Source organism: Spea bombifrons, chromosome 7, assembly GCF_027358695.1.
Source record: "Spea bombifrons isolate aSpeBom1 chromosome 7, aSpeBom1.2.pri, whole genome shotgun sequence".
Classification (NCBI taxonomy): domain Eukaryota; kingdom Metazoa; phylum Chordata; class Amphibia; order Anura; family Pelobatidae; genus Spea; species Spea bombifrons.
The window spans coordinates 24,489,990-24,634,168 of NC_071093.1; the positions used below are offsets into that span (position 1 = coordinate 24,489,990).

The 144,179-nt window shown below is 41.9% G+C and overlaps 1 protein-coding gene across 1 annotated transcript; it reads right to left on the reverse strand.

Annotated features, from left to right (window-relative positions):
• Nucleotides 1-23,699: 23,699 nt before the first annotated feature.
• On the reverse strand, nt 23,700-114,201 carry LOC128502339 (ectonucleotide pyrophosphatase/phosphodiesterase family member 7-like). Its single transcript, XM_053472113.1, has 6 exons — nt 113,843-114,201; nt 89,678-89,823; nt 57,242-57,868; nt 54,542-54,809; nt 52,819-52,924; nt 23,700-24,039 (listed from the first exon to the last, which is right to left on the reverse strand). The coding sequence occupies exons 1-6, from the start codon at nt 114,159-114,161 to the stop codon at nt 23,961-23,963; spliced, it is 1,545 nt and encodes a 514-aa protein (XP_053328088.1). The 5' UTR covers nt 114,162-114,201; the 3' UTR covers nt 23,700-23,960.
• Nucleotides 114,202-144,179: the final 29,978 nt, after the last annotated feature.

Sequence of the window (144,179 nt, forward strand, 5' to 3'; positions counted from 1 at the left end):
GAGTGACAGTTCCATTGTCAGTAAAAGAGATATTAGCTTGGATTTTGCTGAGAAAATCCGCTCCTAGAAGATTGAAAGGGCAAGTGGCACTGACCACAAATTGAGCTAGAGTAGATGAAGGCAGATGTATTGAAGAGCTTGTGACGGGTAAGGGGCGTGTGAGTGGGTTGTGTTGAACCACGCCTAACCCACTACAGGGGAGTTGTATATCAGATAACCAGGATGGGTGTGCATCCGTCTCAGAAAGCACGCTACGAGCAGCGCCAGTGTCAACAAGAAATGAGCAAGGTTTTCCGGCTACATCAAGAGTGATCTTAGGGGAAGGGCCGGAAGGAGGGGCGGAGACGGCCATGCAAATAGAGTCCCCCTCCTTCATTTGCTCGCCTATTTCCTATGGCTGAGGAGGAGGAGGTGGAGGAGGAGTGTTCTGGTTCTGGTTTTGGTTCTGGGCTTGATAAGCGGCCCACAGATGGCGACTACGGCATACTCTTTTAAGATGACCGACTTTTCCGCATCCATAGCATTTACGAGGTTGTCGCTGTCCGTCCGTGGCTTCATTTGTGGCGTCGGCTCCGGTCATTACCGCCATGATGGCGGACTTTTTCTTGCTGTTTCCTGCCTCCAATCCTTTAGCAACCTGTATAAGAACTTCGAGATCCATTGACCTCCATTCCGGGCGGCAGGTAGTGAGTACTTTGTTGAGATCAGAACGGAGGCCGTCTACAAAGGCACGACCCAACATACGAATATGTGCCATTTCTTGGAGTGAGAATCCTAGATCACGAAAATGTCGTTTGATTCTGTAGGCATATTTCTCCACTGACTCTCCTTTTTCTTGAGTTATATCCTGTAGACAAAAATAGAATAAAGTGTTGCGCCTAAAATTGTAAAAAATGGTGATTTGTTAATTCAATACAAGTGCAATATAATAAAGAAAAAAATAATAAACAAATACTTATATTGGTTTCCAGTTTTCGTTCGTTGTGTCAATATCGCATGTCAATATATAAAAGAAGAAAAAAACAAACAAAAAATCATAGTGCTTTCTGCAAAATATGTGAAAATCAAATATATCTTGGTATGGTGTTCCACTCACATGAGAATGAGCAATAAGTTTGCTCTAACTTGTTGGGATATGTAGCGAAAAAATGCCGGCTTCGTTCCCGCCCAACAAATTGCTTTGGAGATGCCCTCCTCGAAAGTTTGCGTCGTCCACAACGCAGCAATCCGGATTTAGCCGATATAAGAACAGAGAGGCAGGGAGGTGAAATATAAATATGTAATTTAATGTTTAAAAAATATAACGTGCTTTTAAAAAAGCAGTCTATAGCACGTCTAAGTCTCAGCGTTCCTTTTCAGGGTAAACGATTTGCAGATTTAGCGCGATGACGATAATCCAACACGCAAACGCGTTTCACCCAATAGGGCTTCTTCAGTGACGTGTTGGTTGGTTCTCTCCTCCCTCCTTAAATACTTGATCTCATGTGTGGCATGTTGATTGTCTCCTGTTACTTTGTATCCAGTTTCAATTAGTTCTCTATGACGTGTTAATTGGCTCTTGTTACATTGTATCAGATGTCAATTGACTCTCTATAGTATATTTTTTAACCCTTGTTATATTACAACCAATAGCAATGGTACATAATGAATTCATATGCCCTAATATATATTTGAACAATTAATTACAAATACATCCATGCATTAGCACAAAAAAAATATATAAAAATATATAAAATATATAATATACAAAATTAATTTTAATCTGTCAATATAATAAATATTCGAAAGATTATCAGAATGTATAAATATTTATCAATTATAAAATACATCTTTGATTAAGAATCTCTCCATTTCATAATTTATAATATATACCCCTAAAAATAAATATAAAATCAAATAGAGATAAAATTAAATACTATATATTTTAGTGCAAATGCATAGATAAAATTTATATAAATTCATGCTCAATATCCATACAGAATATAAAATTACATATAAACAAATAAATAAAATAAATATAAAACATACATTTATATAATACATAAAAAAATCACTTCCTTTCCATAATATGTATCCATAAGATTTAAATATACTATGTAAATACACTTATAAATATGAAACCTATAAAAAAAGGGGAAAATAAATGTACATATTAAATAGAACATATTAAATGTCAACAGATATTCTAATCCAGAAAATTAAACAAATCAAAATCTTGGTTTAGACCTTTAGGTTTTAAAGTTTTGAGGTCAAAAACCCATTTCATCTCTGTCTGGCCTATTTTTTTCACATAATCACCCCCTCTCCAGTCTTTTTGAACGATTTCAATTCCTATATATGTCAGGCATTTCGGATCACTATTGTGGTATTTAGAAAAATGTATTGGCACAGGATGATTAGTTTTATTTGTTTTTATTCCTCCAACATGTTCGTCTATTATTTTATGTAACGGGCGAATAGTTCTGCCTATGTATTGCAGGCCACATGGGCATTGTAATAAGTATATGACTCCCTTGGTGTGACATGTTATTAAGTGTCTTATTTTATATTGTTTGTTTGTAACACTGGATGTAAAATTTGTTATTGTGTCACTACTCTTAGACTTAGTATCTCGACATGTAGTGCAATAACCACATTTAAAAAAACCCTTATGTCTGTTTAAAAAGTGTTCATTTTGATTGTTCTTTAATGGTCTAGTAAAACTAGAAGTTAAATCACGGCTTAAATTAGGCGCCCCTCTGAATATAATTCTAGGGTTGATTGGAAGTATTTTTTGTAGATCATCATCTTTTAGTAAAAGGGGCCAATGTCGTTTAATTATTTTTTTCATCTCATAGTGACATTTGTCAAAATTTAAGACTAAAGGTATATCTTCTTGATTATTAATTGTTCTTTTTATTGTTCTAGATTGTAATAAATCTTTCTGTTCGATTTTAGAGACTTCCATCAGAGTCTTGTTCAATAGTTCTTGTGGGTACCCTTTTTGCAAAAGATCATTTTTAATTTTATTAGCCTGTTGTTATGTTTCTCATATGTACCTTTATATCTATTACTATTATTGTCTTTAGTCTCATTATTATAATTTCTTTTATTCCTAGTTACTGGAATGAACTTAAAAATATGAAACATAGAAAATATATGAGAGATAAAAATGATTATGCGAATGATAAAGTAAGAACATATATGAGGAGAGAGACCCCTAAATCACATTATGAAGATAAAAAAACAACCAGTAATAGATATGTAGGTAGGATAAATAGTCACGATAAATTCATTCCAGTAACTAGGAATAAAAGAAATTATAATAATGAGACTAAAGACAATATTAGTAATAGATATAAAGGTACATATGAGAAACATAATTATGACAACAGAACGTCGAGTCATTATAGAAATCCACAGAGGAATGCTCCCTTTAAACAAAATACTCCCTATAAACAAAGTAACCCCAATATAATTCCCTTAAAAAATCGATATGAAAGGTTAACTAGTTATAGAGAAGAGAAAGATAATTTCTCTCAAGACCCTTCTTTTTTAGGGGATGGAATAGCAAAGACACAATGGAGAAATATAACGCCAACACCCCTCTCAAAGAGAGGGAGATCATTAGAAAAAGAGGGTGCCGTGGGGGGGCGAAAATTATGGAGGAGAAAAGAGAGGACGCCTGTGGAACCAATAGGTATTTTTAATCTATCCTCACACATTCTATCACAGGATGAAATTAAACTTTTAAATAGGGGTCTGACATTTGCACCCAATAGGAACTTTAATTCTTTTCTTGCATTTATAGATATACAAAAGTTTTCGAGATGTTTAACCCTAAAAAATTTTTTTTTAAATAACCCTATAGAACATACTGACACACCTTTTTGTACAGAATATAAACACACAATGTTGTCTAAGAAATCTCATTTTTATCCAGCCTATTATTAGTCACCAGCTATAGATATTTTTGAAAAATCGATTATTGAGGAGATAGATAAATTATCAAAAAGGAAAATACACTATTCTTCCAATAATTTAACTCCTAATGAGACTCTTGCTTTGAAAAGTCTTAGAACTAACAAAACTATAGTAATAAAACCAGCCGATAAGGGAGGAGGCCTGGTTTTGATGGATAGATATCAATACATTAACGAATGTCATAGACAACTTGTCTATAAAAAACTTAAAAGTAATCCTATCAATGAAATGAAAAAGAGCTATACCCATTTATTGGATTTAGGAAGGCAACAGGGCATTTTGAATAAAAAGGAATATCAATTTTTAAGTACATTATATCCACGTACACCAACTTTTTATATATTGCCAAAAATTCACAAAAATCTGACCAACCCCCCTGGTCGACCAATAGTTTCAGGCATAGGATCTCTTTCTGCTAATCTATCCCAATATGTCGATATGTTTACAACCAATGGTACTCAAAACAAAATCATATTTAAAAGACTCTACGAGTCTTATACATTTGCTGAAGGATATTGAGTGGACAGAAAAATATGTATTGGTAACATGTGATGTTTCCTCTCTTTATACCAATATCAATCATGATAGAGGCTGTAAAGCAGTGGAATTCTTTTTGAATCAAGATATTTCCATCCCTAAAATACAAATCAACTTCATTATTTCAGCAATCAAGTGGATATTACAAAATAACTATTTTGTCTTTGAGGATATTTTTTTTCTACAACAACAAGGTACAGCGATGGGCACTCGCTTCGCTCCCAGCTATGCGAATTTATTCATGGCGCATTGGGAAGAATCTTTTGTTTTTTCGCCACATAGCTGGGAGACGAAGCTGATTGCCTATCGCCGTTATATAGACGATATGTTTTTCATTTGGTCTGGTACTACAGAAGAACTTAATTTGTTCTTCTCTTACCTTAATAACAATGATTGGGGTATCAAATTAACTATGGAACAAAGTGTTCAAGAAATTGCTTTTTTAGATCTTTTAATTTATGTAGATAACTTACAACTTTATACCAAAACATATTTTAAGCAAGTAGACGTTAATAGTTACGTTTTATTTAGCAGTGGACACTATAGTCCCTGGCTAAAAGGAGTCCCGAAGGGGGAACTAATAAGAGTAAAACGAAATTGTACGAAGGAGGAAGTATTTTTGTATCAACACCGTTTATTGACAAAGCAGATGATAAAATGACAGTGGACATATCAAGTATATCAGTACAAAGTAGGTCAAAAGCAACATGAGTACAAAGTTTCAAAGGAGCATACAAATGCGGGTCACATAGCGCCAGAAAATACATCAAAAACTGCGATAGGCAGAGATACAATGACCGAGCCGTCGTTATCTGTAATCGCAGAACGACCCAGCAGCAATGCAGCGAGCAGTAAAGTATCAAAATAAACATTATAGCAATACACATGTTACAATGTCGTTATTCCAAGATAAACAGTGAGTGGAAAAGAACAAACAAAAAAGAAAAAACATAACCATGCTCCAGGGAAATAACACATCTGAAAACAAAATGTATATTAGCGCAGACCCAAGGGCCCAAAGGCGGAAGACTAGGAGAGTCCCGAAAGTAATATCGACCCACCAGCCACACCGTGAGGCGGCCATAATTAGTGCGAAAGATAAAGGTCCACTACGCGAGGAGAGGAGACGAAAGTCGACCATGGGAGCCATTTGAGACCATTGGCATATTCACGGCCCTGAGCAGAGGCCACCAAGTCCTCCATGTGAGACAGAAAGTTAACCCTCGCTACCCAAGCAGATAGTGGGGGGGGGGCGCGGGTTTTCCAGAACCGGGGGATAATGGCCTTCGCCGCTTGAATCAGGTGTATGGTCAATGATTTTTTATAAGAGGTGAAGGAGGAGTGTGTGTGGTGTAAGAGGAGACCCTGGGGAGAGGCCACATAGTCGGGATCTATAACATCCTGAATGACCTTCACAACAGCCTGCCAAAAAGGACGGATATCAGCGCAGTCCCACCATATGTGCCTATAGGTGCCGTCCTCGACCCCGCACCTCCAACAAAGGGGGGAAATTTGGGGGAGAAAACGATGCAATTCAGCCGGAACTTTGTACCAGTGGGACAGGAGCTTGTAGTTACACTCCTGTACCAGACTGGCAATGGCACCTTTGTGAGTGAGCTGTAATACCTTGTCCCAATCAGCATCAGACAAGGAGATTTGTAAGTCCCGTTCCCACAGACTGAAGTAAAAGGGCTTAGAGTGCCCATAGGCCTCCTGCAGCAGAGAGTATAGCCGAGATAGCAAATGAGCGGGTTCAGAACCCAACAGACAAAGTTGCTCAAAGCCCGTTAAGGGCCTAGTGAGCCGGGTATCAGGCAATAAAGAAGAAATATAGTGCTTGAGCCCATGGTATGCTAAGGACAACTGGAAGGACGGAGCGCGAGGGTGTAAGAGGTCAGCAAGGGAACGGAACGCGCCCGACTGCAAGACGTGGCAAAGCCGCAAGGTCCCTGTCCGCGTGGAAGTGATTAACCGAAGCACGTCCTGAGGGACATGAATAGGCAAATCAGGATTGTGTGTCAGTGGGAGAAGCGGGCTCGGGACAGAGGTGAGGGCAGTTCCCCTCACTACTCTACGAAAGGCCTTCAAGGTGGCCGAAATAGTGGGGTGATGAGGGAGCGTGCAACCCCCAGAGCCATGTAACAACCAAGGGGCTGCAGAGATATCAGCACCAAAAAAAGAGTCCTCCAGTCGGGTCCAGAGCTTGGGGACCGCTATCGACCACTCCACCACTCTACGTAAATGGGACGCCAACCAGTACCACTCCAGATTCGGTAGAGCCATGCCACCGTGCATTTTGGACCGAGAAAGGTGACTAAAGGACAAACGAGGAGTGCTCTCCCCCCAAACAAAGCACGTAAAAACCCTATGGCAGGCACGAAAAAAGCTCCTGGGCAGAAATACTGGCAAACATTGAAAGAGATACAGAAATCTTGGGAGGATGTTCATTTTAATTACCGCTATACGGCCAAACCAGGAAATATGGGGTACAGACCACCTGCGTAAGTCCTGGGTCACGGTAGTCAATAATGTAGAAAAATTTAGTGGAATAACCTGGGAAAGATCGGACGGGATCCATAAACCCAAGTATTTAAAGGCCACGTCCTTCCACTTAAAAGGAAAAGAACGGGACAGGTACAAACGCAATTCGTCAGGAATGTTTACGCCAAGAATTTCTGATTTCTGTAAATTGATTTGGTAATTAGAAAGAGTATTAAAATGTTTTAATTCCGAAATGATGTGGGGCAAAGAAACAGAGGGATTGGTGATCATACACAGCATGTCATCAGCATAAATGGCAATTTTGTGGGTGGTGGAAGCAACAGTTAACCCAGTGATCAAATCGTTATCCCGTAGCGCCTGAGCCAGGGGCTCCATCGCCAAGATAAACAATAATGGGGAGAGAGGACACCCCTGTCGCGTGCCATTCCGCAGGGTAAAGTGCTCCGAAAGGATGCCATTAATTTTTATGTGAGCCGAGGGGTTAGCATACAAGGCGGTGAGTAGGTTAAAGAAAGGGCCCCGGATGCCCAACTTCTGTAAAACCCGAAACAGAAACACCCAGGAAACCCTATCAAACGCCTTTTCGGCGTCCATAGAGACCAAGGCGCAAGGGACGTTGTGGGCGCGTGCATACGCGATGAGATTAAGTGTGCGGATCGAGTTGTCTCTGGCCTCCCTCCCCGGCACAAAACCGACCTGATCCCTATGAATAAGGGAGGGGATGTAGCGTTGCAAACGAAGAGCCATCACCTTAGCTAAAAGTTTTATGTCCGTATTAATCAAGGATATGGGGCGGTAATTGGCACACAATTCCGGATCCTTGTCCGGTTTGAGGATGACCGAAATGTGGGCAACATTGGACTGGGGATCAAGCTGCGCTCCAGCGGCCAAAGTATTGAAGAGAGTGACTAAATGCGGGCCCAGAACGGGAAAAAACTTTCGGTAGTACCCAGTGGTGAAGCCATCCGGGCCAGGGCATTTGCCACGAGGGGTGGATTTTAACGCTGTCTGAATCTCATCCCCGGTAACAGGGGCATTTAAAAAAGCTAACGCGTCCCCGTCCAAGCGCTGGGGTAAAAATTTCCCTAAATAATCCTCAATGCGACGTAAGTGGTCAGGGGAACCAGCAGCCGGGGGAGTCAAATCATAAAGGGCCTTGTAATAGGAGTGAAAACATTTGGCAATGTCATGAGATTCATAGTGAAGAGATCCGTCTGGGGATCTAATTTTGGGAATATAAGAGGAGGCTCTTTGGACACGCAAAGCTCTGGCCAGTAATTTACCTGATTTGTTCCCCCATTCATAGAACAATTTCCTAGTCAAAAGAAAATGTCGTTTTGTAGTGCTATCGAGAAGGGAGGCCAGCTAATCCCGCAGGGTATGCAATTGGGCCAGAATCTCAGGGGCCAATGTGAGTTTGTGTGAGTGAGGAGGAAGTATTTAAACAACAGGCTAATAAAATTAAAAATGATCTTTTGCAAAAAGGGTACCCACAAGAACTATTGAACAAGACTCTGATGGAAGTCTCTAAAATCGAACAGAAAGATTTATTACAATCTAGAACAACAAAAAGAACAATTAATAATCAAGAAGATATACCTTTAGTCTTAAATTTTGACAAATGTCACTATGAGATGAAAAAAGTAATTAAACGACATTGGCCCCTTTTACTAAAAGATGATGATCTACAAAAAATACTTCCAATCAACCCTAGAATTATATTCAGAGGGGCGCCTAATTTAAGCCGTGACTTAACTTCTAGTTTTACTAGACCATTAAAGAACAATCAAAATGAACACTTTTTAAACAGACATAAGGGTTTTTTTAAATGTGGTTATTGCACTACATGTCGAGATACTAAGTCTAAGAGTAGTGACACAATAACAAATTTTACATCCAGTGTTACAAACAAACAATATAAAATAAGACACTTAATAACATGTCACACCAAGGGAGTCATATACTTATTACAATGCCCATGTGGCCTGCAATACATAGGCAGAACTATTCGCCCGTTACATAAAATAATAGACGAACATGTTGGAGGAATAAAAACAAATAAAACTAATCATCCTGTGCCAATACATTTTTCTAAATACCACAATAGTGATCCGAAATGCCTGACATATATAGGAATTGAAATCGTTCAAAAAGACTGGAGAGGGGGTGATTATGTGAAAAAAATAGGCCAGACAGAGATGAAATGGGTTTTTGACCTCAAAACTTTAAAACCTAAAGGTCTAAACCAAGATTTTGATTTGTTTAATTTTCTGGATTAGAATATCTGTTGACATTTAATATGTTCTATTTAATATGTACATTTATTTTCCCCTTTTTTTATAGGTTTCATATATATAAGTGTATTTACATAGTATATTTAAATCTTATGGATACATATTATGGAAAGGAAGTGATTTTTTTATGTATTATATAAATGTATGTTTTATATTTATTTTATTTATTTGTTTATTTGTAATTTTATATTCTGTATGGATATTGATCATGAATTTATATAAATTTTATCTATGCATTTGCACTAAAATATATAGTATTTAATTTTATCTCTATTTGATTTTATATTTATTTTTAGAGGTATATATTATAAATTATGAAATGGAGAGATTCTTAATCAAAGATGTATTTTATAATTGATAAATATTTATACATTCTGATAATCTTTCGAATATTTATTATATTGACAGATTAAAATTAATTTTGTATATTATATATTTTATATATTTTTATATATTTTTTTGTGCTAATGCATGGATGTATTTGTAATTAATTGTTCAAATATATATCAGGGCATATGAATTCATTATGTACCACTGCTATTGGTTGTAATATAACAAGGGTTAAAAAATATACTATAGAGAGTCAATTGACATCTGATACAATGTAACAAGAGCCAATTAACACGTCATAGAGAACTAATTGAAACTGGATACAAAGTAACAGGAGACAATCAACATGCCACACATGAGATCAAGTATTTAAGGAGGGAGGAGAGAACCAACCAACACGTCACTGAAGAAGCCCTATTGGGTGAAACGCGTTTGCGTGTTGGATTATCGTCATCGCGCTAAATCTGCAAATCGTTTACCCTGAAAAGGAACGCTGAGACTTAGACGCGCTATAGACTGCTTTTTTAAAAGCACGTTATATTTTTTAAACATTAAATTACATATTTATATTTCACCTCCCTGCCTCTCTGTTCTTATATCGGCTAAATCCGGATTGCTGCGTTGTGGACGACGCAAACTTTCGAGGAGGGCATCTCCAAAGCAATTTGTTCGGCGGGAACGAAGCCGGCATTTTTTCGCTACATATCCCAACAAGTCAGAGCAAACTTATTGCTCATTCTCATGTGAGTGGAACACCATACCAAGATATATTTGATTTTCACATATTTTGTGGAAAGCACTATGATTTTTTGTTTGTTTTTTTCTTCTTTTATATATTGACACGCGATATTGACACAACGAACGAAAACTGGAAACCAATATAAGTATTTGTTTATTATTTTTTTCTTTATTATATTGCACTTGTATTGAATTAACAAATCACCTTTTTTTACAATTTTAGGGGCAACACTTTATTCTATTTTTGTTTATTTTGATAGGTATTTTTGGGATTATCCTAATAGTGTTTGCTGCATTTTCATATATTCACCTGTATTGATCTATATATATATATATACATATACAATTGTTTAATTATCCAACTATATTTAAGCGCCTGATCACTATTATTATTTCGAATATCCTGTAGAGATACTGTTTGTTTGGACAATCTGTCCTTCGCCCAGATTTCCAGTTGCTTGATAAACTGTTGACCTGATTCAGTGGATCTGGGATCGCAAGGTAGATAAAATGGGTCTCGTATAATTTGGTTGAGAATAAGATCTGCGTAATCTCCTGCTTTGGCTTGGACAATACTAACAAGGTCAGACCAGGTACATCCATAGGTAGTCCAGGCCTGTGAAACTTTTCGATAAAATGGCATTGGATGAGTATCAGGTTCAGGGAGATCTTTGACGATCGTATATAGTTGTTGCGGATTGAATGCTACATACTTGGAATGCGGCTCCGTGGAAGCGAGACCATCTCGTGGAGTAGCATTTTCTGTGGCGAGTCGGGTGGCTTGTACTATAGCTGCAGACATAATTTCAGCAAATTGAGAAGAAAACGGATTATTGGGATTTGTATTCCCAATGGATGGTGGCTGAGGGGCTGACGTACTTGAGGGCTGTTCGGTATCAGATTGTCGAGTATGTCTTATACTCTTGGCGATGGCTTATAGGGGAACGTACAAAAGGTAAGCCATGGTAAATGCTTCGGGATTCCTCCTCCTCTGAGCCCTCTTCTTCTGATAGACTGTTATGAGTACCTATTTCTTCATCAGTGAAAATAGGTTGGTGCTTATGCCTAGCTCCCATCTCCTCAGCAAGGAGAACAGGTGGGTCAAAACCCACCAAAGGGGACTGTGTGTGTTTGGGCTTAGTTCTTCTTTGGGGTTTAGTTATTGGTTTCGGTCTAGGTTACTTTTTTCCCTTTTTAAGTACCATACCGCTGTTGGCATCGGATTGGGTCGGGGCAGCTGTTGCGCCCTCGGTCGTATCTATTTCCTCCCCTTTTGCACTGTCGTCCGGGCCCATCATCATTAACGGGACAGTAGTGCTGGGTGTAGGTACCGGGGGTGTAACTACAGGAAGAGTGGGTGGAAATAGTACTGCTTGAGGTTTTTCTAGTGTTTTGCCTTCCTGGAGCAGTAGGCCTTCCTCAGCCTGGTGTTGGGCCGGAAGCATAACAGCACTAGTAGATATATTTTCCTTCTTTGTTTCCTCACCGCTTGCCATTATCATGATTGGGACCATATGTCTGGGTGTTGTAATCTGGGTAGGTAATACAAATGTGCCATCCGGATTAACTACTAGGTACAATGACACTGTGGGAATAGACATAGAAGATAACGGAGCTGGAGGTAGGCCAGAATTTTGGGCGTTGTCAGTTAACAAAGATGGCGCCGATGCCTGTACCGGATATAACATAGAAGGCGGGGCAGGCAATCGGTGGGGATTTTCCACTGAAGACAGTTGGTGAAGTGCGTCACAAGATGGCGCTGGTGTCTGTGTCAGACACGACACAGTAGCCGGAGTAGACAGGGGGCAGGGGGCCTCACAGTACAGACAAGAGCGACGGCTTCCTGACGTCATTGCATTACAGGCTGGGCAGCTCCACCCCTTGTCCGACGACTCGGCGCCATTATAGAGCGGTGGCGTATGAGACATTGGAATTTTACACAGATATCTTGAGTGCTTTTCATCATACATTTCTTCGCCATCTAACGATTTAAATTCTTTGCTACAATCTAGCCAGATTTTAACAGTATCTTTCAATCCGTCGTCGTCTAATTTTCCTGCTTTTTCATTTAGGAGGTTTTGCCAGGTGCAAGTTGATAAGGTTCCTCCTCTGGGTACTTTATATTGTTTTTCCAACTTAGATAATTGCTTAATGTATCTTTTACCTCGTCTGTCAGCAACTAATTGGGAGGGTGTACAGAACCCACTTGGAACGTTGTTATCGTTCCCCATTCCGCAACGGTATCGTAACCTTGTCCGCAACCGTCCGAAACCTTCTAATACGAGCGAGGCACACACACACTGTAGTAATATATGCACTGGGGACAGGCGACTGGGCTGTCCAAAATAGTGTTAGTCTTACGGCACCGTCTGGGATCAGAGCAACTGGGTTGATCAGGTGTAGACTTGTAACACTTTACCGATTCCTTCCCACTACAATGTGTTTGCCAGAAAAGGGAGGCACCACAGTTCAACAAGTGACTACGACAGTATATTTACATGGGGTTCTTTTATTGCCTCTCGAGGGTGCGTCAACCACCTGAGTTCCCTCCTCCGAATACACACGTGAGTAACGAGTGACACACAAGGTAGATCTTACCTTGTAACTGGGCTGCAGTCCCACTCTCCCCGGGAGGGACCTCCGATAGGTACGACTTCCTCGAGCCCCACGTTGGGCGCCAACTGTTTTGGATGCTTTCCAATAAAGCCTTTCTTCAATTGTTGAACTGCTCCAAATTATGTGAATATAAATGTACGTACACGGAGAGAGAAATAAGACACACGACACACTCTGGGTCAGGTCCAAAATCACTCTGCTTTATTTTGTTTATATTATAGATTATATAGTGTCCAGAAAGAGGGACGTCAGGTTACGTAAAGCTTATTAATTGGTTAATCCTGAAACTATGCGGAAATAGGCAGAAAGGCAGAAAACAGTTAGAAGCAAATATTAGATACTTTCCTGCAACTAGATATAGCCAGGATGGCGCTTGCGGTTAGTAAAATATAGATAACTGAATACACTGCTACTTGCGTCTCTCACGTATCTGCGTGAGGTGTAACCCTTTATTGGTCGAGGCCAGCTTATATTCATTAAAGCAATAAGCGTTTCTTGCTGATATATTCTAGTTCCATAACACTTCTTTGCGGCAGCTGCGGCTGCCGGACCGAAGCGGGGGGTCTCCCCCTACCTCGCGGCGGTTGCCGTTGCCGGCCGGGGGACCCGGAGGATCTCTCTGCCGGTAGCGTGACATTATGTAAGGCATTCGACTTTGTAAATCCATATTCTCTTCCTTCTTTGTTTTCTCTCTATTTTTTTTTTAACTGTTGTATTTAATGGATAGGATTCTTCTTTCTTTTAATAATCGATTAGTTGGCCGATTATTTTTTTGAATAATCGGATAAAAAATGCAATTTTTTTAAAATTTAAAATAATGTAATAAAAAACGTACAATTTACACTTTCATCTCTTTATCACAATGGCCTCTCTCTATTCACCTTCTTATTTTACTGACATAATAATAAAAGCTACAAGAACCCAAACACAGTGTTTCTCAAACTAGGTTTTAATACAAAGTTATTAATTCGTATGTTAACTAGTTTTCATATTTAATAAAAACTATGAGAAAAAAGCCTTGTTTATATTTTCTTTTATTTACCAAACTGCCCCCAGTTTTGCACATCTGACCCCCAGCTTGCCGCTCTGCCCCCAGATATGCCTTATACCTCCTATATGCCAGAGATTCCACTGTGCCCCCTGATATGCCACTGTGCCCCCGATATGCCTTATACTCCTTATATGCCAGTGATATGCAACTGAGCCCCCTGATATACCTTTTACCCCCAGATATGTCGTATGCCCCCCTGATATGCCTAATATCGATATGCCTTATACCCCTATATGCCACTGTGCCCCCTGATATGCCTTATAACTTCCAAAATGCCACTCGCCCCCATTTATGCCTTATACCTCCCTATATGCCACTGTGTACCCTGATATGCCACTCCACACCACCTCCATAAATGCCCTGCACCACCCTGAAATTCATTATACTCCCTGATTCATCACTCTGCCTCCCCCAGATATGGCACTCTGAAATTCATTATACCCCCTATACACCACTCTAACTCTCCCAGATATTCCACTCTGCCTCCCTGAAATTCATTATACCCCCATACACCACTATGCTACCCTGAAATTCATTATACCCCCATACACCACTCTACCTCCCCTATACACCACTCTAACTCCCCCAGATATGCCATTCTGCCTCCCTGAAATTCAATACACCCCATACACCACTCTGCTACCCTGACATTCATTATACCCCCATACACCACTATAACTCACCCATACACCACTCTGCCTCCTCCCCCCTCCCATACACCACTCTGCCTCATCCCCCTCCCATACACCACTCTACCTCCTCCCCCTCCCATACTCAACTCTGCCTCCTCCCCCTCCCATCCACCACTTTGCCTCCTCCCCCCTTCCATACACCACTCTGCCTCTCTCTCCCCCTCCCATACACCACTCTGCCTCTCTCTCTCCCCCCTCCCATACACCACTCTCTCTCCCCTCCCATACACCACTCTGCCTCCTCCCCCTCCCATACACCACTCTGCCTCCTGTCAGCAATGGAGGTTCATAGAAGCCTCAGCGTAAGTGAAGTGAAGGGCAGTAACGGAGGCTGTCTGTGCGCATCGTGCAGACCCCCACCAGCTGACAGAGAGGATGATCCTCTGCAGGCGACCTCGATTCTCTGTCAGCCGGTGGGGGTCTGCACGATGTGCACAGACAGTCTCCGTTACTCACCAACGTTGTCAACGATTTTCATTATCAATTATTATCGATTTTATCGATTAGTTGTTTCAGCCCTACTTCTTTCTGTCTATTACCTCTGAAGTAGCCTTCAGGTCATCAACAGGTCACAAGTAGTCACGGACCGGGTGATCAGGTCTGATAGGAGCCCAGGTGCATGGGGTACGAGGGGGTCTGTCTGTACCCCACGATGCATGATGGCTTGGGGTTGTTACAGACAGGTGCAGGAAATAAATCAGACAGAAGATGCTGATAATAGTTGTATTGCAGATGATGGTACAACATATAAACAAGGAAAGTCTCTTGGCCGGAAGCCCTCTGGATGGGGCACACACGGCAGGAAGCCCTCTGGATGGGGCACACACGGCAGGAAGCCCACTTGCAGGGCACACGGCAGGAAGCCCACTTGTGGGTCGCTGGCCGTAACCAAACAGGAGCAGATCAAAAACGTCAATGTGAAGGCCCAAACTGAAGGGCTGGGCAGGTTTATATAGGTTGTGATAACCAGGAAACAAGGTGCACCTGGACATGGCAATCAGGTCTAAGTGCAGCTGGACATGATAATGAGTGGTTCAGAGTGGCAAGGGTGGCCACTAGTGGTTGGAAACGAAAATGAGCAGCACAGGGTTCAAACAATTCCAGACCGCGAAGGGTGAAATGTTACACAAGACATATAGATAAGTTAAAGAAATTCTGTATTGAAAATGAATATTATAACATCTAGACTACATTCACTGTATAATGTGCACATTTTAAATAAATTGTTGCTTTTCTTTAAACACTACAACGCCCTATCCATCTCTTTTCTTTTTTATTTTCTCTCCCTTCTCCCCATCTCTCCCTGTTTTCTCTTAACATGCTTTCAAAGGTAATCATTTAAGTATGGAGTTTTCAGCTTAGAGAATTGGATGGCTCACTGTTGAGACTACTCGTATATTGTGTGCTTAGGGCATGGTAATGGTGTAGGGGAGTTAAGGAGGGAGTGAACAAGTAATAAGAGATTGAAAGAGTGAGATGGTTAGAGAGGGAATGTGTAAGTATGTATGTGTGTGTATATATGTTAGAGTAAGTGTGTGTTTGCATGAATGTGTACATGTAAGTCCAAGAGGGAAAGCTGAGTTAGCATGAGTGTGTGTGTGTGTTAGAAAGGATGTGTATCTGTAAGGGTGTATGTGTTAGCATGAGTGTGTATGTGTGTTAGGATGAATCTTATAATAATAATTTTCAAGACACATTGGACAACCATATAATGGTTTTAGTTTGATAAAATGTAAGTGTAATATGTACACTGTCCCTGCTATGGTTCCCTTCTCCATAATATATCTGCAGTCAGGATAGATTAACACTGTTTTACTAAAAGAATTGTTTTATAAATAATGTTATCATTACCGCATGAATGGAATTTAATTTTTCTACTTACAACAATGTTGTAAAGTGAAGTGGGATATTGTTTCACTAAGCAAATAGATCCCTGAAGGGATCTCTCATTACTGCCCTCTACTGCAATCCAGAATGTAGGGCTACAGAACACTGTTTCCTGATCACTATGCGATCACATGCAGTAGCGATCAGAGGATGTACTGATACCAGCTTCAATGTGCACCGCAACTGCATGGTTCTTGCTACTGGGGAGGGCCTTACAACCAAGTCGTGATCTAGTAATAGCCAACCCCAGAGATCACATTGCTATTGATCTTTGTGACAATGTCACTCTTTGTTATCATTGTGATCTAGAGGAGAAATACAGCGTTTAACTTTTATTGTACACTTCACATTGTTAAGCATTAACCTGAAACTGGCCTATTAATGATGGCTGGTTCTGGACATAAGCCTAATCGAAATAACAAACTAGAGACAGAATGTTTCGAGCAGCCTGAAAGTTACAAATTAACTCCGGAAATTAAGAGCTCACACAAAATACTAGAATCTATTTAAATAAAATGTCTAGAAAAACTGGCATCACATGTAATGAATACTAAACATAACAAAAAGTTCACTTTAATCATGGGCGTAGGAACCCCTAAAAATCTGGGGGGGGCAGCATTTTCCCCCCATCAGATCCCCACTTTCTCCCCCTTCTCACACTATCTACCCCCTCCCTATCCTCCCTTCTCACACTATCTACCCCCTCCCTACCCTCCCTTCTCACACTAGCTACCCTCTCCCTATCGCCCCCTTCTCACTAGCTACCCTCTCCCTACTGCCCCCTTCTCACTAGCTTCCCTCTCTCTACCCCCCTTCTCACCAGCTACCCTCTCCCTACCCCCTTCTCACTAGCTACCCTCTCCCTACCCCCCTTCTCACTAGCTACCCTCTCCCTACCCCCCTTCTCACTAGCTACCCTCTCCCTACCCCCTTCTCACTGTCTACCCCAGGGGTGTCCAAGTTTTTTCTGCAGTGGGCCACTTCATCAGAATTGTATACGTGTGCGGGCCGCACTCATTTTTCACTGTGAGAAAATATGGCCTTTAATAAAATATGCCGATTAAAATAAAGTAAATGACACAAAACCTTTACTTTTCCTCTCACTGATTTCTGGGCCTAGAAAGTTTTGTGACTACAAATTAAAAATGAAATTGTTCTATTGAAAATTCTGGACCAAAACATTCACGGTTCACTTAGCCAAAACCGAAAATGACCCACCACCTTTAAAAATAATAATAAAAACTCACGTTTTTAATAAAAGTAGGTAACACACCACAATTGGACAAAAAAAAATAGTAATATGACTTGGCATGATAGGAGTGAGATTGCTAACAGCAATCACACTCCTATCATACCCAGGCAGCCAGTACATGCTGGTACAGGGTGGGTGTAAGTGATGTGCAGACCCCATATTGCTGGCAGCATCAATACACAAGGGAGCCAGCTAGCTAGGTTTCAGCATGTACTGGCTGACTTGGCATGATAGGAGTGTGATTGCTAACAGCAATCACAGTCCCATCATGCCTAGGTTCCAGCACTTACACATCCATGCTATCACACACACACACACTCATTCATATACTCATTCATTCATTCACAGATTCATTCCCTCAATCACGCATACTGACTCAAACACCCTCCCCATCCCCTTACCTGCACTGCAGCTCCTTGATGCCGCTCACAGACTTCAGCAGGGGGCGCGGCCTCCCTCTACGTTCTCTGGTACTGCACAGAGGAAGCAGGATGTGATGTCACGTGAACTCTGCTGGGTTCCGCTTCCTCTGTGCAGTACAGAAGACCCTCCCACAGGTAAGTAGCAGGGCTCTTGTTGTAGCACGGCTCGAGGTGCGGACCGCGTAAGATCGGTTGCCCTGGCTGCCGATCTTACATGGGCCGCATCTCGAGGTCTCGCAGGCCACATTTGCAGCGTTTCTATTGGGGGGGTCCTACGGCCCTGGGGGGGATTTCTTCATTATTGGTCCCCCCCCATGAGTTACTGAGGGAGATCCGTCCCTCCCGGTTCCTACGCCCATGACTTTAATATATATGCCGTTTACACACTTGTGCATGTGGATATGTTTAAATTTTAATTTCAGCAAAATTTGCCAGTTTCCTCAGTTTGTAAAATTTCTGAAAACTAATGTTGGGGTAAATACAAAGTATGTATATCTGTAATTAATAAGTGCTTGATTAAGTTTATGTGTGTGTATATGTATGTATGATAGCTGCAAGCCACTTAGGGGGGAAGTAACAGGAAAGACAGCTGTAAGAAGATATCACACCTACATACTATGTAGAGAAGGAAGGAAATGCATCACCTGGAGATAGGCATGGGAAACATAGCAAGTCAATAACATCACACGGTGGGGTCTTGGGAACACAGGACAGGGACCTCATTTACACATCAATAGAGAAATCCCTTAAAAAGACATTGTAGAAACACACAAAGGAGACTGGATTGGAGAGTCTCACCCTTGGCACATCACCCACACAGCATACACACTTAGCAGCAGATATTAGATAGATGGGATGTTTGTGATCGGTATGAATGATTGACATCTGTATATCACTGTAACTCTGGTTTTGTCTTTGCTGTAATTAATCTGGGCAGATTCTAATTAAAGCTCTCTCTCTGGTAAGAACCTTGGGTTGGCTGTTTTATTGTAATATCGGGTAGAAAACCTTAGTAGAACTAGACATATATATTATCTGGAAAAGGGGATACGGTTATATGTTAGTTCTTGGAGGAGGTAACAAGGGGTATTACATTTATCATTAATACACAACGCAGAGCGGATTATTCTCCACGCATATCAATTGGTGGTATTGGTTTGAGAGAGGAGAAGTATATACAACATATTGGTGCCGTGACCCTTGGCCAGAAGAACTTTACAGAGTCTGCCTGGAGTGTGGTGAGTATAATTGTTATTATATTCTATTGCTGTGATTTGTTCGTTTGATATGACATGCAACATGGAGGGTGCAAAAGTTACTTATTCTGAAAATGTTAAGAAATGGCTTCTGAATTATATTAAGAGACATGGTGGTCCTTATGAAATCCCACAGGACTGTAAACAGTCATGGGATATGTTGCAGAAGTTTTTGGGAGAGACATTATTTGAAAAAAAGGTGTCAGAGAGTAAAAGAAAAGGTTGCATTGTGCAAGGACTACTCTCTTGTTGTTTAAGATTAGAAGAAATTGTGAAAGCAAAGGAAGATAAGTTGGCAGAGCTGAATGCTTCAATTAAAGTAAAATCTGAGAAGCATGATGAGATGTATAATGCGTTAAATAATAAGATTGTTGATCTTAGAGTGAAAACTGCTTTGGATTTTGCTGCCCGTTGGATAGCGGAGCAGTACAAATCAATGAAAGAGCAAAAAGAACTTTTGGAAGCAAAAGTTCTAGGTTTAAACATTGAACTTGAAAAGTGTAAGATTTTTGCACAGAATGCTGCAGCTTTATATGTAAGCAGCCAGCAGACTTTGCAGGAAAATGAGGAATTGCGTAGTGCAAATGAGCGGCTAACACAGAGGCTGAGGGATGCAGAGGGGGAGATCAGGACCCTGGCAGCCTGCAGTAAGAGGGAGGCTGATGGTGTGCATTGCACAGCTAATGGTAACAAGGTAAATGTACAGCTGTATAAAAGAAATGATGTTGTGGCTGCAGTCAAAGTGTTAAAAAATGATGATGTGAATGAAATAGATGGGCAAGGTTTAGATGAGAAGCACAATAATGGTAATCATAAACTGATCCGAAATCATAGCAAAATCATTGCAAAGCCTGTGTCTGTATTAAGCCCCTCGCTTCAGAGACAGTTGTATCAGAGCAGGCTACAACATAAATTTCAAGGACCCATAGGTAAAAGGGAAGCCTTTAAATGTTTTGCTTGTGGTAAAGTAGGACATTTTGCCAGAAATTGCCAATCTCACTCTGCTAAAGAACACCATGTTCAGGAAAGACCCATGGTTGATAGTTGGAGGCAGGGAGATAAGAGTTGTTTTAATTACACTAGGTGGGGATCTCAGGGAAGAGGTAATGATGTTAGGAAAGATTATATCAAGCCTTGGATTCCCTACCATGTTATTAAGGCACAGAAAGAAAGAGTTGAAAAACAGAATAAAACTAGCGTGGTCTTCTAGATTTGTTTTCATTTGTTGTTGTAACATATGATGCTAATCTATTTGTTTTAAAGTATTTGTTTTTCAGAAAAAGAAGAGATGATACTAAATGAAAAAAAAAAAAAAAAGAGGAAGAAAGAAAGGAAACAAACCTGTGGATCTGGACATTAACATGTGTGATTTCTTTCAGGAAATTTATATAAGAGGGAGGAAAGACGTCCAGAAGAAAAAGGAGAAATCAGAGTAACTTTAAGAGTAAAGGGGCAATCGCCAGAAGTTACATTTAAGGATAAGCATACCGTGGTTGGGGCTATAGGGGGATGGATAGTGGTACAGTGTAATATTTCAATGCCTAAGTCTAACCTTCCCTCTGAATTTGCAGTTTGGAGCTATCCAGGAGGGAGTGATATGCATAAGAGTACCAGTACATTTTGGGCCAATACCACAAAGGAAGTGAGAATAAAGATGCTGCTGGAAAGAAATTTTACATTAACCCAGGATGGTTCTGTGACATGCAACCCAAATCACAGTGGACTGCATACTATAGTAGACTCAGCAATTAAAGTACAACTTACTAACTCACAGGACTGCCCAACAACCACCCCCTGGCCAGAGCATGGATTATTCATACAACCAACACAAACGGTCGCTTATACAGATGTGTCTTATGTAACATTACCTTTATTGTTAAATTTTTCTTCATTTAATATACCAGAGAGCTGCCCAGAAATGTTGAAAGAATGGTTTAAAAAGGTGTTTCAAGCACATATTAATCTATTCTGGGATGCTACACAAGGGCTTCGTTTTAGAGAGAGAGAAAAAAGGGATCTGGGTACTGATATAATATCAGGATTCAGTTTGGGGACCTCAATTTGGAATAGAGGAGACATAGAGGATCTAAACTTAAAGAGGGACGTTTGGAATTTAACACTCTAGCCGAAACTGATCTATCAATACAGAACATTCACACAGTTGCTGCAGATTTGCAATGGATTAATATATCTGTAAATGCTCTGAGAGAATCAGTTGAGAATAATGATGTGTCCAAGGCTATGGTATGTGGTATAGTCGGAAATCTACTAGTTGAACACCTAAATTTAGGCCTCCAAGAAATAAAACAAGGGGAATGGCCCAGAATTGTGAATTCTACCCTAGTTTTTGATCTGGTTAGGGAATTTGGCATAGATTGCCAGAATGTAGTCCTTTCCAAAATTCAATAAGTGTAAAGTAGGGAAAAAGGTAATTCCATTACTAATTGACATTCCAGTTTGGACAGAACAGCCTGTACCTGTTTATAAGATGACTATGCTGGGTGAGTTAGACGTGGCTAATGGCACTAATGTTTTAAAACAACTCCTGCCACAAACCCGCTTGGTGGTAAAAGAAAACCAGTTATGGAAGATTATTAACCCCAGTTGCTGTGACAGACGTAAAAATGCTTGGCTTTGTTCCTGTGTACTAGAACCCCTAGTCCGGTCAGATGGATGCATAATGGAGAGCTCAGGGAGCTGCCCAGTTCACCTCCACAGAACTGTAAATGGATGGAAAGGGTGGCACATGGGCAGGGCCCTACGATCTGTGCACTGGGTGTATCTAAAATTCTCTGGCAACAAACTGTACCTTGTAATGTACCTGCTACAGGATGGTGTGTTAATCTCACCTATGGCTCCATGAAAGTGGGTAAGGAGGTCATAAGAGCTAACGTTCAACTCACACAGGTATCTGTGAACATGGTACAGGAGGAGCTGGGAAATTGGAATAAGATGATTCCCTCACTATTTAAAACAATCCCGCCACTTAACATAGATTTGGATACATTATTTAAAAGAAATAATAGAAGGGTTGTGCAATTACAGGATCTGGTGAAAGAAAATTTAGCCAGCACTAAAGAAATTACACACAGCTTTCAAGAGCCCTGGTGGAGCATCCCCTACAATGTATACACACACCCAGGATTAAGAACTGCTTCTGTAATATTTGTATTCCTGCAATTTGTATTAATTTGCTCCTTATTCATCCTATATTGCTTCTGGAGGAAAGAACTGAAAAAAACACACACCAAGCAGGAACGATTAGAGCTAGCATCAATTGTAGGGATATAAAATACCAGTATATTGGTTCTTGTAATACTGTTTGGGTTTGAGTTGGTATATGTCTTTATGAATAAGTTCCTATATGGATCTTATTCAAGTGGGGGAGTGTTGGGGTAAATACAAAGTATGTATATCTGTAATTAATAAGTGCTTGATTAAGTTTATGTGTGTGTATATGTATGTATGATAGCTGCAAGCCACTTAGGGGGGAAGTAACAGGAAAGACAGCTGTAAGAAGATATCACACCTACATACTATGTAGAGAAGGAAGGAAATGCATCACCTGGAGATAGGCATGGGAAACATAGCAAGTCAATAACATCACACGGTGGGGTCTTGGGAACACAGGACAGGGACCTCATTTACACATCAATAGAGAAATCCCTTAAAAAGACATTGTAGAAACACACAAAGGAGACTGGATTGGAGAGTCTCACCCTTGGCACATCACCCACACAGCATACACACTTAGCAGCAGATATTAGATAGATGGGATGTTTGTGATCGGTATGAATGATTGACATCTGTATATCACTGTAACTCTGGTTTTGTCTTTGCTGTAATTAATCTGGGCAGATTCTAATTAAAGCTCTCTCTCTGGTAAGAACCTTGGGTTGGCTGTTTTATTGTAATATCGGGTAGAAAACCTTAGTAGAACTAGACATATATATTATCTGGAAAAGGGGATACGGTTATATGTTAGTTCTTGGAGGAGGTAACAAGGGGTATTACATTTATCATTAATACACAACGCAGAGCGGATTATTCTCCACGCATATCAATTGGTGGTATTGGTTTGAGAGAGGAGAAGTATATACAACAACTAAGAGGGAGAAAATATATGAAAACTGAGCAGAAAGCTCTTAATTTGTATTTGCATTTTGTCCCCCCCCCCACACAATCTCATTCATAGGAATACATAGGAGTAACAATAGCCCTGAAATTCAACAATGGATACATGACAGTTTATGCTGATTTTATTTAAATGTCTTATAAATGTATTTTAAAATATTTCAACAACTATAGATTAGATTTAAAAAATTAAAATAAGATTAAATACGAATACATGAGCAATATTCATAGAAGGTTTTTTTTTCTTGTACAATCTGTACAAAAGTAACAAATCAATAATTCATTTTTAAAACCATGTCATTGGTAGTGTGCCATCATTTTCGTTTCCGTTTGTTTGCTTGTCACCTTTTTCTGTTTTGTTCCAACTGGAAATTAAAACAAAAACAGATTTATTACATACTGAACAGTTTTACATTTTAAATTAATTAACAATATTAATGAGAATATACTATATACTTAAAGGTTAATGTTTTCATTCATTTTATAATGAATTTAGAAAATTAGAATATAAATGGTAAAATCTGCTGGTGGTTTTAGTGGACATATGTGTAACGGGCACGGACTGGTCAGGATCGAAAGCTGAGGATCCACAGTGCAGAACCTAGGCAAAAAAAGAAGCCGAGGTCAGGGATTGGGGAAGTCTAGATAACCGAGAGACGAAGCCGAAGTCAGAACCGGAGCAAGCAGGACAACCGTCAAGGGAACCCAGGATCAAGGATTGGAGAGGACAGGATAATATAATAATCGCTGAACCGACATAGCGCAAAAATGGCAAAATTGCTCCGGGCTTTGAGGTACCAAAAACCCCTGAGATTGAAGGGGTAAATTGATGTCACTGGGCAAACCAGATCACATACTTCCACCGGGACTCAGCCCGTGGGGAGGCCTTGCACACAAGCCACCATAGCTTGTGCCCAGAGTTCGCCTTAACACAGAAGGCATTTTTTTTTTGCTGTTAACTCAGCTTGAAATAGCTACTGGCGGATCTTCCATGTGCAGTAGCGGCATGACGCGTATTCCCAGGCACCCAGCCAACAGGGAATCCTGCAGGTAGCCACCACTGCTACTGCTATTCGGGTTGGACCTCTCTCAGACAGACAACATTTGATATTATGAGCTTTGAAAACCAAATAAATGGGGCCATCTGCTTAAATATAAATAATTTCATAAAGGAGTGCCAAGTTGTAACTCAATACTCCTGAAACCAGGTCAGCACTAGCCACATGGCTAGTTAAAAAGAGGGGGGGGCATAACCAGCAGCTGACCTTAAATAGTGACAAATGAAAAAAAAATAGAATACCACAATCTGCAAATTAAACCAACCGGGCAGTTATGTTTTACTGTGCAAAATTAGTCAGGAGCTTCATGTGGAAAACATGATAAAATGTTTTAATAGAAAAGCACAATCATCCTTAGGAAAGCCAAGACTAAAGCGGTGCCATGTACTCACTACTGCTTTTGGCACAGCACTGCAATTTTAACATGCAGTGAACGGATTATAGAATGGAGGCAGAGGCACAATGTAAAGGTAATGCTAGAAGGTGAATTAAAGGCTAATAACTTATCCCACCAGTATAGAACTTAATGCATGTGCTAAATAAAAGGGAATTAACAGTGCAGTGACAATGGTCAGACCTTAGAAGAATTATTACATAAAGGGCAAGGAAACTAATCTTCCCACCAGAACTTAAGACGTGAAAACATGACAAACTAATCACTGCACTGCAGAGTGGGATTTAGTGTAACCAGAATAGGTAGCTCAACAATATAGAGGGTAGGACCAAATGAGAACTGGTATTGAGATAAGGTTGTGTACCCTTTACAACCTAAAGCAAATGAGTATAAAAACTATTACTGTTCTCTAATAAGGTCCCTGAATGGTAAGTTAGAATACAGCTGGTGTTGTGTGTGTGATGATATAGAATGTTTAAAAGTATCCAATCAGTAAAACTGTGTGTAGTGGTTTAGAAACATAGATACATTCATTAAAACAAATACAAAAAATAGGGTCAGCTGCAGGGCCCTTGCAGCTAGACTCTAAAATAAATTGCATAAAATAACTTTCCTATAAGGGTATCTCGTTATGATAAAATGGGGAGGGGAAAAAAAAACTGGTTATTAAAATAACACAATATGCTCAAGGCAGTAGATTATAACATCAAGAGATAATGTCTCTCGTGTGAAATATGTACAGATGTTGGTTTCTATAAATATATGAAAGACCGAGTGGATAACACAATAATATTGCTGTTTGTTATGTAAAGTACTTCAAATATAGTCCTCTGTGGAAAAAGAGTATTTCATATTATTCACAGTTTGTAGGTGATAACACTTATCAGTGTTCGGTGTGTCTTCTGTGACTTCCTTAGCGATCCTTTCTTTAAAACTGTTTTTAGATACCGTGCGTCTTTATTATGATTTTTCGGGAGAATTAAATATGGTGCTGTGCACCTCTCACCGATCTTCTTATGCTGTGTCCCGCAGAGCTCTCACACTTACCCTGTAGGCTTCATCAACCGTGCCTAGCCGCTGCCGAGTTAACGGATTGCTGGCAGTTGTGGACGCAGTGGGATTTACACTTAAAGTCTCAGTTCATATTCTTAAAGGTCTTTTGACCAATACAAAATCCACCATTTTCACATCACTTGCTAATTTAATGGAGGACTGTTAAGTATCAGCCATTACAATCTTGCTTTTTAAGAACACATTAACCCATTCCCAGCCATTCACATAACATTAAATTGGTTTATCCCTAGACTTAAAATAAAACCTTGCAATCCCACATGGCTGTCATTATACAGGATTATTTCATCCATGCTGCAAGGGGACAAATAAAAAAAATGAAATTGATTAATCCCCCCTCAGAAACATACCCGGCCATTATGTGCTGCCTTTAAACAGTTAGGAACTTGACAAAGTGCTGTATGGTTGATACAACCTGCTCTGTTAAGGACTCAGTAATTCCTTGTGGCAGATAACTGAGCTAATGCACGCCTGCTTTAGAGTTAAGCTGTAACCAAGCCATTGATTTCAAAGTGGCTGAGGGAAGCAGGTAAGTCTGTTGGCCGTCTCTGGAAAAGTGACAGTGACCGGGGTCACCCAGAGGCCACCCTTTCTCCCCTAGGGACTCCCGCCCCTACATTTACATACCCCAATAAAAAACACACATGCCCCAAGCATGCGCGCACACACACACACACACACACACACACACACACACATCATTTAGCTACGCTGATTCCCAGGGGCCTAGACAAGCCGCAGTCAAAACTGGAGACACATCGTCATATACAGAGCCCAGAGAAACAGGAAAAGAATCTCTTTGAAAGGCAATGAGTAGTCAGCTAAAGGGTCCTTAAATAACCCCAGACAGAAAACCCCGCCTCCTACTAATTGCAGGTAAAAGTAGAAAATGGGATAATGTCTCTTTAATTTGCAGGCCTCGCAGGTCGTAGTGGTCGGCCATCTTTGGTGTGGCACGCGCATGTGCGGTTGGCCGTGGATTACTCTCTCTGCCATCTTTGGTGTGGCACGCACACGCGCACTGCAGGGTACGGGACGCCGGTCGCCATCTTTGTTGGCTCGGAAGCATGCGGATTCTCTCCAGTGGCGGGGAGTATGGGAAGCTGTAGCAGCCACAGGTAAGTCCGTTACAATATGTAATTGAACAAATCCAAGTGTGTGTGTTTCTGTTTTTTCATGACCTTATAGATTTTCTTTAGAATTTAAGTACAATTTCATGTACTCAAAGAAATCTGTTAACTTTTACTGTATATGCAACACAGTTAAAGCCAGCTAAGGTTAAGATGGACCATTGAGTCTGTTTCGGTTTCAATATATACACTTTTAATATATATCGTTGTGAAAATAAGCTCTGACAGCTTTTTGAAACCTTGGCTTGTGGTACTGTAAAAACTGAAAGGGTTTACCCAAACAGCTACTCTAGCCCAGAAAGAAAAATCTTGGCAAAAATGCTTGTTGTAACGAGGAATTCTTGGATTTTTGTTATCAAAAAGGATGCACATACGTGACCCCGTGGTGAAATAGAGGCTGCTTGCTCTCCTTGTAAAAAAAAAAGCATCAGCACGCAGCGGCCGTGTGCGATGGCCGCCTAGTGATGAGAACAGCGTGAGGGGTGAGAGCTCCGCCCCTTCACACTCAGACTGCTGGAGTACCGGATGCTGTGTCACTGACATCCTGCTTACATAGAAAACGGCAGTCTGCAGCTACCAGAGTACGGAGGTCAAGATGAAAAAGCCTTAAAGTGGAAAAAGTAGAAGGTCAGTAAACAAATTTATTTTTTGTAAAAGCTGTATAATATTTTTTTGTATGTATGTAAGTGTGTCTGTTGGGGGACAAACAACATAATTAGGGCTGCAACTGACGATTATTTTAATAATCGATTAGTTGGCCGATTATTTTTTCGATTAATCGATTAAAAAAATGCAATTTTTTTTAACTTAAAATAATGTAATAAAAAAACGTACAATTTACACTTTCATCTCTTTATTGTAATGGCCTCTCTCTATTCACCTTCTTATTTTACTGACATAATAATAAAAGCTACAAGAACCCAAACACAGTGTTTCTCAAACTAGGTTTTAATACAAATTTTCATATTTAATAAAAACTATGAGAAAAAAGCCTTGTTTTTTTTCTTTTATTTACCATACTGCCCCCAGTTATGCACATCTGACCCCCAGCTTCCCATTCTGCCCCCATATATGCCTTCCAATATGCCACTCGCCCCCATTTATGCCTTATACCTCCCTATATGCCACTGTGCACCCTGATGGATTCACCATCTTTCCTTCCCTGCGGGGTCTTCGGTTAATGATGGCATCGATAAAGAGGAGAGTAGGGTTCGGTATGCATCATTTGATGGGGCATTGGAGCTGGTTCGGGCTGCGGGGCAATCTTGTTTGCTGGCTAAATCCGACATTGAGTCTGCATTCCGTTTGCTGCCCATCCACCCGGACTGCTTCCACTTGTTAGGCATGTATTTCCGTGGAGATTATTACTATGACATGTGTTTGCCCATGGGCTGCTCCATCTCCTGTTTTTATTTCGAAGTTTTTTCCTCATTTCTTGAATGGGTCATGTCTCGCAGGTGCGGCCTGAGTGGTGCTTTGCACTATTTAGACGATTTTCTGTTTGTGGGTCCCGCTGCTACTGATGTCTGCAGCCGTCTTCTTGGCACGTTTATGGAGGTTACTCAGGAGTTTGGTGTGCCTGTGGCCAGTGATAAGACCGAAGGCCCTTGCACTGGTCTGTCTTTTTTAGGCGTAGAGATAGATACCGATTCTATGGTCTTTCGTTTGCCACAAGCTAAACTACACACTCTTTCCCGTTTGTTAGACCGTTTTTTGGGGGCTGTCAAGATGAAGCTTAAACAGGTCCAGTCGTTGTTGGGTCACCTGGTGTTTGCTTGTAGAGTGATGCCCATGGGTCGAGCCTTTTGTAGGCGATTGTCGCTGGCTACTATTGGTATTAAGCATTCCTCTCATTTCATCAGAATCACTCATCAGATTAAGGAGGACTTGCAAGTGTGGTCGACCTTTTTAGCCCAATACAATGGCCAGACGTGTTGGCAACAGCCTGAGTGTTCCAACTCGGATTTGGAGCTGTCCGCTTCCGGGATACAGTTGCCCTTCTTCAGGATTCTCTGTCGGTTCAGTCTCGTCGGGCTTACGGTCGGGTGTGGAAAAGGTGGCTTCGCCTGGCCCAGTCAGAGCGTGGCTTTCTGGATGATGACGGTAGGAGGTGGGCAGTCCTGGTATATCTGTCCGAGCTCAGATCGGCTGGGGTCTCCGGGTCCACGGTTGAGCGTGATCTGTCCGCTCTATCCTTTTTGTTTCGGCTCATGGGCTGGCGTGATGTTGACAGCGAGTTCTTTATACGGAAGGTGGCTAAGGGCTGGAGGAGGGGTAAGCTCCCTGATACTCGTCGTCCTGTATCTTTTGCATTGCTTAAGGCTCTCCTTGGGCACACTCCGTCTCTGTGCAGTTCTCCCTATGAGTCCCTTCTATTTCAGGTGGCCTTTTCCCTTGCCTTTTTTGGTGCCTTCAGAGTGGGTGAGCTTGTGTCGTTCAGTAAGTATCGTCCTGGTGGCTTGTCTGTTGAGGATGTGTCTTTGGCCCCTACCTCGGTGTCTGTTTTGGTTAGAAGATCTAAGACGGATCAGCGGGGCCTTGGTGTTCCTAATGGCTTGTCAGTGTCCCCTGTCCTTATTGGCTGTACCTTGCAACTTTGTTGCAGGACCTAGGCGTTATAGGAAGGTGAAGGGGGATCATCTCCCTCTTTGCCTTCCTGGAGCTGCCACAGCACCTGTGATTGTCCCGCCCTCCCACCCATTGGTTCATCTCTCAGGTCAGGTTGTTTTTTTCTTGTTTTCTGTCTCTCTGTTTTTATTGTCACAGCGGCGGTGTTGTTCCCCCCCTGGCCAGCGCTTATGAGTTCGTTATCTGGAATTTGCCCTACGGGCTTGGGGAGACGTGTCCTGAAGACGGCTGATGGCATCGGATGGACTAGGACTCTTGGTGCACGTGGTACAATAACCGCCTATCGGGCCCAAAAGGTTCGGTAGCTGGCGGGTCGTTTAAGTATATAATTATGTAATTTATTGGTTTATGTTCTGCTGGTCAATAAAGGGGGGGAATGTAATAAAGCTGTGGCCTATGCCCTACCCACTACAATTGTGTCTTGTTTCTTATTTCGGGTATTGGGTGGGTATTTGCTTTGGGCTATAGGCCTAAGCAGTCATGGAATTCAAAGAAGTGACTAAAATTCTCAGGGACCGCAATATTAGTTTTAACTGGGTTTCCCAGTAAAATTGGTTGTAAGAGTGGGAAAGAGTGCGGAAGAAGTTAAGCAACAGTTAAATGATAATCCTATGAAAGATAGGACAGCACTTCACTAAGAGGAGGTTTGAAGGATTGTTTGTGTTTTTTTTTTCCTTCCTCTCCTCATATGACATAATTTTGAATAATGTTCATAATAAGGAATTATGTTGATTCCAATTATAATGTAAATTTGATGATAGATGTCATTTAATCAAAAAATTTATTGAGCTATATATCTAGAGGAGTGGAAGGATATAGGTCTATATTAATTATAAGATAATCACACAGAAATGGATATGCTAGTTATTTGGATATTTGACACAAGGGTATAATAATGGAATATGTTTATAATTAATTATAATAGACATTTTTGGAAGCAGTTCATTCAAATGGAATGGGTGGAGACACATATCACGAGTACCGTATATTCCGGCGTATAAGACGACTGGGCGTATAAGACGACCCCCAACTTTTACAGTTCAAATATAGAGTTTGGACTATACTTGCCGTATAAGACTACCCCTCTACCCAGCGTACAACAACCAGCCAATCACGGCAAGCGATGTACCTTACCGGTGATTTGCTGGTTGATTTGCTGACATATACATACATGCACTGCCCTTACACACACACACACATATATATAATATATATATCTATATATATATCTACACATATGCCTGTCCATACATACACATTTATACACTGCCCTCACCACACACCCCTGCCATTACACACACATGTATATGTATATATATATATATATATATATATTATATATATATACACACACACACACACGTATGTATATATATATATATATATATATATATATATATATATATATACACACACCAGTATATATATATATATATATATATATGTATATATATATATATATATACACACCAGTGTGTGTGTGTGTGTGTGTGTGTGTGTGTGTATATATATATATATATATATATATATATATATATATATTTCTCCCCCCTTTCTCCCTTTCTCCCCATCTCTTACCTTATCTCCTGTCTTCTTTCTTCCATCCAGTTGTGGGAGCCCGAGGTCTGGCACTTCAGACCTCGGCTTTCCTGCTCTCTAATCACTACGCGCCGGCTATTGATGCCGAGCGCCGGGACATGACGTCATCCCTGCGCTCGGCATCAATAGCCGGCGCCTAGTGATTAGAGAGCAGGGAAGCCGAGGTCTCAAGTGCCAGACCTGGGGCTTCCCTGCTCCCTCATCACTACGCACCGGCAATTGATGCCGGGCGCCGGGACATGACGGCATCCCTGCGCTCGGCATCAATTGCCGGCGCGTAGTGATTAGAGAGATTGGTGGCTTCGTGGGAACCTCCGGCTTGGTAAGTACCCGGCGTATAAGACGACCCCCCACTTTTAAGAAGATTTTTTGGGGTTAAAAAGTCGTCTTATACGCCAGAATATACGGTATGATAGTATTTTTTTTTTCTCTCCTCTCCTCATATGATATAATATCTGGAATAATTATAATAATGAATTATACTGATGATATCAATTATAATGGAAATCTGATGACAGATGTTATTTAATCAAAACTGATTGAGCCATATATCAGGAGGAGTGGAAAGATCTAGGTTCACATTAATTGTAAGATAACCACACAGTAATGAATAGGCTAATTAATTGGATATTTGACACAAGGGTATAATGATGGAATATATTGATGATTAATTATAATAGAAGCTTTCTGGAAGCTGATTATTCAAATGAAATGGGTTGAAACACTTGAGGAGTATAGATAGGATATGTTTTTTTTCCCTTCTCTCTCCTCTCTAAGATTTATAGTATATGTATCCTGTATCGCGTTCCGGAGTATTGAGCACAGAGGTCTCTACATTAATATGTAATTGTAAGGGTTGTATGAGTGTGTTCTGTAAGGTTTTTATGAATGAATGGTATATGAATGAGAGTGAATCTGCGTTTTCAATATGGGTAACCATACAAAGTATTAACGATAAATATGACAGGAAAAAGGACAGACCTGATTAAAATTACTGCACTGAATGTACAAGGTCTTAATCTCCCACACAAAAGATATTCCTTATATGATTATATAATTAAAGAACATATAGACGTGTGCTGCATCCAGGAAACACATTTGATAAGTAGGGATATATATAGATTAAACAACAAGAAATACTGTGATAGAATATTCATCTCTAATTCAGAAAAAAAAAAAGAGTTGCTATTCTGATATCTAATAATATTAAAATGGAGGTCATATATAAACAAAAGGACTTATCCGCTAGATATGCGTTTGTAGTGTGTTAATTAGATGATAGAATATTTTCCATATTAAACATCTACGTGCCAAATAACAAACCGATACATTTTTTTAACGCTACACTACAAAAAATTCAGAAATATATCCAAGGAACATTCATTTGTCTGGGAGACTTTAACCGCGTTATAGATAATGAATGGGATAGCACAAGTACTCGAAAATCAAATAGACATAATTAGATTAGAAAATCTAAAGCTTTCCAAGACACGCTAGGAAAAAATGAATTACATGATATATGGAGAACAATGAGACCACTAGACAAAGTCTTTTCGCAAAGACATGAAGTATTTACACGGATAGACTTAATATTAACTAATGCTAAGTGGCTGAAAGAATGTAATAAAAAAACGATAGGGAGTGTAGCATGGTCTGATCATGACCCTGTCTGCCTTGAAATTAATAAAAAGTACAAACGGAGTCTGTATCCTTGGAGGCTTAAGGATGCTTCCCTAGTAAGTAAAGATGGTTTAGAATTATCTGACTTAAATATCTCTTTGAATAATTTAAAAAGAAAAAGTGGAGAAAATCTTAATAATCAAAATATTTTAAATATGATGAAAATAAAAAAAAGAGATTGATGATCGTCTTATAAGGATAGCAAATTACAACTTAATTAAAATGAAACAAAAATACTATTACACAGGAAATAGAGCAGAGAAACTCCTCACTAATCAATTAAAAAAAGAACATTAAAAGCAAAAATATATAAAATTAAAAAGGGGAATGATTATGTATTTAGCCCTGAAGATATAGGGTGAGTCTTTGGTGAATTCTACTCTAATCTATATAATATACCAGATCAAAATCAAGATATGGAGCAAATTAGACAATATTTATCAGACTCCAAGTTGCCAAAAAATCCCAGAGAATTTAGCAGAGCATCTGGACACTCCTTTTTCAGAGACTGAAGTACATAGGGCGATAAATGCATTAAAAACACACAAAGCTCCAGGTCCGGATGGTTATACAGTACTGTTTTACAAAAAATGTATAAATCAATTGTTATCTTATTTGACCAACATATTTAATGATATTCGTACAACCAAGACATTCCCTAATGGAATGTTGGAAGCAACCATCCTTCCTATCCTTAAAACAGGGCAAGATGAGACGAACATATCAAATTATAGACCAATTTCTCTGATTAATATAGATACAAATATTAATTATGGGAAACTCCATGATCAATTAATATGTCAAACAGCAGAGTGGAAGGGGTTATTTATTTCCTGGAAGGGAAGGATGAACGTGATAAGAGCATACAAAATTCCCAAATGGTTTTATTTATTACGAATGATACCTATTAAACTTCCCTCCTTGTGGATCCAAATGTTCCAAAAAAACATTATAAAATTTATATGGGCAGACAAAAAGCCAAGAATATCCAAAAAAAAGTCCTTTATGCTAGTAAAAATAAGGGAGGATTGAACGTACCATGCTTAGAAAGATATGCCCAGGCTAGCATATTAACTCACATACTGAAGTTAAAATATAAAAACAGCTTTAAAGAACTGACAGGAATGGCGAATTTAGAATGCCTATTATGGAGGGGCGTGGTCTGGATGGCGATCTGAGCGGACGATAGGTGAAGGAGCTCCGCACTAACCCAGACAACTTGCATTCTATCTGCATTCATCCGTGGCTGTTTTTGCCCTGAAAACTCACCCGGGCTGCTCCACGCACATCGGGACACCGCTCGACAAAATCAGCGAAAATGCCAAACTTTTTCAAGCCAAAACTTCGAAAGAAGCACTCATCCCGTCTGTCGGGCGTACCTCGTGATCCTTAAGGAGGACTCTGATGCTTCCACGGGCCCTGCCTTATCCTCCCGCTCCAGGCCTCCGACGCCATCAGACACCCAACACGATGAACTGGCTCAAGACACACACGCACTCACCTCTCACACCATGAAATCGCTCTTACGAGAAATGCGGGAACAACTTCGCCAAGACTTTCAGGACATTGCAAACGCCATCCGCCGTGATCTTGATGGCTTGGGAGACCGCACGGACCACCTGGAGAGGCGCATGGAAGAATTCGCCGACGCTCACAACACCCTTGTGGAGGATCACACCACACTCAAGACAGAGCTGGCTAACCTCCAGACGAAAGTGATGGATCTGGAGGACCGCTCCATACGCCTGCGGGGCATCCCAGAGGACATAGGCCAGGAGGCCTTACATGATTTTGTCACAGACCTCTTCAAGCACCTCCTGGGCGAAGGTAATAATGCCGACATACGCCTTGACCGTTTGCACCGCGCCTCTAGGCCCAAGACACTCTCACAGAAATCTCCACGGGATGTTCTAACCAGGGTGCATTTTTATGACACCAAGGACAAGATAATACAAGCAGCCAGACGCAAACCAGACTTACCTTCCCGCTTTCAGAATATCATGCTGCTCACTGATCTCTCGCAGCTTACCCTCCAGCGACGCCGTTCCTCTGCCCAGGTGACGAGCCTCTTGCGATCAAGGCAGATCTCCTACAGATGGGGTCACCCCATCCACCTCATCATCGTCAAAGATGGCATCACGACGACTCTACACACCCCAGAGGACGGCATGACTCTCCTGCGCAAATGGGGGATTGACCCGGACACAGACCCCTCTCAACAACCTCCAACCATGCCGCCGGAGAAGATCTCCGCACAGAAAAAACTGAAGCGGGACTGGTCCACGAAAGCCTGAAGCAACGCTCTCTTGGACGGTAACCTGTGACACTTTACACACATGATGGGCCTTCTGTCGCACCCATGGTCTGGAGCCATTGCGCTCATAGTTATGTTTCATTTTTTTGTTTGGACTTTTACACGTTTATTTTATTCGCACTGCACACATAATGTCAACCTATTCGGTCGCTCCTAGTTCTGGGCTCCCCTCTTTTACGCGCCAGGTGCCCTCATGCTCAGGGTTTGGCTCACACAAGTTCATGACTATCCTTACTCAACCACTAGGGTACTTACTACGGGGCATTTATCATTTGCACCTCACACATCAACCTACATTTTTCCTTTTAGATGCCAGCTTCATACGCACTCTCATATCTCATACTCCACACACAGCCACTCACATTTCTGGCTGAGCGGACTCCTCTTTTTCGTATCTCCACCACACACATCCTCCCACCCCCGGTGCTATCTACAGCTTTAGCACACTCTCCCTTTACTATGTTTGGACATCTCGTCCTGGTTTTGCATTTTTATTGTTTTGTACACCTTTTCTTTATGTTTTTAAACTGCGATGTATATGACTTGCTCTGTTTCATATTGTGCCACCGCGTCTTGACTGGTCGGGTGTGGTCGGCTGGGCGGTTTCCCTCCACCGTCCATGTTTTAGGGCTCAGTGCCCCTGCGGGTCCTTTCTACCTTATTGCCCTTTTCACCACTGACCTATGGCTGACTTAAATATACTTTCTATCAACGCTAAAGGTCTTAATTCACCCCAAAAGAGATACTCACTATGGGCAGAGGCCAAGGCCCACAAGGCCAATATCATCTGTGTTCAAGAAATGCATTTCAAAAAGTCAAGCCAGATTTCTTTGTATTCTAAACACTTCACGTGGCAATATCACCCTACAATCAGCCAGAATGTGCTCCATAGGTTCAATATCCTGGTCCGATCACTCCCCGCTCCTACTATCCCTCAAACTTTCCCATCCCATCTCTGGAAAAGGTGACTGGCGCCTTAATGGCAGCCTGTTGCTTAATCAAGCACATAAAGAACAAATACAGACGCACCTCACACACACTACTTCCAGGACAACCTCGCCCCTGATTCCCCTGCGGACATATTATGGAACGCTCATAAGGCGGTCATACGCGGAAGATTCATCAGTCTAGCTTCACATCTCAAAAAACAATCAGGCATTACTAAAACCTCCCTACTTCTTCAACTTTATGACTGTGAATCCCTCCACAAAAGCCACCCGACTGACTCTCTCCTACATAAAATTAAGCAGATCAAATTTCAACTATCGGAAATTAATGCCCGCTCCACGGTTTATATGCTGCCGAAGCTCAAACAAAAATTCTATGCAAAAGGCAACAAAGCCGATTCCCTCCTGGCTAGGAAACTAAGACACACTCTCTCACTGTCCTGCCCCCTCTCACATCATTGACCACAATGGCCAGGCTATTCGTAACCCTTCCCAAATGGTGGAGACCCTCGCTGCCTACTACTCAAAATTGTATTATCTTAAACATGATGCCTCTCTCTCCCAGCCATCGCATGGGGAAATCCGCACTTATCTCGACTCCACGCCTTTGCCCTCTCTTACACCTGATCTCTCCGAATCCCTTGCCTTACCCATAGAACTACGCGAGATTGAGAGAGATGTTTGCCAACTCAAGAGAGGCTCGGCCCCGGGTCCAGATGGATTCACTGCTGTGTACTACCGTGCCTTCTTGCCTACTTTAGGTCCCCATCTTTTATCGCTCTTCCGCTCCTTCATGTCATCGGGCATCATTCACCCCGAAAACTTAAGGGCTCATGCCTTGCCTAAACCGGGTAAGCCGGCCACGATGTGCCCTAATTTTCGACTCATTTCCCTCCTCAACACAGTATGTATGCAAAGATTTTGGCCAACAGGTTAGCCCCTCTGCTCCCTTCCCTTCTCCATCCAGACCAGGTGGGTTTTGTTATGGGCCGCCAACCCTCTGACAACACCCGCAAATTTATAAACTCCCCTTGGGACCCAGCTAAACACAAACGCCCCAGCCTATTCATTTCCATGGCATTTTTTGACACGCACTCTTCATAAATTCGGCTTTCCCCCATTACTCATACAGACAATCATGGCACTTTATACTTCTCCCACGGCCTGCATATCGATGATGGGCTTCTTATCCTCACCGTTCCCCATCACCAACGGTACACGTCAGGGCTGCCCCTTATCCCCTCTGTTGTACACGCTCGCGCTGGAACCGCTCGCGGCCAGTATCCGTTCCGACCCCCTGATAACGGGTTTCCCTTTACCCAATGGCAACACTAGCAAATTGGGATTATTTGCAGATGACATTTTGGCCTCTGTCACCTCCCCGGAGCACTCCCTCCCCGCTCTTTTCTCTCAACTGTCCCTATATTCCAAGGTCTCCTATCACACTATTAATATCTCCAAAACTCAGGCAATGTGTCTCCATCTGGACCCCGGTCGCAAAGCTCACCTCTCTTCCAGGTATAAATTCGAATGGAGATCATCTCACCTCTCCTACCTAGGTATTAAATTGCCCAAATCTTTGCACAACCTCAACATTGTGAAAATTTGGGAATCTGTAAAACGCGACATCAGGTGGCGGGGCTTTGAACTGTCCTGGCTGGGTAGGGTAAGTGCCCTGAAAATGACAGCCCTCCCCAAAATACTATATGTGTTGCGGACAATCCCAGTCAAACCCCCCCAAGGTCTCTTGCACTCTATCCAAAAATTCTTTGTCGCTTTCACTTGTGTAAAAAGCAGATCCAGAATTGAATCTGGGTGTCCCTCATATAGAATCCTACCACGAAGCTTGCATACTATCACAGACATTCCCATTCCTTTCAAACATCCGCCCACCTACCTGGACTACCCAGGAAAATAACATTATTTCCCCATTCACGGTAGACCAACTCTTGTGGCTACATCGCAACAAGCGCCCGCGGCTCCCTTCTTTGCCCCCAACAACTAGACATACCCTTGACACATGGGACAGGGCAGCCAAGCGTTTTCCCTCCTTACATCAACTCACCCGCATCACCCCCCTGCGAACTCTGGAATTAATTCCAAATCTACAGCTCTCCCATTGGGTTCGCCCTGGTTTTTGCACATTGGGTGACCTTTATGTGAACGGTGTGCTGGCCCCCTTCTCGTATTTTACTTCCACGCACAACATTCCACGTCATTTTTACATACAATAGTCCCGGTAGAAGCCACCACACATCTGGTGGCAGAGCATCTGTAGTGCTGGCCCGGGGTTTATCAAAACTGGATATTGGATAAACAGATAAGGACGCAGAAGAACAAGTGTTTTCTTTCTTTACTGAACCTTTACATCTACTTCGAAGATGCCAAGGATACAGGGTTTAACAGAGGATTGAGTGGTGTTTTGGGAACTGGAATGAGTGGAGACTGGAGTGGAATAGGGAAGAACAGACCTGGGGCCCCTAGAGGGTATTTTGCAGTTTGGGGGTCTACTGTTTTTACTCCCTTGCGAGTTTTTGCTTCCTTGGAGTGATGGGAGCGGTAGTCCGAACCTCACAAACGACCTTGGAGTTATCAATCACAGGTGTGTCTGTTATATCTGCATCAGAAGCATCTGAAGTAACACTGTCCATATCATACCGTTCATTTGCTTCAGACATGGTCTGGTGATCATCCGCTAGGCTTCAGACGGTGCTGAATTTCAAGGTATAGCCAGGATCGCTAGGTTGAGGCAGGGTTTGCTCCCGTTTTGAGATGTTGCTGTTGTCACATGCAGGATCCTGGGCCGGGGGTTTGTCAGTGTGGGTTACAGAGGATTTAGCTGGTTTGAATGGGCAAGAGATATCCTATGGCCAGTCTCTCCACAATAAAAACAGAAGTTATCAAGTCTTTCTGTTTTTCTTCTTTGGTGAGTGGCTCTCACTTGATACTCTTCCTAGATACTTTCTTGCTTTTGGTCTCAGTCTTAGCCTTTTTGTCATCAATGTTGGACTCTAGCACAGCCCTTACAGACTTTTATATCTGGACAACACATTCAGCCAGCAATTCCAACTCTGTTGTAATCCTCGTGGACACACGGCTGGAAAGCCCTTAGACGGGGCACACGGCTGGAAAGCCCTCAGACGGGGCACACGGCTGGAAAGCCCTCAGACGGGGCACAAGGCTGGAAAGCCCTCAGGAAGGGCAGAAGTAGTTAGGCAAGCCAGGTTAGAACCATAAAGATGATATCAATACTGAATCAGAATCCAGGGAACAAATTCAAAAGCAAGCAGGGTCACAACGAGTTAATCAGAAACACAATGCTGTTTAGCAGGAGAACTAGGCCAGGCAGTAGGCAGATAAGCTGTATTGCAAAGGCCCAGAATGGAGGAATCAGCAGGTATTTAAGGGTAAGGGCTGCCCCTAGGTAAGCAGATGCAGCTGGTCAGGACATTAGCATATAGGTTAATGATGACTGTTCTGACAGGTGACCTCTAGAGGCTGCAACAGGCATTACAGTGAACAAATACAGAGTCCGTACTGAGAGGCTAGAATCCTGATGGTGTGTGATGGCCTTCTTATGGTGGTAGACAGTAACTCCCATCACTGATGGGATTTATTGTGTACCGACATCAGTGCCTGGTTCAGCATAAAGGGATGGGAGTTATGGTGCCCATCACTATATACTGAGCCAGATACCGATACTGTGGTACTGGGAATGCGCGGTCACGTGACATTGTGTCTACTCACGTACAGGAGTGACACGTATTTGTGACCTCGGGTGACCCTGTCTGACCTCCTGTGCCTCGTTCTCGGTACCTACAGCCTATCTTAACGTGGTACTTTCATTATTTCTTTACCCTTGGTTAGTTTGAGTCATGCTTTGTGTTGCTGCTCTTTTGAACACGTAAAATCATTGTGACCTAGATTGTTTGACCTGCTGTTAGTCTTCTGATTTGGCTTTATACTGTGATCTCCTGTTACCGACCCGGCTTGTTTGACCTGCTCTTAATCTCCTGATTTGGCTGTTATCTGTGCTCTCCTATTATCAGTGGCGACTCTAGAAACAATATATAGGGGGGGCACACAAGATACCACAGTCAAACTGGGGGGGCATTAGTAATTTCCACCATTAAATCATACCACTGAAAAAACACACACACACACACATACAAACCCTGTATTTGCAGGTATACATAAATAATGTATGGAAACATAGCATAGCAGATATGGATCTACAGAAGAACACACAAAAACCCAGCTTTGCAGGAATAGATCAATTGGAATTCACATAAAAACACGGCATTAAAGGTATATTTAAAACCCGCTAAATTACAGGGATAGATGACAGGTTGCACACCCAGATAACACATACGATTTGCCATCTTTGTCCCATATACACCCTGCCTGTGCCATCTTGGTCCCCAAGGCTCAAACATCCTGCTAGTGCCATCTTTGCCCTTCCACAATTATACATCTATGATACGCACAATCACAGTAACTCATGCTCTCCCTCATTCAGACAGTTCATCCACATATTAACGCATGCTCTCCCTCATTCAGACAATTCATCCACATATTAACGCATGCTCTCCCTCATTCAGACAAGTCATCCATTTTAAGAAACTACACCCCTTGGAGCTTCAAATGAGGGGTTACATGTATTTCTAGGACAAAAGTTGAGTGCACAAATAATGATGGAATATGTCGCTTTGGCTAGAAAATATGTTTTTTCTAACCATAACGACATGTTCATTTGTGTCTTGCGCACTCCAGGTTTGTACTAGAAACACATACAGCCCCTCATTAGATGCGCCAAGGCGTGTAGTTCTTGCAAATGTGTACTTTTTGTGCCATAATTTAACTTCCTACGTGAGCAGTAATGCCACGTCAAGGCTTCAACCCTAATTACTGATCATTCACACGCCTTTCATATCTCCATTCACTCACAGAAGCACACACCATACTTTCCATACATTCACTCACAGAAGCACACACCATTCTTTCCCCTTACAATCCCAAAGAAATGATGGTAAAGGGAGAAAAAAAAATCACTTTTACAGCAAAAATAAGTCTTGCAGTAAAAATGCAAGGCGCTGCAGGGATGAGATGGTTACTCACGTACCGCACAGGCTAAATGGCTGATTTTAATAATATTTGCAGTTCATCAGGATTTCAAAAATTTGCTTCCCTCAACCGTTGGCTAAATTTAACCCCATGATCAAAGGGATCGTGGGATTAAAAATTAGTATCGGCCATTTTTAAAAAGGGAATGTGACTTTTCATAGCTATATGATCGCTGTGGTAACATTGGCTACCACAGTGATCATTTAGCTAGAATACTTAAACTTTTTTTTTTTTTAAGTTAAACTACTTTATGTTTAAATAATTTAATTTGGGGGTCTCTAGGCAATTTTGATCTTTTTTTATCTGCCTGTAGAGACCCCCAAATCATTTTTTTTACATTTTTATTTTTTAACTTAGTATTTTTTATTCTTATTTATTATTCTACATATTTTGTGTAATTACCTTTCCAACTGTATATGTTGGGGGTCTGTAGCTGCTTAGATGCCTGAGATACAGGCATCTAAGCAGCATGCCCCCATACCTCTTTAACTGACAACTGTCAGTTGTTAATAAAGTTGCGCGGTGACGTCTTAGCGTCATTACGCGAGACATCACCGGCCGGATCGGGTGGCCCCGGTGATGCCCTTCAGTTTGAGGGGCAGATCGCCGGGGTAGGGGGTGATGGAGGTCCACAGACCTCCATCAAGGTAGGGTAGTGCCCCCCCTTGCCCCCCTGTAGCGACGCCACTGCCTATTATTGACCCTGCCTCTTTCCAGTCCTTCCCAGCTTGGTCTCCTGTGACCCACCTACTCTGCTCTACGGGATCCAGCATATTAAATGCATTCAGTGGCATCGCTACAGCGGGCAAGGTTATTCCTTGAGTTAATATGTGGATGAATTGTCTGAATGAGGGAGAGCATGAGTTAATATGTGGATGAATTGTCTGAATGAGGGAGAGCATGAGTTAATATGTGGATGAGTTGTCTGAGGGAGAGCATGCGTTCATGTCTGGATGAATTGTCTGAATGAGGGAGAGCATGAGTTAATATGTGGATGAATTGTCTGAATGAGGGAGAGCATGAGTTAATATGTGGATGAATTGTCTGAATGAGGGAGAGCATGAGTTAATATGTGGCTGAGTTGTCTGAGGGAGAGCATGCGTTAATGTGTGGATGAACTGTCTGAATGAGGGAGAGCATGAGTTAATATGTGGATGAGTTGTCTGAGGGAGAGCATGCGTTAATGTGTGGATGAATTGTCTGAATGAGGGAGAGCATGAGTTAATATGTGGATGAATTGTCTGAATGAGGGAGAGCATGAGTTAACGTGTGGATGAATTGTCTGAATGAAAGTGTGAATTAGTGAGTGACTGTAAAAGTGTTTGTGTGTACCATAGATGTATAATTGTGGAAGGGCAAAGATGGCACTAGCGAGATGTTTGAGCCTTGGGGGCCACAGGCAGGGTGTATATGGGACAAAGATGGCACAGGCCAGGCTGTTAGGGGACAAAGTTGACTTGTGCTGGGCTATTTGGGGACAAAGATGGCAAATCTTATGTGTGTTATCTGGGTGCTGGTCAGGTTCTGTGTGGGCAGTGTGGATGCCAGGGCTGGCTTTGGGGTGTGCAACCTGTGAGCTATGCCTGCAACTAGGGGGGGTTTAAATATACCTTTAATGCTGTGTTTTTATGTGAATTCCAATTGATCTGTACCTGCACACCTGGGTTTGTGTGTTATTCTGTAGATCCATATATATGCTATGTTTCCATACATTATTTATGTATACCTGCAAATACAGGGTTTGTATGTCTTGTTCAGTTGATTAATACCGGCAATGCTGTTTCCATGTATTTATTTGATCTATACCTGCAATGCTATGTTTCATATATTATTATTGTATACCTGCATATACAGGATTTGTATGTCTGATTCTGTTTATTTGATATATACCTTCAGGGCGAAGATCACATGTGAATTTCTATTGATCTATAGATGAAAAGCTGGGTTTGTGTGTTAATGTGTTGATCTATACCTGCTATCAGCAGCGTCTAATTCTATCTATCTATCTATCTATCTATCTATCTATCTATCAGCAGCATTTAATATATATATATCGGCAGCAGGGTCTAATATTAGGCCCTGAAATCATTTAGTGAAAAAGTTAAGGTATTAGTCATACTAAATTGTGGCTTGTTGAATGATCAAGTATTGTATTGTCCAATAACAAAGTATCATTCCATAGCACATTACTTTTGGCAAAAAAATTAAAATATTATATACCGTATTGGCTCGAATATTGGCCGCACTTTTTCCCCCCACTTTAAGTCTTTAAAGTGGGGGTGCGGCCTACGCCCGGGACATACAGTCCCGGGCGCCGGGCAGGCAGCGGGGTTAGGATACAGATCCCCCGCAGCGGTGCAGGGGACCTGCATCCTACTCTCTGATACGCTCAGACAGCCTCCCCTGCCAGCACTTTCCACGGGGGGGGTGTCGGCACGGGAGGTTGTCTAAGCGCATCGTGCGGACGGTCACCGGCTGCGGCGATGCAGGTAAACATGCCGGCACGTCTGCACGATGTGCTTTAACAATCTCCCTTGCAGGGAATTCCCACGGGGGGAGTCCCAGCAAGGGAGATTGTTAAAGCACATCGTGCAGATGTCCCGGCAATGGAGGTTGTTTACCCGCATCGCCGCAGCCGGTGACCGCCCACACGATGCATTTTACCTCTGCCCCCAAGACTTACCAGAGCAGACTCCCGGGTGTCTTGCGGGGCTGAGTGCCGGCACCGGAAGTTGTTTACGCGTATTTCATAGATGTCCCCCGCCGGCCCCGCAAGACACCCGGGAGTCTGCTCTGGTAAGTCGGGGGGGGCAGAGTGGCAGCATATCTCGGGGGGGGGGGCAGTGGCAGCATATCTCGGGGGGGGACAGTGGCAGCATATCTCGGGGGGGGGAGTAGCAGCATATCTCGGGGGGACAGAGTGGCAGCATGTTTTTTTGGTGGTTTTTTAAAGAAAAAAATGTTAGGGTGCGACCTATATACAGGGGCGGCCAATACGGTATATATATGTATATATATATATATATAAATATATATATATATATAAAGTTTTTTCAGTGGTATGATTTTGCAATTATGCTGTATCACGGTCAATGTCTGGCACAGTATATTGAGATGGCAGTAATGATGTAAGAAGACATTCAGATAGCATGCAAGAGAGTAATTAAAATGAGTGTGGGAGAGTGAGAGTCAGAGAGAGTGTGTGTTAGGACCCAGCTAGTGGTACAACGCAGAAAGTATGAAATAGAAAAATTACAACTCACCAAGATGTTAGCAGAGGGGGACAACAAGCAGTAAGCTGAGAGAGTCCAAAAGCAGTCCGGGTCAATAAATCAGGCAGCAAGGGAATTCCAGATAAAGTCAGAGGGCTGGCACCTGGCAAAGCTCAAAGGGGCAGTCCAGAGGTCGGTAGGTAGGCAGCAGACAAAAATAGCAATCAAGAGGTCAAATCCAAAGAAGCAAGGCAAATACAGGTACAGGTACTGGTACTGGTACTAGTAAATCAGAAAGGGTCAGGAACACAGATAAAGGGACACATTGGAAGGTACTGAGTGTCTCTCTGAGCGCAATTTGTAGGGAGTCTGGAGGTCAGGCCCGGACTGGCCATCGGGCACACCGGGCTTTTGCCCGGTGGGCCGGGCCGCAGCAGGGCCGGATTGACTTAGGGGCTGATGGAGCTGCAGCTCCAGGCCCCTACCTTAAAAATAGGCCCAGTCAGGACCGGACTGACTGGGCCTATGCACCTGCCCCTTAAGCCCGCCGCAACTGCGACCGGGTCCGCCACTCTAAGGGTCCGGGAAGCCCCCACCAGGGCCGGCCTTACGGGTGTGTGGCCGCACAAGGTTTAAATTAAGACATCGGGGGGGATGTTAAATAAAGTTAACCCCCCCCCGATGTTTTAATTTAAGCCCTGTGCGGCCGCAGACCCCTAAGGCCGGCCCTGGTGGGGGCTTCCCGGCCCCTTAGAGTGGCGGACCCGGTCGCAGTTGCGGCGGGCTTAAGGGGCCCTGCGTTAATGCGGCCGCAGAGGCCGCATAGGCCCAGTCAGTCTGGTCCTGATTGGGCCTATTTTAAGGTGGGGGCCTGAAGCTGCAGCTCCATCAGCCCCTAAGTCAATCCGGCCCTGCCGCAGGCCCGGTCGCAGTTGCTGCTTGCTCCGGCAACAAGGTAAGTAGGGTGAGGAAGGGGGTGCAGTGAGAAGGGGCAGAGGGGGGTTAGATAGTGAGAAATGGGGAGAGGGGATAGATAGTGAAATGGAGGAACATAGTGAGAAGGGGCAGATAAGATGGGGAGAGGGGGTAGTGTGAATGTGTATGAGAATGAATGAATAAATGTGTGGATGAATTTTGTGAATGCGTATGACAATTAATGAATTCATGTGTGGATGAATTGCTTGAATGATTTGTGAGACTGCATTAATGAATGTGTTAATGGTTTGGGTGAATGACTGAGTAAATGCAAAGATGGTACATAAAGGGTGGGCTTTAACAATAAATAAATAAAAATGGGCTGCTCAGGCTTAAATGCCCGGGCCTATTTTTTGTCCCAGTCCGGGCCTGCTGGAGGTTATATAGGGCTGTTGGGTCTGACATCATGCATTAGGTCACAAGCCCCACCCCTCTGAACACCCCATCTTTGTCAGAGGGAGGCGTGGTACATGGCCACAAGCTCTGCCCCCTTGGCTGACACCACAGCCTTGTCTTCACCCTGATCCCCCCCCCCTGCGGGGATGCAGGGAACAGGGCATTAGGCATCTGAGGTGGTGATGGAAGCCAGACAGAAGAGGAGAGGCACGCTTCCCAATGCTCCCACGCTCCCCATGCCGGCGTGACATACTGGGACCGGGTTGTGAGCGCGAGGTATGACTAACAATGTGAGAAAGAGAGAGAGAGTGAGTGAATGTGGGCATCAAACAATTAAGTTTGCTCCTGAATTTAAAATGCCCCCCCGATTTTCATCTGAAACGATTGCCAAAAAGAAACTGAAAAATGAGTCTGAAATGTTTTTGGCCCATTTGTACATTTCTATTAGTTGTGTTCGGTTTGCCCTGCCTCTTTGGTAATGCTATATTATTTGATACTGATACATGTATAACAAATGATTGTTTTGTAATGACAGCACGTTGTGAAAATTGCTAGTTGAGTGTTTGCTGATAATTCATAGTAAATATATATATTTAAATAACCCTACAAAGTTTGTCATCTGTTACTGGTTCTAATTTAATTTACACCGTACAGGTATCAAAATGAATATTGTACTTTAATGTTATTGATGGTTTTATAATCAAATGCTCTCAACATGCGACTGTGATCGTTCATGATGAGCAAAATGGTTTCATAGTTACATAGTTACATAGTTATATAGGCTGAAAAAAGACATGCGTCCATCAAGTTCAGCCTTTCCTATATCTGTTAATTTGTTGCTGTTGATCCAAAAGAAGGCAAAAAAACCCCGGTTTCGCTCTTTCCAATTTTGCACTAACCAGGGAGAAAATTCCTTCTTGACCCCAAAATGGCTGTCAGATTTCTCCTTGGATCAATAAGCTGTTTCCCCATAATTACAGATTATATCCCTGAATATTATGTTTTTCCAGGGATTCATCCAGTTGCAGATTAAACGTCTGTACAGACTCCGATAAAACTACATCTGCAGGCAGAGAATTCCACATCCTTATTGTCCTTACTGTAAAAGACCCTTTCCTCTGCTTTAGTCTAAATCTCCTTTCTTCCAGTCTGAACGCATGACCACGTGTCCTATGCATAGTCCTGTTTATGAACAGATTTCCACACAATGGTTTGTATTGGCCCCGAATATATTTATATAATGTTATCATATCCCCTCTGAGGCGACGTTTTTCTAAACTAAACAGATTTAAATTAGTTAACCTTTCTTCATAACTATAGTGCTCCATTCCTTTTATTCATTTTGTAGCCCACCTCTGCACCCTTTGTAGTGCTATGATATCCTTCTTTAGAATAGGTGTCCAAAATTGCACAGCATATTCAAGGTGCGGCCTTACCATTGATTTATACAGAGGCAACATTATATCTTTATCCCGCGACTTGATGCCCCTTTTTATACATGACAATACCTTACTGGCCTTAGCAACCGCAGACTGACATTGCACATTGTTGCCTAGTTTGTTGTCTATAACAATTCCCAAATCCTTCTCATTTGTCATTACCCCTAATTCACTACCGTTTAGGGTGTAGGTTGCTTGTGCATTCGCTACCCCGAAGTGCATAACTTTACATTTATCTACATTGAATTTCATCTGCCATTTGTGTACCCAGTCCCCCAGTCTATCTAGATCCCTCTGCAGCACTGTAATATCCTGCTCGCCCTGTATAACTTTACCTAGTTTAGTGTCATCTGCAAACACAGAAACATGACTTTAAACGCCTACTGCCAGGTCATTTATAAATATGTTGAATAAAATTGGTCCCAGAACAGAACCCTGAGGGACACCACTTACTACTTTTGACCAGCTTGAAAATTTACCATTTATTACAACTCTCTGTTCTCTATCTCTAAGCCAATGTTCTACCCAAGAACAAGAATTTGCATCTAGACCAATTTCCTTCAGTTTGAATACTAACCTATTGTGTGGAACCATGTCAAACACCTTGGCAGAATCCAAGTAGATGACATCCACTGCAACACCCTGATCTATACTTCTACTTACTTCTTCATAGAATGCAATTAGTTTGACAGGACCTATGTTTCATATAACCATGCTGATTTTTGCTAATAATACTGTTCTTCCCAAGGAATTCTTGAATATTATCCCTAAACAGCCCTTCAAATGCTTTCCCAGCCACGGAAGTTAAGCTCACAGGTCTATAATTTCCGGGCACAGAGTTTGAACCCTTTTTGAAAATAGGAACCACATCTGCCTTCCTCCAATCCTCTGGTACAATTCCTGAAAGAAAAGAATCCCGAAAGATTAGAAACAGAGGTTCACTTATTTCCTGGCTCAGCTCCTTAAGTACTCGTGGGTGAATACCGTCAGGCCCCGGAGCTTTGTTAACATTAATTTTCTTTAGTTGCTGCAGCACCTTGTCCTGAGCCATCCACTCACAGTTTGACTGAAAATTTTTCTCAGTGGTCCTATGTATATCCATTGTCATAGGTTCCTCCTTAATATATACTGAGGAAAAATAGTCCTTTAAAGTTTCTGCTTTTTCCTGGTCCTCCTTAACCAACACTCCCCTCTCTGTTTTTAATGAACCTACGTTTTCATTTTTTGTTTTTTTTTAGAATTTATGTACTTAAAGAATTTTTGGGGGTTAGTTTTGCTCTCTTTGGCAATCACCCTCTCATTTTCTAGTTTAGCCCATTTAATCACCTTTTTGCATGCTTTATTGGCTTCCTTATATCTTATGGTTTTTCATAGATAGGGTTCTGTTTACATTTACCACTACTATTCCTATTACCAACCATTTTTTATTCAATATGATAATATTAAAACCACCAATGTAAAGTTATTAGAATACATTTTTTATTTTTGGTTTCTTGGCTGCTTGAAACAATGTTTGTTTTTTTTCCCCCCTCATCTCTCCCTTTCCCCATCTCCCCTCCCTTTCCAGCATTAGCTCCCTACCCCTTTATTTACCCAAAACATTAGCTTTATGCACCTTGAGTACTCATGAACAGTGGCGACTCTAGAAACAGTATATAGGGGGGGCACACAAGATAACACAGTCAAACTGGGGGGGCATTAATAATTTCCACCATTAAATCATACCACTGAAAAACACATACACATACACACACACATATATATATATATATATATATATATATATATATATATATATATATATATTGCCAAAAGTAATGTGCTATGGAATGATACTTTTGTTATTGGACAATACAATACTTGATCATTCAACATGGGAAGCCTGAAGCCACAATTTAGTACGACTAATCCTTGAAATTCTTTAAACAACACAATACCTACACTTTTGCACTAAATGATTTCAGGGCCTAATATTAGATCCTGCTGCTGATATATATATATATATTAGCCCCTGCTGCCCATATATATTAATATTAGCCCCAGTTGCCGATATATATTAATATTAGTCCCTGCTGCCGATATATATATATATAAATATATATATATATAAATATTAGACCCTGCTGCCGATAGCAGGTATAGATCAACACATTAACACACAAACCCAGCTTTGCATGTATAGATCAATTGCAATTCACTTGTGATCTCAGCACTGAAGGTATATATCAAATAAACAGAATCAGACATTCAAATCCTGTATTTGCAGGTATACAATAATAATATATGAAACGTAGCATTGCAGGTATAGATCAAATAAATACATGGAAACAGCATTGCAGGTATTAATCAACTGAACAAGACATACAAACCCTGTATTTGCAGGTACACATAAATAATGTATGGAAACATAGCATAGCAGATATGGATCTATAGAATAATACAGAAACCCAGCTTTGCAGGTAAAGATCAATTGGAATTCACATAAAAACACAGCATTAAAGGTATATTTAAAACCCCCTAAATTACAGACATAGATCACAGGTTGCACACCCCAAAGCAAGCCCTGTCGTCCACACTGCCCACATAGAACCTGGCCAGCGCCCAGATTACACACATAAGATTTGCCATCTTTGTCCCATATACACCCTGCCTGTGCCATCTCGGTCCCCAAGGCTCAAACATCCTGCTAGTGCCATCTTTGCCCTTCCACAATTATACATCTATGATACACACAATCACATTAACTCATGCTCTCCCCCATTCAGACAATTCATCCACACATTAACTCATGCTCTCCCTCATTCAGACAATTCATCCGTTTTAAGAAACTACGCCCCTTGGAGCTTCAAATGAGGGGTTACATGTATTTCTTGGACAAAAGTTGAGTGCACAAATAATGATGGAATATGTCGCTTTGACTAGAAAATATGTTTTTGCTATCCATAGCGACATGTTCATTTGTGTCTAGCGCACTCCAGGTTTGTACTAGAAACACATACAGCCCCTCATTAGATGCGCCAAGGGGTGTAGTTCTTGCAAATGTGTACTTTTTGTGCCATAATTTAACTTCCTACATGAGCAGTAATGCTATGTCAAGGCTTCAACCCTAATTACTGATCATTCACACGCCTTTCATATCTCCATTCACTCGCAGAAGCACACACCATACTTTCCATACATTCACTCACAGAAGCACACACCATTCTTTCCCCCTTACAATCCCAAAGAAATGATGGTAAAGGGAGAAAAAAAAATCACTTTTACAGGAAAAAAAAGGTTTGCAGTAAAAATGGAAGGCGCTGCAGGGATGAGATGGTTACTCACGTACCACACAGGCTAAATGGCTGATTTTAATAATATTTGCAGTTCATCAGGATTTCAAAAATTGCCTCCCTCTACCGTTGGCTAAATTTAACCCCATGATCAAAGGGATCATGGGATTAAAAATTAGTATCGGCCATTTTTAAAAAGGGAATGTGACTTTTTATAGCTATATGATCACTGTGGTAACATTGGCTACCACAGTGATCATTTAGCTAGAATACTTAAACTTTTTATTTTTTTTTAAAGTTTAACTACTTTATGTTTAAATCATTTTTTTTACTTTTTTTTTGTAACATAATTTTTTTAAATTCTTTTTTTACAAGCTATATACCGTTGGAAAGTTGAGATAATTAGCTTTCCAACTGTATATGTTGGGGGTCTGTAGCTGCTTAGATGCCTGAGATACAGGCATCTAAGCAGCATGCCCCCATACCGCTTTAACTGACAATTGTCAGTTATTAATAAAGTTGCGCGGTGACGTCATCGCGTTATTACGCGCGACGTCACCGGCCGGATCGGGTGGCCCCGGTGATGCCCTTCAGTGTGAGGGGCAGATCGCCGGGGTAGGTGGTGATGGGGGTCCACAGACCTCCATCAAGGTAAGATAGTGCTAGCGACGGCATAGTGCCGTCGTTAGCACCTGACTGGGACTGCTAGCGACGGCACCATGCCGTCGTTAGCAGTCAAGGGGACTGTCCTGGGTGGCGGGGGGGCAACAGGGGGGGGCAAGGAATATCCTAGGGGGGGCAATTGCCCCCCCTTGCCCCCCTGTAGCGACGCCACTGCTCATGAACAAAACACTCTTGGTTGGCATTCCATGCCACATGCCTATCAATGTTGTTCACTAGGTTATTGTTACTATTTGACAGCTGCTTTATACATATTAATGTTACACCCTGGATTATTGATACTACTTGGCAGCAGTATTATGCCTATCAGTGTTGTACACTGGATTATTGTTATTATCTGACAGCTGCATTATGCTTATCAATGTTCTACACCTGATTATTGTTACTTTCTGACAGCTGTATCATGCTTGGTTTGTAAACCCAATGCTGTTCTTGACTCCTATAAAAACAAAGAACCTGATTTATGTTATATTTGATTATATCCTCACTGAAATTACTGTAATATTTGGTTGTTCTAATTATCACATATAATTTAATTAGATTACTTAATATAGTGGATATATAAAGATGAGGAAAAAGGAAATGCAAACTCAATATATTCCCATATCCATGACATCATGTTCAGCAAGTAGACATATATTTTTCTCATTGGCCTAATAAATAATTTGTATTTCTATATCACCATAACTTCAATAATTAGCATTTTGGGTTTACGATGAACTGTTTTCATGTCTCTGGATTTAGGTTAATCTCCTGTTAGCTGCTTTTGGATATTACTTTTCTATTGATTATTTTTCATAGATTGTCACATCAGAAAAGTCACCTTTTCAGACTGCTCAGTTGATATTCTATTTTAATAATGTTTAGAAAAAAACCTTTAGTGAATCACTGATGTCCTTCATTGGCTTAAAAACAATCGGTGTTACTTAGAAACACCACTTGTTCACTTTTCCGCTTCCTGACAGGTATCTCTTCTTGTTATGGTGCGTTATTTTTTGTGACACTGTGCACTTATTCCCAGGCTTTAAAGTGCACATTTAATCTGAGAGGAGCAGTATTTAGATTTTCTTCAGATTGTTTCAAATAGAAATGTGATGATGATGCGAAGGATGATGCATGAAGATGTCTAAGATCTACTTTGAATAATCAATTTACAATATGTACAAGTATTTCCATAATTTCATTTTATATAATGTGAATATTGAAAAATAATTAAATGCTTACCCCTTCTTTCTTTTTATAATGGTATACGGCACATAGGAAATAAAAATCAGCAAAATAATTCCAAAAACTGTGCACATCACCAAGACAGCAACATAGACAGCTTCATCTAATGAGTGACAAAAAAAATATGTTTCATATGAATTATTTAACTAGCACATCTAAAATGTTAGGTATACATTCACACGCTTTCTTAAAAAAAATCACCAGAATCACTTTTTTCTTCATGTAGCTTTTTAAATAATAAAAAGCTTGAGGGGAGGATTCTGTTTGCTTGTGTTTTGTTTATATGATGTAAATTAACTAATTAACAATTAACAATGGTAGTTAATGCCTCAGCAATGAACTGTACAAATATAGATTTTACCAGTGAAACTCTGCACATAGAAACAAAGAATTTGATGGCAGAGGGGAACCATTCAGCTCAGTTGTCTACTTAATCAGTCCTTGCTCTTGTCTTAGATTAAGGATAGTTTTGTGCCTAGCATCACAATCATGCTAGGAGGCTGTTCCATTTTTCTAATACTCTTAGTAAAGTAAGACTTCTTTACATTACATCTGAACCTTTGGTTTTAAACTATGACCTTGTTCTCCAATTTCTCCTCCTTTGAAATAAACTTCCCATTTGCACATTGTTCAAACCCTTTAAGTACTTAAAGAAGGGGTGTAACTAGAAACCTCAGGGCCCCGGTGCGAGAATCTGTTAAGGGCCCCCCCACCCCCAACTCATCTATCCCTTTCTCACGATCTACCCACTCCCTCCCTACCCCCCCTTCTCACGATCTACCCACTCCCTCCCTACCCTCCTTCTCACGATCTACCCGCTCCCTCCCTACCCCCCCTTCTCACGATCTACCCACTCCCTCCCTACCCCCTTCTCACGATCTACCCACTCCCTCCCTACCCCCCCTTTGTAGGTCACTTACCGTCAACTCCTGTGTTGGGAGCGTGAGGCGTTTGTCTCGGGTGCCGGCGCTTCACTGCTGAGCGGCGGCATATGACGTCATATGCCGGCGTGAAGCGCCAGCACCCGAGACAAACGCCTCACGCTCCCAACACTGCACTCTGGGCAGCGCTGAGGCGGGCGGCGGCGGCAGCGGTGGCGGCTGCGGCGGCAGCAACGGCGGGGAGCGGAGACATCCTGGATTTCTGTCAGTCAGGGGGGCCCAAGAGTTGCCGAGCGGTCATTTTCAGCAACTGCTCGGCACCCCTTGGGCCCCCCTGACTGGCAGAACTCCAGGGCCCAGTCGCGACCCCTGCGACCCCGGTAGTTCCGCCACTGACTTAAAGCTATCACATCTTCTTTCTCTTCTTTCCTCCAAGCTATACATATCGAGATCCCTTAGTATCGATTGATACTTTACTGTAAACCATTTATCATTTTACTAGCCATCTGAATTATCTCCAATATCCTTCTGGAGATGAAGTCTTCCAAACTGTACACAATACTTTATGTGAGGTCTGAATAGAGATCTATGGCATAACCATGTACCTCTTCCTACTACTAATGCCTCTAGCTATACATCCCAGCACCATGCTTGCTTTTTTTGGAACTTTATTGCATTGCATGCTTACCTTTGAATTCTTATTTTGGCAGTGCGAGGTATGTAGTTTTAATAATATTAATAAAATGTGTATTTAAATAGTTATTTTGTTCTTGCCCATTTTTTCAAACTAATTGGATTAAGCATACTTTTATTACTTTCCAACTATTCGTGATACTTACTTTTCTGGTTATTGAACTGGTCTTGTTCAGATTCAACATTATCTTCAGGATGTATAAGCATATCCTGTGTAAATTTAAGAGACCCATTGTGGGGTTCAGGAATAACCCCAAGAAGTCTGCACATCAAAGGATATATGTGAATGCTGTCGAAAGGTTCAGTGACATAATTATTTTTAAAATCTGGCCCAAATGCACGAAATATCATCTTCATATCCATTTCATTGTTATCAAATCCATGATCTCCCTTATTTACATATAAGATCACTCTCTGTAATGGAGTAAAAAAAAACGTTTGCTGTGGAAACAGTTATGCAAAAAATAACATTTTGCAAATACTCTGGTTCAAATGTACAAGAGATTACATATAAAAAAGACTCTATGGCAAAGTTTAAAAAATGTTTTGTTTACCATAATAAAAAATGTAATGTTCCTGCTGATTAAGCTATTCCATTTGATACTATGAGGATAGGACCACTTGTAAGCATTGCACCAGAATCCTGTTTTTAAGCATAACCCATATGGTATGTAGCTAGTAGAAATCCATTCCTTCAAGGCAAATAGAGAGAGATTTTTTTACACAAGTTCAATACAATTTTGAACAGCTGAAGGGAGAGTAAGTTGGGCATCTGTGCGCTTATCACATAGGAAAAGGATCTGGCATGAGAAACAGTTACAGGGCCATATTTTTTTTTCTTGAAACCAGGATACATCAAAGCAGTGCTTCTAGGGAGACAATATGCTGCTGTTAAACCCTTAAGTGCCAATAACATGGTTAGCAGAAAGACAGCTGAGATCCCCCTCGAATCGAAGGCTCATGTATTTAATTGTCTTTTGTTAAAAAGGAAAGCAATGAACATTTACAGTTCAATGTGATTGCTTCCGCTAAAGATAAGAGAGTACTGCTGAATGGTCACAGACCGTGAACTTTCCAAGATATTTAAAAAAACAAAAAGATTACAATTTGCTGGCTTTAGGCAGTGATTGTTCTAAACACCAGGGGTGAGTGTAGTGTGCCTAGGGCACACTAAACTCCCAATCCTCAAAAAAAATGTAAATAATGGAATGGAACAACTAATCAAAAAATAGACAAGATGAACTTTTGTAAAGTAAGAATGATGAGGGTGATTTAATGCTTTCAAAGTAGACATGTTAATAGTTTATTTGTGTCATTTAACAAAATGTAAAACAAGTGAACAGAAGAAAAATCTAAACTAACGCAATACTTGGTGTGACTCCCCTTTGCTTTGAATGAAAGAGTGAGTGAATTAATGTATAAGTGTTTTGGGGTAGAAATGGGGCAGGCTGTTAAGGGGGCATATGTGCACAGGCAGGCTGTTTTATGGGCCGAGGTGGCAGAGGCAGACTGTTTAAGTGACAGAAGTGGTACAGGCAGGCTGTTTAGGGGTAGAGGTGGCACAGGCTGGCTGTTTGTGGGACAGAGATGGAACCGACAGGCTGTTTTGTGGCACAGACAAGCTGTTTGGGGACAAAGATGGCACTGACAAGCTGCTTGGGGCAAAGATGGCACGTACATGTTTGGGGGACAGATGGCGCAAACAAGCTGTTTGGGTGCTAATGTGGCACAGACAAGCTGTTTGGGGGCAATGGTGGCATTGTTGGGCATGTTGCTTGTGAAGTTGGGGTGCCCCAGGGCAATTTTCCCACCAGGGCCCTGTGGTTTCTAGTAACAGTGGTATGTGGGCACATGAGCTCGACCATGCAATCAAATATATAGGGCTGATGTCCAAATTTTTCCAGGGCTACTTTTCCAATATTTAAAAAGTTGACTCATCAGTCTAGAGCACCTGCTACAATTTTTCTGCACTCCAGGTCCTGTGTTTTCCTGAATAGTTGTGCTGCATGGCCTTGTTTCCACATCAAGGTTATGGCTTTTTCGCTCCAAGTCTTCCATGATGAGCACTTCTAACCAGACTTCTCCAGACAATAGATGGGTATACCAGGGTTCCACAGTTTTTTTGCCAGTGCACAGATGATGGTATTGCTAGACATCTCCTGATTGCAAAGTGAAGTAAGTATGGTGTATCTTTCATCTGCTGCGATGTGACCACAGGGTCTTTGGTCCTCAACATTGCCCGTTTATTTGTGCATCTTCAAAAAAAAAAAAAGCTTTGACAGAACATCTGGAAACCCCTCTCTGTCTTAATTTCTGCCTGGGAGAGGCCTTACTGGTGCTGTGCTCGGTCTTGCCATGGTGTATGACTTTTGACATTAAACTGTGTTCGACAACCTCCCCTTGTGAGTTTGGTTGTTCCTTATGCAGTTTTATACATCCTACACAGCTGTTACTGTTTCAGTTAACAATTGTGTTTCTATATATTAAAATCTACATATTAAATTTATGATAATTAGCGCCTGTTTTGTATTATTGTTTAATCATACACTTGACTATATGCCTACAAAATCCCTGAGTTTGTGAAAGTGTATCTAGAAGAATTGATGCTGTTTTAAAGACAAAGTATGGTCACACCAAATATTGATTTTATTTATGGCCCCTTTGCACGTCTATTTAGAAACTACTTTAACATGCATTCTTTATTTCAAAAACTGACAGACACACAAGACTCTCCCTTTAAGTGCACTGTTAATTAATACTGTGTGTCAACTCAAGCCGTCTATATTTGAGTTGAAAACCCATGGAAATCAATGCCATGTCTTAGAGAACATATGTTTTATACTTACCCCATTTACGCTATAGCCAAGATCACCATAAACCAAAATAGGTAATATTCGATTATGTTTAGAATAATGGAAATCTTCAGGAAATTCATTTTTTCTGTATACATTCAAATGAGGATGTACATTCTTAAGTTTATGATATACCTCTTGTTCCATGCCTTCCTTTGGCAAAATCATGCCAAAACCACCATAGTCCAGTATATCAAATTTCACCAAGTCTTTAAAATTTATGTATTTAGACAACATAATTTCTTCTACATCAGGGTCTTTTTTCACAGTGGTCATTCCATGATCTGATGTAATTATTACATTTAATTTTTTCTTTAGGTTGTTAGATTCAATTGAGTCTAGTAGGTATCCTATAGTTCTATCAATTTGTTTAATAATAATTCTTCTCTGTTCAGTTTCTGGTCCTACTAAATGCCCTACTTTGTCTGGTTCCCCATAGTAGAGGGTTACGAAATCTAAATGTTCTTCAGTAAGCCATTTCATTACTATGTCTATGTTCTCCCTCCATTCATTCTCATCGCTATCAGGATGATTAGGGGCTTCCACTAAGAATTTATGCACTGATTTTCCACTGTAATTTGCACCTCCGCCTGGATAATGAAAGGAACCGGCCTTCAAACCCTAAAAAGAAAGAAATAAATTGTTAGTTCCCTTAATTTGAATTTAATTTTGTTTAAAGGTGCTGTTTATTGTAAATATTGTAAAGTTATAAAAACATTATTTACCAGGTAAATGTTGCTTCATGTAAAGAGGAAGGGAAAACATATATGCTTTGCTTACTTTTCTCATTAATGCTCCTCGTCATCTAAACATCACTTTAAGCTTTAGTAAAAAGAAAACTCTCTTAAGCACATTCTTATTATTCAGTCCTGTCCCTTCCCTCTTTGTTGCCCAACTTCACTATAGGGTCGCTTCCTTTCACTGAGCCACTTCCTGGACAATGTTTGATAGCTTACTTTCAGGGCATGAACGTAAGAAAAAAATGCTTACTAGTTTTGCTAATTAGATAGACAAAAAGAAAAAATGAAAGACAATTGATACCAGGGAAGAACACAAGCAATCATGCTGTTTAGTTGCTCCACTCCAGGAATCCATACATCATTAAAAACACAGGCAATTATTGCTACGGTTGACTTTGGCAGTTATTGAAGGCTGTATGAGAATTGTCTTTATTCTCCTGATGGACTCCGGTGACTGCTTTCCAAAAATATATACTTTTATGGGAACATGTTCTCCTGGGAACTGCTAAGTTGCTTCATAGATAGCATAGGCCTAGCAATACAATATGATCCAATCTACGGACATATTCCAACTTGTGACCTGTAATGTACAGACAGCCAAAAAACATATGCATGTGGGGGTATTTATGTAATCCAGGAATGGTTACAAAGTCGGTACTGGGAAGCTGTTTGGGGACTAAGACAACACTGGTAAGCTATTTGGGGACACAAATGACACTGTTTAGCTACTTTGGGACAAAAATGCCAGAGAGTGCACAAAGATGGCAGATACAATCTGGGCACAAAGATAGCACTGGAAAGCCGTTTGGGCACCAATATTGCACTAAGAAGCTGTTTGGGCACAAATATGTCACTGCTTAACTGTTTGGGGGCAAAAAAATAGTATGGTTGGGCAATTTTGTTGACAAATCTGACATGGGTTGCGCAGCAGCTACTATCATGTCCGCCAACCACTGTTCAAAGTGAGCGCATGTTTTCTATGACTGGAGTCCACAGCGCTCACGCATGGCACCTCATCTGATGGAGCAGATTGCCTTTCTTAAATTCAATCTTCCCAGGATGGGTTACCCAGCTCTTAGCTTGGAAAGTTAATTTTCTTTCTCTAATGTTTAAGGTAGTTTCTCCCCCTGGTTGCTCGTGTTTGCAGTGTGGCAACATCTGCTACCTCCGCCGGTGTAGCCAATTTACGCTAGGACCTAGTGTCTGAGCTCTGGAAGTCGTTCCCAAACGTCTAGGACTGACAGTCTTTGGATGCTTTGCCCTGGGGTGAAACATGTGAGCGGGTCGCCAATTGCCCACTCATTCGCCTTTCCCAATCCTGCTCCTGGTGGTGGTGCCAGAATCTTTTGCCAGTTCGCTTCCTGGCTGAAATCATGCCTCAAATGTTCGTAATGTTCAAGGTAGTTTCTCCCCCTGGTTGCACTTGTTTGCGGTCTGGCAACGCCTGCTACCTCCGCCGGTGTAGCTAATTTACGCTAGGGCCTAGTGTCTGAGCTCTGGAAATCCGTTCCCAAACGTCAAGGACTGACAGTTGTTTGGATGCTTTGCCCTGGGGTGAAACAGGTGAGCGGGTCGCCAATTGCCCACTCATTTGCCTTTCCCAATGCTGCTGCTGCTGGTGGTGGTGCCAGCGTCTCTTCTCTGCCAGTTCGCTTCCTGGCTAGTGTCATGCCTCAAATGTCTCTAATGGTAAGGGTATTTTCTCCCCCTGGCTGCCTCTGTTTGCGGTGTGGCAATGCCTGCTACCTCCGCCAGTGTAGCCAATTTACGCTAGGGCCTAGTGTCTGAGCTTTGGAAGTCCGCTGCCAAACGTCTAGGACTGACAGGTGAGTGGGTCGCCAATTGCCCACTCATTCGCCTTTTCCTTTTCCATTTCCATTTCATTTTTTTCCGTCTGATACACAACCTACCAAACATAACACATAACACATATAACACAGTGACATAACACATAACATACACACGTACAATTCACAAATCACAAGGACCTTTCCTCCTGTTATTTGCCCTGGCCTTCACTTCTACACTCACTAGCATTAACGCTATAACTCACACTTCACCCTATAACATTTTTCCATGCACATATCTGCCAAGAGACCCAACTTTTTCAGGGACAGTCCTGCTTTTTACCAGTCCTGTCCAGTAAAAGTTGGTTTGTTACAAAGTATGCCATTGTAAATAGGTAGCAAATGTGAGGCATGTATTTAAAAGTGGTCTAAAATCGATTTAAAAATGTAAAATAATCCCTATTTTTTTTATCAAACATCTATGGATGTATGACTGAGTATGATAAATAAAGAAGGCCAAGTTTCGGGCAATGTGTATTGTGTACACCTCGGATAGCACCATGAAGGTACGTGTGTGCAACTTTATTGGTCGTTTCGGCAGGGGGCTGGCCTGCCATCAACGAATGAAGTGCATTCTGCAGTTCTGCAATTCATTTGTTGATGCCAGAGCAGCCCCCTTCCGGCGACCAATAGAGTTGCACACACGTACCTTCACGCGCAAACGCATCTGCTGCTCCGATGTGTTCTTAACCCCATATTAACCCCTGCTAGGCAACCGGAAGAAAACGAAGATAAAACGAGCACAAAGAATGTCCATGAATATTCGCCCGAAAAGAAGACAGGAACGGGTGAATATTCGCGGAATACGCAGATTTTTTTTGCCCCCGAAGACGAGCATGAAGACGAACACGAAGAGCCTCCTGGTGCCCAGGTCTAGTTTATACCAAGGAAGAACCAATGACGGAGCCCCTGCTGGCTAATTTTAAGGAACCGTTGCAGCAAACATGGGATTGGCTGACACTAGAAAAGTGCTCAAGCAATTAAATACTGTTAAGGTAGACAAGGCCCCTGGACCGGATGGTATACACCCAAGGGTACTGAAGGAGCTAAGCCTAATTCTGGCCCAACCATTACTGCTAATCTTTAGGGATTCTTTGAGCTGGGGCATAGTTCCATTAGATTGGCGCAAGGCAGATGTTGTGCCCATATTTAAAAAGGGATCAAAATCTCAACCGGGCAATTACAGGGCAGTAAGCTTAACATTGGTAGTGGGGAAATTATTTGAAGGGTTGCTAAAGGTATACATTCAAGATCATATCTTGATCCATAATCCAGTAGAAATCAACATGGATTTGTGAAAGACCGGTCTTGTCAAACCAACCTATTAGTATCCTATGAAGAAGTTAGTAAAAATATAGACCCGGGGTTGGCTGTAGATGTGATTTATCTGGACTTTGCTAAGGCATTTGATAGGGTTCCGCATAAAAGGCTACTCTATAAATTAACAGAATTAGGCTTGGGGTAAATGTCTGTATGTGGATCACAAGTTGGCTGAAAGATAGAGTGCAGAATGTTGTGAATGGATGTTTCTCAGCCTGTACGCAGGTATTAAGTGGAGTGCCTCAGGGATCTGTCCTCGGTCCTCTTCTTTTTAATTTATTTATAAATGATCTCCCAAGCTGCATTGAGAGCCATGTCACAGTTTTTGCTGATGACATAAAATTAGGCCGGGTAATTCAGACTAATCTTGATGTTTCTTCTTTGCAGGAAGATTTAGACAGAGTTGGGGACTGGGCGTGCAAGTGGCAGATGAGGTTCAATATAGAGAAATGCAAAGTTATGCATTATGGTAAAAACAATAAAAATGCAACCTATTCTTTAAATGGAATATCCTTGGGGGAAACATTATGGAATTAAAAAAAGTGCAAAGGAGGGTTACGAAATTAATAAGGGGATTGGGAGATACTAGTTATGAAGAGAGACTAAAAAAGTTAAAATTATATACGCTAGAAAAACAGCGTCTCAGAGGGGATATGATAACATTATATAAATATATGCAGGGCCAATATAAAGGGCTCTTCAGTGACCTGTTCATTAACAGAAATATACAAAGAACAAGAGGTCACCCTCTGAGACTGGAAGAGTGCAGGTTTCATAGACGACAAAGGGAGAGATTCTTTACAGTGAGGACAATAAAGGTATGGAATTCACTTCCAAGAGAGGTGGTGTTATCCAATACGTTAGATATCTTCAAAAGGGGCCTCAATATTTTCTTAGAAACGTATGACATACAGGGATATAAATAGAATAACATTAATATTTTAGAGCTTCTTGATCCAAGGAGAAATCTGATTGCCTCTTGGAGTCAAGAAGGATTTTATTTCCCCTGATGGCAGAATTCGAAGTAGCTTAATTAGGGTTTTTTGCCTTCTTTTGGATCAAGAATAGGAAGGTTAGGTAGAAGGGTTGAACTTGATGGACTTAGGTCTTTTTTCAACCTTATGAACTATGAAACTATGTAACTATGTAAAATGGGGAATAGTGAAATAGGAGAAAGAAGAAACAGAAAGAAAGTTCTCTTAGACGTGTTATTGGAATGAGCACTTACAATAACTGATGACATGCCAGGTATATCACCAAAAAATGGTCCTATAGAACCTGTGAGATACCTGTTACATCATGGGTTAAAATCACTCCCATTGATTGTGGGGTACAGCTATTGCTGTAACACCGGAGTGATCAGTCTTCAGCTGACCTGCACATTAGCATGCGTGTGATCACTTCCACAGTAAATACACGGGTAACGTCAGATGACAAAGTTTCCACCCTTCCTCTACTCCATTCCTTGCTTGTTGGTTTTGTTCTGTTAACAGGTAACATCCTTACCTGATTAGTTGCTAATTAGCCACCCCCTTTAGCGACAAAGGTTCAGTACCTCTCTGCCCTTGCGTGGTTTCTGACCTATTGTATCCTGAATTCTCGTGTATGACCCTGGCTTGGCTGACTTCCCTCTCCGTTTCCTGATCCTGATTTTGTTCCTGACTATTCTGGCTTCCCTACCTCGGCACGTCTGACTAGGAGCTTTGGCATCTGACTCTTGGCTTGCTCTGTGACTACGCTCCTGAGATATTATTTGTATTATTTTTTGCTATTTGTAAATAAAGATGTGGTTAAACTGCACTTCTCATACCCTTCTGGTTTATGGTAATCGTGGTTTCACTGTAATCGTGAGCTATATTGAGGTACAGAACATTAAGAAAACAATGTTTTCCTGTTCATTTTTTTTTTTTAATACTTTTTTTATATTTGATTAATGTGACCCTTTTTTGTTAGGTGGTTAGTTAATGTATTATTTATTAGGTTTTTTGTAAAAAAAAAAAAAAAAAAAAAAAAACTTCACACAAGCATGTAGGTAAAATATATAAATATACTTTTGGTATTTTTCCCCATTAACCCTAGCTAGGAATAATTTTTATACCTGTAAATTGTGATTTAGGCTGTACCCAGGTGTACCCAGTCAGGCCTCTTATAGATGACTGGTGGAAATTTGCCTGGTTGTACCTTTACATTCACCTCATTTTCATGCTCCATGTGTGAACCATGTCAGCAAAAAAGGAAGAACTGATGGAGCCAATTATGGTTGATTTGTTTCAGGTTTTCAGATTGTAACATAGTTACATAGTTACATAGGCTGAAAAAAGACATGCGTCCATCAAGTTCAGCCTTTCCTATATCTGTTGTTGTTGTTTGATCCAAAAGAAGGCAAAAAACCCCGGCTTCGCTCTTTCCAATTTTGCACTAACCAGGGAAAAAAATTCCTTCTTGACCCCAAAATCGCAGTCAGATTTCTCCTTGGATCAATAAGCTGTTTCCCCATAATTAAAGATTATATCCCCGAATATTATGTTTTTCCAGGTATCCATCCAGTTGCAGTTTAAACGTCTGTACAGACTCTGATAAAACTACCTCTGCAGGCAGAGAATTCCACATCCTTATTGTCCTTACTGTAAAAAACCCTTTCCTCTGCTTTAGTCTAAATCTCCTTTCTTCCAGTCTAAATGCATGACCACGTGTCCTATGCATAGTCCTGTTTATGAACAGATTTCCACACAATGGTTTGTATTGGCCCCGAATATATTTATATAACGTTATCATATCCCCTCTGAGGCGACGTTTTTCTAAACTAAACAGATTTAAATTAGTTAACCTTTCTTCATAACTATAGTGCTCCATTCCTTTTATTAATTTTGTAGCCCGCCTCTGCACCCTTTCTAGTGCTATGATATCCTTCTTTAGAAAAGGTGCCCAAAATTGCACAGCATACTCAAGGTGCGGCCTTACCATTGATTTATACAGAGGCAAAATTATATATTTATTCCGCGACTTGATGCCCCTTTTTATACACGACAATACCTTACTGGCCTTAGCAACCGCAGACTGACACTGCACATTGTTGCCAAATTTGTTGTCTATAACAATTCCCAAATCCTTCTCATTTGTCATTACCCCTAATTCACTACCGTTTAGGGTGTAGGTTGCTTGTGCATTCGCTACCCCGAAGTGCATAACTTTACATTTACCTACATTGAATTTCATCTGCCATTTGAGTGCCCAGTCCCCCAGTCTATCTAGATCCCTCTGCACAGGGCCGGACTGGGACTGAAAAGCAGCCCTGGAAAAATTTGGAGACCAGCCCCATATAGTTTATCTCACGGTGAAGCTCTTATACCCACACGCACCCCTTATACACACCCGAGTCACACTATGTGGCATTCTTTTTATCTCATTATTTGTATTAAAATGCCAGAAAGCAAAAGTGTTAAAAGGCCCTAATAAATGAAATACATTACACAGAATGGGATCAAAACATTTACTACCGCGAACATTTTTAGATGAAAGAGTTCCATTTTATTCAGTGGAACAAAACACTGATCACACTATTCTTCACGATATTCTGGTAAGAAACTTTTATTTCTTTATTAATTCATGTAGACTATTTTTTTTTTCCATATTTAATAAAAGCTATGATTGAGACATGTTTGGTTTTTATTTCCTTTCATTTGACAACCTACCCCCGAGTTATGCACCTCTGTCCCCAGGCTTGCCACTCTGCCCCTGATATGCCTTCTAACCCCCTATATGCCACTCTGCCTCCAGAAATGCCTTATACCCCCTATATGCCACTCTGTCCCATGATATGCCTTCTAACCCCCTATATGCCACTCTGCCTCCAGAAATGCCTTATACCCCCTATATGCCACTCTGTCCCATGATTGCCTATCTCTCTCAAAGTTGCAATTTGCTTCTCCAGATCTCTAATATGAGATTCCAGAGAAGCCACTTGCTCACACCTGCCACAGAGGTATGGACCCTGGACAGTGGCGTCGCTACAGGGGGGCAAGGGGGGGCAATTGCCCCCCCTAGGATATTCCTTGCCCCCCCGCCACCCAGGACAGTCCCCTTGACTGCTAACGACGGCATGGTGCCGTCGCTAGCAGTCCCAGTCAGGTGCTAACAACGGCACTATGCCGTCGCTAGCACTATCTTACCTTGATGGAGGTCTGTGGACCCCCATCACCACCTACCCCGGCGATCTGCCCCTCACACTGAAGGGCATCACCGGGGCCACCCGATCCGGCCGGTGACGTCGCGCGTAATAACGCGATGACGTCACCGCGCAACTTTATTAATAACTGACAATTGTCAGTTAAAGCGGTATGGGGGCATGCTGCTTAGATGCCTGTATCTCAGGCATCTAAGCAGCTACAGACCCCCAACATATACCGTTGGAAAGCTAATTATCTCAACTTTCCAACGGTATATAGCTTGTAAAAAAAGAATTTAAAAAAATTATGTTACAAAAAAAAAGTAAAAAAAATGATTTAAACATAAAGTAGTTAAACTTTAAAAAAAAATAAAAAGTTTAAGTATTCTAGCTAAATGATCACTGTGGTAGCCAATGTTACCACAGTGATCATATAGCTATAAAAAGTCACATTCCCTTTTTAAAAATGGCTGATACTAATTTTTAATCCCATGATCCCTTTGATCATGGGGTTAAATTTAGCCAACGGTAGAGGGAGGCAATTTTTGAAATCCTGATGAACTGCAAATATTATTAAAATCAGCCATTTAGCCTGTGTGGTACGTGAGTAACCATCTCATCCCTGCAGCGCCTTCCATTTTTACTGCAAACCTTTTTTTTCCTGTAAAAGTGATTTTTTTTTTCTCCCTTTACCATCATTTCTTTGGGATTGTAAGGGGAAAGAATGGTGTGTGCTTCTGTGAGTGAATGTATGGAAAGTATGGTGTGTGCTTCTGCGAGTGAATGGAGATATGAAAGGCGTGTGAATGATCAGTAATTAGGGTTGAAGCCTTGACATAGCATTACTGCTCATGTAGGAAGTTAAATTATGGCACAAAAAGTACACATTTGCAAGAACTACACCCCTTGGCGCATCTAATGAGGGGCTGTATGTGTTTCTAGTACAAACCTGGAGTGCGCTAGACACAAATGAACATGTCGCTATGGATAGCAAAAACATATTTTCTAGTCAAAGCGACATATTCCATCATTATTTGTGCACTCAACTTTTGTCCTAGAAATACATGTAACCCCTCATTTGAAGCTCCAAGGGGCGTAGTTTCTTAAAACGGATGAATTGTCTGAATGAGGGAGAGCATGAGTTAATGTGTGGATGAATTGTCTGAATGGGGGAGAGCATGAGTTAATGTGATTGTGTGTATCATAGATGTATAATTGTGGAAGGGCAAAGATGGCACTAGCAGGATGTTTGAGCCTTGGGGACCGAGATGGCACAGGCAGGGTGTATATGGGACAAAGATGGCAAATCTTATGTGTGTAATCTGGGCGCTGGCCAGGTTCTATGTGGGCAGTGTGGACGCCAGGGCTTGCTTTGGGGTGTGCAACCTGTGATCTATGTCTGTAATTTAGGGGGTTTTAAATATACCTTTAATGCTGTGTTTTTATGTGAATTCCAATTGATCTTTACCTGCAAAGCTGGGTTTCTGTATTATTCTATAGATCCATATCTGCTATGCTATGTTTCCATACATTATTTATGTGTACCTGCAAATACAGGGTTTGTATGTCTTGTTCAGTTGATTAATACCTGCAATGCTGTTTCCATGTATTTATTTGATCTATACCTGCAATGCTACGTTTCATATATTATTATTGTATACCTGCAAATACAGGATTTGAATGTCTGATTCTGTTTATTTGATATATACCTTCAGTGCTGAGATCACAAGTGAATTGCAATTGATCTATACATGCAAAGCTGGGTTTGTGTGTTAATGTGTTGATCTATACCTGCTATCGGCAGCAGGGTCTAATATTTATATATATATATTTATATATATAGATATATATATATATATATATATATATCGGCAGCAGGGACTAATATTAATATATATCGGCAACTGGGGCTAATATTAATATATATGGGCAGCAGGGGCTAATATATATATATCAGCAGCAGGATCTAATATTAGGCCCTGAAATCATTTAGTGCAAAAGTGTAGGTATTGTGTTGTTTAAAGAATTTCAAGGATTAGTCGTACTAAATTGTGGCTTCAGGCTTCCCATGTTGAATGATCAAGTATTGTATTGTCCAATAACAAAAGTATCATTCCATAGCACATTACTTTTGGCAATATATATATATATATATATATATATATATATGTGTGTGTGTGTGTGTATGTGTTTTTCAGTGGTATGATTTAATGGTGGAAATTATTAATGCCCCCCCAGTTTGACTGTGTTATCTTGTGTGCCCCCCCTATATACTGTTTCTAGAGTCGCCACTGACCCTGGACGGATTCATCCAGGAATGCATACATGAAACAAGATGTGCATTGAGTCAGATCATCAATCTTGCTAACTCCCATAACCATACTCATAATCAAGTATAAGAAAAAAAAATAAAATAAATGAGAACCTACAAAATAACAGTTAAACAAGAACACCCGTCAAAATAAACAGTTAAAAGTAAAAATATAAAGCAGTATTAATACAGTACCTTGTGGAACCCCTGTTTCTCTTTCCAACTCCTGTTTCTTTTTAACTCCTACTTAAAATAGCCTACTTGAAAAAGAGACTATCTCAATGCAGAAGCAACTCAAGTGAGCAAGCTCTGTGAGTTACTTGGGGCTTTATATAGATAACTCCACACAGGTGAAGCTAGGTAACCACTCCCCTCAATTAACTGAGAAAGAAACACCAAAAATAAAGCACCCAAAACCTATCTTTACATCTTAGCCTATGCTGCTCATCTTAGCAGTGAACTCACCTTGGGTACCTTTGGTAAAATATCAAGCTAATTATATTCATATGAATGAATGAGTGAGTAACCGAGTAAATTAATGTATAATTGTTTTGGAGCATAAATGGCACAGGCAGAAAAAAACACCAAAAATAAAGCACCCAAAACCTATCTTTACATCTTAGCCTATGCTGCTCATCTTAGCAGTGAACTCACCTTGGGTACCTTTGGTAAAATATCAAGCTAATTATATTCATATGAATGAATGAGTGAGTAACCGAGTAAATTAATGTATAATTGTTTTGGAGCATAAATGGCACAGGCAGGCTGTTTGGGGGCATAGATAGCACAAACATGTTTGTGGGGACATATGTCACAGACAAGCTGGGGGTAAAGGTGGCCCTGTGGAGCATGTTACTTATGAATTTGGGGTGCCGTTGGGCAATTTTTGCACCAGGGCACTGTGGTTTCTAGTTACATCCCTGGTGTGGGCGCATGAGCTTACATCTATCAGACTACTGTATGTTTTCCAATCTTTGAATAATCTTTCTCACTATAGACTGGTAGACTTTAAATTGTTTGTATGTAGCCTTGCAATTTTTCACAGATTGATGAGCAGCAACAATTACTTTTCTAAGATCATTGCTGATATCTTTCCTACTTGGCATTTTGTTAACACACACATGAATGCTCCAGACTAGCCCCAGAATGATCCAAACTGCTAAAATTTCAGTTATAGAGGTGGTCACATTTGCTGATGATCAGTTAATCATCCTAATTCATATGGAAGAAGTAAGGGGAGTTTTTTCTCACATGGCTTCACCATGGCTTTATTTGTGTTGAATTTGTGTGATAGCACAGGCAGAAACTCTATTGTATAAACTAATCCCATTAACAGGATTGCTGCCAGGGGGTAATTCAATAGCTAATGGGGATGAAAGGTTTGGTTGTATATGTGCATCTGTTTATCTATGTTAACCCCTTAAGGACCAGGCTGTGTTTTACCTTTTGTACCATTGGGACCGAGGCTGTTTTAACACTTTTGCGGTGTTCGTGTTTAGATGTAATTTTCTCTTCACTCATTTAGTGAACCCACACAAATTATATGTTGTTTTTTTCAGCACAAGAAGGGCTTTCTTCAGATACCATTGTTTTAATCATATTATCTAATTTCCCATAAAAAAATAATAAAATATGATGAAAAATGTAAAAAAAAACACATTTTCTGACTTTTACCCCAAAAATCTTTTACTCATCCAAAAAAGCTAATGAAAAAACCTACTAAATATATTCTACTATTTGTCCTGAGTTTAGAAATACCCGATGTTTTTATGTTTTTTTGCTTTTTTCTGCACGTTATGGAGCATTAAGTACAAGTAGCGTTTTGCTATTTCAAAACCATTTTTTCCAAATCTGGTAATTCTTCCCCCCATGTGCCATTTCGGGTATCTTTGAAGCCGGCCAATGCAATTTACCCCATCAAATCATATATTTTTGAAAACTAGACACCCCAAGGTATTTCAAATGCTACAATTTTAACTCTTTCCATGCACTAATTCTACCATCAGCCTTTGTCAAACTTTGTGGTAGTAATTTATTTTGTGTTTTTTTATCGCTAAAATTGCTCTTCAGGTATGGATTTACAGCTCCTGGTATACATCACTTTCAAACAACACCCCAATATGTGTTCAGCAACATCTCCCGAGTACAGTGATACCCCTCATGCATGGGTTTGTTGGGTTGTTTGGGAGGTAAAACACCACATTTAGGAAGTGCACATTTTTTAACTTGGAACTTTTACATCTGGTCATTCTGCCCCCATGTCCTAATAGGGCCATCTTTGAAGCCGGCTAATTCAATTTACCCCATCAAACCATATATTTTTGAAAACAAGACACCCCAAGGTATTTCAAATGCTAGTATTTTAACCCTTTCCATGCATGAGATTCTACCACTAGCCTTTGCCACACTTTGTGTTAGTATTTTTTTGGTATTTTTTTTTACACAAATTGTACTTTGGGTATAAATTTATAGCTCCAGGTATACGTCACTATCAAACAACACCCTAATATGTGTTCAACAACATCTCTCGAGTACAGTGATACCACCCATGCATGGGTTTGACTGCTGTTTGGGGTTAAAAGGCCACATTTGGGAAGTGCGCTTTTTTTCCCCTATTTTGGTCAGTCTGTGTCTATGCCCTATCTTTGAGCCTGGCCACTACAATTTACCTCATAAAACCATATATTTTTGAAAACTAGACACCCCAAGGTACTTAAAATGGTAGTATTTAACCCTTTCCATGCATCAGATTCTACCACCAGCCTTTGCCACACTTTGTGGTAGTATTTTTTTTTGTATTTTTTTCACACAAATTGTACTTTGGGTATAAATTTATAGCTCTAGGTATACGTCACTATCAAACAACACCCTAATATGTGTTCAGGAACATCTCCCGAGTTCAGTCATACCCCACATGTATGGGTTTGTCTGGTGTTTGGGGTTAAAATGCCACATTTTGGAAGTGCGCTTTTTTCCCCCCCATTTCGCTCAGTCTGTGCCTATGCCCTATCTTTGAGCCCGGCCACTCCAATTTACCCCATCAAACCATTCATTTTTTTAAATTAGACACCCCTTGGGTATTTGAAATGCTTTTATTTAAAATTTTCCATGTCAGGATTTTTGGGAAGATACAGCGCTAATTTTAGCACTTGCTCATAATAATAAACTTTATTTTTTTATTTTATTTTTTTTACTCTTTTTGGACTTTTTTTTTTATATTTTGCTGGAACTGGATAGTTCCTCTAAAGCATAATAATTTTTAAATGTTACCATGTTTTTTTAAGCTTTTTCTTTTTTTCCTTTTTTTTTTTAATATATATTTTTTTTTTTTAATATTTTACTAATCACATAGTGATTAGAAAGCTGGGCTCCATTGACTTGTATGGTTGAATGCAGTACCTGTATTCAACCTGCAAGTGGAGCCAGAGTTCACTAGAGGGTCTGGAGACCGTCTAGCCAACTTTTAAAACTTTATTATTCTTTTTCCCGGGCCGCCGCCATCTTGCGGATGGCGAAGACAACGTGCAGCTGCGGCTGTGACCGCTCTCCGGAGCGGTCACAGCCCACCCGGAGGTAAGTGTTTGGTGTCGCTGCATGCCTCCTGATCGAGGCATTCCAGCGACACCATTGACGTTTAGGAGGTGATCGTTGATCGCCTCCTAAACGCTTTTAAAACGGGCGTCCGCCGCCATACAATGTATGGCGGCTGTTGACGCCCCGGGGAGGGGCCAGACATGGCCCATCATGCCGATCTAGGTGTTGCTGAATGCCTCGACATCGAGGCATTACAGCAACACCGTTTAAGCTTAGAAAGTGATCGTTGATCACTTTCTAAGCTTGTTTAAGTCTCATGACGTGTCAGACACGTCATAGGTCGTTAAGTGACCGTTTTGCATGACGTGCCTGACCCGGCAATGGACGTTAAGGGGTTAATGCAATTCTGTGGATATATATAAGGGGCAGGCTGGGCAGGGGGGCATTGGCCATGTTTTCCAGGACACACATAGCTTGTACATTCTGCTGACCAGCCCAGATAAAATGCTGCCCTTCAGTATGGGGGACTTATAGACTCAGGAACAAACTAGTCAGATATACATCCCCCATACTGCAGGGCAGCATTTTATCTATGCTGGCAGCATCATTACAAAAGGGTAGCAACTGGGGCTATTACACAAAAGGGGGCAAAAACACTAAAAGGGGGGTCAATGGCAAAGCAGTCTGGAAAAAACTTTTTTTTTTTTAGATTGTTGTAGCTTAGCCCTTCTGGTGGGTGTCAGAGCCTGTCCTGGTGTGTGTGTCTGGGTGTTGGTGTGGCAGAGCCTGCCCTGGTGTGTGTGTGTGTGTTTGGGTGTCGGTGTGGCAGAGCCTGTCCTGGTGTGTGTGTTTGGGTGTCGGTGTGGCAGAGCCTGTCCTGGTGTGTGTTTGGGTGTCGGTGTGGCAGAGCCTGTCCTGGTGTGTGTGTGTGTGTGTGTGGCAGAGCCTGTCCTGGTGTGTGTGTGTGGCAGAGCCTGTCGTGGTGTGTGTGTTTGGGTGTCGGTGTGGCAGAGCCTGTCCTGGTGTGTGTGTTTGGTGGGTCGGTGTGGCAGAGCCTGTCCTGGTGTGTGTGTTTGGTGTGTCAGTGTGGCAGAGCCTGTACTGGTGTGTGTGTTTTGGTGTCGGTGTGACAGAGCCTGTCCTGGTGTGTATTTGATCATCTTTTTCCTGGCACTTTACTTTCTGTAGGAATACATTGAACTATAGTCACTTTAAAGGACAACATTTTTTAGGCCCAGAAATCAGTGAGCGGAAAAGTGAAGGTTTTGTGTTATTTAATCTATTTCAATCTGCATATTTTATTAGAAAGGATTAGTTGTATTAAATTGTGGCTTCAGGTGTCCCGTGTATGATCACATTAAATCAACATGTGTTAGAAAATCAGGAAAAGATGGTCATGGATGGTGGGCTGATTTGGTGGCGCAATGGGCCACTTGACTAGACTTGCCCACAATCATGGTGGTTGTGACTACTTTTGTGATCTAAGACAAAGATCCATCTATTAGCCTCCTGAGGCTAGAGGCTATCCTGAGGGGCAGGAGAAGGGTTAATAGGGTATCCATAGTCCTAACTAAGCATCCCATTACAAAGGGGTTAATTTCTTATTATATTATTAAATTGTTTATTTATTCTACCTACCTACATTTGCATACCTACTTTACCTGAATTTGACAGGACAGAATTGAAAAAGGGACTGTCCCAGAAATTTTGGGACAGTTGACAGGTATGTAGATGGAAGAAAGTGGGTTAAAAACTTAGACTTAAAGGGTTAAGTGTAGACTAGTGAGTGAAGAAGTAAAGGGCAAATAACAGGATTGATCCTTGTGAATTGTTTGGTTGTGTGTATTTTGGTTGTTTGGTTGTGAATCAGAAGGGAAAAAAAGGAATTGAAGGAAAAAGCATAATTTGCAAAAAAAGATGATTGAAAAATGGTAAAGGTGAATGAGTGGATAATTGGCGACCCACTCACCTGTTTCGCCCCCAGGGCAAATCATCCAAACGCTGTGTGTCCAAGAGGTTTGTCAGCGGACTTCCAGAGCTTAAACACCAGGCCCTATCGTATGCTGGCTACTGCGGCGGGGGTAGCAGCTGTGTCCACACCACAAACAGATGCTGCCAGGGGTGAGAAACTACTTTTACCATTTGGGACAATTTGGGCATCACATTTTAGCCATGAAGAAAACTGGCAGGTAAAAGGCACTGGCACCACCACCAGCAGTAGCAACATTGAAAAATGAAAAGGTGAATGAGTGGGCTAGCCTGTTTCACCCCCTGGGCAAAGCATCCAAACACTGTCAGTCCTTCCAGAGCTGAAACACTTGGCCCTAGTGTACGGAGGTGGCAGGCATTGCCACACCACAAACAGATGCAGCCAGGGGGGAGAAACTACCTTTACTTTTGGAAAAATTAGCTTTCCATGCTAAGAGTAGGGTACCATAACTTGGGCAGATTGAATTTAAAAAAGGCAATCTGCTCCATCAGATGAAGTGCCATGCTTCTTGCATCATAGAAAACACGCGCTCGCTTTGAACAGCTGCTGTGCAACCCATGATAGTGCAGGCCACACACTCTTCTTTTTATCCCAGTAGCTAAGAGGGTCAACATTAGGCGTAGACAGAACTTCACAGAGGTAAAGTTTGACCATTTCAGCAGCACTACTCTCCTTTCTGCTGCTAGCTCTGTCAGTGGGTCCGACTATACTCCCAAGTGCCTCTTCCCAATATGCAGCTCCTCCACTCAGCTGTGTTTTGCTGCTTGTGGCACTGCTGCTAATGCTGCTACTTCGAGTAGCAGACATCACCTCTTCCTCCTCCTGCACCTCTTCCTCTTCAGACAGCATTACCCCTTTTCGGTCATCATGCACCCTTTGGATCAATTGCTCCTGGTAGCTGCTAAGAACATTCAATTTGAGTGCTCGCTTTCCCTTAATCCTTGGCTCACAAAGGCATACTAGCATCATTTCAGGACTTTCTTCCATTTGTTTGCAAAGGAGAACTTTAATGCTTCAGCTTCCTGACTATGGCTGCTACATCAGGATGTAAAGTGCCACCTTAAACAGCCTCATAGTTTTCAAGGAACACATCCATCTTGATGTCTAGATCAGATAACACTGGGATTACCTGGCCCAGACTTGCAGTGCTCAAGCTTTAACTGTCAGTGACATCCCTGAATGGTTTAAGGACTGCCGCTAGCTCAGCGATCACTGTCCAGTCTACCCCTAGGCAAGGACAGAAGCTCTCAAGCCCACTAAGCTAAAGTGGTTATCTGTATATCATATTTTTTAATAAATATTAATTTATGTAATATTAATAGATTATAAATAAGTACATTGTAATTACACTATGAGCTTTAATAACTTTAAAGCAGATACAGAAAATGTAGCTAAATTATTTTCTTTCTTTCTAGTATTCTAGTAGTACTACAGCTACCCTGAAGCTTTGCTTAGCACAGTTGTTGTCTGATGGACTGAGGTGAGCAAAACAAATGAAAAATATAATTAAAATTGACTTTGTCTCGACTCTCTTGCTTTTGCTAACACAAAGCACAAACTAAAGCACTGCGGCACCAGTACTAGTAAGATTAGCTTAACTTTAAAATAAAAATTAAATAAATTATTAAATATTAGGTATTTCTTATATTAATATAATAAATAATTAATTATAAACTTATAACTTAACCTTAAGTGTAGTAGTGGACTGGTTAATCTTTTGTGGGATAAATTAACTCTACCTGACAGAATGCCTCAAGCACACTAAGCACAATATGTACATCTGTGAGTAAAGAACCTCAGCCTTCTCATTGTGGCTAAAGGCGACATAGTAGAACACTTCACTGCATCATTGAAAGCCTTGAGATGATAAAGCTGCATGCAGAAGACAGCGAGCAAGAGATGCCACATGTTTGCTAAAGGAAGTACAACATTGGGAATTATCACATTTAAATGACTGAAGTAGCCAGTGAGCAAGTAAAGGCTAAAGCAATACACAGCAGGCTGATACAGACGAGCTGGTTATTACCTGCCTCAAGTGAGCGCAGGTAATAGCCAGCACCCAGACATTAGAAGAAGCCAATGTACACGCTCACTGAAAGAGGTAAAGCTCTACAAGACGTCAAACTAAAATTATCTTAAAACAGATTTTGAACAGAAATATAGAAGATGGAAATATCACACCAATGGGTTAAGAATAGAGAGACTGCAGAATTGATTATTGACGTTATGAGCATCATTAATGGCACTCAGTCTGAGTTAGATCATATTTATGGTGATATAAGAAGTATCACAAGCCCTGAACTTGAAAGAAAAGTGTACAAAAATGTAATCACTGGCACTCCAAATGAAAGGGCTCAACGCTTTCTCAATGAAGATCCGGAAGATATACCATGGCCTGACTCAGAGTCAGTGTTTGAAACCACTGTGTCCAGCATCATCTCATTGAAGGAACTAAAAAGGCACAATGCAGCACAAGCAAGGCTGCAAGTGTACGCTGAAAGTATCAAACGTGAAGATGAAGAACAGCTTTCTGCTTCTGTTCCTCAACACACAAAGGAAGGTGTGCTCCAATTTCTCTTCCCCCACCATTCCTGCTCACTTAAGTCAACCCCTTTATCCCCCTCAAAGGTTCAATTCGCCTAAGATCCTGTCTCTTAATCAGCTATATTTACTACCTCCCATGAAGCTTCTAATGGCCTTGTGAAAGCACTCGCTGAAGCAATTACAGCCAATAGGATTCCAATCCCAGAACCTGCTGTTTTCTTTGGAGACCCTCTGAAGTATAATGACTGGAAGTTGTCTTTCTAGACATTAATTGACCGCAATAACTTGCCAACCCAAGAAAAGCTTTTCTTTGTATGCAAGTATGTAAGTGGCCCAGCAAAGAGAGCTATTGAAGGCTACTTCTTAGTTGGAACACAAACCACTTATCATGCCGCCTGGGACATTCTTGATGACAGGTTTGGACAGGTGTTAAAACTAGGAAAGTCATTTTGTGACAAAATACAAGCATGGCATAAAATTGCCACCAAAGACAGCAAAGATCTCTGTGAATTTGTAGATTTCCTGAGCAGTGTTGTATCAGTCATGCCTTATGTTCATGTTTTACAAGCTCTAAATGACTGCGTTGAAAATAAAAGGATAGCAGCCAAGCTAAAAGAGTGGTTGCGTTCACATTGGGACAGAGCTGTCACAAAGTTCCTAGATAAATACAAAGTATTCTCGATTTCAAATTCTATGCAGCCCCATCACCTCACTGCAAGCAATAAATCCAACAGATCAAGAGAGATCTAAGCAAACCATCACAACTCAAGCGCCAAAACATTCATTACTAGTTCTAGGAAGAAGACTAGCACCCTGTGTGCCTTTTGTAAGAAACATGGCCAAACTCTTCATAAGTGCTGTATGATTATGGAAAGACCAGTTAAAGAAAGAGTGAAGTTTTATTTAAAATAATGTAATGAACAAACTGGGTGTTCAAAAAAAAAAAAAAAAAAAAAAAAACCCAGCAGAAAAAAATTTACACTTTCATCTCTTTATCACAATGGCATTTCTCTATTCACCTTCTTATTTTACTGACATAATAATAAAAGCTACAAGAACCCGGAGATGCGTGATGACGTAGCACGCGAACGTATCACGTGAGACGCCGGCGGCTGGTGCCGAACATGAACAGACCGAGGGTTTGATACTTACCCCTTAGCGTGCTGTATCCCTTATTTCGGTCGAGGAGCGGACGGAAGGACGGAGGACTGGTGGAGGAGAAAGATATTTACCCGGAGAGATTACTGCAGATTTTTTGATTTTTACGGGAATCGTTCCGTTTGTGGAATTGTGCTGCTCTACGCCTTCAGTTCGCGGTCTTTTTGGAGCACGGAGCGTGGTCCTTGGAACCTGGAGCTGACACGTGGAGTGGCTGTGACGACGCAGAATATTCTCCGGTGGAGCGCCGCTGGAGTGTCGTTTGTCCTGACTGTGCCGGAGTCTCTCTGGAGGATTGTCTTTACTAGGGGTCGTGTTTCCTTCTCTCTCAACTTTTGGAAGAGTTCCTCAAAGCTAAGTGACCCCCGCAATATATTCATATACATTGTTCTATTGCTTTGGATGGTTTAAATGGACAAATCTTATTTTTAGTTATTACCCTTATGAATACTTCATATGACTGAACATCTAATTGATGCATATTTGATTGCTGAATACGCTGAAAAGAAATATTTATATAACATTATTCATAAACCAGCTATATCTTTTAAGTTTTAAATATAAAAGAGAGAAAGCGGTGTGGAGAGAGGAAGCTTTATAGGCATTAAGACACAACAGCAACTTTAAGACTACACGATGCCACCTAAGAAAGAGAGGGAGAGGGAGAGAGAAAAAGAGAAAGAAAAGGACAAAAGACTAGGTGTTGAGAACTTATTACTCTCCCAAACCAGACTCTAATACATCTAAACCTCTCCACATATCTTCCTCAATTCTAAATGACTCCTCTCCTGAGGTTCAAATGGAGGCCTCACAGATGGAATCAATTCTTCCGCCCAAAATCACAAATATAAACGATCTATATTCAAAGTTAAGTGCAGAAATGAAATTTAATACTGACTCTTTGAAACAAGAAATGGCTCGTATCTCAGACAAATTGTCATCTCAATCAAATATTATACAGACCCTTCAACTTGAAATAGACTCCCTCAAAAAAGAAAATAAGGATCTTAGACTGAATATGCAAACAACTTGAAGATAGATCCAGAAGTAATAATGTAAGAATAAGGGGAATCCCCGAAGAAATTTCTAACGCACATTTAGAATCTTATCTAAATGATTTATTAGCAACTTATCTTCAAAAAGACCGTACAGGGACTACACCGTTTGAAAGTTTACATAGACTGACTAAACCAAAGAATTTAATAAATCCAGATGTACCAAGAGACGTGATGGTTCGCTTCCACAATTTTTATGTTAAAAATCAATTTATATCTGAATTTCGTAAAAAACATACTCAAGATCCTACTTATGAAGATTTAAAACTTCTCCCAGACCTTTCGTTCGCATCAAGGATTTTTAGAAGAAAATTTTGAGATTGAATTCAGAAGCTCAGGGAAGCAAATATTAAATATAAATGGGGTTCTCCCTCTAAGATTATATTATTTCATCAATCAAGGACTTTACCTTTGACTGACCCTACACAAGTGGAAGAATTTCTATCTTCACTATCTCAACCTACAATTGTAGGAATTAAGTAGGAAGAACATGCCAAACTATGTTTACTATATTGGGATTGTAATATTAATTGTAGTATCAATTGTTATTTATATAACTAATTTTTTTTTTTTTTTTTTTACAATTTTATTTTTTTTTTCTCTTATCTATATACACATAAGTGATCACCTTAGGGACTCTCTATACATTATAAGCGATCACATTAGTGATTTATTCGCTTCACTTACACATAATTCACCAACGATTATAGATTTACACCCTCTTTTGCTGTTATTAATATTTAATTTCACGAGGACCTTTTCTTACACATCTTCATACACATTAAATATGATCATTTTGGTGAGCTATTTGTTTCACTTACATACAATTTACCAACGACCACAGAATTACACCCTCTTTTGCTTTTATTAATTATTTTTTTTTTTTTTCTCTCCTCATTTATACACACATTATAAGTGATCACCTTAGGGATTTTTTCTATTTCCATACACATTATAAGCGATCACATCATTGATTTATTCGCTTCACCTACATACAATTTATCAACGATTATAGGCTTACACCTTCTTTTGTTGTTATTAATATTTAATCTCACGAGGACCTCTCCTTGCACATCTTCATACACATTAAATGATCACCTTAGTGAGTTATTTGTTTCACTTATATACAATCAATTACTTTGTAAAATTTTTTTTTTTTTTTTAGACTAAATACTTTTCTCTCGAGGTTCTAATTCGGCACCTACGCTTGTTTTGGCCCTATATGGATTCAGGGCAAATGTTGCATGATATATTTTCATGTACAAATTGTATGAATGGTTGTGTGTATGTTGGTATAAGTTTAGACGGAAATTTAGTTTTTAGAGGTGGAAAGGATTGGATTGCAATTCAATTAGATGACACTTAGACTGATGTCTATTAATTGCCAAGGCCTGAACTCCCCACATAAAAGGGCGTTTTTATACGACACTTTGAAGCGAGAACATATTGATATATGCTTCTCACAGGAAACTCATTGGAAAAAGGGATCTCTGACTTGTTGGTTTTATAAAAGATATCCATTTGTCTTCGATTCAAGTTTATATTACAAGAAAAAAAGAGGAATAGCAATTTTTATAAGTGATAAAATTAAGTTTGAAAAATTGCATTATGAGAGTGACCATGAAGGTCGTTATGGGATATTAATTTGTAAGGTGAACGAGTCAATTTTTACTTTAGTTAACATATATGCTCCCAATACATCTACTGTTAAAGGTCTTTGATCGGGTTCATGAAATATCCAAAGGTTTTCCCGTAATCGGAGGTGATATGAACTGTATTCAGGATGTTAAACTAGATAAAGGTTTAAGATTTGGTTTATACCCCGACAAAAAATTGAAATTGTTAAGTAAATCTTTTTCAATATGTCTTGCCCGTAATAATTTATACGACATCTGGAGAGTAAAAAATCCTTCTGTGAAAGATTTTACTTTTTACTCATCGGTTCATCAATCCTATTCCAGAATTGATTCATTCTTTACAGATAGTAAATCAATAGAATATTGTAACTCTGCATCTATTGGCAATCAAACTTGGTCGGATCATGCTCCAGTTATTATAGAAATTAAAAATAAACATGAATTTAGAATAAGATCCAACTGGAGACTTAATGAATCACTATTATTGTCTCCAACATTTAAAGAAAATGTTTTTGATTTAGCTAAAGAGTTTATAGAAATGAATGACAACGGTGAAGTTTCTGATACAACTTTATGGTGCACATTTAAATGTGCTATGCGAGGACTCCTTATAAAACATGGAGCGGAGGTGAAGAAATTAAAGGGTTTAACCTAGGGCTGCAACTAACGATTATTTTAATAATCGATTAGTTGGCCGATTATTTTTTCGATTAATCGATTAATCGGATAAAAAAATTATATTTAATAATTTAATGAAATGCCCTGCACCCACCCACACTCTGCCCCATCAGTTTCCCACCCGGCAATCAATCAATCTCTCTCTCTCTCTCTCTCTCTCTCTCTCTCTCTCTCTCTCTCTCTCTCTCTCTCTCTCTCTCTCTCCGTGCCTCCGCTACCGAATCGTTCCACTTACAACGTTCAACCGCAAAACTTTATTCAAATCTTCATCGTTCACGCGCGTCACATCCGTCATTACGTAACTTCAAGCAGACGGACACTACAGAGCTCTGCCGCAGAAACGGGGGAACGCTGGCGGAGGTAAGTGAAAGGAGCCGAGCGCTCCAACGACGAATCCATCACTCGATTAATCGATAACGGAAATCGTCGACAACGATTCCCGTTATCGATTTTATCGATTCGTTGTTTCAGGTCTAGTTTAACCCTATCAGATCTTAATATTAAATTAGCGGAACTGGAAGCCAGTAATAAACAAAATCCGTCGGTTCTTATTTCTGGATAGATTAGATCCATTCAATCTAAGATTAAAGAAAATCTAATTGAGAAGACAAATAGATGTTTATTAAGACTCAAACAAAACTGGTATTACAGTAGTAATAGAACAAGCAAAAATTTGACAAACAAAATTAAAAATCGAACGGAAAGAAACAGAATAAATAAAATTATTTTAAACAAGAAAATTTATTCAACTCCAAAACAAATCGGAGAAGCTTTTAGGTCATATTATGCTTCACTATATAATTTACCAGATATAACTAAAAATAATTCACAGATAAATTCCTTTTTGGATGGGTTGAACCTTCCTAAGCTTTCTGTAATGAAATTGACAAAACTAAATTCTCCCATTCAACTTTCAGAAATAAAGAATACGATACGTAATCTACCTAAATCTAAAGCTCCAGGACCAGACGGTTTCTCCGCCCCTTTTTTTCAACTTTTGGAAAAAATTATTTCTCCACTTTTGTTAAGAATATTTACTGTAATACCAACTAAGAAAAAATTTCCAAGTGAAATGCTTCAGGCTATGATAACCCCAATCCCCAAATTAGGCAAGGATCTAACTAAAGTTACGAATTATCATCCTATCGCACTAATAAATTTAGATATTAAAATTTTTTCCAAAATACTAGCAGAGAGATTAAAAGAGGTAATATCTGACTTAATACACCCGGATCAAACAGGTTTCCTTAAGGGGAGAAACGGGGTAGATAATACGCGTAGAATATTAAACCTTAGGTTATTAAACCTGAATTACAAAATACTAAACTACCCGCTACGCTAATAGCCTTAGATGCTGAAAAGGCCTTCAATAGAGTCAGCTGGTCCTTTTTAGAAGGCACTCTAAAAGCATTTGGCTTGTCTGGAGACTTCCTTTATAATACACTAGCTCTTTATAAAAATCCACAACTTTAATATCAATAATGGTGATGTCCATTAGCTCCCTTGCTTTATATTCTCTCAATTGAACCTTTGGCAGTAATAATTCGCCATTCCACAAAAATACACGGATTAATAACAGGTCCATTGGAACATAACATTGCATTATATGCTGATGACATTCTTCTCATACTTACTTCTCCCGAATCTTCAATTCCAGAAGTGATAGAGCGTATAAACGAATATAGTCTTTATTCTAATTATAAATTAAATATAGACAAGACACAAATTATTAACTTCAACATGGAATTATCTCAAATACAAAATCTAAAAACTAAGATACCATTTTCTGGAACACAGACATATATCAATTATTTAGGAATAAAAATTTATAACAATCTTTATTTATTAAAACAATAATTATCTCAGCCTCCTTGATGATTTGAAAACTCATCTATTGATTTGGCAAAGATTAGAAATTTCATGGCTCGGCAGGTTAAACATATTAAAATCGTACGTTACACCTAGACTAATTTACCTGTTTAGAACAATTCCACTTTCAGTTCCCGTGAAAATTTTAAACCAATTTGAAAAATTGTTTTCTTCATTTGTTTGGTTAAATCAAAAGCCAAGAATATCTCGCTTCATATTAAAAAAAAATCTTTCACAGACCGGACTTAAATTCCCTAACATACGAAATTTGCATGAAATTTGTATGTTCAGTCATTTTTTAGCTTGGGATTTTAAAAGGAAGTTTGATCTCCCGTGGCATAAATATGAATTATGGAAATGTCGTAATTTTGACCAATTTCACTTTTATTGGCTTAACTATAGCAGTATAAAAGATTTAGATACGTCTAATCCAATAATATTAAATATTTTGAAGAATATGTTCACCTTTAAAGAAAATTTTGCTCCTAAAGATTCATGGTCATCTTATACACCTGTAGGTATGCTGCAATTTATCATTAAAGATATTGATCTTAAAATGTGGTACTTACACGGTATTCATAAAATTGAAGACATTTGGTCTCCCTCTAGATTAAATTCCTTTGAAGAATTGCAAACTAAATTTTTACTCCCAAATAATGAATTTTTTTCATATTTAAGAATTGTAAGTTTTATCAAATCTAAGACTTGGCATTTGCCAACTACTCTAGATAGATTTATAGGAAAATACTCTAATAATAACCTAATCTCAAAATTGGGAACTATTTTAGAACAGACATACATTATTGAAAAACCTATTACTATACAGAAATGGGAAACAGATTTTGATATCTCTTATTCGGTAGAAGTTTGGAATTCTGCATGGAATATTTTAAGGAAGACAATCCATTGTATTAATCTACACGAACAATTTTATAAATTATTGCATAGGTGGTACTATGTTCCTACAACTTTACACAAAATGGTCAGCTTAAACTCCAACAAATGCTGGAGATGTAAATCAGAACTCGGTACCGCAGCCCATATCTGGTGGTATTGCGATAGTTTAACTACAATAAAATTTGAAATTACAAACTTATTTAATAAGATGTTTGGACAACAATGGTCTTTAACTCCCCAATCTTTCCTTTTCCATATAGATATTCCAGTTAAAAATAAATTCAATCTAGAACTAGCAATCAATATCTTTGCAGCAGCTAAAATCTGTTTGGCATGGAACTGGAAGTCTGATGCAGTCCCGGCTCAGTCGAATATTTGTGACTAAATAGAGTACCAACATAAAATGGAGAAAAATTTTTTCTATCTACACAATAATATAAAAAAATACGATAAAATTTGGTTACTTTGGCAGGAATTTCTTTCTTCTTCCACAAAATAATTTTTCATCCTTGGCAATTAAGTTATAACCTTAGTTCATCCAATTTTCCTTTCCTTTCTACCCTCTACACTATTTAGCCTGCTCAATCAGGCTATAGACCCATTTGCCGTTCTATGTATGAATGTTAAATTCGATTTGTTATTATGATTTTATAATTATAATCTGGTTATGGAACAATGTATCGGATTTTGGTTGTTTGTTGGAATGTTATATTTGTTGTGATATTACTGTTATAATAATAAAAAATATATAAAAAAAATAAAAAATAAAAAAAAAAGCTACAAGAACCCAAACACAGTGTTTCTCAAACTAGTTTTTAATACTTAAAGTTATAAGTAAATATGAATTCATATGTTAACTATTTTTTCATATTTGATAAAAAACTATGAGAAAAAAGCCTTGTTTATATTTTCTTTTATTTGCCAAACTGCCCCCAGTTATGCACATCTGACCCCCAGCTTGCCACTCTGCCCCTGATATGCCTTATACCTCCTATATGCCAAAGATTCCACTGTGCCCCGATATGCCTTATACTCTTTATATGCCAGTGATATGCAACTGAGCCCCCTGATATACCTTATACCCCCAGATATGTCTTATGCCCCCCTGATATGCCAAATATTGATATGCCTTATACCTCCTATATGCCACTGTGCCCCCTGATATGCCTTATAACTTCCAATATGCCACTCTGCCCCTCAGATATGCCTTATACCTTCCAATATGTCACTCAACCCCCATTTATGCCTTATACCTCCCTACATGCCACTGTGCGCCCTGATATGCCACTGCGCCCCCCATAAATGCCCTACACCACCCTAAAATTCATTATACTCCCTGAATCACCACTTTGCCTCCCCCAGATATGCCATTCTGAAATTCATTGTACCCTCCCATACACCACTCTACCTCCCCCTATACATCACTCTAACTTCCCCAGATATGCCACTCTGCCTCCCTGAAAATCATTATGCCCCCCATACACCACTATAACTCACCCATAAACCACACTCCCTCACCCCCTCCCATACATCACTCTGCCTCCTCTGCCTCCTCCCCCCTCCCATACACCACTCTGCCTCCTCCCCCTTCCCATACACCACTCTGCCTCCCCCCCCATACACCACTCTGCCTCTCTCCCCGACTCCTTGGTGTCTTGTGAACCTCCGTTGCTGACATAGAAGCCCCAGCGGAAGTGAAGGGGAGTAACGGAGGCTGTCTGTGCGCATCGCGTAGACCCCCACCAGCTGACAAAGAGGATGATCCTCTGCAGGAGACCTGGATTCTCCTTTCTGTCAGCCGGTGGGGGTCTGCACGATGCGTACAGCCTCCGTTACTCCCCTTCACTTCCCTCCCCGCGGAAGTGGAGGGGAGAGGCGGAAGTTGTCTGTGGGCATCGCACGGACACTCACTGGCTGACAGTGAGGGGAATCCAGGTCCCCTGCAGCGCTGCATGGGATCTGGATTCTAGTGTTATAATCCGATCTCTGAGGTCGGATTATAGAAGGAGAGGAGTTTTTCAGAGCATTTGCTCTGAAAAAAACCTCTTTTTATAATCAATAAAAATCAATTCGACTAATAGATAATGAAAATTGTTGACAACGATTTTCATTATCGATTATTACCGATTTTATCGATTAGTTGTTGCAGCCCTACACTCATACCTCATCAAAACCAAATAAAGAGATCCTAGTGTATGCCTTACTTGACACTCAGTCAAGTCTGAAATAAGAATCAAACTATCAACAACCTATACCAGGGACTACATACCTGCCAACAGATCATATATACCCACACGGCATGGAATTGGCCACATCTAGAACATCTTGCTGAAGAAATGTGTCCTGAACTTGATTGTGAAGTAGGGTTGTTAATAGGCTATAACTGTCCTCTAGCTTTAATGCTCATGGAGTTCTCAGCGGTAACTAAGACTAGCCATTTGTTTAGAGATCTGTGTTGGGTTGGAGCATTATTGGATATATAGTAGCTCGGACAGTGGCTGTGAGTCATAGGATTATTCATTAGGTGCTTAGTTATTGAGTTGACTAGCTGGTTTTGTTCTGGTTTTGTTCTGCTCAGTCCCAATTCCTCTTGCAATCTACCTACTCTGCTCAAAGTACTTCTTGGCATCTGACATTGGCTTGTTTACTAGACTTAGTCTATCTCTCCTATCTTGACCTAACTTGTTCCCTGTTTTGCACCTCTGCCACCTGTCCTGATCCTGGCTCCTTTACCTGACTTTCGCTTTTGCCTTTGGCCCTTACTTTTCGGACTCCCACAAATACCTGTTGGCCTCCTAGCTCTCCACCCTGTTCTATGCTCCCAGCATGTCCCGACAATGGCTCTTGCTTAGTAAACGCAAAACAAATTGCAGAGTTGAACTGGTTCGCTGGACAAAGTTTCCTAGATCTAAAGAAGACATTAAGGTGGGAAAGAGTGATCGGAGACCTGAGATAAAAATGACACAGGTACATAGGACCAAGACAAAGGAAGAGAGGTCTCTATTTAATCGCCTACAAGGGTTTTCGGATTGGAAGAGGGTAGTGAAAGCCATAGCAAGACTCAAACGTTGTGCAAAGTGTGTAGAAGGTCTGAATGAAAGATCCAGTGAATCAACAATGCTTGAAGAAAGAAAGGATGCTGAACAATTCATAATTCATATATAAGAAGATGTGTTCAGTGATGAAATCAAGTCTCTAAAACAAGGAAAATAAGTTAATTCAAAGCAGTTGAACAAGTTGTACAAACTAAGTCCATTTGTTTATGATCATGATATTCTAAGGGTGGGAGGAATATTGACACAGACAACTCTCCATCCCCACATCAAACACCCAGCCATCCCTCCAAAGTGGCATCACGTATCTTGTGTACTCATAAAGCACTTCCACGAAAGGGTGCATCATCAAAGTCATGGAATGACCATCAAGGAAATCCATTCCAACGCATTTAAATCCTAGGATATAGTAGTGACGTATCATCTCTTATAACAAATAAATAATAATGGTGAGAGCGCTAAGGAGGTTTGGAATTCCTCTTGGAGCTGGTAGTATATTACGATATATGTATAAAAATGGCAGGAATTGAAGCTGTCCTTCATAAGGAGAGCAAGGTCAAATATCTTTTTAATCGCTCGTCCCCATTTATTGCAACACTAGATAGCACTACCAGATTGTCACTGTTTCAAACGTTCAATACCACGGAGGGGTATTGTCTTCAGGTCCTAAAAGGTATTCGCCCCATACCGGGGTTCTGATCTCGTTGCGGGACAGGACGTGTCTGTGTTGTGGCCCGATGTTCTGTGATTGAGGAAGTGATATTACCTACACTGTATGTGTTATTGGAATTGTGCATTACTTGTCCATGTACACATCTAGTCTGTCACCATGTCTATATGTAACTTTGTTCTTATGCTGTATGCTTTGTCTTCGCTGTGTAATAAGGAAGTTTAAAAAAAAAATGTCAGGAATTATATTAAAAATACAATTAAAGTAAAATAAACATAAAAATATATGTGGAAATAAATACAATTGGTTATACATATAAATATCAGATAAAATAACAATAAAACACATGTATGAATTGTTTCCTCTTTTGTTGAAACATAATTTGGTAAATGAACCTGATGCGTTTCGCTGTCTAAATACGGCTTCCTCGGAGGAAATGTAGCTTTGCTTGGAAATGTAGCTGCTGTGGCCTTCTCATAAGTGGATAGTTAAGAGTTACACTGGACTATCCAGACATCCAAGCTTCATGCTTGCATCCAACTACTCCTCTGGCAATCACTAACGTCTGCTATATCTTCTTCACTTACAGGTATGACAATTCCATATTTCATCTGAACCCCTCATCTCCTGCTGTAACCCCTGTTTCCACTTGGTATGACAATCCCATATTTCATCTGAACCCCTCATCTTCTGCTGTAACCCCTGTTTCCACTTGGTATGACAATCCCATATTTCATCTGAGCCCCTCATCTCCTGCTGTAACCCCTGTTTCCACTTTGTATGTCTTTATCTTGTCTGTCTCCATACCCTGCTACTCTCAAAGGGTTAAATTTGGTGTCCTCTAGTCTAGCCTAATTGCAGTTGCAAGCCAAGGTGTAAAACATCTCCCTCCTGTATGCAATCACCTTATCTGACCACTTATGAGGCAACCCTATAAATTCCTAGGCCTCACTTGGAAACAAGCTTGATTGGAAATGTAGCTGCTGTGGCCTCTTCATAAGTGGATAGTTAAGAGTTACACTGGAGTTAAACGGGAGGGAACTACAAACGACACACCGAGTACCATTGCAGAAAGCAGGTAAACCAAATAAGCACTTGCTTGCCTCACCTCCATCCCTACTATGAACCCGTACATGTTACTATGTCCTTTTCCCACAAATCCCATTTGTTATCTGTCTGTATCCGACTCCTTATGTGCTCAGGTGACATTGAATGTAACCCTGGCCCTACTATCCCCACCTGCATCCGTCCCCGCACCTTCTGAACTAACACAAATTACCGCAATCTTAAATCAGTCCAGTGTAACCCAAGCACCCCTTTCTCCTGTGCTCTCTGGAGTGCACGCTCTGTGTGCAACAAACTAACTGCTGTCCATGACCTTTTCATCTCTAACCACCTTAGTCCTCAGACACTACCTCTCCTGCTGCTCTCTCTTATGGTGGCCTTCACTCCCAGACCTGGAGACAAACAGGGAGGTGGTGTTGGTATTCTCCTCTCTCCTCGCTGCACCTTTCAATGTCTACAACCTATTCCCTCTCTCTCTCTTTCTCGTTTTTCGAAGTACACTCTGTCTGCCTTTTCTCCCCGATTGCTCTTCACATTGCAGTGATCTACCGGCCTCCTGGCCCCACCTCACACTTCTTTGATCACTTTGCTGCTTGGCTTTCCCACTTTCTTTCCTCCACCATCCCTACGCTAATCCTAGGGGACTTCAATATACCTACTGATGACCCATCCTCACCTGCTGCTTGCAAACTACTTTCACTCTCCTCCTCCCTCGGACTCTCACAATGGACTAACTCCCTGACGCACTGTGGCGGTCATCAAATCGATCTAGTGTTCTCCCACCTTTGTTCCACATCTCATTTCTCCAACTCTGATCACAGCCTGCTTATATTTCATTTCAACATACCACACACACCCTCGCTACCCAAGAAACCACCCCAAACCTACCGTAACATCCGCAACATCAACACTCCACAGCTTACACTACAGCCACTCCTCTCATGTATATCCTCCTCCTTCTGTCCTGCTACAGCTCAGTATAACCATACACAAGCCTCAGCCCTAGATATGATTGCCCCTGTAATTCACCACTTTTAACACCCTTCTCAGGGCCACAGCACCACCCTTGCCCTCCAACTTCTCTGCCCAAGACCTTACCACCTACTTCAAAAACAAAATTGACACCGTCAGGGATAACATCCTCCCCCGATGACCTTCCGGGTGACGTCAGCAGTGACGGGACATGGAAGGGAATGCACGATCGGGCGATTGGGCATTTAAGAATGTAACAGTTTTCCGGCGTTAGCACGGGAAGCTGTTACATGAGATCGGGCAGCAGAAAGCCAGCGATGCTGGCTTCTGCTGACAGGGTGGAGTCCAGGCTGTTTGACAGCCTGATCTCCCGTGTAGCAGCAGGGATGTGTCCCTGCCACTTCAAGAAAGGCAGGACGTACCTGTGCGTCCATATGTGTTTCTTTAGATGTGGTTTATGGATGTACCGGTACGTCTATAGGGGAAATTCTGGACTGCTGGAAGGTATGCGGATGGAAGAAAGTGGGCCAAAAACTCAAAATAAGCATAGACTAAGAGTTATTGGGTAAATGTTATATGGTTATACAAAATGCAACACTCAGCATGATGTCACAAGAGTGAGCTGACTGGACCAACAAAGATCAGCTCACTCATCAATGTCCCTCCTCCTGTTTCAAGAAATGGCAGACATGATGCGTAAATGAAGACGAAGGCGATGAAACAAAGATTCTTCGTGTTGTGCGTCTTCGTGTACCTTCGTTATCTGCCGCCATATTAGTTTATTCTGTATTTGGTTTGAATAACGAAAACACAACATTCATGTTCGTTTTCATGTTCTCCTGAATACAAATGCACAAATCTCTATTATAAAATTTTGCACTTGTATGACAATACAACTTTAAACAGCTACATAACTGTATATAACCTGGTTTTGTGCAGTGATCCACAGAGGTAATACTCCGTTATCCCACCATTCAGACACGTTTTGTGTTTTCTTATATGTCAGCTTTTGAAGAGTGTCAGGGTTAAACATCAGATTGTGTATTACACCATGATCTTCTATCCAGCGTCCTGTAATATTTAGAAAAATAAATCACTATAAATTATAGAATTTATGACAATGCCATTATAAACAAATTGGCTATTTGGAATGCAAACTAAAGTTATAGAATTTTCAGGATTGATCTACAATTAAGACATTATTTTTTCATAAATATATATTTATTCCCTGTCAAATATTGTATTGATATAGTTTCATCATCAGTTTTATATCATTGTATTACCTTAGAAACCTTATTTGACTGAATGACACATTCAAAGGTATGTTTTTTAAAAATTTAGTCTGGCTGATCTGACATGTATACCTTTAAACAGGCTTTTCATATATTTGCTGACAATGTGTATTGTTTGTATGTATTTATTAGACATATGCAAATGGGCAAAAAAATATTCGGAGACCTTTTTTGGTTAGTTTTTGGCCCATTCATTTTTGGACAGCAAATTCCGTTTCCTGCCCATTAGTTTCGGATGAAAATCGGGGGGCATTTTAGATGCTCACATTTTCTCTCACTCATTCTCTCATACTCTCATTTGCACAAGGTTATCTTAGGGCAAAGTGGCAGAATTTCTGGTGGCTTCCTCTCCCGCAATCATTTAGTCGGGGTTGAGGAGGTCACCGGAAGCTCCTCCATTTTGCTCAAAGTTCACAAGGGTTATCTTAGGACAAAACGATGGAGCTTCCAGTGACATCCTCTACTTTGACCCTTAAAGTTTGCCGGGAGGTCATGTCCGCAGAGATGCAGAAGAAGAAAAGGGAAGAATGAAGAGAGAAATGGGAAAAAGAACAAGAAGACGGAGAACAAAAAGATGTGAAACATGAAAGTGGAGCTGCGAGACACAGAAGCAGTCGGTAAAGAAGGTAGGGAGCCAACAGTGAGAGTGTGGGAATGTGTCACGAACCGGGGAAGCAGGTCTGATAGGAGCCCAGGTGCAGGGGATACGAGGGGCTCTGTCTGTACCCCACGATGCATAATGGCTTGGGGTTGGTACAGACAGGCGCAGGAAATAACTCAAAGACAGAGGATGCGGATTAAGAGTTGTTTTGCATATGATGGTACAATATATATACAAAGAAAGTCTCTTGGCAGGAAGCCCTCTGGTTGGGGCACACACGGCAGGAAGCCCTCTCGTTGGGGCACACACGGCAGGAAGCCCTCTAGCTGGGGCACACACGGCAGGAAGCCCTCTAGCTGGGGCACACACGGCAGGAAGCCCACTTGCAGGGTACTCGACTTGGGAGTTCAGAAAGTGGGGCGCTGGCCGCAACTAAGGAACAAAGCAGGAACAAAGCAGGAACAAAGCAGGAACAAAGCAGGAACAAAGCAGGAACAAAGCAGGAACAAAGCAGGAACCAAACAGGCAGTCCTCTAACTTCAATGTCAAGGCCCAGACTGCAGGGCTGGGCAGGTTTATAAAGGCTGACTTGATCAGGTAAGCAACTGCAGCTGGACCTGATAATTAGTTTGAGTGGTTCTGAATGGCAAGGGCGGCCACTAGTGGCTGAAAACGTAAAATGAGCAATACAAAGTTTAACCAAGTCCATTCAGCGAAGGGTGAACGTTACATACCCCCACCGCAAGGAGCAACCTCCGGATGCTCACAGACCTGTGGTCTCATCATCTTTCTTTGTGTCTGGGTCTTGGTCTCTGTGTCCACCACCAATTCCAGTACTGCAGGTATCCCCGCGGACTCCTTGTATTGGCCTTGACATTCTGTCATGAACCGAGGACACAGGTTGATAAGGAGCCCAGGTGCAGGGGATACGAGGGGCTCTGTCTGTACCCCACGATGCATGATGGCTTGGGGTCGGTACAGACAGGCGTCGGAAATAAACCACAGACAGAAGATCAGGTTCCAGAGTTGTATTGTATATGGTGGTACAACAATATTTACAGAGAAAGTCACTCGACAGGAAGCCCACTTGCGGGGCACACGGCAGGAAGCCCACTTGCGGGGCACACGGCAGGAAGCCCACTTGCGGGGCACACGGCAGGAAGCCCACTTGCGGGGCACACGGCAGGAAGCCCACTTGCGGGGCACACGGCAGGAAGCCCACTTGCGGGGCACACGGCTGGAAGCCCACTTGCGGGGCACACGGCTGGAAGCCCACTTGCGGGGCACACGGCTGGAAGCCCACTTGCGGGGCACACGGCTGGAAGCCCACTTGCGGGGCACACGGCTGGAAGCCCACTTGCGGGGCACACGGCACGACTAGAAGCCCTCTTGCGGGGCACACGACTAGAAGCCCTCTTCCGGGGCACACGGCACGGCTAGAAGCCCTCTTCCAGGGCACACGGCAGGTTGCCCACTTGCACTGCACACGGCAGGTTGCCCACTTGCAGGGCACTCAACCAGGGTAGTCCGCTAGTGGGCAGTCATCCTGGGAGTCGCGATGCAGGGCACTCCTCTTGGGAGTCCACTAGTGGGGCGCTGGCCGCAACTCAGGAACACGGCAGGTTGCCCACTTGCAGGGCACACGGCAGGTTGCCCACTTGCAGGGTACTCTACTTGGGAGTCCACTTAGTGGGGCGCAGGCCGCAACTCAGGAACACGGCAGGTTTCTGGAACACGGCAGGTTTCTGGAACACGGCAGGTTTCTGGAACACGGCAGGTTTCTGGAACACGGCAGGTTTCTGGAACAAGGCAGGTTTCTGGAACAAGGCAGGTTTCTGGAACAAGGCAGGTTTCTGGAACAAGGCAGGTTTCTGGAACAAGGCAGGTTTCTGGAACAAGGCAGGTTTCTGGAACAAGGCAGGAACCAAACAGGTAGTCCTCTGACTTCAATGTCAAGGCCCAGACTGCAGGGCTGGGCAGGTTTATAAAAGCTGACTTGATCAGGTAAGCAACTGCAGCTGGACCTGATAATTAGTTTGAGTGGTTCTGAATGGCAAGGGCGGCCACTAGTGGCTGAAAACGTAAAATGAGCAATACAAAGTTTAACCAAGTCCATTCAGCGAAGGGTGAACGTTACAGAATGAAAGATTTCAAGTGCAATTTCAGAGCTTTTTGCTTTGTTTTCATCTGTTGTATAAGGGGTTTGGCCTCATTTTCGGTGATTTGTACAAATTGACAAAATTCACAAGTCTAGTATTTATTAAGGATCACTATTCTAGACCTGGTCAAGGTAAGCTCCGCAGCTACACTCTAAAGCTGTATGTTCTATATTATGTGTGGCATGCCCCACTTGAGGATGTGCAACATGCTGGGGCGGGCCATTGCCCCTTGCACAGGCTCACTCACAGGGGTAAAGTTCAGTGGAGGTCACATAATACAGCATTATGTAACCCAACAGTAGGAGTGCAGTATCATTGTGTTAGTCTTTCCTGGTTATTTTTTATCTTTGAAACCATTAACCATCTTGGTAGCTCTCTTCTGGACTGTCTCCATAATATCAATATCATTCAGAAAATGAGATCTCCAGCACTGTACACAATACTCTAGGTGAGATCTGACCAGAAATCTGTAAAGTGGCATAACCACCTCCTTCTTCCTACCATTAATAGCTCTTTGTGACACTATATTGCATTGGCTTATTAAGTCCTCAGAAGTACCGTATTTGCTCGATTATAAGACGACCCTGATTATAAGACGACCCCCCAAAATCTAAATATTAATTTAGGAAAAAAACAAAAAGCCTGAATATAAGACTACCCTATAGGAAAAAAAGTTTTACTAGTAAATATTAATTCATGTAAACAATTTTTTCATATTTAATAAAATCTAGGGTTGAGAAAAATATATATTTTTGTATTTCCTTTTATTTGCCAACCTGCCTTCAGTGGCATATAGGGGGTTAAAAGGCATTTCTGGAGGTATATATATATATATATATATATATATATATATATAAAACTACTAACAGCAATCAAACTCCTATCAAGCCAAGGCAGCCAGTACATGCTGGAACCTGGGGATGATAGGAGTTTGAGTACAGCCTCCCTATGCCATGCTACCACCCCCCCTTACACATCCATGCACACACTCATTCACAAACATTTAAATACTCATTCATTCCATTAATCACACATACACACACGCTCAAACCCCCCACCCCCTTACCTGAACTGCAGATCTCCCACTCGCAGACTTCTGCAGGGGCCCGGCTGTGCGAGCAACTTCCCTGGCCCCGCCCCCAGAGGAAGGAGGGGGAGGCAGAATTATGTGACACTCTGCTAGCTTCCTGCTGCTAATAGAAGAGACGCTGCTCGGGACCAAAGCACCGGTAAGCAGCCTGGCCCCAGCAGACATTTTTTTGAGGTCTAATTAGAAGACGACCTCAATTATAAGACGAGGGGTATTTTTCAGAGCATTTGCTCTGAAAAAAACCTTGTCTTATAATCGAGCAAATACGGTAATTACTCCCAACTCGTCTCTTCTGTTGTTGCTGACAGAACAGTGGCCAAATGCTATAATTTAATTTTTGATCTTTACATCCTGTTTTACATTTATAAACATTAAACTGCAGCTGCCACATTTCTGACCATTCTTGTAATTTCTAATTTCCATATGGCTTGTTCTACTTGATTGATCTAATTGATCTAATTTCCTTATTGATCTAATTTCATTAAACATATTACTTAGTTGTGGTGAGAGTTGTTTAATCAGTTTTTTTTTTAAATATTGCTGCATACTGTTTAACTTGACTCTCAGATTTTTCATAATCTACATTCTAATACATATTTTCTAGTTTGTTCTCGATCTTGACCTCGGACAAGTTTGAATAAAATTCACCGAATGCCCTCCTTATCTCTTCTGGACTATATAAATGATCATTCCCATCTATAATTTTATATATTCTAGCTTTTACATTTTGTTTTTTTAATTGATTAGTAAGCATTTTATCTGCTCTATTTCCGACATAATAACATTTCTGTTTCATCTTAATTAAGTTATTATTAGCTTTACTAATGAGGTGTTATTATTACATTACATTACATTACATTTATTTATAAAGCACCGGCAGATTCCGCAGCGCTGTTAGTCAGTAGAACAATTTCACATACAAAAACACATACAACAAACTGGTGCAAAGTAGAGGAGGGCCCTGCTCTTGCGAGCTTACAATCTAGTTGCAGGTTGAGGGGGAAGTGAGACAATAGGAGAGGACTGCTTGGATGGGGATGAGTTGATCTGGTTCCAATGATGTGTTGAAGCTGTTGATTGTTCAGATGGCTTGATTATGATGGTTGGGAGTACTGGGAAGGTATGTTGTACGCTTCCCTGAACAGGTGGGTTTTCAGAGAGCTTTTGAAATTTGCGTATGAGGCAGAAAGTCTGAACGGAACGGGGAAGGAAATTCCACAGGAGAGGTGTGGGTGAAATCCTGCTTTCTGCAGTGGTACTTGGTATGTCGTTTCACTCCAGTTTAACTCCAGTGGAACTCTTAACTGCCCGCTTATGAAGAGTCCACGTGGGGTAAACTACGTTTCCAATCAAGCTTGTTTCCAAGTGAGGCCTAGGAATTTATAGGGCTGCCTCACAAGTGGTCAGATAAGGATTGCATACAGGAGGCATATGTTTCACACCTTGGCTAACAAATGCAATGGAGCTACACTAGAGGGCACCAAATTTAACCCTTTAAGAGCAGCAGGGAATGGAGACATGCAGGATAAAGACATCCCGGGTGGAAAACAGGGGTAACAGCAGGAAATGAGGGGTTCAGGTAAAAAGTGTGATAGTCATACCAGGTGGAAAAAAGGGGTAACAGCAGGAAATAGGGGGTTCAGGTGAAAGGTGTGATAGTCATACCTGTAAGAGAAGGAGATATGGCAGACATTAGTAATTGCCAGAGGAGTACTTGGATGAAAGCATGAAGACCAGGGATGGATGTCTGGATAGTCCAGTGTAACTCTTAACTGCCCACTTATGAAGAGTCCACTTGGGGTAAGGCCACAACAGCTACTTTTCCAAGCAATTCTTCAATTTCTTTTTTAATTTGGATCATTCTAGAGATAAAAATATCGTCCGGGAACTCACTACATTTTCTTTTTAGGTTGCTCAATGAAATATATGTCAGATAGCTATTTCCTTCCTTTTATTCTGTTTGGGCCTCTTTCTTAATTAGCATCACGCATTCATATGCTCCCCTACAATTCCCAAAGTAGTGTCTTCAGTCAGATTTTCTTGGAAAAATTGTTCAGTCATCTGAGACAGAGCTTCAATAATATCTTAGTATCCCTAAACTTTAGTTAAGATTAAATCTATCCTAGAAAATTATTTATGTCAACATGAGAAAAACGTCTCATCTTTATCTAACGGTCTTATGGTTCTCCATATGTCGTATAACTCATATTTTCCCAATGTTTCTCGAAATGCTCTTGAGAGGGCATTCTGACCACAGCTGCTAGATAGTTCCCTACTAGTTCTGTCCCCTTCATGATCAATAACGCAATTAAAATCTCCCAGGCATAGGAAAGTTCCCTGAATATATTTCTGAATCTTTTGTAATGTACCATTTAAAAATGTATTTGGAGCACATATGTTTAATATTGAAAATAATTAAACCAGTGTTCCCTCTAAACTGTGCATTTGTGCGCGCGCATATAGCTTTCAGAGGGAGCGCACACAAACCAAAATTGTGCGCACAACCAGTAGCATACCGAAGGGGGGGATGGTCCGCTACTGGTTGTGCGCACGGCACCCCTCCAGAGACGGACAGTAATGTCCGCCGGTAGAGGAGCAAGCTCGGTTGGGGAGATCAAGGATCTCCCTCTAACCGTCTAAAAAAAAATCATCTGTTAATGCAGACCTCCGATCCTGCTCCCTTGCGATGCGCGCGGCAACTGATGCTGTGCATCGGGATTTGATGTAATATCCAGGCGCACAGCACTGAAGCCACGCCCGCCGCCTCCACTGCACTGGAAGGAGAAGACACAGAAGAGGAAGAACGAAGAGGAGCAAAAGTGACAGTGACAGAGAAAAGGTAGGAAAACATTATGTGAGAGTGAATTAGTAAGTGTGTGAGAGTGATGGGTGTTATGCTGTAGTTTAAACCAAATGTTTGTGAATGAGTGTGTGTGTGTGGGGGGGATAGCATGGATGTGTAAGCGTGTGTGGGGGGATAGCATGGCATAGGGAGGCTGTAATCATATTCCTATCATGCTCAGGTTCCAACATGTACTGGCTGCTGAGCATGATAGGAGTGGGATTGCTGTTAGCAATTATATATATTTTTTGTTCAATTTTATTTATTAAAAGTAAGTAACACACCAAAATTGGACCAAAAAATTCGATAACAATATTAATATATATATATATGATTGCTAACAGCAATCCCACTCCTATCATGCCCAAGCAACCAGGTACATGCTAGAGCCTGGGCATGATAGGAGTGTGATTGCTGTTAATCATATATATGATTATATATATATATATATATCTATATATATATATATATATAGACAAAAAAATCAATAACAATATGTATATATATATATATATATATTGTTATTGATTTTTTTGTGTAATTTTGGTGTGTTACTTTTAATAGAAAAAAAAATTGTTTTTGTTTTTAAAGGTGTGTGGGGGGGTCATTTTCGGTTTCAGTCAAGTGAATGCAAAATTTTCAGGTCCAGAATTTTCATTTCGGTGCATATATATATATATATATATATATATATATATATATATATATATAGTATATATGTATGTAGTGATAGGTGTTATGCTGTACCACCGTCATTGCGTGCCTCAGTATATAGTGATAGATGTTCTGCTGTACCACTGTCAGTGTTTGCCTCAGTATATAATGATAGTAGTTATGCTGTACCACGGTCAATGTTTGCCTCAGTATAAAGTGATAGCAGTTATGCTGTACCACTGTCAATGTTTGCCTTACTATATAATGTTAGCAGTTATGCTGTACCACCGTCAATGTTTGCCTCAGTATATAATGCAGCAGTTATGCTGTAACACCGTCAATGTCTGCCTCAGTATATAGTGATAGGTGTTATGTTGTACCACCATCAATGTCTGCCTTAGTAAATAATGATAACAGGTATGCTGTACCCCTGTCAATGTTTGCCTAACGATAGAAGCTATGCAGTTTTAAAGTGTGTGTGTCCCACGTACAGGATCCGCCCCAGGTGCCAAATACTCTAGGTACGCCCCTGCGGACAACAGTTTTTCCCATTTTTTTTTTATCCTTTATGCGGCCTGGAGCCTAATTTACTTGTGCAGTGAGAATTGCACCTTTAAAATAACATTACAGTAAGTAATACTGTTGTGTAACTAATACTACATTATCACACTATAATGTAGTGTTATTAACCATGAGCGAGCTGTACCAAAAATATAGAATAACAATTTAAATGTAACATTTGGCTCTGGGAAAATTTTTGCACAAGAGAAATTTTCTGCGCACACCACCTAAGAAAAATTAGAGGGAACATTGACTTTGACCCATATTATTAGAGGTTTTATTAGTCTGGGCAGCATGTAGAGGTCTACGCGATTTGCGGAGACAACTTCCGCTGCAGCGGAAGTTGTCTACGCGAATCGCATAGAGCTCTACACGCTGCCTGGACTAAGCACCGGGGACACAGATGCAGGGGGCCTGGATCCTTCCCCTCAACTTACCGGTGCTTCTGAGTCCCCGGTGCTTAGTCCGGGCAGCGTGTAGAGCTCTACGCGATTCGCGTAGACAACTTCCGCTGCAGCGGAACTTGTCTACATGAATCGCGTAGAGCTCTACATGCTGCCCGGACTAAGCACCGGGGACTCAGATGACCTGGGGACCTGGATCCTCCTGTGTTATGCCTCCCCCCAATTTACCGGTGCTTCTGAGTCCCCGGTGCATAGTCCGGGCAGCATGTAGGCAATTCTGAATGCAGAGTGGCAAGCCTGGGGGCAGATGTGCATAACTGGGGGGGCAGGTTGTATATAAATATATGGCATATAGAGGGTTTAAAGGCGTATCATGGGGCACAGTGGCATTTAGGGTGTATAAGGCATTTCTGGGGCAGAGTGACAAGCCTGGGGGCCAGATGTGCATAACTGGGGAGGCAGGTTGTAAAAAAAGGAAATAAAAACAAAATATTTTTCTCAATCATAGATTTTATTAACAAACAATTGTTCACATAGTTTACATGAATTAACATTTACTGGTAAAACTTTTTTCCTATAGGGTCGTCTTATATTCAGGCTTTTCCTTTTTTTCCTAAATTAATATTCAGATTTTGGGGGGTCGTCTTATAATTAAATAATCATACAAAGAATAGCGCTTCTGGGGGAAATTAAGACCCTGTACATTCAACATAATGAACTTAATCAACTCCTTCATTTTCCATAAAAATATTACTACTTGTGATAGTCGAGCTCCTCTGAATTTGAAACACCCTGACACACCCACTCATACAAAACTTATACAGTAGATTTTATGGAATCCTTTATGTCACGTTCTGCCCAGGCTACGGAGCTGCATATCTGTCTTGTTTCAGTTTCCCTGTTTTGCTTTGATCCATTCCTGGATTTCCTTTTGCTTTGTTCTGATCTTCCATTCCTTGCTTCTGCTTCAGCTCTTTGCTTCAGCTCTGTTTCCTTTATAAGGTGTGCCCCACCTATGTGTTCTGTTTGTCTCAGTCTTCAGTCTAAAGGTATGTCTCAGTGCTATGTGTTTGGTTTACATGTTTGGTTTGTTTCGTACCACTGTCAGCAGGGATTAGCGTTAGGACCCACCGTCAATGGAGTACTTTGGCGTAGTGGTGGGCTAAGCATACTGTGGCCATATCATGTGACGGAATCTCCAATTGTTATCAATCAGTCTTAGGCTAGTTTCTGTGTTCATGTCTGTGTGTCTCTTATGTACCTTTGCCCTTCTTCCTTGAATCATCTGAGGATTCCGGTTCCTCTCTCCTCTCCCCATGTCCCAGTTAATATGTCCTATCCTTGCTTAAAGGAAGAAGCGTCCGAGGGTTCCGGCTCCTCACTCCTTCCCCTGTGTTCCTTGCCTTGTTCCCTGTCCTTTGTTGTGCCCTGTATCATGTATATCTTGTCTAGTAATGTTTATTCCTTGTCTGGTTCACTGTAGTGCCCTGTAACATGTATGTCTTGTCTGGTTATGTTTCGTGCCTGGTCTCCCTGTCCCTTGCTTGTTATGTTTCTGCTATACCCTTTGCTTAGCTTTCATACTCCCTGCCTGCAGCATCCTGCACGTATTCTAGTGATATGTTTCATGCCTGCTCCAGGGTGCCTACAGGATTTCGCTTTGTTCTGGACTACATCCGCTGCCATATCAGGGCGCTGGTGTTTGGCTGCACAACCCTAGGTGCTCATCACCTGGGTGAGTGTGGTCACCCTGCAACCAGGCCCTGTCCAACTCCACTACTGCATTGTGACTCCTGCACACAATCTTTGGGCGCGCTGGGTCCTTTCAGTCATCTGTTTGGACCCAGTCCGTGACACTTTATACTATGTATATTCCGGAGAGAAACCCATTGAATCTCCGAAATCATAGTACTGTCACATCAAAATGGGGAACTATGCAAGACAAGTATATTACAAAGAAAGGAGTAAAGGAAAAAAATGAAAAGTGTAAAAATAATCAGGTAGATAATTCATCAGTTAACAGATTCAAAGTTCCATATCCTCTAAGTGGTCGTTGTCATTAATTCAATGACTAACGAATATTTCATTTTAACAAAGTAGCATCTTCAATATATATTAATCATTAATAAACAATAATAAAATATACTCAAACTCATGCTTTTCCACAGTAACTAATACACCATAACCATATACAATTTAAACCTGATAAGTTTAAAAAAAGAAAAGAAAAGAGAAAAGTGTAATAAATTCTTTGCCAAATTAACAAAATCAAGTGTTACAGTGATCCAACAATTTTGTAAATTCGTTAACTTCATTATAATCAATCATTCCATATATAACTATTAATATAATACCAAAAATAAGAAGTGTTCATGTGGACATCAAGTAAACATTGCCATAATTCATATAGTGAGTATATTTAATCAATAAAAAAACTAAAAAAATGTGTAGTGTATTCTCTACCAAATAAACAAGAAATCAAGTGTTACAGTGATCCATCAATTTCATAAATTAATTAATTTTGTTATAATCATAATCATTCTTTATATAACTATTAATATAGTACCAAAAGTAAGAAATGTTCATGTGGAGTAAACTAGTAAACATTACCACGTTACCATCATTCATATAGTGGGTATATTTAATAAAAAAAGATTTCCTACTCCATCAAAAAAAATGGGCTACCCTATGTTTTTCGTCGTTCAGCTGGATTATTGTTTAACCATTGCCTTGCTTTTTTCACAGAAGTCAGGTTGAATGTATGTTTTCCAACCCTAATGATCAATTTGACTGGAAAACCCCACATATACCGTATTGGCTCGGATATAGGCCGCCCCCATATATAGGCCGCACCCTAAAAGTTGGGTGCTTTTTTAAAGAAAAAGTTTTTTTTTAAAAAAAGCACCAAAAAAACATGCTGCCACTCTGCCCCCCCCGAGATATGCTGCCACTCCCCCCCCGAGATATGCTGCCACTATCCTCCCCCCCGAGATATGCTGCCACTGTCCCCCTCCCCACCCCGAGAGATATGCTGCCACTGTCCTCCTCCCCCGAGAGATCTGCTGCGACTGTCCTCCTCCTCCCCCCCGAGATATGCTGCCACTGTCCTCCTCCTCCCCCCGAGATATGCTGCCACTGTCCTCCCCCCCGAGATATGCCGCCACTGTCCTCCTCCCCCCACCGAGATATGCTGCCACTGTCCTCCTCCCCCCACCGAGATATGCTGCCACTGTCCTCCTCCTCCCCCGAGATATGCTGCCACTGTCCTCCCCACCCCCCGAGATATGCTGCCACTGTCCTCCCCCCCCCGAGATATGCTGCCACTCTGGCCCCCCCGACTTACCAGAGCAGACTCCCGGGTGTCTTGCGGGGCTGGCGAGGGACATCTACGCAATACGCGCTGAGTGCCGGCACCGGAAGTTGTATACGCGTATTGCGTAGATGTCCCCGCCGGCCCCGCAAGACACCCGGGAGTCTGCTCTGGTAAGTCTTGGGGGCAGAGGTAAAACGCATCGTGCGGACGGTCACCGGCTGCGGCGATGTGGGTAAACAACCTCCGCTGTCGGGACATCTGCACGATGTGCTTTAACAATCTCCCTTGCCGGGACTCCCCCCTAGGGAATTCCCGGCAAGGGAGATTGTTAAAGCACATCGTGCAGACGTGCCGGCAGCGGAGGCTGTTTACCCGCATCGCCGCAGCCGGTGACCGTCCACACGATGCGCTTAGACAACCTCCCATGCCGGCACCCCCCCCTGTGGAAAGTGCTGGCAGGGGAGGCTGTCTGAGCGTATCGGAGAGTAGGATACAGGTCCCCTGCATCGCTGCGGGGGATCTGTATCCTAACCCCACTGCCTGCCCGGCGCCCCGGGACTGCATGTCCCGGGCGTCGGGCGCTAGACCCCGAATATAGGCCGCACCCCCACTTTAAAGACTTAAAGTGGGGGGGAAAAGTGCGGCCTATATTCGAGCCAATACGGTAATTAATATTTTGGTCCCTTAATACTTTGGTCACTTCTTTATATTGCCTACTCTTCTGTCTAGTGTCTAATAGTATCTTAAAAAATAATAGATGTTTAAACTTATCTACTTTAGGGACATAATCACCAAAAGCCTTTAAAACTTTTTGACTCATAAAGAAAGTGGAAAAACATTATGTCTCTTGGTTTCAATTGTTCTATATTTTTCAGCTTTACAGTTCTCTACACCCGTTCTGATATTAATACAGATGAATCGGGAAGACAATCTCTCAGCCCTGGTGCGCAAACATCCCAGCTGATAACTAAGGAATATCTACAGCAATGCATGGAAACCCAGCTCTGCTCATTTAAAGAAGAACTTATGTAATTACATAGTGAATGGAAAGAAGAATTTAGAAGAGTAGGTGAACGCGCTAAATTAAATGGGCAAAAAAATGAATATTTAGAATTTGAGATAAGAGAAGAACTCAGTCAGAAGGATAATAAAATAACGATCCTAGAACAAAAATGGTCGACACTGAAGATGGAATACGCAGATAAAAATCTAAGAATTTGCAGCATATCTGAGGAAATAAAACAAGATTCTATTAGAAAATTTCTAATGGACTTATTTAAGGACATGGGCATCCTAGTTGAAAGAGAAGATGTCATAGAATCATTCAACGCATCCATTGATTCACTCCATCCAGACATCGATGCCGGCAGGATCTATAACCCCAAGAGCATAGCAGATCAGTTTGCTGTTTTTTACGAATCCCTTTATAAATTGAAGCCCCATCTGCATACTCCACAACCAAAGGACTCTGCGATTCCCACCTTTCTTAGGTCTCATACCCAAACTGTCAGAAGACCACTGGGAAGAGCTAACTAAGCCTCCCACAGTTGAAGAGGTGGCTTTGACTATAACTGCTTTCAAACCTCACAAAGCATCAGGTCTGGCCGGTTTTCCTAATTCATATTATCAGAAATATAAACATATTTTGGCTACTCATCTCTGCAACCCCTTCACACATTTAATGGATACCTCGCTGCCCCCTCGGAGATGGCGGAGGCACATGTAACTACAGTACCCAAACCAGAAAATACGCCAACTTTTGAATACAGATACTAAATTAATGATTTTGACGGACCGTCTTAATTTTTTTTTACCAGGATTAATTCAAAATGATCAAATTGGCTTTATCAAGGGGCGTCAACCCTCAGACAATACACGTCAGATCACAAACGTCATTCACCTAGCGAGTTCTCAACAGCGGCCATGCCTCCTCCTCTCCTTAGATGTAGAGAAAGCTTTCGACCGGCTATTGGGGTTTTCTAATGGCCACCCTATGAAAATTCCACTTTGTCAAGACCATTTGATATTTCTAACGGCACGAGGCAGGGATGCCCTCTCTCTCCACTATTGTTTGCGTTAGCAATGGAACCCCTTGCGATTGCAGTACGGTCAAAGGTGGATATCAAGGGCTTTGTGTCTCACTCGTACGAAACGACGATCACTTTATACGCAGATGATGTTCTGCTAACTATTACAGATCCTGTGACATCTATACCAGCCTTATATTCACTTCTCGAGGACTTTAACAGTATCTCGTACTACAAGATCAATTGTGGTAAAACACAAGCACTTACCGTATTTGCTCGATTATAAGTCAAGGTTTTTTTCAGAGCAAATGCTCTGAAAAATACCTCTCGTCTTATAATCAGACCTCGTCTTATAAACAGATCCTCCTGTCTCCTCCCCACCCCGCCGCCCCACTTACTGGTGCTTCTGAGTCCCCGGTGTGCAGCCGGGGCAGTGTGTAGATGTCTACATCATTCGCGTAGACAACTTACGCTGCAGCGGAAGGAGGTGTGGCTAGCAGCGGGGGTTGTCTGCGTCCATCGCGCAGACCTTCCCCGGCTGTCAGAGTTCTCTCTGACAGTCGGGGAAGGTCTGCATGATGGACGCAGACAACCCCCGCTGCTAGCCACACCTCCTTCCAGCTGCAGCGTAAGTAGACATCTACACGCTGCCCCGGCTACATGACAGGGGAATCAGAAGCACCGGTAAGTTTGGGGGGGGGCAGGTGAGTGATAAATGGGGGGCATAAGGCATTTCTGGAGGCAGAGTGCTCGGTGAAATGCCTTTTAACCCCCTTAATGCCACTCTGCCCCCAGAAATGCCTTTTTAACGCTCTATACGCCACTCTGCCTCCTGAAATGCCTTAAACCTCCCTATATGCCACTCTGCCCCATAATATGCCTTTTAACCCCCTTAATGCCAGAGTGGCATATAGGGGTATAAGGCATATCATGGGGGCACAGTGGCATATATGGTTAAATGGCATATCATGGGGCACAGTGGCATATAGGGGGTATAAGGCATTTCAGGAGGCAGTGCATAACTGTATATATTTTTTTTATATATTTTTTATATTTATATAACTATAAATACTTTTCTCAATCATAGCTTTTATTTAAAAAAAAAGTTTACATGAATTAACATTTACTGGTAAAACTTTTTTCCTATAGGGTCATCTTATATTAAGGCTTTTTCTTTTTTTCCTAAATAAATATTCAGATTTAAGATTACCGCAAATACGGTAATTTAGGCTTCCCAGCGATCCTTTCGATATGAATGGAGGTCTGATTTTCTCACGTCCCTGGGAATTAGACACACTCTAGCTAAGGTTAACTACCATCATATTTGGTGAACCATTAAGGACGATATTAATAGGTGGTCCAAATTGGAGTTGTCATGGACTGGGAGGATTGTCTCCTTCAAAATGAATTCACTGCCGAAATTGCTATATTTGTTTAGAACGCTGTCCACTTTCATTTGAGCCAAGAAGAAAGCTTGGCTACCACTCCGAATTTTGCAACGCCCAAGGATGTCAGGTGGTCTGGGGGTTTCTGATGTTAAAAAGTATTATTTGGCTAATCTTGCGCAAACTCTCCTGCTCTTTGCGGATTCGGCACAGGTGGCATGGGTAGATATGGAAAAGATTTTCGCGCAGCCTTTTTTTTTTTTTTTTTTTTTCTTTATGGATCTTCTCTGGCTCCCAAGACCTATTAGACCAGCCCTTCCACATCTTTTGCCAACAATTAAACTGTCCCTGTGTCATGACTACCCCCACACTGGCACTTACCGCGGAAGTTTTTCCACCCAGAACACTACTACCAAAGGAGAAGCCCCTGGCAGCAGCATTCCAGGATTTAGATGATCCCAACAGCAAGGAGGCCAGGTAGAGGTAGGTATTATAGGAATGGAGTTGGATCAACAAGGTACACGACAAACGAATAGTCAGGAGAGCCGAGTCGGTACACAAAAAAGGGTAGTCATACAAGCCGGGGTCCGGGGTCCAGGTCCAGAGAGGGTAGTCAGACAAGCAAAATTCGGTACAGGATCAGAATGGGCAGCAGCACAAAATCAGCAGGCAAAGAGACGTCAGGCAAGCAAAGGGTAAAAAAATAACAGGAATCCAATCACAGCACTATCAAACGCAAAGACCATAAGAGGGTAACCGGATAGAGCATTTCCGGATTTTTAAATCCGGTGCCAGACCTAAACCCCGCCCCCTAGATGGGCATCACTACTGTAGCTCCAGCCGGCCGTCCAGACCGCGCCTCCAGCCACACGCCTCGTCTACGCCGAGAGGACCATAGCTGTGCCGGGAGCGGGTAAGTAACTGTCTCTGGAGGGCTCTACCACGGTGGGCAGGCTGCTGCAGCGTGGTAGATCGACCTCCAGAGAAAGCCTTGCGTGTCTGGTGTCTGGGTGTCCAATCGCCGAAATCCGACACAGACGTTCCAGGCCCCGGTGCCCGTCGTACAGCATCAGCCTGCATGTGTCTGCCGGGACCCAAGGTGATAACCCCACACCCCGATGCCCGTCGCGTCCAGCATTAGCTTGCCCGTGCTTGCTGAGACTGTGACACCCTGGTCCTGTGGGATAAACACAGATCACTCCTTCGTTTCCCATCAACGATATCTGAGTTTATGCGACCTCTTCTACCTCATGTCTCTGTGGTCTGAAGAATGAATATTCCCTTCCCACTGGAGATTTCTTTAAATTTTTGCAATTCCGCAATGTCCTCCTAAAATATTGGAAGCCAGCTTCCACTGGATCACCTTCCTCCCAGATTATCAAACTATGCCTTCAGGCTCCGAAAGTGCCTAAGGCCATCTCTGTTACTCAGTGTTACTGGACTGCAGATCGGATATTAAGCTTCCTTTACATGGAAGCATAGGAAGATAAACTGAACTGCTCTTTTGACGTATAGGTGTGGTTTACAGCCTTGGAAATGATGAGGGGGGTAGGGCTGCAACTAACGATTATTTTAATAATCGATTAGTTGGCCGATTATTTTTTCGATTAATCGTATAAAAAAATACATTATTTTAAATTGAAGAAAAATTGCAATAAAAAATGTACAATTTACACTTTCATCTCTTTAGTGCAATGGCCTCTCTCTATTCACCTTTTTATTTTACTGACATAATAATAAAAGCTACAAGAACCCAAACACAGTGTTTCTCAAACTAGGTTTTAATACAAAGTTATTAGTAAATATTAATTCATATGTTAACTATTTTTCACATTTAATAAAAACTGAGAAAAAAGCCTTGTTTAAATTTATTTTTATTTACCAAACTGCCCCCAGTTATGCACATCTGACCCCCAGCTTGCCACTCTGCCCCATATATGCCTTATACCTCTTATATGCCAGATTCCACTGTGCCCCCTGATATGCCACTGTGCCCCTGATATGCCTTATACTCCTTATATGCCAGTGATATGCAACTGAGCCCCCTGATATACCTTTTACCCCCTGATATGCCTAATATCGATATGCCTTATACCCCCTATATGCCCTGAAATTCATAATACCCCCCATACACCACTATAACTCACCCATACACCACTCTGGCTCCTCCCTCTCCCATACACCACTCTGGCTCCTCCCCCTCCCATACACCACTCTGGCTCCTCCCTCTCCCATACACCACTCTGCCTCCTCCCCCTCCCACACACCACTCTGGCTCCTCCCCCTCCCATACACCACTCTGGCTCCTCCCCCCTCTCATACTGCACTCTGCCTCCTCCCCCCTCCCATACACCACTCTGCCTCCTCCCCCTCCCATACATCACTTTGGCTCCTCCCCTCCCATACATCACTTTGCCTCCTCCCCCTCCCATATACCACTCTGCCTCCTCCCCCCTCCCATACTCCACTCTGCCTCCTCCCCCTCCCATACTCCACTCTGCCTCCTCCCCCTCCCATACTCCACTCTGCCTCCTCCCCTCCCATACATCACTTTGGCTCCTCCCTCTCCCATACTCCACTCTGCCTCCTCCCATACACCACTCTGGCTCCTTCCCCTCCCATACACCACTCTGGCTCCTCCCATACTCCACTCTGCCTCCTCCCCCTCCCATATTTCACTTTGGCTCCTCCCCCTCCCATACATCACTTTGCCTTCTCCCCCCTTCCATACTCCACTCTGGCTCCTCCCCACTCCCATACTTCACTCTGCCTCCTGTGAACCTCCGTTGCTGACAAGACACCAGGGAGCCGGGTAGAGAGGCAGAGTGGCGTATGGGAGGGGGAGGAGCCAGAGTGGTGTATGGGAGGGTGGCTCCCATACACCCCTCTGACTCCTCCCCCTCCCATACATCACTCTGCCTCTCTACCCAGCTCCGTTACTGACAGGCACTTTCACTGCAGCTTCATAGGATGATTCTCTGTCAGCCGGTGGGGGTCTGCATCGCACAGACAGACTCCGTTACTCACCTTCACTTACACTGAGGCTTCTATGAAGCTGCAGGGAAAGTGCCTGTCAGTAATGGAGCTGGGTACAGAGGCAGAGTGATGTATGGGAGGGGGAGGAGGCAGATGGGAGGGGGGAGAGAGACGGAAGTGAGAGACCGGCCGACAGTGAGGAGAATCCAGGTCCCCTGCAGCGTTGCGGGGGATCTGGATTCTAGTGTTATAATCCGATCTCTGTTTGAGGTCTGATTATATAAGGAGAGGAGTTTTTCAGAGCATTTGCTCAGGGTCAGAGGCTTAGATGTAAAGTAAGGAAGTTCTACTTCACTCAGAGGCTAGTAGATAAATGGAACAGTCTCACAGCAGACGTGGTGGAGGCTAATACAGTGAGGGCATATAAACCAGCATGGGATAGACTTAAAGCTTTACTCACTATAGGACCTGACCAAAGACTGATAAGTGTTTAAATCCCTTACATCAGTAAAAATAGGCAGACTAGATGGGCAGAACGATTCTTATTTGTCATCAAATTCTTTGTTAATATTCATGCTTTACTCGCACTCTTGCTCTCACTTGTTCTCTCACACAATCTGTTCCTGCACCAAGGGGCGGCATGTGCCTGCCTGCCCAGGCCCAATGCCCTACTACTACTGCTTGTTAAACAGCTTAATGTGAGCTTGCAAACTTTGAAGTTGCAATATTTTGGGGTAAACAATATACTAGTGCATTGAGATTTTTACAAATTGCAAATTTACAGAATTTTGGCAAATTAGTACGAAGCAGATGAAAACAAAGCAAAAAGCTCCACATTTTCATCTGCAGATTGGAGGATTTGGGAGATGACGTCACCGCAAGTGCCACCATATTGACCTTAGTTTATGTCACAGCAGCACTGCCATCTTGTTGGAAGTTGCCAGAATATGCCCGCTGAGATGCAGACAAAGACAGAAGATACCAGATTAAGGGTTGGTGATAGAATAAAGAAGATAGAAGATGAAGAATATGTGGAAGAAGATGAAGAACATGTGGAAGAAGTTGAAGTGATCAGCAGAAGCAGTAGGGAGACATTTAGAGAGTGACAATGTGAGAGAGTAAGTGAGAGTGTGAGAAAGTGAGAGTGATTGTGGGCTCCGGGGAATGGATTTGGTTCCCAAATGAAAAATGCATTTTGGCTGAATTGAATGGGAAGGGAACAAAAATTGTTGCACAAAAACGAATGGGCCAAACAATAATGAAAAAAAAATGTCCAAGTCATTTTTGGTCCATTGCACATGTCTAATTGCAAAGATCATGGAGTGTTACCCTCCACTTTTCATATTTCATCAGAAATGGTTAGTATAAACAGCACATGTTAAAGAAGACATTTTTGTAAAAAACAATAATGTACCATATTTTTCCCCAGTTCTCAAATTTAAGTGTATAGGATGATATGCTTTTAGACGATTACAGGCAATATGTCCTATCTCCTGGAAGCTAAAACATTTGATTTGTCACTCAATTTGGTGAGCATGATGGAAGCCTGAAGAACCACATCTCGGTACAGTCAAATTCTCTAGAGTTCCTTACAGAACCTTGCCCTCTCAGTTCTCTTGAGGATTCTGGTGGATTTTGAAACCAGGCAAGGTCCTTAATGCTGCAGTTAATTAGCAACCAGATAACTCCCCACACAAGGCCATGCGTGGGAGAGTGCTCCAAGGGTACCGCACCCATGTGCCCTGAATAGTAGAGGAGTAAGACAGAAGAACAATAAAAGTCAAGATAAGAAGCGGAGCAGTGGCAAAAAAAGGAGACAGGGACTTGGATGCAGTCAGCAGAGAAGGTAAGGAGACATGGAGAGAGTGTGAGTAACAGCATGTGACAGTGGAAAAGCAATGAAATGCAGAAAAAAGGATGATGATTATGATGTTGATGGGAGTTATGCTGACCGTATTTGCACCATTATAAGACAACCCCTCAAAATTTGAATACTAATTTAGGAAAAAAAAGAAAAAGCCTGAATATAAGACTACCCTATAGGAAAAATGTTAAATAATAAAGATTAATTCACATGTAAACTATTTTTTCATATTCAATAAAAACTGTGATTGAGAAAAATGCATTTTATTTCCAATTTGCCCCCCCCCAGTTATTCACATCTGCCTCCAGGTTTGCCACTTTTACTCCCAGATATGCCCTATACCCCCTTATATGCCACTCTGCCCCCCAGAAATACCTTATACCCCCTATATGCCACTCTGCCTCCCAGATATTCCTTTTACCCTCTATATTCCACTCTGTCCCCCAGATATGCCCTATACCCCCTATATACCACTCTGCCTCCCAGATATGCCTTATACCCCTTATATGCCATTCTGCATCCCTGATATGCCACTCTACTCCCCCCTAATATGCCTTATACCCCCTATATGCCACTCTCCCTCCCTGATATGCCACTCTGCCCCACAGACTTACCAGTGCATCCCAAGACTTATCCACTGTGCTTCAGACTCCCAGGTGTCTAGTGGGGGAAGCCGGTGGATGTCTGCGCAATGTGTGTAGATAACCTCGGTTGCTACCCGGCGGGGCTTCTATGACTGAGCACCGGAAGGTCATGTGCTCCATCATAGAAATGCCAGCGGACGTGCAGGTTGTCTGCGAGTATCGCACAGATGTCCACCTGCTGTCAGGGAGGAGAATCCAGGTCCCCTGCAGCCCTGTGAGGGATCTGGATGTTAGTCTTATAGCCAGACCTCTATTTGAGGTCCGATTATAAGACGAGGGGTATTTTTCAGAGTATTTTCTCTGAAAAAAACCTCTTCTTATATTCAAGCGAATACAGTAGTGATGGGAGTATGCTGTACCACTGTCAATATCTAGCTCAGTATATAGAGTTAGGAGTTATTTTGTACCACAGTCTGTGTCTGGCTTGCTATATAATGTTGGAGTCCTGCTACACCACTGTGTACACCACTATGCATCTGGATCACTGTATAATCATAGGAGATTTTCTCTATCCCTGTTAGTGTCTAGATCAGTATGTAATGATGGGAGTTATGCTGTATTACCGTCTGTGTCTGGCTCACTATGTAATGCACCACATATGTCAGGATCACTGTGCACTTTTACTCACCATGAGCTGCACTGTATCATATAACTGTCTGTCTTGTCCCCAATATAACTATCATATAACTGTCTGTCTTGTCCCCAATGTCCCATTAAGCTAATGCAAAACACTTGCTCAGGCCCCGACCTACACAAAATGTGAATAAATTACAGGGTTTAGGGAAATTTGTTTTCCTGCTATTTTTAATTCTCTTTTATACTCATATCATAACATTTTTATTCATTTATTTATCTACTTTCCTCAAAACAATCTCTGTAAATATATAGTGGGGACACAACTTTCCATTTTTGTTGCAACCTCAAAAGGAGCTAGCTATGGATCTGTCCATTTAAACTTGAAGCACTGGATGTCACTGACACATTAAGTGTAATGCTATTTTGGGGGGGTGGCACTGACAATCAGTGTTGGAACACAAATGGCACAGGTGTTTAGGCACTGTCAGGAATCCATACAGATGACTGTAATGACCCAGAGCGCCCAAAGATGGAGTTCAGGAGTTATTACGCAGTAGCGGAGATGGACAGGGCCTGCGCCCTGACATAGCAGCAGATGTTATCAAAGCAGAGCAGAACTTGGAGATATCCTGCAGGCACCCTGGAGCAGGCATGAGACATAGCACCAGAATCATGTGCAGGATGCTGCAGGCTGGCAGTAGGGAAGCTAAGCAGAGTATCAACAGAAACGTTGCACGCAATGAGGACAGAGCAAGGAGCATAACCAGACAAGACATAAATGATACAGGGCACAACAAGGGACAGGGAACAAGGCAAAGAACACAGGGGAAGGAGTGAGGAGCCAGAATCCTCGGACGCTTCTCCTTCAAGCAAGGATAGGACATCTTAACTGGGATATGGGGAGAGGAGAGAGGAACTGAAATCCTCAGATGATTCAGGGAAAAGGAGGGCAAAGGTACATAAGAGACAGACAAACATGAATACAGGAACTAGCCTAGGACCATAGGACTGGAGATTCCGTCACATCATATGGCCATAGAATGCTTAGTCCACCACTACTCCAAAGTACTCCAATATTCGGTGGGTCCTAACACTAAACCCTGCTTACTGAACCACTAATAAGCTGAAACCAAACATTGAATCTAAACACATATCAGAGAGACATACCTGTAGACTGCAGACTGAGACAAACATTATGGGTGGGACACACCTTATAAAGGGAACAGAGCTGAAGCAAAGAGCAGAACTAGAAGCAAGGAATGGAAGATCAGAACAGAGCATAAAATAATCCAGGAATGGATTGTAGCAAAACAGAGAAACTGTAGCAAGACAGAGATATGCAGCTCCGCAGCCTAGGTAGAGCGTGACAGGCACAAACATGACATTGACAAGCTCTTTTAAGGCAAAGATGGCACAGAAATACAGCACTCCCAAAGTGTTTGGAAACAAAAATACCACAGACTAAACATTTGGGCAGAAAGACAGTGCTGACAATTTGGGAACACACATGACACTAACATATTTTAGGGGGCTCAAGATGGTACTGACAAGCTGTTTGGAAACATAAATGGTACAGACAAGCCAACTAGGCTCAAAGATGGTGCTGACAAGTTGTTTGGGAACAAAAATGGCACCAACAAATTGTTTGGGGCTCAAGATAGTTCTGACAAGCTGTTTAGAGACAAACTGGGCACAAGATGGAACTGGAAAGAGGTGGAAGCAGTTGCCATAGAAAATGGATGTGGTTGTTAATGAGAGAAGTTAGTAATATAACCAAACCCACCTGGAGGTGCCAAAAATATTCTTGCACCTAGGCGTCAACCCTGTCTCCATAAGAATTCTGTATCAGAAGATGCTTACAATCCTGAAACTTGAAAAAATGCATGGACGCATGTCGTCGCAAACAGTTTGCAGTTTGTTATTTGTCAGTTGTCTTAATTTGACTGATAAGTCGACTTTTATTAAGTATCCCTACGAACTAAATTTCTGTGTTTAAAATCTATGTATCTCACTGCAGTTAAAAAGTCAACACAAATCTTCAAATATTCCTTTCCCTTCTAACAGACATAGAACATTTAAAAACGCCCATAAACATAATTGCAAAGGGTGTGTGAAAATGCAGTTTTACTTTTAGTATGTACAGTAGGTTAGAAGAGACTGGTGGGGAACAAAAGTTGCACAGAACGCGTTAGAATGACCATTGGGAAATAACCAGGAATGGCCATTGTGAAATAATCAGGTTGCATCCTTTTTCAAAAATAAAATACGTTTTGTGAGGATTTTTTAAAATCTTTGAGCTATTAAAGCTACCTTTTCAGTAACTCACATTTGAAGTAACATAACTTGCAAAATGTGATGCACACTTTGCCTGTAAATGTAAAGAGTATTAAAATACTAGGCAAATGAGGTGTATCTAAAAATCAATATGAGATATTTTCATGCTAATTTTATTAATTAAATTCTATTTATCCTTTGATCGTTGCTTCAATGTCTTTCTTTTTGGTTTGCGTGGTTTACCAAAAATAAAGAGTAAATCAAACATTCTGTTGAAAAGTTTCATGTATAAGCTTTTTTATCTTCTGACTTGTGTTTTACACACAAATATATGTGCACATTTACAAAATATTATTTAGCATGCATTCATCTTACAAACTTTGCATTTTAATACAATTTTTATTTTGTATTTTGCAATTCAGACTTACCAGTGATTGTTGTGAAGTGTGACGGAGATGTCATTGTTACAAATGGTGGGCTCACATATTTTGCTTTCACACCTATTTCTGCAAGGAAGTCCAGGTATGGTGTATCAACATCTTGATCATAGTTCCAACGAAATCCATCAAAGGAAATAACAAGAAGTTTATTACTGTATTGTTTCCTGTCTTTGTATATTGGTTTACAATGAATTGTCTTTAAAAAAATGTAAAATATTAAGATAGAACTAAATATTTTCATGTTGCTGTTTTTTGTGAAAGTTTCTCGAATTGTAGAAAGATTATGTTGTGTGTGTTTCTGTAACATATGCCTGTATCTTATCAGTTGCTTTACGGAGCAGAGGTCGTTGAAGATAGTAATATCATGTGAACATATTTTAAGGTGTGTTTCTTTAGATACATTATATTTTTATGGCATATAAAAACTCATATTTATCAACAGTCTACTCCAGTCCTTTTTATATGCCATATGCATATTTGAGTTAATTTTGCATCAAAATATATGCTAAGCTCCCACTTAAATCATAAGATGACGGGGCCAGAATAGACCTAGTACATAGGCCACCAGAGCAGTGCTGCTGGTAAGTCAATGCACAGGGAGTTTTAAATCAGTTATCTGGGGCCATCTCTGCCAAATACAGTCATACTTCCCTCTTGAGTTAGATTCCTTAAGAAAAAATTATTTTTCTACATTGCATTGTAAATTTATTTGCAGTTTGATCTCTTGCCAACTTGGGAGATCCTAATTTCTCCAATATCTAGCAAGGCAGATTTTAAAGGCCAATAGTATATTAATCCACAAAATCTGATCATTCCCGTTAATATCAGGAGGATCTATATGGAAAAAAACGTTTGAGGGGAAAGCTCTAAGTGAGATCAAAACAGCCTCAGAAAAAGGTCAGATATTTTTGTCTTAAACTGAGTTAGCCTTTGACAATCCCACCATATATGTTTATGGGATCCTGTTTTAACTTGGCACCACCAACACATATCTCCATTAGTTGGTGGAAATTTAACTATATTTGTGGGAACCATGTACCATCTATATATAAGTTTGAAAAAAAGTTCTTGAAGGTTTATACAGTGGGTTGCTTTTTTAGTAATCTGCCATGCATTATACCAAGACTGTAAGGAGATAGTAATCCCCAATTCTTTCTCCCATTGTTTATGTGCTTTAGACTTGTCAAAAGTCTTATTATCTTTGAAGAATTTCAGAATCTTAGATAATATTCTTCTAGGTGGGTTTAATGTTAAGAAATGTTTAAGTCTGATATATTTAAAGATCTCACTTGGAGTGCATATCTGTCAGTCAAAGAGGAGAAGGAAGCAATTTGCCCTTCTATATAGAGGTCACCTATCTTCTTTATTCCTAGCATTCTCCAATTGTCCAAAAAGAGATCGGTTACATAAAATGGAAGAACCTCTAGGGGACAGTTTTTTGTAAATGAGATCCCTGTTTCTAACTTTTTTTTAATTTTGTAGAAGGTAGACAAAATATCAGTAATTATTAAGCTAGGAAAGTTTTTCTTCTTAAATTGGGATTGAGGTAGCCAAAACAGTAGACAAGGGTCAAGATTTTTAGAGTTATATTTCTCTATATTGTACCAACCCAGGGTACTTTTCTCTTTTGTAACACCCCAGGCCATCATAAATGCTATTTGGGAACCTTCATAGAGTTCCTTTATATCGGGATAACCTAAGCCCCCAGATTTGGTGCCTCTTTTGAGAAGTTCCGATGGTAGTGTTACCATTTTTGCCGCCCAGACAAAATGAGAGAGTACATTTTTCCAGTTTATAATAATATCTTTCGAGATTTGAAAAGGAATTAGTCGAAAAAGATATAACATTTTAGGAATGATGTAAGCTTTAAGAATATTGATGCGACCCATCCAGGAGGTCTCAAGTTTCCCCCAATTTGTTAAAGAGGATTTTACCTCTAAAAGAAGTTTCTTATGGTTTATAGCAACAATATCTGCCAGTACAGCTCCAATTTTAATCCCCAAATAATCGATCTGATCCATCTGGTCCTCGTTCTGGACGTACCTTTGAATTAAACATATCTGAGACTCAGGTAGATAAAATGAAATCATCTGGGTCTTTGATAAGTCAAGTTTATAATTGGAGTAGTATCCACATTTATCTACTCCTTCTAAGAGGGCAGGGACAGATAGCAGAGGTGTGGACAATGTTAATAAGACATCGTCTGCGTATAGAATAATGCAATATTCATATCTACCAATATTTATACCATGAATGTTAAGAGAATTTCTAACATAAGCGGCAAGAGGCTCGAATGTTAGGGCATATAGCAGAGGAGCCAATGGGCAGCCCTGTCTAGTGCCATTGTGGATAAAAAATGTATCCGAGTCCAGGGAAGGGCCCCTCATCTTTGCCACTGGAGATGTATATAAGGCCATAGTAAAGTCATAAAAAGGGCCTGTTATGCCAAATGCTCGGAGTGTTTCAGCCAGAAACCTCCAATTAACCCTATCAAATGCCTTTTGGGCATCCAGGGCTACAATCACCGAAGGAACTTTATATCTGTGTATATATTCCATAATGTTAAAAATTCTACGTGTATTTTCGTCACCCGCCCTGCCAGGCATGAATCCTGCATGGTCTGGATGGATCAGGTCTCGAATTACTTGTGCCAGTCTAGAAGCTAATATTTTAGAATATATCTTCACGTCCAAATCAATAAGAGATATTGGCCTATAGTTAAAAACCAATGAGGGGTCCTTCCCTGGCTTCAGAATTGGCGATATGCTAGCCTCTAGCATCTCTCTTGGGAAGTCTCTACCTGTAATGATTGAGTTAATTGATTTTGTTAGAGTGGGGGAGATCACTGGGTTCAAAAGCCCGGTGCTTTCCTCCTTTTCAAATCACGGATTGCGATGGTAGTCTCCTGAACTGTAATGGTTGATTTAATTGCACCAATTTTTCTACAGAGTTTTGGAAGACCAAAGGTCCCTAAAAATTGTGCCATGTCAATAGTAGAGGTCTTAGGTTCAGGTAGATTGTATAGAGTTTCATAGTATGATGGTGATATGCAAGTTGCTCCATTACGCATTATTTTTTTAATGCTAGTTGATTGATGTTGTGTCTTTAATCTATTGGTAAGGTCTTTTCCCACTCTGTTATTACCGCAATGCCAACGAGATTTCAATCTTTGCATTATTGTTTCAGCCGTAAATGTAAGTTTAATAACTATCGATTCTTTGATGGTCTTTATCTGTCTCGAAAAGTCTCTAGATGGGTATTGTTTATTTAAACTCTCAAGTTTTGCCAATTCAATATATAAGTCTGCAAGATCTTTACCTCTCTGTTTTTTTATCCATGCACCTTTCTTTATTAAATATCCCCTGAGGACACATTTCATGGTACACCACAGATTTAAGTCTGAGGTCTCCTTTTGCTCCAAAAAAGATATTTGGCTTTGGCCCTAGCTTTCAGACGTACATCTGATTTACACTTCGTCAATGTCTTAGTATCTTTTTCAGTGTCAGTTATACAGTTCAAATCACCTGCTATAATTAACAGGCCTTTGGAAATCTTTTCTGTTGCTTCCATAGCTACGTTAAGGAATCTTATCGATCCTTCTGATGGAGCATATAAGCTAACCAGAGTGTAGATAACATTGTTTATGCTACAAACAAGTATAATCCTTCTTCCCTCCTGATCCCCTTCATGGTGTATATATTCAAATTTATTTTTGGTTTGCGATCAGTATTGCTACTCCTCGCTTTTTTTTTATCTAGGAGGGAAGATATATAAACATATCGGTATCTACAATATTTCCAAACTGATTTTTCTATTATTTGATTCCAATGTGTCTCTTGAATAAACGCAATATCTATCCCCTCTCTAGTTAACGTGTGGTATAAATAGGATCTCTTATAGGAAGAGTTCAGACCCTGTGCATTGATTGTCATGATCTTAAGAGACATGGAAAATTTTCCACCCTCATCCAGCACTGCTCCCCACCCACAAATCCCCAACCAGGAAACACACATCCAAAAACATTCATACACAAAAAAAAAAAATCATACTCAACACACTGTGAAGGAAAGACATTGCTTCCATCGTTATTGTGAAGAAATTCCCTGAACGAGCAAGGAATGAGAGCGCGTTTAAGGGCCAGCGAATGAAATAGGGAACATGCTCGCCTCTTGTTCTTATAGCATATCTTATATATACAATTATCCATACAAAACATTAGGTTTATAAGATTTCACATTGTCTCCCTTATAAAATGAAAACATAAGTTGCAAGAAAAAAAAAGTTGGTGTAATCGTAAGTTATCAGTAGTACCGTGGAAATGAGGAAACAATTGTACATTAGTGTAGGGCTGCAACAACTAACCGATAAAATCGATAATGAAAATCATTGCCAACGAATTTCATTATCGATTAGTTGAATCGATTTTTATCGATTATAAAATGAGGGTTTTTTCAGAGCAAATGCTCTGAAAAATACCCCTCGTTTTATAATCCGTTTAAGTGTGACTCACAGCAGCAGGTCCTACTTACAGTTCCTCCCTGCAGTCACTGCCGATTGGCCAGCCCACTTCCTTCTTCCAGTCCCTCCCTGCAGTCACTGCCGATTGGCTGCCAGGAGGGACAGGGAGAAAGGGGCGGGGCCAATTGGCAGTGACTGCAGGGAGGGACAGGGATACAGAAAGGGGCAGGGCCAAAGTGCCAATTGCCCCGCCCGTTTCCTAAACGTCCACATGGCTCAAGAACTCATCTAACTGGTGAGTATAAAATTAATATTTGGGCTGGTGAAAGTTAGGGGCAGTTATAGTTAATGGGGTGTTTAGGGTTCATTTAGGGGCAGTTATAGTTAGTGGGATGTTTAGGGTTAATTTAGGGACAGTTATAGTAAGTGGGGTGTTTAGGGTTAATTGTGGTTGATGGGGTGTTTAGGGTTAATTTAGGGGCAGTTGTGGTTGATGAGGTGTTTTGGGTTAATTTAGGGGCAGTTGTGGTTGCTGGGTTTTTAGGGTTAATTTAGGGGCAGTTGTGGATGATGGGGTCTTCAGGGTTAATTTAGGAGCAGTTGTGGTTGATGGGGTCTTCAGGATTAATTTAGGGGCAGTTATGGTTAATGGGGTCTTCTCTTCAGGGTTAATTTAATGCTGAGGACTGAGGGTTAATTTAATTAATTAAAGTTAACTTAAGGAACAGTTAGAAGTAAAGGGGGGCAACTAAGGGGAATCTAAATCCTGGGGGCAGTGAAGATTAACCCTGTATTTATTTATAAAAGTATTGTGTCTGTGAACGAGTCTGCAAATATATGAGGGCACAACGGCATACCTTGGGAGGACGGAGTGTATCTGGGGGTATAAGGCATATAGGGTATATAAGGTATGGGCAGTGTGGCATGTCTGGGAGGCAGTATGGCATGTCTGGGAGGCAGTATGGCATGTCTGGGGGTATGTGACATATCTGAGAGGCAGGGTGGCAAGCCTGGGCTCAAATGTGCATAACGGGGGGGCAGGTTGGGAAATAAAAACAAGAAATGCATTTTTATCAAAGTTTTTTTATTCTGCTGTTTGTTTTTACATCCGACGTTACTTTATTAAATTATTTTAAATAAATGAAAATTTTTTATTTTTTATCCGATTAATCTAAAAAATAATCGGCCAACTAATCGGTTATGAAAATAATCGTTAGTTACAGCCTTACATTAGTGGCTCTAACAGAGTCCTTCCCCTATTAAAATGAATTCTTATAACATATCTATTACTATTGCTCAATTCGTATAGTGTGTAATAAATGTGGGATTATATCTTCTAGTCTTATGCCCCAAATATTTGTCCCAATATCTTAACTCTATATTTGTGACAATATATTATTAAGGAAGTAGCAAAAGCAAGTATACCTTTGTAACTTTGTGAAACCCCCCATTTTAAGTGATTTCTTATATCTTATTTATGTGTTGCCGTTACGCAAATCCTATATGTGAGGATATCTTTCCAAACCAACACATTTTCGTCCCGATTCATATAACATGTCATAAATAGGGACATAATTCCAAACAAAAAAATTAAACAAAACAAAAATTATAATCAAAACAAAGTTTCCTCTATTAGGTTACAAGACCTGATTTGATTAAATTCCACTTCAATAAATTATCTTTTGCTTGCATAGGATCGTTGCAAATATAGATCTTTCCTTGATAATTAATTTGCATTTTTGTCGAGAAGCCCCAAGAATAAGTAATATTATTTTGTTGTAGACAGGTAGTAATGTCTATAAATTTATTTCTTTGTAGTCTGGTTGCCCGTGAAAGATCAGAATAAGTAATTAGAGATGCAAATTTTTCGATTTTAGTAAGATTCCTTCTCATTTCCTTAACTAAATCATCTTTGGTTCTAGAATTGGTAAAGCAAACAATAACATCTCTCGGTGTTTTTGTTTGTAGCCAATTAGGAGGCAACGGAAGTCTGTGTGCTCTTTCAATTAGCGTTGGCCCATACTTTTTATAATCTATAAATGTTGAGAGTAGCTCCATCAGGTAGGGTTCCAGTTCTTTCACATCTTCGGGGATTCCTCGGATTTTAAGGTTTTGCCTGCGTGACCTGTCTTCTAGGTCTGCGAGTTTGAGGTCTTGTCTTGTTAGTTCTATATTTTAACATTTCAATTTGAGATTGCAGCTCTTTAATTTTTGTATGTAACAGAGTAATTTCTTTTGATTGAGTGGCTAGTGTGACTCTCAAATAGGTCAGTTCTTCTTTATAGTCTCTAAGATTTTGGTCCAAATCGGCTTTAATTTTGGTATATAAAGAATCCAATGCCGTCATTAGATTAGACTTTGTAATGTAATCTGGTGAGTTACTGATACCAATCTCGCTCATCCGATCTGGAGACGATTTAGATGATAAGACGGAAGTGTCTGTTTGGCTTTTGGGATAATAATAGGCACTAATTGGGGGAGGTTTCTTCGTTTTCACAGACATTTTAGATTGTTCCTCCTTATTCCCCCTTCCAGCCTTATCTCATTTTGGAGGCATTTATCGTCACCAGATTTTGTGTATGGAAAAATTACCTTCAAGGGCCCTTAGGCCAGAATATATTTAAAGTGTATTGGTAAGTAATATCAGTGAGTCCATATACGTCAAACCCAAATAGGGAGTGCAATACTTAATAGTAGTTCTGTGCAAGCTCAGTTCACCCCAATAATTACATATAGTAATATATATAAGGCTTCTTAAAGATGATTCCAGTAATGGAGCTTAATATGTATATGTATAGGTTAAGACCCAGAAGATGTCTTTGACAAATATCATGTGTTCCGTTTACATAACAATTACTAGCACAGAAAGATTCAAGTCTTGACTCACAGTTTGTTGAAATGGGGTCCGTGGTTGTTCAGTATTCAGCATTTGATCTTGATGATTTAATCATTATGCAAATAAACTTGTGTTCGTGTCTCCTCTGCTCCGTGTTAGTCTCCTGAAGTTGATCAGAAGATCACACGTGTATCGGGGGCATAATAGCCCGTCGCACGGCTGCAGGTTTCATGTTGTGGGTTCGCTGGCACCCCGCCAAAGACCGCATCCGCGGTCCGAAGACAACAGGAACACTATAAGCACCACCAGTATCGAGGGAAGGCGCCGGAGTGACAGCCAAGCCGACACAGCCGCAGAGGAAACCGCCAATAGAAGAACAGGGAGAGTGCAAATCGCCGGGATTCACCATAAGTCAGTGTTCCCGCTCCATCCGCCGGCCCGGCAGCACGCCTCAGACGTACGTAGTTGCGTAACTACATCATCTCACACACACGATTACTGCACCTTGTTAAGTGTACTGAGATTCTGAGAATTTTTTTAACAACTTGCCCACATATTACTTGGGCACATAAATTACTATTAAGGTCTTATATAAACAAACATATACATTTTGCAAAATCACTGCATAGTCTGAAGATACTATTTTAAACTATTGGTTATTGTAATTATTAAGAACTATTTAAACATATATTCCTCAGTTATCCAATTGCAGTGTTACACATACAGTAGTAGACAGTAATTCTCTGTTTGCCTATAAATAGCCTTTGAAAGACTACTTCCTGACTCCTGTACTCTGTTTGTCCCTGTTCTGGAGCTAATACCCCTTTGTGGGATTAAAAGTATTAATATTTTTTTTACCTCACCAGATGTACAATACCTGTACCTGAAGCCCTTGGCCTATATAGTGTGATGCTAAGGTGAATGACAAAAGGCACTATTGTATGAATGAGTAACCCTTTGTGGAATTCAATTAAGTAGCTTGTTTGTACCTCAAAAGGTGTGGGGTGAAATATATTAGTGAACATTTCATCCTCAAAGCTGATGTGTTAGAAGCAGGAAAAATGGGCAAACATAAGGATCTGAGAGAATTTCCAAAACTGCAGCTCTTATGGGGTGTTCTTGGTCTGAAGTGGTCAGTGTCATGATTAACTCATATAATGTAGTGGATGCATGGAAGGGTAACCCAGCAGAGGTGGTTAGTTTCTTTGTTTAAGCATTCAATGAGTAAATCTGAGGTTGATTTAAATGTGTTTCTTAGTGCATGCCCTCTGTATCTGTTCTGACAAGAGATGTCATCTTCCCATGACCCCTGTGGTGATTCATGGCCTAACAGATAAGGATCCTTAGTTATAGGAATTCCATTCATATCTTAAGTGGAGGGGTTTCCATCACCTTTACCCCACCATAACTTATTGGCAGATCAAAGATGGGAACCAATTCTTGGAAAAGGTGTCATATAATTGGCCATGTGGTCAGAGGGTTGTTTTCTTGAAACAGAGCCTGATTTAGGGACAATGCAGCAATCTCAAAGTAGAACTCCACGATATACTCTGATTGGAACAACATCATAAGAAACCATCTGGACTTAAGGAGTTCCCAGAGGCCTACTTATTGGAGAAACTTGTGAGTGAGGGTCCTGTGTTTAAGTCCCTTTGTTTTTAAGAACTTTGCTAAAAGGTATACAGACTGGACCAAGAGTTCTCTATAATTATCTGTTATTGTTTTCTGTATTGTTATTATCATTTTCCTCTTTCTATACCCTTTTTCTGTCTATCTGTGCTTGATATCCTAGGAATGCCCATACTGGGAATTGAAGCATGTTTTCACTGAATGTTTGTTTTTAGTTGGTAAAATGTATGTGATGCCTGTCACTACTTAAGTGTGTTATATTTTACTTTCTATCTTTCTGCTCCACTAACCCCTTATCTCCTATATCTGCCCTCTTACTGCCCCTGTCCACTTTAACAGTATTTAACACTCTCTATTACAGCCCTCAAAGCCTGCAATACACTCCTTCATCTTCCCCACAACAACTGACTTTTTGCTTGCCCCTCTCTCACCTGCCCCAGTGTTGTTCTAATGTCTAGACCAGGGGTTCTCAAACTGCGGCTCTCCAGCTGCTGCAGGACTACATCTCCCATAATGCTCTTTCAGCTAAGGGGTTGGCTGAGGAGTATGGGAGATGTAGTCCTGCAGCAGCTGGATGGCCGCAGTTTGAGAACCCCTGGTCTAGACAGTTAATTACCAGATCTATTTAAACATGCCAGTAGAGGGCACCAACTCTTTGGATCCCTTTAGTACCCACTCCTCCCCATTAAACCATTCCAAATCCCATCCCTCTCCATCTCTCTGCCATCACAGCTATCCCAGTACCACTACACTAACCTTTATATGTGAAACCTGCCTGTGTTTTCTCTGCTACTTCTGTCCCCCACATATTCTTCCCTATTCCTATCACTCTCAACCACCAAACTTAACCAACATGCTCAACCTAACCAATTGTATTCCTATCATGTCCAACCATAAACTCCCTCCAGTCTTTAACTGTGCCTTAACAAAGGCTCTCCTCACTTATCACCTCTTCCTTTTCCCGTCTACAAGATTTCACTCAAGCTGCCCCATATCTCTGGAATCTACTTCTACTGAACCTTCAGCTTTCACCCTCCCTCCCAACATTCAACAAAAATCCCAAAACCCACTTCTTCAGAGAAGCATTCCACCTTAGCTGCTAGAACTTCCTTGGAATTTAGACGACCACCACACTACCTCTCAACCTTTTTCTGTGCCTTATACCCACCCACACTACCTCTCACACGTCACTGATGCCCCCCACACTACCTCTCACCCTTTCTCTGCGCCTTATGTTTGTCACCCCATTCCCTCAAGATTGTAAGCTTGTGAGCAGGGCTCTCTACCTAATGTATCGGTTTGTCTTAGTCTGCCAATTCTCGTCTTGTCAGACCCCTTGAATATATGTATTGTATTAAGAGCGGCGTAAATTGTTGGCGCTATAGAAATAAAATATAATAATAATAATAAAGAACTGTTTGCTGTTTTATTTTTCTTTTATATGTATTGTTTTTTGTAATTGTGGCACTGTGTAATCTTTGTCTTTTTGTTATTAAAATATTCATAATCTAAGTCTGTCTTTGGGCTCTAGTATTGATATCCACAAACCCTAAGAGAGGATAACATGTTACCATATTGTTATTAAGTTCTAGAGGATATATATATATATATATATGTTGTTTGCCCGGGGTGGGTTGATATATATATATATATAGAGAGAGAGAGAGATAAATCTTCTAATTCGGATTATCCGGTATCAAAATTGTGAGTGGTGGCAGACTACCTGAGGGGATACAGGCAGGATTTGGGGGTTAACTTGGTGTAACTTATGCATTGTTAAGGGGTCAAGTTAGTAAATCCAGAGGCCTGGTGCCATTTACCACCCTCATGCCCACGCCAGCCACACAGTCACAGCTTGGCAAGTAGTCCTGACCGTGACAGTCAGTACCTATTAAAAGTGGTCCAAGGAAGGGTAATGGGCAGCCAGGGCTAATTAATCCATGTATCCAAGTCAAATGTAAAGCAGAGGTCAGGGCCAGGAGACAGTGATCACGAATGGTGTATCAAAGCAGAGGTCAAAGTTCAGGAAATCAGGAATAGAATAACTGCACATCCAGCAGGAAAAAACATACAACCAGATCCTGGGTTAGAGGTGAGGCTGACCTTTAAAGCCTGTTCACAAGGCCATAACCGTGGCTTCAGGTAAGGGAGGCGGGGTTCAGTCCACAGCAGACCTACCTAGTTCTTTTGGTCACCTGACCACACAGCACGCATCAAAGATGTATAGAACTCCAGTGGACCACAGGTTAGAGAGCCTGACTGGAATGCTGGAGTTGTGAGCTCAAGTCTAGACAGGTCTCTGCCATGCCTTGCTGTCTGCAGGACTCTGGGTGATGCCTTACAAAAATAATGCTGGTTCTGATTGAAAAGCGTAACAACACACAGTGCAACGTGCAACATAGTTTGTTGTTTATGGGGCTGTGTAGCTGCAGACCAGTCAGTGTGCTCATGCTGAACCCTGTCCACTGCCAAAAGAGCGTACAATAGGCATGCAAGCATAAGAACTAAACCACAGAGCAATAGAAGAAGGTAGCCTAGTCTGATTAATCACATTTTCTTTCACATCACGTGGATTGCTGGGCGCACGTGTGTTGGTTAGTTGGAGAACACATGGCACCAGGATGCATCCATGGTGGCCCCAACTCTCAACTTACAGGACTTAAAGGATCTGCTGCTAACGTGTTGGTGTCAGATACCACAGCACACCTTCGGAGGTCTATTGGAGTCCATGCCTTGATGAGTCAGGGCTGTTTTGAAGGCAAAAGGGGGTCCTACGCAATTAGACAGGTGCTCATAATGTTATGGCTGATCAGTGTATAGTTTCCTGCTAGGGTGAATGACAAAAGGCACTATAATATTACCTGTGCTTGCTAAAATGAATTATTGCAAAACAGTAATTTATTTGGTCTAATATATTTTAAGTTATTGTATTATTTTCAATCTAATAACATTTTTTGTTAATTTCACTTTCCAGTTACCAGAATTTATTTCACTGTTGATTGCTTTGGTGCTTATATACCGTATTTGCTCGATTATAAGACAAGTTTTTTTCCAGAGCAAATGCTCTGAAAAATACCCCTCGTCTTATAATCAGGGTCGTCTTATAATCAGACCTCAAACAGGTCTGACTATGAGACTAAGATCAAGATCCCCCGCAGCGATGCAGGGGACCTGGATCCTCCTGTGTCATGCCCCCCCCCCCAACTTACCGGTGCTTCTGAGTCCCCGGTGCTTAGTCCGGGCAGCGTGTAGAGCTCTACGCGATTCGCGTAAACAACTTCCGCTGCAGACCTTCCCCGGCTGTCAGAGATCAGAGTTCCCCCCACCGGGACGGCCGGGGAACTCTGACTGCCGGGGGTTGTCTGCGCGATGGATGCAGACAACCCCCGCTGCTAACCGCACCTCCTCCCGGCTGCAGCGGAAGTTGTCTTAAGCGAAGCTCCAGTTAGTTTGGAGGAGGAAGTGTTAAATGGGGGGCATAAGGCATTTCTGGAGGCAGAGTGCTCTATGAAATGCCTTTTAACCCCCTTAATGCCACTCTGCCTCCAGAAATGACTTATACCTCCCTATATGCCACTCTGCCCCATAATATGTCTTTCAACCCCCTAAATGCCAGAGTGGCATATAGGGGTATAAGGCAATTCTGGAGGCAGAGTGGCACATAGTAGGTCAAAAGGCATATCATGGGGCACAGTGACATTTAGAGGGTTAAAAGGCATATCATGGGGCACAGTGGCATATAGGGGGTATAAGGCATTTCTGGGGCAGAGTGGCAAGCCTGGGGGCAGATGTGCATAACTGGGGGGGAGCAGGTTGAAAAAAGGGAAATAAAAACAAAATATTTTTCTCAATTATAGCTTTTATTAAAAAAAAATGTTCACATAGTTTACATGAATTAACATTTACTGGTAAAACTTTTTTCCTATAGGGTCGTCTTATATCCAGGCTTTTTTTTCATAAATTAATATGCAGATTTTGGGGGGTCAATTTATAATCATAATTCTGTTTGTTTAAATATGGGATATATGATCCATTTTATATCTAGGTCTGAGACATTACTCTTGTCTTCTTTCTATGGAAAGAAGACAAGAGTAATGTCTCAGACCTAGATATAAAATGGATCATATATCCCATATTGTGGGGATATTGAATAGTGCTAAATATAGGTCTCATAACATTGAGAAAAGGGCAATGTATCAGATCAGTAATGGGTGAATACTTTTCAATATGTGAGATAATATTTTACTACATTGAAAGTAAAATATCATAAAAAACTAATAAAATTCTTTGTGCTTGATAAAATGAAAGATAAGCTTGACAATGTAGATTTCCTTGTGCTTATCAGAAAAAAACACCCTTTGATGTGTGATTAATATCCAAGTTATGTAAGGAGGTAATCCTTGGCAGCATAAATAGTGTCAGTTGAGTTCAATTGTTCTTGACGATTTGTTCAGATCCTACCAATATGCACAGAAAAAACTACAGAAAGGGGAGCGTATAACCTAAAACGGATAGACATTCAGATTCCCAGGTTGCTGAATAATAATGACCAAAAAGTACACAAAAAAAGCTTGGATTCAAGTCTGTATCATCCATCCAGACCCATTCAGTGTTCAAAGTCACTTAAATTCCCTTTTCTTCCCAATTCTGATGCTCGGTTTTAACTTCAGCAAGTTGTCTTGACCACGTCTACATGCCTAAATGCATTGAGTTGCTGCCATGTGATTGGCTGATTAGCTATTTGTGTTAACAAGCATTTGAACAGGTGTACCTAATGAAGTGGCCAGTGAGTGTATACTCCCATGGATCAGCACCCTCAGTGTTTGGAAGATGCATTGCATCCTTCATAGACCATTACGGGGCCTGGATTTTAGATACCCCTTCCCTTGCGTGATCATCGATGGATCTTGAAATCATAAGTAATGATCTTCTTTGTGCCAAAAGGGAGGGCTGTCTAGCCCTAGTACTTAGAGGTATGGGAGTTGGTAGAGACTTTAATATTTATTTAAGCCTCTCCTCCTCAATACCACAGGGCACAAATGGAGAAAGGGGAGCGATAAAGGATGGGGTTCATGTCTTTCCCAAGTTTAAGGCCTTTAAAATAACCTTTGGGAACTGGGGTTATTATTACCATCAATGGGTTTAGTTGTTTTTATCTGTTTTATTATTATTATTTATTGTTTTATATAGCGCCATCAAATTCCGTAGCGCTGTACAATGGGTGCACAGGACACAACAAGTTGTATGTAACATAACAATTTGACTTACAGAGACAACAGGTGAGGAGGGCCTTCTTTATTATTTTGAAGGCAGATGTTTGCACTAAACTTTGCAAATTTCACGTAAGGAAAAGTTCTGTTTTCATTCAACTCATATGCCCTCACCTGAAACTCACTTTTGTAAATATGCCGCATCCCACGTCGACCAAACCAGCGAACCTCCACACTCAACGGAGAGAACCCCAACTGTTCCCCGCTCGGACGAACCGCAGCCCCCTTTCTGGCCCAAAAGATGTACGAGTGCCCGATCAGCCACACATTTGCGGAAGAACCAAACCTGGAAAAGAACACATCCGGACGGATATAGGACCGAAAACGACCCGAACGCCAACGCCCAATCCACTGCAGAGAGGCCTCGGGAAAACCCACACGGGTAGCCTCGGTGGCTGCCCCAATTCGAAAAGAATGCCCCCCGAAGGCACCAGCAGGGAGCCCCAACGCCACCAACGCCTTACGAAAAATGCCCACAAACTGAAAACGAGAAAGATAGGACCCGTCCTAATGAACCAGAAGCGGGCCCCCAAACGCTGGGCGAACCAACAAAAAATTCTGCACCGCTGCTACTGGGCAAATGGGGGAGCCCCCTATGGAGCCCAAAGGAACCCCTTTGCCGAAAACATCAGTCTTAGACCGCCGAATGCAAAAGTGCAAGCCCGCAGACCGAAACTCCACCAGGCACATGCCTACTAGGGCTGACCAATTCCCCTATCCACAGGGCCCCGAAAAAAGCCAAACTAAACGCAGCCCGAAACAACCGGACTTCAAAATCTGAAACACACACCGCCTCCAGTACCGAGAATAAACGGACCAATAACTCAGCCGACACCGGCCTCCTAGTGTCCCTCGACACAGTCCCCCTCCTCCAGCCCTTAACAGCTTGACGAACCAGGAAATCTTTAGTAAAATCCCCCAGCCCCATCAACTTGCATAGGAAACTCAAACCCGACAGGCGAGCGGACGCCGCCGATGGGGACACCCCAGCCTCGTCTCACTGACACAGGAGGGAGAGCAGACCCTGGACCCGAGCAGCGTGAGAAGTAAAACCACCACAGGCTTCCTCAAACACCGCCCACTCGTCCCACACCTTACCATACCTCCCCCAAGTGGCCTTGGAAACCGAACCGTGGATCCACTGCGTCACTCGTCCAACCCAAGGGACCAAAGTTCCACCGGACATGGAACCCCCTCTTCGTCTGCAAACGGTGCCGTAGGTCGAAACTCCGCCCACTGAAAGCGAGAAAGAGCATCAGCCGTCACGTTCTTTACACCCGGTATATGCACCGCTTTACAGGTCAGATTCACACCCAAACACTGCAATACCAGCCGACACAAGAGGCGAACCACAGGAGGAGGAGAAGCCGTCAAGGAATTGATGGCCTGAACAACCCCCAAATTATCACAGTGAAACAACACCCAGGGATCCCTAAGCACATCCCCCTATACCTCCACCGCTACCAGGATGGGAAAAAGTTCCAAGAACGCCAGGTTCCTAGTGAGCCCAGCACCGCACACCATCGGTAGCCCAGGATGGCCTCAAAACCCGCTGAGCCTGCCGCATCCGTGTAAAGATGCAGCTGAGCATTGGAAACCTCGGGTGCCTGCCAATACAACCAACCATTATAAGTGTCCAGAAAAGACCCCCAAACAGCCAAGTTGTCCCGCAGCGGACGAGTGAGCCAAATAAAATGGCGAGGCCGGACAACCCCCGCCGTTGCCCCGGCTAACCGCCGGCTAAACACCCGACCCATCGGCAAAATGTGACACGCAAAGTTCAACTTACCTAACAGCGACTGAAGCTGACATAACTGCACTTTGCGCATGCCCCGCACCCGTGCCACAAAATCCTTCAAATCAACAAGCTCGTCAGCCGGCAAACGGCACTCCGTAGCCATGAAATCGATTTCGATTCCCAAAAAACTGAGGCAGGTAGTAGGCCCCTCCGTTTTGTCAGCTGCAAGCGGAACACCAAAACGTCGCATTACCTCCTGCATGGTGCGCAGGAGGTGAAGACACTCCCCAGAATGCCCAGGACCGATACATAAAAAATCGTCCAGGTAATGCAAGATAGAGGCCAAACCAGCCTCCTCCCTCACAACCCACTCCAGGAACGTACTAAAACACTCAAAATAGGAACATGATATGGAACAACCCATTGGGAGGCATGTATCCACATAAAACTGTTCATCAAACCGACAACCTAACCCGCCCGAACCATAGCAACAGCTTTATCAAAAGAAGCATAAACAACTTTAACCATTAACCGAACAACCCCGCGGGTACGACAAGTGGTGAATTAAATAAAATTTACCCGGCTCCTTCTTGGGAACCACCCCAATCGGCGACACCCTCAAATTTGCTAGGGGCTGCACGGCGAAAGGACCCGCCACGCGCCCCAACCTTACCTCCTTACGCAACTTGTCTCGCACTACATCCGGAAAATCAGCAACAGACCGCAAATTACGAAAAAGTAACCGTTTGGGGCATCCACACAGGGAATCCAAAAACCCTCAGTGAACCCCCGTAATAGAACCTCTGCGGCCCGCCGGTCTCTATACCGGTTTAGCCACGGGCGCATCACATCCTCGCCCTTCTATCCCACATCCTGACGCTCATCCCACTTTGCCCGCTTGAAACAGCGGGAATGAGGGTGGGCTCCGCCACAAACGGAGCATTCGTGTTTAAAACGGCACGACGCTCCCCACTTACACTGCCCATCGTTATACTGATAGCAGCATCCTGGCCGCCACTGACCGGCCGGGGAGGGTGCGGTTCCCAATCCCCCCCGGCTCCCCCGAGAAACGACGAAAACCCGCCTTGATGAGTGGCAGGCCCAGACCAATATCCATTTGATCTCATCCTATGGACGGCTGAACCGCCAAACGCTGGCGGAACTGCTCGTCATACCGCCACCAGCCCAGACCCCCATACGTCCTGCTAGACGGCACTTTTCGCCTATCACGCTAGCTAGAATGGAAAAGGCACAAATCCATTTACCAAAGGTCTTTGGAATCCGCAGGTACATGTACTTCTCCTTCTGGAGAAGTAATCTCCAGAAACTCGCCTTTCCAGATTTTTTCTTTCGTCTCCTGCTTTAAGTGCAGGCCCAATGGGCCCGACCAACACATATACGCAGCCCCACGGGCAACATCAGCTACACCCAGCACCGCATCAACTATGGCGGCAGGGGCAGACTCAGCAGTCTCCCCGCCAGCCGGCGGGGACACCACCCCCGAAGCAACAGAACCCGCCAAAACCACAAGCGCAGCCCCATCAGAACCCGCCACCGTCGGCGCTGGCAGGGGAATAGGACCTGCAGACCCCGCAAGGCTCCCAGACAGATCTGACCTGCCCATCTAAACCAGCTCCAGCCGGCCCCGCGCTGCCCCGACGCTCCCACACGTCCAGAAAGCCCCTAAGTCCCGACAAAATTTCCCCCACACTAGAGCCCGGGCGATCCCCCACACCGGACCCCAAAACACCGGAAAGCTGAGAAGGTAACCACCAAGCGACCGGCAGACCTCCTGCGGCGCCGTGCTCGTAGCCATGTTGCTTGCAGCACCGTGTCTCATCGGTCCAGACAGCCGGGAAGGATCCTCCTGTGAAACTCCAGCACCAGCCTGCGCAGAAAAGAGGGGTGAGAAAAGATGCCCCTGGGCCACTGAAGGACCGGGAACCGCCGACAGGGACCCAGCCACAGGAAAGCCACCAGCAGGTGCCGTAGAAAAGGGGGGATAGAAAAAGCCTCCTCACCCGAGGAGCCGTAACCCAGGGGGGAAGACCCCCCAACCCCAGTATCCAGAGGGGGTAAACGAGCCGAGAGCCGCCGAGGTGACCCCAAATAGTCCCCGGAGGACCCACCGTTGTCTTCCGAGTTGTCCTCTCCTGCACGGCCCCCAGCCAGACTATATATATTGGGACAACCCCGGTAGCACGAGAGCCATAAACGTCAGTTAGGGGTCTTAAGCACAGTCCTCTAGGGCAATCAGAGTCAGGAACACCAGTTTGTAGCAAAACAGTGCTTTATTTTTAATCGCTCAAACCCCAAAACCAAATCATAAAAAGAAAACCTAGCTCCCAATTGGAGCCCTCTCTAACTAAACTATGCTGGTCCAGACTGACTAGCCTAATCACCCAATAACTTGACCTCCCAGCCAGACCCAGCTACACCAGGCTCTGGAAACCCTCCCCCAGACAGCACACACAGGTCCAGGCAGGTATTGCCTCACTTGGCTCAGGGAGGGTCTTCTCGTTCAGGGCCTCTCCTTGCCCTGGGAGCTCAGGGAACTTCCTCTCCCCCCCAACAGTCTCTCTGAGTATCAGGCTCCAGGGTTTTTTTAATGCCCAGCACCTGTGCCTGATGCCAGCCTCATAGAAATCCCGTACTGGATCTTGCAGACTTCTAGCCTCCTGGAAAAGCAGGCATGGATTTTCCACAGAATGGGGGAATAGAGCATTGGCCCACCCTGCTCTCCAATTGCTCCACTCCAGGGACCCATTTTTACATTCTGGATAGCACCTGTACCCAAATGCCAAAATAAGCATCTCCCTGGGGTTTACACTGTCACAATATATATATATATATATATATATATATATATATATATACACCGTATTTGCTCGATTATAAGACGACCCTGATTATAAGACGACCCCCCAAAATCTAAATATTAATTTAGGAAAAAACAAAAAGCCTGAATATAAGACTACCCTATAGGAAAAAAAGTTTTACTAGTAAATATTAATTCATGTAAACAATATTTTCATATTTAATAAAAGCTATGATTGAGAAAAATATATATTTTTTTATTTCCTTTTATTTGACAACCTGCCCCCCCCAGTTATGCACATCTGCCCCCAGGGTTGCCACTCTGCCCCCAGAAATGCCTTATACCCCCTATTTGCCACTCTGCCCCATGATGTGCCTTTTAACCCTCTATATGCCACTCTGCCTCCAGAAATGTCTTATACCCTCCTATATGCCACTCTGCCCCATGATATGCCTTTTAATCCCCTATATGCCAGAGTGGCATATAGGGGGTTAAAAGGCATATCATGGGGCAGAGTGGCATATAGGGGGTTAAAAGGCATTTCTGGAGGTATATATATATATATATATATATATATATATATATATATAAAACTGCTAACAGCAATCACACTCCTATCAAGCCAAGGCAGCCAGTACATGCTGGAACCTGGGGATGATAGGAGTCTGAGTACAGCCTCCCTATGCCATGCTACCACCACCACCCCCCTTACACATCCATACTAACACACACTCATTCACAAACATTTAAATACTCATTCATTCCATTAATCACACATACTTGCTCAAAAAGTTTTAAAAATAGCTTGTGTAAGGCACAAAAGAAGCCAAATACAACTCTGCCCACTACATCCAGGCAGCGCAAGAGCCTGTTGCTCTGTCACTGCACTTATTTGTAAACTATAAAGAAAAGCTTCCAAGAGCTTTCCTCTCTTTCTCTGATCTGAAACAATACCTGAGGAAGACAGGAAAACTTTTGCTAGCTTGCCTTTTAAGTATTATGTTAAGCCAAAGGTATCATTGCATACTGCATGTTCTCCCCCATATTTACTGTTCCTAGAGTCGCCACGGCTGGCCCCTTCCCAGGGCGTAACTGGGCGGATGCCCATTTTAAAAGAGTTGATCGCCTGCTAAGCTTCAATGGGGTTGCTGAAATGCCTCGATAGCGAGGCATTCAGCGACACCAAACACCCCAGGACGCTCTGGAGAGCGATCACAGCCACCACTCTGAAAGATTTTGCATCGCAAGATAGCGGCATCCTTTAAAAAATAAGCTTCCAAGAGAGTCTCTCTCAAGACCCTCCTGAGAACTCTGGCTCCCCTTGCAGGTTGAATACAGGTACTGCATCCAACCACGCAAGTCAATGGAGCCCAGCTTACTAATCACAATGTGGTTAGTAAAATATTAATAATTCCAAAAATAGTTACCGGCACTCCTGGGACTTGGTTTCAATAAATCTCTCAAAGCTCTGTGTTACAAGTCAACGTTTCAGTCTTTTATTTTCAGACTTTCATCAGGACATAACAGAGACATAGCGTGGCTAAAATTTATACTATATGTAATTACCGTATTGGCTCGGATATAGGCCGCCCCCGTATATAGGCCGCACCCTAAAAGTTTGGTGCTTTTTTAAAGAAAAAGTTTTTTTCTTTAAAAAAGCACCAAAAAAAAAAAACATTCTGCCACTCTGTCTCCCCCCCCCCGAGATATGCAGCCACTGTCCTCCCCCCCCTCGAGATATGCAGCCACTGTCCCCCCCCCCTCGAGATATGCAGCCACTGCCCTCCCCCCCCCTCGAGATATGCTGCCACTGTCCTCCTCTGCCCCCGGTATGCTGCCACTGTCCTCCTACTCCCCCCCCCCCGAGATATTCTACCACTGTCCTCCTCTGCCCCCCCCGACTTACCGGAGCAGACTCCCGGGTGTCTTGCGGGGCCGGCGGGGGGCATCTACGCAATACGCGTATACAACCGGAAGTTGTATACGCGTATTGCGTAGATGTCCCCCGCTGGCGCCCCGCAAGACACCCGGAAGTCTGCTCCGGTAAGTCTTGGGGGCAGAGGTAAAACGCATCGTGTGGACGGTCACCGGCTGCGGCGATGCGGGTAAACAACCCGGAGGCTGTTTACCCGCATCGCTGCAGCCGGTGACCGTCCAGACGATGCGCTTAGATAACCTCCCGTGCCGGCACCCCCCCCGTGGAAAGTGCTGGCAGGGGAGGCTGTCTGAGGACATCCGAGAGTAGGATGCAGGTCCCCTGCACCGCTGCGGGGGATCTGTATCCTGACCCCGCTGCCTGCCCGGCGCCCGGGACTGCATGTCCCGGGCGTCGGGCACTAGACCCCGAATATAGGCCGCACCCCCACTTTAAAGTCTTAAAGTGGGGGAAAAAAGTGCGGCCTATATTCGAGCCAATACGGTATAATCATTAGGAACAGAACTTACTGCACCTGAAGTGTTCACAATCACCAAACTCGGCGTGTATCTCAACTATGTGCGCATGTGCGTGACGTCATGGCAACGTTTACTAGGATTAACTAGTTCGTTGCCTGTTCGTCCATCCTGATGTTTGGACCTCACCTTATTCGCCGCACTCCCGTCTTCGATCACCCGGCGTTCGCACCAGACAATCAGCTTCTCCGTCTTTACTGGGATCCGGCGTACCCTGCCTGCTGTAACTTGCCCTTTCACACCTACTACGAGGGACTTCATCTAGATCCTCCTCGATACCCGGGGTCCAGGTATCAACAAGATTGCTCCTCTCAGCATCTTGATGGACGCTATTCTTATACATGTTATGTTGCTAATACATTCTTCTAACATTCTATTTGTATATCTTGTGCTGTGAGGGTTTGTACACTACATATGCTTGTGCTCTGACCTTTATGTTTGGGGTCCCCCCTCCCCCTACAGTGCACCCCTTCACACACACTCACTCTCACACACACACTCACAACCCGTCTCTCACAGCTGTCATTCCTCTAGCCCTTAGTGACTAGTGATGTATCTCTCCCTCCCCCCACTCCTGTGGGATGTGTTGGGACTCTATGTCACCCTCTCTTACACAACACTTATGCCCATGTCGCACTTACTGTCCTCATTCAAGTGTTGGGAAGTACTGCTCCCTTCTTTGAACACTTGTGCCTACACTCCTACACTACACCTCATCTTATGTTTAATTTTGCCAATGTTAACAAGCTTTATGTTATATTATCAAGCAGTGGGTCCTGGAACCTACACATGTTTTTGGTTTTTTTCTCTTTTCTTTTCCATTACATATATGATATCTCTGTTCGCAATGGATTTATGTTCACTTGTTTGGCCCCCTGAGCCGACCATCCAGACACCTTGCGTGTCGAGTTTTCGGTATCATCCATTTATTGGATTGAATGGCTCTCCTTTTGATGTGTCTGCATCCTGCTGGAACCCGCTCTGCGGGAATACAGTGTTCTGTTTTGTTTTTTTCCTGTTGTTTTTAGCCCTGACTGCTGTTTGCAGTTTTAGCGATGCGTGTAATCCAGCTGTCACCTCTGTGTCTTTTCAGGTGTCACTCTCATGCAGCTTAATATAGTTAAATTTGTCACCTTAAATGTACAGGGCCTCAATAAGCCGGAAAGCCGTTCCAGTCTATCTTATTTCCTACAATCCACTAAATCTAAAGTGGCCTTCCTCCAAGAAACCCACTTCAGAGATGGCAAGGAACCGAAATTATGCGCTTACCGCTTCCACCTTGCCTTTATCTCAAGCTCCCATGACACTAAGTCTAGGGGAGTAGCTATTTTATTACACAAAGCTTTGCCATTCCAGCTAGTTGACACCTGGAAGGACTGAGGGGAGGTGTGTCTTTATTAAAGGATATATTGTATCTTAGATGGTTACCTTTGCCTGTATATATTCCCCCAATCGAAATCAGACGAGTTTCTTGGTGACGGTGCTTCGTAAACTGGCGGATTTCCAAGAGGGGATTTCTGTGGTGGGGGCGACTTCAACATGATGCTAGACCCCAGACTGGACTGTTCTTCTGGGCGCTCCCACATCTCATATTCACGTATTTCCAAAGTTAGGCGGACCCTTCATGATTTGCAACTAGTCGATACGTGGCGAGTTCAGCACCCAACAGTTAAGGATTATACATACTACTCTCCACTTCACGCCCGTTATACACGAATTGATTCCATTTTTATTACGCACCATCACTTACCCATGCTCTCCTCCTCCAGCATCGGGCCCACGACTGTTGGAGATCATGCTCCCCTTCACGTTACTTTATCTTTTGCTAATTTACCACCTAAAGTGTGGAGTTGGAAACTAAACGAATCCCTTTTATCTTCCCCGGCAAATGTGCACACTCTCTCAGAGGAGTTGCGCAACAATTTTGCTTGCAACATCTCCCCTGACATATCTTTTCCTACTGTGTGGGAGCCCCATAAATAACAGATTTCCTTTAGGGAATCGCTTCAACAGTATTTAAATAAATTCCTTCCGGCCCGCATCTCTAGGGCGGATTCAGCATTGTTGGATGCCCCTATTGACTTTCAGGAAGTGGAAACCGCCATTAAGTCTCTGCCGAATGGAAAGAGCCCCGGCCCAGATGGCTTAACGAAGGCCTATTATCACAAGTTTTTGCACATGCTGGGCCCCCACTTGGTCACTTTGTTTAATAAACTTACAGAAGGCGATCATTGTGACCCGTTCACCAACACGGCTCATATAGCCCTTATATTGAAACCCGGTAAAAGTGCGGACCTCTGCAGCAATGTGTTACAATCTGTTGTCTTTTACCATAAATCTGTCAATAAACGGAGAATTTACAAAAAAATACCAGAATTTGCAATACCTTGGGGTGTCTAATTATTTTTAAAAAATATATGGTTTGATAGGATAAATTGCATTGGCCGCTTCAAAGGTACCCGGAATAGCACATAGGGCAGAATGACCAGATTTAGAAAAAAAAATGGTTTTGAAATAGCAAAACCCTTTAATATATAATATAAAACTGGGTATTTCTAAACTCAGGACAAATAGCAGAATCTATTTAGCAGGTTTTTCATTAGCTTTTTCGACGAGCAAAAGATTTTTCAAATAAAAGTAAGATAGTGTTGTTTTTACCCTTTAATTTTTCATCATATTTTATGGTCTTTTTTTTTATAGGAAATTAAATGATATGATCAAAAAATAGTATCTGAAGATGCACGCTCTATGTGCAACAAACTTACTGCTGTCCACAACCTTTTCATCACTGACCATCTCAGTCTCCCTGCACTCACTGAATCCCTCTGACACTACTTCTCATGCTGCTCTCTTTTTACAGTGGTCAGCCACACACAGAGACCTGGGGACAGACAAGGAGGGGTGTTGACCAGAGTTCCCTCTAAGCTGTGCGCTTGTGCGCGCGCACATAGCTTTAAGAGGGAGCACACCGAACTGGGGGGGGCAGTCCGCTACTGGTTGTGTGCACGGCACCCCTCCTGAGACGGACAGTAATGTCCGCCGCTAGAGGTGCAGACTCGGTTAGAGGGAGATCAAGGATTTTCCTCTAACCGTCTTAAAAAACCTCCGACCTCCGATCCTGCTCCCTTGCGATGCGCGCGGCAACTGATGATGTCATATCCCGGCGCACAGCACTGAAGCCACGCCCACCGCCTCCACTGCACTGGAAGAAGAGGACACAGAAGAGGAATAACGAAGAGGAGGAAAAGTGACAGTGACAGAGAAAAGGTAGGAAAACATTCTGTGAGAGTGAATTAGTAAGTGTGTGAGAGTGATGGGTGTAGTTTAAACTGAATGTTTGTGAATGAGTGTGTGTGTGTGATAGCATGCATGTGTAAGTGTGTGTGGGGGGATAGCATGGCATAGGGAGGCTGTAATCATATTCCTATCATGCTCAGGTTCCAGCATCTACTGGCTGCCTGAGCATGATAGGAGTGAGATTGCTGTTAGCAATTCTATTTTTTTGTTCAATTTTGGTGTGTTAAACACATCTTTATTAAAAGTAAGTAAGAAAAATTTGATAACAATATTAATATATATATATGATTGCTAATAGCAATCCCACTCCTATCATGCCCAAGCAAGCAGTACATGCTAGAATGTGGACACGATAGGAGTGTGATTGCTGTTTATCATATATATATATATATATATATATGATATATATATATATATATTGGTCTAATTTTTGGTGTGTTACTTTGGCTTAGTATATAGTGATTGGGGTTATGCTGCATTATTGTCAATGTCTAGCTCAATGTATAGTGATAGGTGTTGTGTTGTACCACGGTCAGTGTGTGCCTCTGTATATAGTGATAGGTGTTATGCTGTACCACCATCAGTGCGTGCCTCAGTATATAGTGATAGATGTTCTGCTGTACCACTGTCAGTGTTTGCCTCAGTATATAATGATAGCAGTTATGCTGTACCACCCTCAATGTTTGCCTCAGTATATAGTGATAGCAGTTATGCTGTACCACTGTCAAAGTTTGCCTCACTATATAATGTGAGCAGTTATGCTGTACCACCGTCAATGTTTGCCTTAGTATATAATGATAGCAGTTATGCTGTACCACCGTCAATGTTTGCCTTAGTATATAATGATAGCAGTTATGCTGTACCACCGTCAATGTTTGCCTAACGATAGAAGCTATGCAGTTTTAAAGAGTGTGTGTGGGGGTCCCACGTACAGGATTCGCCCCAGGTGCCAAATACTCTAGGTACGCCCCTGCACACAACAGTTTTTCCCAATTTTTTTTTTATCCTCCGCTCGTGATTCGCTCATAATTTACTTATGCAGTGAGAATTTCACCTTTAAAAAAACATTACAGTAAGTAATACTGTTGTGTAACTAATACTACATTATCACACTATAATGTAGTGCTATTAACCATGAGCGAGCTGTACCAAAAATATAGAATTACAATTTAAATTTAACATTTGCAGAAGCATATTGTGCGCACAAAATTTTGGCTCTGGGAAAATTTTAGCACAAGAGAAATTTTCTGCGCACACCACCTAAGAAAGATTAGAGGGAACGTTGGTGTTGACATCCTCCTCTCCCCTGCTTCATATTCCAATGTCTGCCACTAATTCCCTCTACTTATTGTCTTTTAAAGTATACTCTGTCACTTATCCCCAATGCTCATGCATATTTGTGTGATCTACCATCTTCCCGGGCCCGGCCCTACTTCCCAAATCTTTGATCACTTTGCCACAAGGCTCTATCACTTCCTTCCCTACACTAATCCTGGGCGACTTCAAAATTGACCTAGTGTTCTCCCATCTATGCTCAATATCTAAATCCTCCAACTCTCTCTTCTCTCTGTCTGAACACAGTATGCTAACATTCAACCTTGCAAACCCCTCTCCTTTACCAAATAAAACACCACAGTCTACCGCCTCTGGTCCTGATTTTGCCACAGCTCATTATAAAGGGAGTGCTCCTAATCGCAGCTTGTCCACAGAAGCAATCAATCAGATTCCAAACACTCCACCATGGCCAAGACCAAGGATGTCAGGGACAAGGCTGGAATGGGCTACAAAACCATCGCAAAGCAGCTTGGTGAGAAGGTGACAACAGTTGGTGCGATTATTTGCAAATGGAAGAAACACAAAATCAGTCTCCCTCAGTCTGGGCTCCATGTAAGATCTCCCCTCGTGGAGTTTCAATGATCATGAGTATGGTGAGGAACCAGAACTACACGGGAGGATCTTGTCAATGATCTCAAGGCAGCTGGGACCATAGTCACCAAGAAAAAAATTGGTAGCACCTACCGCCGTGAAGGACTGAAATTTAGAGAGCATAGATAGATATGGCTGAATACAGGCAGATGGAAGCCCTGATGAGGGACTACATTGAAAAACATGTAGGTGCCTCTCTGAATGATCTCCTGTAGAGGGCACAGGCAACCTCCAAAGAGATGTCACCACACAGGGAGCCAGAGAAAGCTGCATGGAGAAGCAGGAGGAGGGCCAGGAGGTCAATGCCTCTTTCCAGGCTATGCCCCAGTCTGTCACGGCAAGTTGTGACCAGGAGACGGAGGAGTACTACAGAGAGTCTGGCAAAGGAGGACAGGCAAACGGCAGCACTGAATGAGGCCTACCTATCCGACGAAGGAGCGGATCCAGTGCATCGGTGAACAGGGAAGTTCCGACGACAAGTGGTCTAAGAACCCGGGTTGCCAGGCCTGGGGCAGAACTAGTGAGACATTCCAGGAGCCCACGTCTGTCTATGTTTCCGAGAAAGTGACGCGTGGCACGTCCGGAAGTACACTGAACACGCAGAAGAGGGCAGCTGAAGCCAGTGGGGTGAGGGCAAGGGCTGCTTCACATCTCAAAGAAGGCCTTGTGCCTCTGGAATCCAGAAGTGAGACAGGACAGCGATTGACGGAGTGGCAGGCATGGAGGCGCCCAGAGCGCAGGGTGGCTAAAGAACAGCAGGATGATGACAAATCAACATCTGAGCTGCAGTCCTATGGACAGGAAGATCTTGCAGCTGCACAGCCTGGTCCTAGTTTATCTGGAATGCAGATACCCAGCTCCAGTGTTTCAGTTCGTGAGTCTTGGGGTTGTAGACCTTGGGGGGAAGAGTCAGGTGAGATGGGGTTAGATGGTAGGGGGTGCTAAGAGAAGTAGTGGGTAGGCTTGAACTGGGTTGCACTCAGGAAGCTTTAGCTTCAGCCCAGGGCCCCCTCTTTTTGTTCCCCTTGTACCTGCAATAACACCAGCTCTGGCAGCTACTTATGAGCTAGCACCGGTGGGGTTACAGGTGTCAACTGAGATCTGGGGAAAAATATGGAAAGCGGAATATGTTGCAGAATATGGTTACCCCCTGATAAAGTGGATATGCCTAGAAGAGAGTGTGGTGACATAAGTATTGTGGTCAATGTTTTAGCCAGTTGAACTCTTCCTGTATTACATGTCTTTTGATATGTTAACGAGGGCACACCTACAGTGATTCAATATGCCTGTTGAATGCAAAATCTTAGTTCAGTTTCTCTCTGCCCACCATCCTGCATGGATGGGGTAATCGGTGGTGTGCTGGGTTATGTTGGACCTTTAGGTTGCAGGTTAGTCTTGGAAAGTGTTGCATTGTATGTTGGGCTGTCACTCATTTATTGTATGTTACTGTGTTTTTGTCTCTTATTAAATATCTGTTAAAGTAGACGAACCTCAGTGAGATATATTTTTATATTTGGTTTAAACACCACATTTGGCGACCACGAATATCAGACTTCTACAGCAGATATTTATGAGGCCGGTGACTAAATTGCATTTTTAGTGCACAGCGCAACTGCAGTGCAGCATTTTCACAAGACAGGGGTGTAATTACTGATTTTAATATATATTGTGCATAATCTTGTTGATGTTTTGTTTGCTTGAAATCTTGGCCTGATTTGTGTATGAGGCCTGGTGATAGTAAGACAGTATCCCTCACTGTGGAGATATCTTCAACATCTTTATTGCAAATGGTGTCTTATTTCGTTCTTACATTTGTGCATAATTTTAGTAGCAATTTTATTTGTAATTTTTTCTTTATACACCAGTTTTAATATCTTTGCCATTGATCGTGGGGTAGGCCTGGTGCATGTGTGAGGCCTACTTGAATACAAAAACCCTTTGCCTCATGGTGAATTGAATTGTGTGTGGGGGGTTTTGTTTGGTTTTCTCACCATTTTCTTTGTATCTCATTTCAGGATAGGCCATCAAAAGGGAACTTTTCTGTATTCGCCTTAGTTAACATATAAGCATTGTTACCATTTTCTGCACTATTTAAAGGGGGTTTCATTTGAATTTGTTTTTGAAGATTAACAGTATTTTACAATGGCATTCCCAGGTGCTAACTATTTTTCTGTAGAAGTGCACAATTATTTTAGAAATTATATTCAAAAGCATAATGGTCCATACATGCTCCCAGAACCAACAGATTCAAACTGGGAAATATGAAGGATTTATGGATGTTTTAACAAACATTATTTAAGCAAAGCTAAGTGCTAAGAAAAGAAAATGTTTAATTGCACAATCTGTACTGTCTACAATTGGAGGTTTGGCAGACATGGTACAGAAATTAAAAAAAGAGAATATGGAATTAGCAGGCAAAATGGAGGAAGCACAAAATGAAAAGGACTGCATTATGCTAGCTGCCTTAAAGACCACCACTATCGTGGATAACTTACAAAAGGAATTAAAAGACATAGAGGAACAGAGGGATACATATTTGGTTAAAATCACTGAACTCCAGAACATGGTAATGGAGTATAAAAATAAAATAAAACCTGAAAACCCAAGGGAAGATTTACATAATAGCCCAAGACTTAATCTTCCACAAGCCCCAGTAATTGTCTCAGAAAATTTTAATGTGCAACAAATGCCAATAGGTTTTTCTACCCAGACACATCCTTTGTCTATGGCTGAGAAGGATAGTTTCCAAAAATGGTGGGGAAACATACCAACCAATGATTTTAACAATTTTACACATTGGTTTCAGAGGGGAGCCGTCAGCCACAGCAGCCAATGGAGTTGGGTTCACCAGCACATATATCCAGAGTGTTGGATGCTCTACCCCATGAATGTCAGGAGTTTGTGAGGCTGTTTGACCAAAGGCCCACAGACCTAGAACTGCTGCTAACTAGAGCAGACAAGTGGTGGATTCATCATCTTCACACTGAACATGCGTTTGTTGTCTCAGCAGTGAGACGGTTTCAAAGAGAACCTAGAGATATGAAATGCAAGGAGAATAATTGGAGAAATCGGCAATGGGAGGAGTTTCAGGGAAATAGACATAGATTTAGTCAGAATTGGAGGAGGAAAGAAGGAAATAATTGGAGAAACCAGAGATTTGGAGACTGTAATAATAATGGAAGAAACAGGGAGAGTGGTAATTGGAGGAGAAATGAAAAAGAAGATAAATTTAAAAATCTGAGATGGGAGGAGCCAGAGAAAGACAATAGATACTGGGGGAGTAATAATTGGAATACCAGAAGGATAGGTTATAATTTGGGGAAACAGAGATGGGATGAGCCACAAAGGTACAACTACTACTGGCAAGATAATAACTGGGAAATTAAAAGAGAGAGAGAGGGTAACTGGAGAAATCAGAGATGGAGGGATCCTCAGAGAAATGGCACAAGGCAAAATAATAATTGGAGGAGGAAAGAAGGGGCCAGTAACTATAGGGAACCAAGACAACAAACTGAGAGAATGAGGGGTGGTGTAGAAACATTGGGAGAACAGGCTAGGGAGTTAAAAAGGGGGATCAAGAAAGAGGAAGAAGAGCATAAGAAGTCAGAATTATTGGCAGTGCCTGCATCTGACTTAGATGATGGATTATCTGATTGTTCCTTCAGCTCAGGGTCACAAAGTTATATGAGCGAAGTATTGCCTGGTTGTGAAGAATATTTTGAACAACAATCTCCACAACACAGAACAAACCCAGCAGATCAACTTCTCTTTGGGTCTCAACCTAGACACTAACCCTGCCATCAACCCCACCCTACCCCACAACAATTATTTTTTGATCTTACAGGACATCTCAGAGCTTAAGAGACAGTGGTGATGGACCAGTGGATAAGTATACACTGTAT

Excerpts from the sequence above, each read along its gene's own strand:
- LOC128502339 (XM_053472113.1), bottom strand. The coding sequence starts at position 114,161 with ATGTTACAGAAACACACACAACATAATCTTTCTACAATTCGAGAAACT. Across the intron at positions 54,810-57,241 it reads TTGGCTATAGCGTAAATGGG|AGAGTGATCTTATATGTAAA; the intron begins GTAAGTATAAAA and ends ACTCCATTACAG. Across the intron at positions 24,040-52,818 it reads ATTATAAAAAGAAAGAAGGG|TTGGAACAAAACAGAAAAAG; the intron begins GTAAGCATTTAA and ends TTTAATTTCCAG.